Source organism: Mixophyes fleayi, chromosome 10, assembly GCF_038048845.1.
Source record: "Mixophyes fleayi isolate aMixFle1 chromosome 10, aMixFle1.hap1, whole genome shotgun sequence".
Lineage (NCBI taxonomy): Eukaryota > Metazoa > Chordata > Amphibia > Anura > Limnodynastidae > Mixophyes > Mixophyes fleayi.
The window spans coordinates 24,212,605-24,355,361 of record NC_134411.1 but is presented as its reverse complement, the minus strand read 5'-3'; the positions used below and the strand labels follow the sequence as shown (position 1 = coordinate 24,355,361).

At 40.6% G+C, this 142,757-nt stretch overlaps 1 protein-coding gene across 2 annotated transcripts; it reads right to left on the bottom strand.

The window, feature by feature from the left end:
- Positions 1-26,646: 26,646 nt before the first annotated feature.
- On the bottom strand, positions 26,647-137,858 carry SYT9 (synaptotagmin 9). Of its 2 annotated transcripts, XM_075188073.1 has the most exons (7): positions 136,645-137,850; positions 97,528-97,870; positions 93,103-93,649; positions 40,069-40,189; positions 36,973-37,144; positions 34,816-34,945; positions 26,647-27,802 (listed from the first exon to the last, which is right to left on the bottom strand). In XM_075188073.1, exons 1-7 carry the CDS (start codon positions 136,781-136,783, stop codon positions 27,734-27,736), a joined length of 1,521 nt encoding a protein of 506 aa, XP_075044174.1. In that variant the 5' UTR covers positions 136,784-137,850; the 3' UTR covers positions 26,647-27,733. The 2 variants fall into 2 exon arrangements, with proteins under 2 accessions (XP_075044174.1, XP_075044175.1); XM_075188074.1 differs by lacking the exon at positions 26,647-27,802 and having other exon boundaries at positions 34,847-34,940; positions 136,645-137,858.
- Positions 137,859-142,757: the final 4,899 nt, after the last annotated feature.

Below are 142,757 nucleotides of genomic sequence, written 5' to 3'. Positions count from 1 at the left end.
GGATTACTTATAAATAACTTCTGGTATAAATTTATTTAAAGGAAATAGCGCAGAGTGCTTATTTATATAATTGCACATGCACTTATTTTTGATATTGTGTATATTTTGATAAGGGAAATCTTTAATTTCTGAGACATGGGGGTGAAAATTTGTTTTCTTTCTGTTTTAACCCATCTAGAGGAAATGTGTTATTTCTGATGTATATATATATATATATATATATATATATATATATATATATATATATATATATATGATACAATAAGCCTTTGTTTAGAAAGCCTTTTGTATATCTTGGTGTAAGGAAATGTTTTGTTTGGGGTTTCTCTAATTATACCTTTTGATGTGTGAGGGTCATAGGAAGATGTAATTAGACTTGCTGTCAAATGTCCACTGTGTCCAAATTAAGATGCAGGATATCACAGCAAGGTTATAAGATATCACAGATAAGCGTAAATATTGTTAGCTTTGCAATGCATGTAAATCTATGTTTTGGTAAACAGTTTACATCCTGATTCTAAAAAGAGCCTGTAAGGTTGTGTCAAAAATAGTATAAAAAAGGGAGCCCTTGTAAACTGAAATGTATCATTCTGATGTTCCATTTGACCTGACCACTGATACCTTTAATCAGTGGGACTGTCCTTGTCAGGACACTTGAGCAATAAACATCAATCTGCTTCAAGACCCTGCTTGACAACTTCTTCAATATTGCTGTAATCCTGTGACCTACAGATTAGACCCTAAATCTAATCAGTTTCTGTCTGTTTCTGAGGATTGGACCCAGCTCTCCAGTACCACCGCTCTGAAACTACCCAGCAGCTCTGGCCAGTGTGGTAGGCCAGGGGGGGATCCATCCACAGCACCTTGATCCATAGTAAGCGGTCAGGGGTACCAGCCCAAGTATACCAGCACGGGAGTACACTAGCAGCGACAGTTACCCAGAAGGAATGTGGTTCTTGGTGCCATAAAGGAGCCCAGTGGTGGCCGCAGGCTAGTCCTACTGCGAAAGGAGGGGAGTATTCGGAATAACGAAAGAGGACGATGGCAAAGTAAGCCCAGCCAGTTCCCAGCAACAAGACAGAGTAGCATAGGATGTCCATCCTGTCACAACACCCCTGGCCTGCAACAGACTTTTTTTTGCAAGACAGTTCTGTTTTCTGGTTGGTAGAACTGTCATGGCTGTGTCACCATTGGTAAAATTGGGTGTGGATGTAAGGATCAAGGGAGAGGCCTGTCCTGATTTTAATCCCTGGAATGTTAAGTGGTAGTTATGCAGTTGCTTCACATTGATGTCCAGTGGAAGAAGACAGAAGTTGGATATCTGTCTTGAGTTTGTCCCACTACTGCCTTCGAGTGATTCCACAGCAGGTGGGGGTCTATCCATATTTTTGTTTATTGCATCAACAAATAATATTTTGGACCCATGTTATTACAGCCATTATGTGAGGGCCACAAATACATTTGTACAGATTTTTTACCTCTGCACTTTTCGGTTATAAAATGTACAGTAGTTTAAGCACAAGATTTGCATTCAAAGTGACACACAGACATTTTATATTTAAGAATTTTCCAAATAGTGCATCTCCATACACTGTTGTAAATAAGGATGTTTTAATGGATTTGTAAATAGCTTAGTCAATTCAGCCGTTCAACCAGACAGAGCTATTAAAGCTCTCTTTCAAATGTCCAATTTGCAGCATTTACTCAGCATAAGTAGGACTTATATATACACAGTGTGCTCTTTATAATCTCAGTAACCTCTGGAAAATATATTCAGACAAGTCTATCAGCTTGAAATTTATTTCTATTTCTTCCGTACCTGGAGAATAATTGCTATTTTGGGTGACTTCTTATAGTTCGGACCATTATCTCAGTATTTCTTCAGTGTGTTTTCTGCTGCTTGAATATTGATTTAGTTTACAGAAGTTTACACTAGGGTTTTCTAGGAAGAAAATCCATATTACAATGTTGAAGAATAATGTTTTTCTTTCTCACAATATTATTCTGGAGAATGGCACATAAAAACGTACAGAGCGAGGAGTGGAATACTAGCACATCTATATACTAGTAGATCCAGTGGTCGAAGTGGAAGTTTAGAAGTGGCGGTATGGAAATGTAAAAGTGGCGGTATGAAAAATGTCATGGGTATGTCAGTGGATGAAATTTGATATATTTAAAAGAAGACAGTGGGAAAAGTGGCGGTATGGCATGCCACCATATACCCCACCAGTTTGACCACTGAGTAGATCTATATTGATGCATAGCCTCAAACCTGTTCCTGTAACCCAACAATACCATCCTTCTGATCACTCAGCCCAATCTCTTCTAATCTTCATCCACTGCTTGCCGGATGGATCTCCAATACAATGTGTTCAGTGCAATAGAATTTCTACCAGTGCCATTAGTTCTTTTTTATGTAAGGGTATTTATTTAATAAGAATAATAATGACGCTCAGTAAGAGCTGCCTTGCTGAAGGCTCACTAGCACCCTGTTAGCGGGGAACACAGAGAAGCCGACCAAGCAGTTAGAGTGCCAGCACATTTTGCTGACGTCCCTAACAGTAGCCCTATCACAGCATCTGCTGTTGTGCTACCTGAGACTGCTGTGAGTGTCCGCTATAGCAGTACAGAACAGCCTCAAGTTGCGGCAAGCAATGTTGGCTTTCCAGACCTCACAAGTGTCCCAGGTTTCAGGAGGACGGTTGCAGCAGGAAGTGCCATGGTCTGCTATATTATCGCTGGGCATTATCGGTAGCACCTAGGTACAGACAGATGTCTCTGCAGCTGTTGCCATAGACACTTTGTGGCTGATGCTGTGTTGGATGTAAATCCCAAAATAAAGCTCTAAAATGATACACGTAAAATTAGCGTATTTACGGCAAAATGCGGAGTCTGAGTTATTTCAAGTTGCGTCTAGCTCTGCATCAGTGGCATATGTTTCAGGTTTGCGTCAGGCATACATCAGATACACTTACACCCAACCAAATCATAGGTGTAATGTAATTCAATGATAGAAAGAGTTCAAACAACTGTGAGTTTAATTGAAACGTAAACATCCACAGAAACCGATGGTCATATACAGTGAAAACACAGCTTGCTACAGATTTGTAAACACAGAACAAAGTGTTTAGTAATGGCAGTCTCTGACAGTTGTACTAAATAAATGATCTCCAGAGACACTGACAGGTTGTAGTGATTCACACAGAATAATTAAGTCACAGACTTGTAGAAGTAGACACAGTACTTACAAGATGTAATCTTGGTAATGGAGAATATCCAATCTTCCTGATCTACCTGGAGATAACAAGAGTCCAAGCACAACTGAGATGAGCCCAGAGCCCCTCAGTGCCATAATCAGCAAGCAGAGTAATATAGAAAGTTCTCCTTCCTTAGCCAGCTGAGCACTGTTTAACAGGTTCAATGTTCAAAATGTTGTACTCACAGAAAGAGGTCACAGTAAACAGGATTCTGGAAAGCGGAGTTGAAAGTAATAGACGCAGAGTTGATTCTGTAATCAGAAAACTAAAGAATCCCATAGAGGAAACTGTACAGGAGTCCAGAGTGAAACTCTTTCCCTGACAAAGCTGCATAGATCAGGTGAAGGACTTTTACACTCCAAAGATCCAATCAGGTCAGGAGAGAATCACACCTTAATTTAATGAGACAGATGTAAAAAAAACAATTTCAAATTTGCCCGCAAAATAATATAGGTACAAGCACTTAGGGCTAAATTTACGAAGCTGCGGGTTTTGAAAAAGTGGGGATGTTGCCTATAGCAACCAATCACATTCTAGCTTTCATTTATTTAGTACATTCTACAAAATGACAGCTAGAATCTGATTGGTTGCAATAGGCAACATCCCCACTTTTTCAAACCCGCAGCTTAGTAAATCTAGCCCTTAGTATGTGTTGTCATCATCATCAGTGAGGATTTGTACCAGCCCTCAGGCACCCGCAAGTGATACGGCTACAGATGGGCATATCTGCTACTCTGTGCAGGTCCGCCTTACTTGCATTTGCGCAAATATGGCCTTACCGTACACGGCCAACCTTAGACTGTCCCTTCCCTTCCTTGTTCCGCCTCTCCAGTGTTAAAGAGGCACAAGTTGCAGATGCAAACAAATTTTCATATGCATGTAACCTTACAACTTCTTTTGTATGTATGAGCTGTACAGAAAAATGTTCTTTACATTAACTATATGGGCATATGTCCAACTCATAAAATAAATAAATAATAATAATAACTCAGTATCAGTGTGTGTACAAATGAGGTAAGACTACTAACATGGAAATATACACCTGTGTACACCTGATGTATGCTCGGCATGAATGCTGCTGTCTTTGAGCTGGATGCATTTTTCTGCAGTCTGCGTGAGCTGCATTTGTACTCATACTGTACTCAACATTGTTCAACTACAGTGAATGAACAAATATGAAGTATGTACTAACACTTTCTGACATGAATGAAGTATGTACTAACATGACGAGTGAAAGATGGGAGAGAGTGATAAAGATAAGTATAGCTTCCACAACTGCAAAACCCTCCTGCTTGGCCATAGAGATATAGCAAGAGACTACTCTACAATTCTCAAAGTGACTCAATAATATTTAGCTGAAGATAATAGATTGTGTTAAAAGAAAATGGCGCCAATCACATTGAGGCCATTTTAAATGCTTTACTGAACTGTTAACAAGGAGAGAGGGAGAGTTAGATGCAGGGTCCCCAGAATACCTTAAACACAATGTCCACTTATATTCCAAAGTAACACTGTGTTGTAGCTTGGTATAGAAAGCTGATGCTAGCAAAACAGAGGATGAGAACTCTAGCATTCTAGCAATCCCAAACTTGTGTAAATAACACCCTGGATCTCACCCAGAGACTCCAATGGTCCAGCTCTGCTTTGCTACTTGTTATATTTAACATCCACAATGTAACGATACTTACCCATTCACGCTCCCCCGCTGGTCCCTCAGACCCGGAAGCCGCATTTCCGGGTTCGGCTGTCACGTGACCGCCAGACCTAAGGGCGGGGAATTCAAACAGGGGCTCACTATAAAATAGCGCTCTGACACTTTAGGAGTGTCAGAGCAACTTACCTGTTCCTGGCTCCTGATTCCTGTTCCTCCTTGTGCCTGCTCCCTGTATGTTTGACCTCCTGTGTACCGAACCGGCTTGCTGACCTTTCTGGATTCCGTTTCTCCTGTGTACTGACCCGGCTTGCTGACCACCCTGATTGCCTGTGCTCCTGACTCGGATTGTCTCACGTTCCTCTCTCTACGCGTTTATCTGCCATACCTGTGTACCAACCCGGCTAGCTGACTACGCATCTGTTCTGGTGACCTGTGGATCTTTCAAAATGTGTCAGTCAGTAATGAATACACCTGTGCTCCAGCAAAGAGATATATAAAACAAATACTGTTATGGGTCTCTGAGGACTGAGTTTAGGAATCACTGTACAGTATAGAATAACAATGATAATTCACAGCTGACATACATTGATAATAGTGCAATAATAAAGATTCCAATCCTCACTCAGGTCTGTTTAGGAAAGTCTGTCACATGTAGTATTCCCATTTAGACCTACAGACACACCCTAAACTGACATAAAGTGCCAGTTCATACCATCAAAAATACAATGCAAAGAAATGAACATCAATGAGATCACATACTTTATTAGTATTAAAAACCGTGACCTGTGTCATTACAATTAAGGAGCATTAAGTCTAGTTAGATTTGATCCTTGGGCCACAAAGAAAGTGAGGCTATTTAAAACACAGTGATGTTTAATCATGACAAATATAGACTGAAACACTATATATACTAAAGAAGATGAGATGAAGAGCAGTCCATGCAATAGTATTATAGTTCAAAGTCAGAGCTCTATTCAGATGGTTGACTATAAAACATTCAGTCCCCTGTATGGAGCAATGCTGCAGAAAGGGTTACTCACACATGGCATGGACAGAAACCAGATCTGAAGACCTTGTGATCACTTGACATAGGGCTCAAAGGGCTATGATTTTCTCCATAGGCCCCCCCCAGCATTCTGGTGATGAGACTGAATGAATGTGGGCTCCCTGTGCTCCAAGATGGAGATGGTAGGGAAGGAAAAGTGAGCACTTGGACATTGACGAACACCTGGAACTGATCTGGAGTCCCTCTGGACAACTGGCCCAGATCTAGCCTCACTATAGACACTTGGACAGGATCTGTATTCCGTCTGGACAACTGGATACCACTGAACCACTGGACTGCCAAGTAGTTGTTCCACTTTGGGGCCCACAAAATCTCTTCTCCATGTCTTGTGTGTAATGGCGCTCTCTTGTATGACAATACCCCTCTCACTGGCAGTTCTTTCTTCTACAACTGCTCTCCTTTGTAATCGCACACTCTCTTCTCTGGCAGTTCTCTCCTTTTCAGTCGCAGTAGTTTCTTAGGCAATGTCTCCTTGGACTGTACTTTTTTCCAAGGCAGCTCCGTCCTCTCTCATGCTATTGCTTTCGTTTATGATGCTTGTCCTTTCCCAGGAACACTCTCCTCTATGGCTGCATCATGTTCATCAGCTGTACACCCATTGCTTCTCTAATCTCATTCATGCCAAAATACTAAAAGCCCATGTAGAGTTCTGGGGGTAAATGTATCAAGCTGAGAGTTTTCCAGGTTCTAGTTATCAGTACATTCTACAAAATGATAGCTAGAATCTGATTGGTTCCTATAGGCAACATCTCCACTTTTCAAACCCGCCTGAAAACTCTCAGCTTGATACATTTACCCCCTAGACCGGCGGTTCCCAAAGTGTGCGCCGCGGCGCTGTCATTGGGGTGCCGCGAGCCAGCCATAGGAAAAAAGAAAGCGCACATAAACTTACCAATCCGTCGGGCGCTGGAACCCAGCAGCCTCCTCTCTCCCGCAGCAGCTTGTTACTGACGTTGATATTCAGTGACACAGAGGAGTGTGACAGCGGGGCAGACAGAGGAGTGTGACAGCGGGGCAGACAGCGGGGCAGACAGAGGAGTGTGACAGCGGGGCAGACAGAGGGACAGAGGAGTGTGACAGCGGGGCAGACAGAGGAGAGAGAGGTAGTGTGACAGAGGGGCAGACAGAGGGACAGAGGAGTGTGACAGCGGGGCAGACAGAGGGACAGAGGAGTGTGACAGCGGGGCAGACAGCGGGGCAGACAGAGGGACAGAGGAGTGTGACAGCGGGGCAGACAGTGGGGCAGACAGAGGAGTGTGACAGCGTGGCAGACAGAGGAGTGAGAGGTAGTTTGACAGAGGGGCAGACAGAGGGACAGAGGAATGTGACAGCGGGGCAGACAGAGGGACAGAGGAGTGGGGCAGACAGAGGGGCAGAGGAGTGTGACAGAGGGGCAGACAGAGGGGCAGAGGAGTGTGACAGCAGGGCAGACAGAGGGGCAGAGGAGGGGGGACATCGTGAGAGGGGCAGTGGAGGGGGACACAGCGTGAGAGGGGCAGTGGAGGGGGACACAGCGTGAGAGGGGCAGTGGAGGGGGACACAGCGTGAGAGGGGCAGTGGAGGGGGACACAGAGTGAGAGGGGGCAGTGGAGGGGGACATAGCGTGAGAGAGGGCAGAGGAGGGGGGACAGCGTGAGAGAGGGCAGAGGAGGGGGGACAGCGTGAGAGAGGGCAGAGGAGGGGGGACAGCGTGACAGAGGGGGCAGTGTGTCTGGATGCAGAGGGGGCTGAGGACAGAGTGTCTGGATGCAGAGGGGGCATTTTTGCATACAACTAAATAAGTATTTCTGTCCTGACCTAAATACTTATTACATTTTTTTGACCCAACTACTTCTAAAACAGGACTGCTCAATAATTATTTTGGAGGGGTGCCTTGAAAAAATTTGGAGACTCTAAGGGTGCCGCGAACTGCAAAAGTTTGGGAACCACTGCCCTAGACTGTTAGTTGCCTGTCAGCACCTTGGGCATTCTGGAGGACGTAGCCGCTGGTGCCTGGGGATGAGCAAGGTCACCCTTGGCCACTATCTCCAAATGTAACATAGATATACATACACATATAAAATAGAGCAACTTCCACTTTTGTTTGCATAAAAAATATAATATAATATATTCCCTTTAATCTCCTGTATCTAATATAAGGCTGTAACAGTCTTGCTCCATCAGCACAAATGTTATACAACCCAATTGGGATCAATCCTTCCCGTCTCCCTTTATGAATAGCAAATTTAGAATTTAATGGTGCAGCAGACAGCTGACATGAATGAAAAACACATTTTAGAACTTAAGCCTATATGAGACTTTATCATAGTTTTGCTCGGCCACCGATGGGTAAATTAGACTACTTTTGCATAAATGCACCTTTTTCTATTTAAAGCTGGTGATTTTCATGGGGTGCAACTATTTGCATCTTGTGATGGGAGGAGCGTTCCAGGCTAACTAACGGCTGGGTGCACACTTGCATACTGCACCAAAATGCCAAAATGTGATTTTAATTTCCAGAATTAGAAATTAGATATTTCAATGCGTTTAAAGAGGTGGACAGGGCACGTTTATGGGTCATTCCTTGATTTGCCATAAATCCCTTTTCTGTCTACAAGATGTTTATTAAGGGGCACTCAGGAGATGCCAGTAGTCAGAGTCTTCTAATAATTTAAATATAATGGTTTTTGCACCGTCCATGTACAAATAGCTATGTACTAAACAAAAGTTCAAACACACTAATGTGTCATGTAACAACGATAGCCACAATGTCCCCTCATTCTCATCACTCTCATCATTAATTTATGGTCATACTTGACTTGAATACGCAGTTTTTTAGGCGAAAAAGTCTAAATTAATAAAGGGGCTAGAATATGAAGTGACTTTTCACCAGGTGCAATTTCATGTGGACTTGTAATCCCACAAAAGTAGCTCATATTCCAAATACAAAATGCATTTATGTATGTGCTAGATGGACAGACGGTGTATGTGTGTGTTTAAAAATATATGTCTGCTGTCAAAGTCAAATAATTGTATGAAAGAAAGTATATTAATATTGTTTTACCGTGCGATTGCGATCAGTACGCCACGTGTCATGGCACAATCGCACGATAAATAACGCACGCATACACTCGCACTTACACATTCTCTTGTACATAGTTCATTTTAATGATAGTTCCAATCCACAGTCGTTTATGAACAGATGTTATTTAGTTTATAGTTAAATATTATAAGGTTATATGTACACGTTAGTGAGATTCGCAGACGTCCGGTTCTATCACTGAAAGGATCACACCTTGCGTATGCTAGTTATGGATGATAGGGAATAAATGATTAGAATGATATTGTCTGTGTAATGTTAACAGACCAGTTTGAACTAGTTCTTGGTGGGAAGATTAAGTGTGCATCTTTTGGAGAGCTGACCCCCACCCTTGGAGAGCTGACCCCCACCCTTGGAGGGTATCGTTTGAACTGACCTATGAACTGCATTGCACTGGACCTTCCTGAAGCCTGAACCTATGGAAACATGCCAAGTCATCTGTATTGTATTTACTGTAACACCAAATGTATATATATATTGCTCTCTGGAATCAGCTTGCAGTCTCTTTGACCACAGCCTTCAGGATTGAATGACTGTATAGCTGGATCCAGCAGAGCGCAGCATATATATCGGCTGTACTTATTTATTGAACTGTTATTCTTTTAACTTTGGAACCACACAAACATAACGCATGGACAATGGTTATTGGTAAACGATAAAATAACTTTAATATCTGCATTTTAGTAAATTACTCTTTTTGACTTTATAATTGGATATTTTCGTAGGACTATAGCCTCTGTTATAAAATAAGTCAACAGTGCTGCAGACTTCCACCTACTTTTATTTTTTCAATTTTTTGGTATCACATGCAAATAGTTGGATCAATGCATCGCCTTCCTTAAGTCCACAACTTATGTTCATTGAGTGTGTGAGATGTAAAGGCTATTCTAATGCTGGCTACAAATGCTGTGATATCTGCAGTGATATTGGACAGTTGGCTTGGTATCACAGCACGTGGAATGCCCAAAGACCTCAATATCCAATAATAATCTGATTGAATATAGGTCATAAATGCAGTTGGGAAATGGCCGTATAGGAAATATATTGTGTGGTCATTTCCCAACTCTATTACAGGCTCTAGTGACACCAGGAGGCATCCAGCTGCTCCGTATAAGCACCAAATGCCCTGATCTTGTCAAGTTTGCCCACTTACATGATCAATTTGAAGTTTGTCCTTACTTGTGGCAGGTGTGGAACATTGCATTGCAGAGACCCATAGCACCATTTGGGTAGGACCCGGCGATGCTGCTGTAGCCTTCTAGGCCCCCCCTGCTTCTTCTGAGCATAGGCAGTCTGGTGCATATGCACACTGTGCAGGTGCTGGCTCAGAAGAGAGCAGAGTGGAATGACTGGTGGCCTTATAGGGGAGGGGAGGGACCCAGCAGCACAGGCCCCTAACTTTTGGGCCCAGTAGCCGTCGCATCCCCTGTAATGCGCCCTTGCGTGGTGGGACTGTCTCCCACTCTCAACATCACGGACTATTAAGCCACAAGCAGTGCTACAAAGACAAACAGGGAAGTAGACCTGGGGGTATATTTAACAAACTGCGGGTTTGAAAAAGTGGAGATGTTGCCTTTAGCAACCAATCAGATTCTAGCTGTTATTTTGTAGAATGTGCTAAATAAATGTTAACTAGAAACAGATTGGTTGCTATAGGCAATATCTCCACTTTTTCAAACCCTCAGTTTATTAAATATATCCCCGGGGCTGTAGGGATGAACACTAAGAACAATATAGAGGGGGCTTTTTCATGCTGCATTGTTTGACTTCTTTCTGGAACCTTTCACCATTCTTTACACACTTTCTCCCATTGTATTTGGTGTCAAAGAGGTTGTATCTTCCAGTTCATCCTGTTTCACGAGAACACTCTCTAAAGTGGAAACCAACTTTGTTACATAGAGAGATTAGCATGACCAGAGATGCTGTAATACTGTTGCGTAACAAGTGGCTTCCAGAACATCATTACCCCCAGTTCACAGTGCCAGGCTCTACTCCCCCATGTTTGTATGGGTTTGATCCAGGTGCTCTGGCTTCCTCTCCCAGAACAAAGGCATACTGGTAATTAATTGTCTTCGGACAAAATTAACCCTAGTGTATGTGTGGTAAGGAATACAGATTGTAAGTTACAATGAATTATTAAATAGTCTCTGTGTAAAGTACTTTATAATGTATAGGCACTATATAAATAATGGATCATAATAATAATAGTAACAATTCAGACTAGCTCACAATAGGCAAAATAACAGTACCATGCACACGGCACCTGGAATCTGATGATTGCAGATAGTTGGACAGAGACCTAGGAATGTGTCTAATCAGGGCCGGGAGCACACACACACAGGGCCGGGAGCACACACACACAGGGCCGGGAGCACACACACACAGGGCCGGGAGCACACACACACAGGGTCAGGAGCACACACACACAGGGCCGGGAGCACACACACACAGGGCCGGGAGCACACACACACAGGGTCGGGAGCACACACACACAGGGCCGGGAGCACACACACACAGGGCCAGGAGCACACACACACAGGGCCAGGAGCACACACACAGGGCCGGGAGCACACACACACAGGGCCGGGAGCACACACACACAGGGCCAGGAGCACACACACACAGGGCCAGGAGCACACACACACAGGGCCAGGAGCACACACACAGGGTCAGGAGCACACACACAGGGCCGGGAGCAAAGCCATTTAGGGAAATGCTGTAGAGCATGGTGGTATGTGATGCTAACCTTAGATAGCACGCTGGAACTAGGTAATAAATCCATGGCCCAGACTGTGTGGCCTCTGGCCTATTATTTGAACATTATTGGATAGCCTGACTTGTGAGCTTGGTATTTAATTTAGACATTACTAGATTGCCAACCTCCTTACTTTTTTAGGCATTGCTATATTTCCTCTTCTCTGATCTTTGTCTGTCATTTGTACATTAGTGGTTTGCCTGGCCTCTAACATTGGCCTATTATAGCACACTTCATTGATCTTTACCTTGGCTTGTGATTTACAGTATATCCTCCTCTACCTGTAGCTGCTACCGGAGATCTCTACTTGCTGACCTTGGGCTCCTCTTCCCAGGACCTGTGCTACCATTTGGCGAGACTAGGCCCTTGCCCAGGGTACCATGGTTTACGGATGCCTAAAACACTAGATTCATTCAGTTTTAATTAAGAATCAATTTATAATGTCTCTTAAGGAGGGGCGGTGGGGGAGGGCACAGCCAGCGTGAGAAGATGACAGATGCTGTTCCTCAAACTCATTGAATAGCTGGGAGTGTGGCGCTGGGATATGATGTCATAGTCCGGCGTCACACACTCTCAGAGGAGCAGAGAGTATGGCCCGAGGAGGAGAGGGGGGGCACCTAGATTGCCTATGGACCTAACTCTGGCCTTGCCTCTTCCTAACGTCCATGTCACTCTATGGTGTGCTTTCCTTTTTAGCCCCCATATAAACTCCAACAGGATTAGAAAGGCCATTGGTTTTACCAGGTGAGCCACTGACAGGCTCCATAACCAAATTACTCACAACTAAACCATTATATCCCACTGATGACTCCAAACCATTAACCAGATACGTCTGGACTGAAAGTGACTGAAAGTGAATTACAGAAGGAAAAACAAAAATGCAATTTTCCTATCTACACTGGAGTGGTACAATTCCTTGGTGTGTAGTATCCTAGATAATTCACCGTAATGCTGCACCCCCCCTTCCTGTGGGTCTAACAGGTACATAAGAAATATATTTTGTATGTGTGCAGTAATTCAATATTGTTCTCCTTGTGCAATGATATGATATACATGTCATAAATGGATATACTAGAACATTTACTGTGTAAAATTTACATTGCATTACAAAAAACCTGGCTGGCTTTGTATTATATTAGGAGCCATTTTTAGCTCTTTTTATGCTAACTGCAAAATTGAACACAGACCACAGCAAACATTTACAAAGCTGTTTAAATGCTATATGAAGCTATTCCTCCTCCAGAAACCATTTTAATATTTAATATATGAAAATTGCAAGTTCCTATCTAGCTAAAATCTAACACATCTTCCATTGTTTCAAATTCAATTTCAAGCAGTGTTAAATTGTCTTGTATCCAATTAGTATCCAATTGTAGCCTGCCAGTCATTTTCACTTATTATTATACACTACTCATTTTCATATCAAAGTTGTTCATTTCAACATCAATTTATGAAATACATAGTTTTTATGCTGTCATACGCTGGTCATTTCTGCAGAAAATTCTATGTTTTAATTGCTGCTTTCAGAAATATGTTTTAGATCATGCTTCTAGTTAATATGTTGGTCTTGACAGCACAAGACTAGTTTAGTTTAGAGGTTTTAAACCTCAGTTAAAAAGAAAAAAAAGATCTTTTGCATTTTTTTACATGCTGCTTAGTGCATCTGTGTGTATTCTGAACTATTTCGCAGATTGAAATAAATTTTTTGTAAAGGGCCACTGTGGGAGATATGTTGCTGCTATCATCTCAACCTCTCCCTAAAGCATACTAAGGGGTATATTTACTAAACTGCGGGTTTGAAAAAGTGTTGATGTTGCCTATAGCAACCAATCAGATTCTAGTTATCATTTATTTGGTACATTCTACAAAATGACAGCTAGAATCTGATTGGTTGCTATAGGCAACATCTCCACTTTTTCAATCCCACAGTTTAATAAATATACCTCTAAATCAGTGGCGGGCTGGACCGGGGGGCAACGGGCACCCGGGCCGCTCAGTCTAGCGGCTGTTCAGGCCGGCCGCCTCCCCCCGTCCCCAGCCGTGGATGTAATAATTATTTTTATTTTACCGGTGGCCTCTTCAGCGGCCGCATCGCGTGTCATGTGATGCAGCCGCCTGTGCGCCCCCCCCCGGGCTGATAATTCCCAGCCCGCGCCTGCTCTAAATGTTTCACAACCCTAAACAATGTATGTCATATAGAGGGCCTCTTATCCTTTTCCAGGAACAATTTAAATTTCACTCAAAATAATTTTACAAGCAGTTACAAATTAGATATTAGATTTTAAGAAAACCCACAAAAGGAGGTGGAAAAGGCTGCATTACTTGTTTTTACCAATACTGACTATTACTAGGAAATTTACAATAATCAACTCCCCTAGCTGTCATGCAGACTTAGACTTATCAACCCGTTACGCCTCTATATGCTTTGAGTGGCGGAACAGGGGAGAGAAGGGCCGGGCTTACACACAGTTTACTTAGGGTGTAGAGGCAGAAGCAGGCTTCCCCCGTGGTGAAAAATCTGCATCGATCCTGATCATCATCAGCAAGAACCTTGTCCTAGCTGTGTATAAATAAATACATTTAAAAAATTGCGTGCCCCTCCCCCTCCCCCCATTAAAAGGGAAAACAGTTCTACTGCTGCGCAAAATTGAGGGAGGAGAGTGGGGGTACCAACACTAGCCCATGGGGTGTGGTACGGCATATCGATGCCAAGAAGATTGACAAGACTCACCCCGACGTGACTATTCTGAAGGAGCTGGTTCCCGGCCCTGCCCGATGACGACTCCTCTTCAACCAGACAGCAGCCAATGACGATGAAGCAAGAAGGCGGCTGCGGCTGATGACATCATTGAGCATGCCGACGGCATTATCGCTGTTGTTAAGGGGGTGAGGTAAGTATGCACCCATGTACAATGTATTTTTATAAAGGATTATACATTGTACATGGGTGCAATGTGCAATCATTTCACTGTTTATTAGCAGTTGTCAGGATGACTAAACAGTTTAAGCGACGGTACTGCAGTCATATCCAGCAAAAGTATCACAAAATCTGCCACCACCTACATCTGGCTAAACAATAGTTCCCTGACTACTACTGGCATCAGTGGTCCCACAAACAAATGCAAACAGTGTCTCTATCCTCTACCCAAGCACTGCAAACAAATCACAGCAAAACAAACCAATTACACCCATGTGGAACGCCTGTGTGTGTATGTGCTGAAAGAGGATCCCAGGGAGAATTTAACCCTGCCTGCTGCTGCAGACTAGCTGTGTTTTTACCTAAGTTTTCTTATAGGGCAAATATGCCTGTTTGCCACAATGTATAAGAACAACACATAATGCCCTAGGCCAGGGTTTCCCAAACCCAGTCCTCAGGGCTCCCCAACAGTGCAGGTTTTCCATATCTCCTTGCTTGAGCACAAGTGTATTCATTACTGACTGACACATTGTAACAGATCCACAGGTGGTCCTAATTATGTCACATGTGATCCAGAAAACCTGCACTGTGGGGGAGACCTGAGGACTGGGTTTGGGAAACCTTGCCCTAGGCACACACATGACAAAGAGTAAAAAAAAAACCACATAGAGTATTGGTAAAACGCTTACCTGCCTTTTACCTAAGATCAAGTGCATTTGTGGCAGAGCTGCACTTGGTCCTCTGACCAGGGGTCGGGTATGCTGCTTTGAAAGCCTGGGACAATTGTGCCTTTGGAGTGGCGACCCGGGGGTGCCAAAAAACACGGTCAGAAAACCTTAAAATAGATATCACATGATTAGGTTGGCACCGACGCACTTTTGACCACTTTCTTTTAAGCACCGACCTTGGGCCTGATTCATTAAGGATCTTAACTTAAGAAACTTCTTATTTCAGTCTCTTGGACAAAACCATGTTACAATGCAAGGGGTGCAAATTAGTATTCTGTTTTGCACATAAGTTAAATACTGACTGTTTTTTCATGTAGCACACAAATATCAACTTTAAATTTCAGTGTACAAATAAGCTATCAAGTATTTGTGTGCTACATGAAAAAAAGTCAGTATTTATCTTATGTGCAAAACAGAATACTAATTTGTACCCCTTGCATTGTAACATGGTTTTGTCCAGGAGACTGAAATACGAAGTTTCTTAAGTTAAGATCCTTAATGAATCAGGCCCCTTATTCTTTGCCCTGGCTTTTTGGCTGGGCGATAAAATGTTTGTAACCAGCCCAGCCCTTAGGCTGGGTCGTACCCACTACTCGTCACTATTTATTTTTCTTTACATTTGTCACCTTCAATTTTATGTTTTTTTTTCACGGATTTTAGGTAGGTCCTTATGGGCTCCATCCCGGAAGATCTAGAGGGGACTGTGTGGCCCTGAGTTTCCGACCCCCCTGAAACCATCATCTGTCCTCCCAGTTGGGGGTTTGACCAGTTGCTGAGCCCTGGTTGAAACTTTGGGGGGTCCCAGGGGCTAAAGGGAGCCCCTCTAGCCTTGCAGTGAGAGGGGTCTGAAGACCCTTGCCCCCTAAGGGACCTTTTGGTTCCGGTGCTCGGGGAGTAGGGCATCCTTTGTGCACTTTTTTATGGTTTTGCACCTTTTTTGAGCTCTTTGGATCACGAAAGCATGTTCCCAGGCTTTCAATAAAAAAATTGGTAAATATAATGAGTTATACAGTAATACACCCACTTACTTCCCATCGTTTGAAAACATTTATGACAAATTAGTATTAATAAAGTATTTTAATGGGAAGCAATTATTGGACACACAGAAAGGTGAAGTCATGAAGAAATTTGTAAAGAAATAAATGTATGATTATAGGGAATTTTGTAAAGATTTCAAAATGTATGTTCATTTTCCTTCCACCTTATCGTAAGCTGTTTTTTTTTTTAAAAATAATAAAAAAAAAAAAAATCATACAAAAAATATTGATTTTCTAGTAATGGGAAAGGGTAAGCACGTTTTCATGTATTGTACACGAGCTTTTTAGAACTTAGAAGGAATTGGGGAGATTAATATACCGCCTGGTTCCATTGTGTGAATTTACAGAGAGCAGCATTCTGGGAAACAGAGCTGGCTGGTTCCATTGTGTGACTTTACAGAGAGCAGGGAAACAGAGCTGGCTGGCTGGGATGGATTAGACATTGACAATGCTCTTCAGCTTTGTTACAGTGTAGCAGTTTTACTTTTGTTCTACAGTACAGTATCCTCTCTCCTTCACCTAGCTTTCATTGATTGAATGAAACACCTCTATTAAACTCATTTCGAAAAGATAGCCAATGCATGTTCTAGTGAGCACTGATAATATACTTGGATGAATTATGGGACAAATGCAGAGTTTCTAGAGGGCGGTTTCCAGATGCTTGATTTGGTTCAAAGCAAAAAAACAAAACAAAACGTGACATACACTTTTTTTGCAGTCAAAGTGTTTCATCTAAATCAATAGTGTAAGTCACAAAGGACCTGATAGTGAATTGAACTTACGCCACTTTGTGTATCGTATATGATGAAAATGTGCACATGGAATGGCCACAAAGAGAGTGAGCGCATATGCATAGTGCAGGCAGAGTTACTCTTTGAAGGGCCGGAACAGGGATGGGAAGGGCCAGTCAAATTGAAGCTAAGCAGAGTAAAGGCATGTCCATTCAATGCAGCTCAGGCAGACCAGCACGGAGACACATACATATACCTGTCAGGAGCCGTATCTTTTCTCCTGCCAGAGAGCGGGTGCAACTACACACTGGTGTTGATGATGATGATGACGCTCGCCAGCACCAGCTACTCGCTTCTGGTTGGCTGAGTGTAAATTCACCCCTGATGCTGCCTCACAGCACTGGGGTCATGAGTTCGATTCCCAACCATGGCCTTATCTGTGTGGAGTTTGTATGTTCTCCCCGTTTTTGTGTGGGTTTCCTCCGGGTGCTCCGGTTTCCTCCCACACTCCAAAAACATACTGGTAGGTTAATTGGCTGCTATTAAATTGCCCTTAGTTTCTCTCGGTCTGTGTGTGTGTATGTTAGGAAATTTAGATTGTAAGCTCCAATGGGGCAGGGACTGATGTGAGTTCTCTGTACAACGCTGCGGAATTATTCGTGCTATATAAATAAATAAATAGATGATAATGATGATGCTAATAGGTGCTATATGCATTGATCGTGCATTTTGTAGGCATATTTTAAAAATATATTTTTTGCTAATTTTATTTGTGTACGGGAAAGAATATTATATCTGCTGCATTATATCAAAGTTAATAGCAATTGTGTGTTATGCTATCAAAACATGATAACAGACTTTTCTTGTGCTTATGACCTGGTTGTAAGTATATGTATCACAAACGCCCAGCCTGTCCCAGATACAGCAATCTGACCAGCTTGTCGTGACTGGAGTCACCTCAGTCACTTACCAATGAATACACCTTTTCTGCCACCATAAAGGATTTATTATGGAGTCCTTGCATTCACCAAAACCACTTATTAATGTTTCACAGTTAAATCACATACACATGTAGCATGAGCCTCACTTGGCTTCGTAAGTTTACAGAGAATCATGGAGAATATGCTAGATTAAATGTATTTAATCCAAAAAATGATTCCAATGCTTAAGTACAAAACAGTTAATAGCAACACATACAAAATAAGTTGTACAAATAATTTTCAGAAATAAATTAGGAAAGAAAACCAAAGTCAAGTTTAAGACTTGCGTGAGAGGAGTAAACTATCTAGGATTGCACACTCCATCCTAGATAGGTCTCCTCATAGAGGGAACAACATTGGGTATGCAGCTGATTTTTGACCTTCTTACACCCCCACCTTTGGAAATTAACTTTCCCAATGTCAGGGCAGACTTGTTCCCAGAATGACACAGGACTTGCAAAATGACTTATCTCTTTCCTGAGCTATAGGTCTGGCATGTGAAAGGGTAGGATTTCTCACCTCTGCTCTGCCTGGCTAGCCGGACTGTTTGCCCAAACTGTGTAAGAGTCAGAGATGTTAGTTGTCTTGTCTGGTTACTTTCAAAAGACTCTTGACACTTGCACAGGTCAAACTCATGTCATTCAGCAAAGCACACTTTGACGTTATTAGGTTGCATACAAAATACACACAGGAATACATGAATATTCAGGGGAAAGTAACAATTAGTGATTAGATGCAATACATAATCGCCACAATATGTATGTGGGTGTATGTATGTCTGATGTAAGCCTGACATAAATCTGGCATATACTGTATGTAACAGGTGCAGAGCTGCCTCAGCATATAAGGCCAGCCCCAGCTTAAATCTCAGCATCAGGTCCAAAGTGTTACTTATCCATACATAAATAAATAAGCAAAATACATAAACAAACACATAATGATACTTTTTAACCTACTTATTTGAGGTCTAATAATCCTCTTCTTTTTAAAAAAAATCTTGTTGGCGGCATTATGGGGAACCTGTTGACATTTTCCACAGTTTTTGGAAGTGCCCTGGGATTGGCCCTCTGTGGGCCTTAATGTTTGCATTGATAACGACTGTTACTAGACTCACTATCCTTCCTATCCCAGATGTTGTCCCCCCCCCCCCCCCGGAACCTCTCTGGTAGATCGTTACCCTATTGGTCACATACTCATTGCTACTAGAGCCAGGAGGGCCCCAGCTTAGAAGATGCCATACATCCCTCCTACATCCCTCCTATGTCCAAAATTATCTCCAAAGTCCAAGTGAGTTGTGAAATGGAAACCCTAGGGGTCCCTTACTGCTCCTCAGCCTCATCCCCTCATATGAAGTTGGTTTGTTTGGCAAGAATATATTTCCACCCACCCTATCCATCATAGCTCCCAACCCACACAAGGAGCCCTATCACTGAAAAACATATTTACTTTCTAAATATACCTATTTAGTTGCTTTGGACATGTTGCTCAAATCGGATTGTATTATATACTCATGCTGCATTGTTTGACTTATCCGTGCATTGTACGACCCCTGTCTAATCCCCCCCTCCCCGCCACCTTCTTTTTACTTTCTGTACCCTGAACAATCCAAATCTTCAATAAAAATCATTGTTGATAAAAAAAAATGGACTTTATAAGGAATCAAAATCATTCCCCCCCCCCTAATTATCTCACATACCCTACCTGGCACTGTTTCCTAATCCTAACCATGGATGTTTGGCTGCATTAACAAGTCTCAATCTCTCTTTTGTCTCCCATCTTACTACTCTCCCAGATCTTTCTTTTCCCTAATTTTATGTCTTCTTCCCCCCAGAGCTCTCTTCCTCTTCTCTTGTGTTTTCTTTCCTAATTTTCTTCTCCCAGCTCTTTCTTTTATTACCCTAAGGTGTTTTTTCTACATGCAACATCTATTCTCTTTTCCCAGCTTTTTCTTTAAATTTCTGTTTCTCTTTCCCCCATCCCAAGCTAACTTTTCATAGACCATCTCTTTCTGTGTCACCCAACCCTTAGGCTATCCTTTTCTCATTTCTGCTGGCAGCTCCTATCTCTGGCTCTCTCCCCCCATTCCTCCACAGCAAAGTACTCCCTGCTGACTTCTGCCCAGTCAGTTGGCAGCAGGTTCTTCCTCCTCCCAAAAGGAAGTTATACTGGGGCAAAGTACTGCACCATGTAGATCAGTCAATCTCTGATTGGATGGCAAGGCATATGGTGCCCAAGACATGCCAATCAGAAGAGACTCAGAGAACACAAAGCGCCTCCTCTGATTGGTCTGCATGATACAATGGATTCTTGTCTGTGATAAGCTGCTTTCACCAGGGAGCACTGCAGGCAGGCATTATTCCAGGAGTAGAAGCAAAACAGTTATTGCCAGACTGACCAGCAGATCATGTGAGTTGAGGGCACAGGGAATAGAGAGTTCTGGGCAACAGCCCACCCCCCTTCCCATAGTGTACACATGGGTATTATTCCAAACATTTACTTGTTTGAATAAAAAATAAGTGGTTTCATATTTACCTGATCAGCTGCACATTGTTAAAATTTGTAATGCATTTCAAGAATATTCTTCATGAAAGTGTTCGTCGCTGCCTTGCTGTGATTGGATAGTAATGATTTAATTGTTGGTTCTGTCTGTCAGTAGCATTTACACATGAACAGTTTCAGCTAATTATAGATTTCTGTGGACTCCAGCGTGTTATAATTACAGTTTGAAGTTTAAATTACAATCCAGCTTTAATCATAAATGATGTGGATTGTACATCTGTTATTTTCTTTTTTTTGGTTTTATATAGTGTGCATAAAATAACTTCAGACAACATTTTACATATTATCTGGCAACATTTCTTCAATAAAATCACTTGTTTTCATAGCCTTAGTACAGTTTCTAAGATTTTCTGGATTGATGGAGAACTGCGAAAGCCCTGACCTAGGGCAGCAGCAAGGAAGGTGGAGGGGATGCTCCTAGTTTCACAGTGAGTGGGACTATAGGGCCATGGGGCCCTATGGGTGGGACTACTATCACTGGCCATATGGCTCTTATTGGCCACTCTGCACTTTGTGAAGGTGGAGCTGCATTGCAGGAGTCTTCCCCAAATTTTGCTATGGGGCTCATCTGTGCAGTGTTCTGCCGCTGTGTCACGGAGCCTGAGTTTGGAGTAGGCCTCGAAGCCCCCATCTAGGTAAACTTGCCCCGTAGACTTACCCCCAGAGAGGTGCAGAGTGTAACAGTAGAGAGGTATTTACCAGGGATCCCCGCAAGGGTATATGGACTTAGCTGCTATCTAGCCAAAGATCGCGGTCCTCTAAGAGGGATTAGATCAGGGTGAGATGGAACCGTGGAGTGGAGCAGGACTGCTGGTCGATAAATGCAGAGGTTCAGCTGAGCGGCAGTAAACTGAAGTGCTGAGGTCTTTAGAAAGCGAATAGCTGAGAACAAGACTGATTATGAGGCATGAGGTTCCTACAACAATACCACAGGTCTTGGTTGTGGAACAGGTCTGACTTGATGTAATGTACATAATATATATATTAAAGAAGACTAATTTAGACTACTAAATATCTTCCTGGCAATCCTATCGGCTGATCTCACATAATATATACTTTTATTGCATTGAAATGGGTTTAAAAAAATGTCCATTTCTCAGTCAAATTTAAAAATAAACTAAATGATTAAATTAGGGAGGAGAGGGGTGCATGTAACAAGGGAGGTGTTGAGAAGAGTAATGGAGACACGTAGGAAGACACAGACCTAAATAGTGGAAGGAGCAGGGTCCACTAAACTATAGAGATGTGATGTGCCTGAGAATGTTGGACACCGCTTTATTTTTTAAGATTAAATATAATGTTTTATTAAAGTGTTAACTTCATCTGCATCTGATATTTTATGATATTATATCTAAATAGCTAAGAGGCTCCTATCACAATAACCTGCGTCATAAATTTTAGGATTAGATTTTAATTTTCAGGAGCTTGGCTCTCCATACTTACGTGACATATGTTGCCTTGCTTTACATCAACAGCTCAAAACTGTGTGAGAGAAATGTACCAGGAAGCTGGGCTATAACAATGATGGATTATTTGGCAAGGCCCTGGAAGGGTCATGTTAATGTGCATCTTTGCTAAGTGCAGATTTTCATGTATTATTCATATGACGATTTCCTTCTAAGTCCGTCCACTCCTCGTTTCCCATTCCCCCACACCCCTGAAGAGTGCTTTCTTCTCCTGTATCCTCGTCAGTTGCATTGTCAGACAAGCGTCTTAAAACCGTCACCCACAGTAATTTGCGGCCGAACCAATTTTCATGAGAATGCAGCTTGTCAGTTGCCTTGTGTGCCTCGTGCCTCATGCCTCAATTGTGTCACCAATAGTCACAGTCAGTACAGTACACATAATATTATTTCAGCCCATAAATGGTCTGTCTCCACTGTAATGCTACAAATCATCATTTTCATGCAATTGTTATATATTCATACAAAGAACATGTAACTGCGTCAGTCAGCTACAGCAATGGTAATAAAGTGATACATAGGCGGTCCGTACAGATGGAGCAACCTTTATTGTAACAGTTTGCTCATAGTGGAGTATCAATGGCATAAATAGAAAACCTTTTCAATGTAACACAACAACTGAATCCTGTGGCATTCTGTTATCTATCAGGAATGTGATCCCAATATGTACAGCGGGCTCTGCTCCACCTGTTGATCATTTATTTATTTACTTATAGAAGAAAAAAAAAAGTTTTAAAATAATATAAAAATGTGTAAAATAAAAGTTGTGCACAAAATAAATTCATATATGTCATGTAACAGGATTTGGTACAAAAGCCCAAGTGTAATTTACCAAATGCAGTAACAGTATTTTCTGACACATGATGACACACGCATGTTGATGCCAATTAATATGGCCTGCGATGTGGAACATATTATTACCATGTACAACAATATCTAGCAACTGCCAATAGCCTGTGAGCTCTAGAGCTGTAATTAGCTCTTTATGAATGACATAACGAGAAGCTACATTTAATTTGCAGGTTTTCATGCTGTCAGAATACTTTTCCCACCTGTACAGTCAGTGGACACTATTTCACGGTAGCTACAATGTGTCACATCATAATTGACACAGGGAAGAACAATGGAATAGCAGTTTACATTCTATATTTGGAATGTCTGCCTTAATGTAGTCTGTTCTTTTGATGTATGACAAAACTAATTTGTAAGGGTTATGTCTTTGCTTTAATTAATTCAGAGACAGCTATACTTTTCTTGAACAAGAACATGTCTATGTTTCTGGTGGCTTAGTGGTTAGCACTTCTGCCTCACACCACCGGGGTCATGAGTTCGATTCCTGACCATGGCCTTATCTGTGTGAAGTTTGTGTCTTCTCCAGGGGCGCACGCGAGAGCTGCGCATCTCGGCAGCGCTGTCCAATACAGCAGCCGCGGCGGGGCTGTCAAAGAAGCGTCTGCGGCGGTGCTGTATACAATACAGCACCGCCACGGACGCTTCTTTGACAGCGCCGCGGCTGCTGTATAGGACAGTGTCATTATGGTGGGCACTTAGTTAGCGGAGGGGGGGGGTTTCTGGAGACCCATAAACCCCCCCTTCGTGCGCCACTGTTCTCCCCGTGTTTGGGTAGGTTTCCTCCCACATTCCAAAAACATACTAATAGTTAATTGGCTACTATTAAATTGACCTTAGGCTCTCTTTGTCTGTGTGTGTTAGAGAATTTAGACTGTAAGCTCCAATGGGGCAGGGACTGATGTGAGTTCTCTGTACAGCGCTGCAGAATTAGCGGCGCTATATAAATAGCTGATGATTTCTGCATGTGACACATGATCATTTATTGAATAACCAATTTATTACAGTAGTATGCTTCCTTATAAATAAGGCTCAAGCTATAGCACAAAAACATTGTGTAATGTCTAACTGAATATGTGCTTTATTTACATTGTACAACATTTACTGGTGAACATTACATTACATCTTATCACAACTCATTTCTTGCCCCCTTTCCTGTTAAATGCCCTTTTTTAGGCTGCACCCAAGGAATTTCGTCCTTAGTGCAAAAAGACGTTCCTCTATCTCTCAAATCGTCAAGAGTTCCCTGAAAACTCACCTGTTCATTCAAGTTTATCATATTCCCAAACTACCCTCCAAACCCCCCTAGGCTAGTCTACCTGATTACCACTCTGCTGCACAGTTCCTGCACAACTTACATGTATTCCCCTTCTATACCCAAATAACTCTCTGATTCCTAAACCAACATTGCCGTGTGGCTTGGTCATATAGAGCCATATTTACCCATTGGAATCTGGCTGGCCTAATATGCAAAATGTGGTACTTAACTTTATGTATCAAACTTCTATTTCTCTATAGGTCAGTGTTGGCTAATCTGTGACACTCCAGGTGTTGTGAAACTACAAGTCCCAGTATGCTTTGTCCATATATAGCAGCTTATTGCTGGAAGGGTGTGCTGGGACTTGTAGTTTCACAACACCTGGAGTGTCACAGATTAGCCAACACTGCTATAGGTTGTAGGCTTGCGAGCAAGGCCTTATTACTGCATTGTGCACGTGTTAATAAACAGTCTCATTTTATTTGTTTGTTTTTTCCCCATTTGTAAAGTGCTGCAGATTATGCTGGCAAATATATAAATATAATAATTATACTACAGTTATTGAGTGTCTGTTAAACAGCCATAGTTGCTGACCTTGATCAATAAGTAAGCTTGTTACTTTACTGTAATAATCCACAATGCGCATTCCCCTTATCATAGTATTCTCTTTACTTTCAGTATATACAGTATACTTGTCGATTGTTCATTTTTTACTTCCGGGAGATCCCAAAGGAAGGGGCGTGGCTGAAAGTAGAAGGGGCGTGTCAGGCAGCTTGCATCATTTGGCCACACCCCCATTACGGTATTGGCATTTTGTCACTGGGGGCGGGGTCAAAATGACACAATTCCCCACGAATTGCGTCACTGAGGCGCTCACATCCTGAGGGATGTGGGAGAATTGCCTGTTCTCCCGGGAGTCCAGGAGACCTACCCGGAATACGGGAGTCTCCCGGACATTCAGGGAGAGTAGGCAAGTATGATATACAGCACACATTGCCCACTCATCAGATGTCTGTGTATTAGGAGCAGGCACTGGTGGGATTTCACTGCACTGAGGAAGTGCTGAAAACTATGCACTATGGAGCTAAGTGAGAAAACCGCCCTCTATCCAGGAACGGAGAGACAAGGTACCATAGAGTTAAGGGAACTGTCTGAGCTCCCCAAATCTGCAAAAAAACAGCACCATTGTAAGTGCATCGATTTATTATATTCTAAATATCTACTATGTGTTTGATCTATTGAGGGCATTTCCGATATCTTTCCTAGCTCCCATGCCTCTTATTTGATCTAGCATTTCACCCCACGGTGTGGCGATAACATTCGGTACGATGAGATGATGCAGCTGGAATTGGGGTTCACTTTTTGGACAGCAGCAACCTTCATTTATTTATTGGAGTAATTTCGAGTATACGTTGACACTTAACATTTGTCGTTGTTTTGGGCAGCGCAGATTTGTAACACTTTTAGAGTAAATTATATAATGGCATGGGCATGACATAACTGCAGGGGAGTATGACAGGGGCGGCGCATGCAGGATTGTTAGGGGGCGGTTTTCCCCCCACCGAAAAAAAAAAACAAAACAAAAAAGAAAACCGAGAGCTGTTGCGCACGCCCCGCGCATGCGCAGCAGCTCAGTTTCGGCAGCACTGTACAATACAGCAGCCGCGGCGCTGTCAAAGAAGCCGCGGACGCTTCTTTGACAGCGCCGCGGCTGCTGTATAGTACAGTGCCGCTAAGTAGGGCACTGCGTTAGTGGAGGGGAGGGGTTTCTGGAGACCCAGTAACCCCCCCTGCGTGCGCCACTGTATGACATCGATGGAGATGTGGTGTGTTCATGAATATATGACAGAGAGCAGGCGACAACAAGTCAGACAACACTAAGGGGTAGAATCATCAAATCTTCTAAAAAAAAAGTGGAGGTGTTGCCTATAGCAACCAATCAGATTCTACTTATCATTTTTTAGAATGAACAAGATAAGAGAAAGCTAGAATCTGATTGGTGCTATGGGCAGCACTTCCACTTTTTCATTTTAGAAGGTTTGATAAATCTACCCCTTGTCTGCTCATAGAGTGCACAGTGAGAGAGCATATTTTCAGCCCTCTGCATTAGATACAATTAGACACAGAAAATAATTGAGCTTAGATGGCCTTTAAAATGCTGTCATAGTAGATACTTGATGCAATCATTGTAAAAGGTTTTTACAAAAATAATCCGTATTAGGTTGTTGCTTAGAATACATAATTTTTTTTTTATTAAGAAGAAAATAATTTGTACATACTAAATCTCAATAAATCACACACCGGACATTAGGCTTGTGTTTATAAGATTCACACTTTATATAAAATTTAGGAAATTTTTTTAACGGTACAGAATAGTTTCTTTCATATCTCATATGAGGATGAAACATGCACCATCTACAAGACAGGATATCAGGACAAGCTTTCAATGCCGTGAGATGAGTGAGAATGTTCTCCTCTGGGTGTCATCTATTAATATAGGCTATACTTGCCAACGTTGGAGATCACCTCTCCGGGAGATCGCCACAGTTGTCTGTGTCTTGGGGGCGTGGCCACGCTTATCGCGTCAATAAAGCCCCGCCCCAAGCTAAGCAATTCAAATTCTGGCCTAGTACAGCAGGGGCAGAGCTAGGATGACACGATTAGCCCCGCCCTCACCCACTTCACCAATGAAGTGGGCAAGATTTGGGAGTAGCTTGCTGATTGGTTGTCATAGGTCACTATGTGCAAGATTGATGCTATATTAGTAGATAAAACCCTCTGACACTGCAAACGACATCAGTCAAGGGGAATTTTACGATAATGAAAACAATGATATATTAGGATGACTTCATACTGAACAGAACATACTGAATTTAGAATCTGAAAAATATAATGTTAACGGTGGATGTAGCATGAACCAATGTCATCATAGTAAAACCAACACGGGTCATACATAACTAAGTCATGTGGGCAGGGTACGTATGTGGAACTAAGCAGCATGCCATTGAAAAACATTCCGAATCTAGTGATGTCCTTATTAGGTAAAAAGGAAAAATAAATGGGTAGGAATTAAAAATGGAAATAACAAATAACACACGTTTTGGGAACATTTATGAAATCCGTTGCGCAGGAATAATTTGCTGTAACCCCTAGCAACAAATCAGACATTCACTTCCATTTTGTAAAAACTACTATTAAAATCACAGCTAAAGTCTGACTGGCTGCTTAGTGTTATAGGACTAGTGTCTTGGACATCAGTTTTCATACATGTCCCCCATTATATCCTCTAGTGTCCGGACTCTGTCCTCCGGCGTGAGAGGACCCTGGTGGCGAGTGAAGCCGGCGCTCCTTAATATTCCGTTTGGTAAACTTGACCTTCGCGTGGAGTACGTGCCTTCATTCACGGAGATGGCGGACCCTTCAGAGAATTACATGACCCATTTCCAGTTGCTGCAGTTTGAGCAGACCACTGGGTAGAAAAACAGAAGCAAAAATATATATATATTATTCATCTTTCAAAAAGAACTCCGTGAAAGTAATGGCAGCTAATGCTTGATTTACTTGCATTGTGATAGAGCACATACAGCACAGTGGTACAAAGAGCTATATCCAGAATTGGCACAATTTCCTTGCTCAACACAGCTGACAATCATGATTTTGGTGCCTGGACACCAGGGGGTGAATGTATCAATCTGCAAGTCTCCGATATTCGGCCATTTTGGAGGGCAGATTTAAAACGGCGATGTCTTTACAGGCCTCACATTTTAACTTTTGCTCCCGGCTCTATATTGTGCATTGCATGTGTGAACCTGACATTTTAGAGCATATTAAAAAGAAAATAAATAGTTAAATATCGATCAGGCAAATTGTAGTTTACATTGGGCCCGTCAGTAAAGGCCAAATCATTTCCCAGGACATTAAGGCGGCTGACAATAAGATTATATCACAGCCAGTTAATCATTCAGAACAATGCTGTACGGCCAATGGAATCAGCGCCCTATTTACTTAGGATTGCTGGAAGTTCCAGAAGATATTTGTTTAGTTGCTCTGGTGTGTTACCTATATATTGTGGATCTGGGAATACATCACTTAGAGATCAAAGTCTTAACCTTCTTCTAATTCACTTTTGTAGTATGCCAAAATAATGGTGAAGAGCACCTGTCATCTGCAGACGACTGCATATTATTAGATATCAGAAGAGACACCATGTAAAAAAAACATATGTTACATTTACTGTTATATAACTACATAGTTTTATTTTTATTTATGTGTGACATTATTCAATCATAGCCGCCACTTTAACCACTTTAAGACTGATCCACAAAAACCATAACATTTCAGGCAAGGCCATACCCCTTTCCCGGAATCAGGATTACCCAGTGGAATTCGGGATTCGTGGCAGCTATGGTCATCTTCTTATAGGTGTGACTATTCGTGAGTATTAAAGAGTCGGGGCATCCCATGTAGGGGGAGGAACTCACTTTGTTCCTGAGACACTTTCTCACCAAACTGTCGGATGGACTCAAGGTACCCGATTGGTTATTAATGCTCACGTAGTTCCACAAGCTCTTTAGTACATACCCATATGTAACGTAAATAAGGCCTATGGTACTTTAGCAGGGAGGAGGTTGCTGACTTTCTGAAGTATGTGTGTTAATCAGTATACATTGCCAACAGAATTTCACCTAGGCTGTACTTTTGGTGTTAACTTTTCAAACTTTAATTATGCCAACTCCTATCTGGTAACTTTATTATAATCAGAAACCGGTGTTGTATAATAGCAGTTTATGCTCTAAGGCTATGGATACCATCTGCCATGCTTACATATGAGTTTCATAGCTCCCAACTGTCCCGATTTTAGCGACACAGTCCCGATTTTAGAGATCTGTCATTCTGTCCCGCCCGGGGACATGTTTGTCCCGTGGATAGAAACATTGGGGGGAAGGGAGACATCTAGTGGGCAGCCTAGTGCTTTACAGGCAGCCCTCTAGGGGCATGGAATGACCCTGTTGTTACATGGCCACACCCCAGAACATCAGGCAATTCAGGATGGGGCAGCACGGTGGCTAAGTGGTTAGCACTTCTGTCTCGCATCGCTGGGGTCATGAGTTCAATTCCCAACCATGGCCTTATCTGTGAGGAGTTTGTATGTTCTCCCCGTGTTTGCGTGGGTTTCCTCCGGGTGCTCCGGTTTCCTCACACACTCCAAAAACAACCATAGGGGGAGGACCATAGGTTAATTGGTTGCTATCAAATTGACCCTAGTCTCTGTCTGTCTGTGTGTGTATGTTAGGGAATTTAGACTGTAAGCTCCAATGGGGCAGGGACTGATGTGAGTGAGTTCTCTGTACAGCGCTGCGGAATTTGTGGCGCTTTATAAATAAATGTTGATGATGATGATGAACCATCAGCATGCTGAACTAGGCATGCTCAAAGAAATAGCGACAAGCTAGAGCAGCCACAAAGGCATGAATATAATATATATGGGACGTCTCACATGCAGTAGATGATAAATATAGTTAAAGTCAGCAAGGAGTTCTATGACCATAGAAAAGCAGGCCGAGTGCTTCTATACAGGTCATGGAAATACGAGACAATTTTAAATATTCTTAGGATTTACAGCAGGGGATACATTATTCTTTATAATACACACATTTACCACTGACGTGAATGACATCAGCATTGACCATTTCTGTGCAGATACACAGATAATTTGTAACAATTTCTATGGAAAAAATGACAGTGCCATTTCTTGTGTGTTATATTTTATATTCGTATAGCATGTGTTAAGTAATAATCTGGAGCAAGTTGTAGTCTTGTACGTTAGCTATTTATTTGTTCTTCAATGGAACAGGGAAGTTTATTCATGAATGGCAAGCTGCGAGGAACACTTAGCATACAGTGACAACAGTCATCCTCCGCCTGTGCTCAATCCTGATGTCATGACACCCGGGACAAGCTCTTACACATTATATTCTCTTTGAAACCTCCTCATTCAACAGATTCAGCATGTGCAGGAATACCAGACGCAAACGTGTCCTTTGTGCTTTCAGGAGGCATGCAGTGAGCAACTGAACAGACACAGAAGTATCAGACAGAAAATACTTTCTTTAATAATAAAAGATTGCAAAAAATATTATTGATATTACCTGGAAAAAGGAAAAATGTAGTATGGACAAAAGTGGCTTAAAAGTGGCATATTGAATATGGTAAGTGCCAGTGGAATCTTGGAATGTTTTCTTCTAAATAGAATGATTGTGACGAGATAGTTTGTTGGAGTTGCACTTATCAGTCTGTATGGTAAGGATTATCGCAAGGGTTGTTGGCTAATATGTAATCAAAGCTCAACTGATGACACCAGCTACATAACTGCATGACTGTCGTATTGTCAATCTCACCTGGCAGATCCAATGGGAGGCTCTGGTTACTGATGCTGCCAGCAGTGGCGGAACTACTATTGGTGCGGCAAGTGCAGTGCACCGGCGCCCATGGAGACAATGGGGCCCTTTGCATGGCAGATGCAGAGGGTCAGGGGTCCCGGATCCCTCCTCCCGGCACAAGGGCCCACAGGTCGCCAGTTCCACCTCCGACTGCCTTTTTACTATTTTACTGTTCAGCAATGACTGAAAAAGGAATCTCTTAGCAACTGTAATGTATGTCTTATTTTACTGTTTGGCTATATTAGTGCAGGGGGTGGCAGCCTAATGTGTGGGGATTTAGTGGTGTGTTTAGTGACTTTTGTTTAGACAGCACTGATCTCATTGACAGTACCCATGTTGCACTGAAGGTGTGTTGATTTGAGTATTGGAGGGAGGAGAGAGTACTGAGAGAGGAAGCATAAGTGCAAGGTACACACATGCACTCACATGTGGCTGAGTAACTAATTGCCATGTATTTGCACATCTCTGTGCTAGTGCAGTGTGTGTCAAACAGGGAAGGAGTAGTTATTTATTACAGAGGAAGTTGCTCCGTTGCAGAGCAGCTGCTGTCTGACTGGATAAACTGTGAGGCGATGCACCCATTGTGCTAAACTAATAATAATTGTATCATTCTCTGTATAGTTCTACCTGCTTGGTCTTAGTGTCCCACTTCCTACATTTCAGGTATATTCATATAATTTTCAACACAAGGGGGTTTATTTATCAAACGCGGATTCTGTGAAATTTTGGCATCCGTATTTAAAACGAAAATTTAATTAAAGGCGAACCTGGTCGGTATTTGCTCCCTTAAACTCTTTAATAAGAAACAGATTTATATCCTGAAAATAAATGTTGTATGCCTACATGATAAGCTACATGGTCACGCTAAACGGTAAAATTGGTCTTCACTTACAGTCTTTCTATTGTCACCATTCACAAAATTCGGGAATGCCTTCTCTGGCTGGCATTTTAGGGTTGTCTTTGTCATTATAATGCACAGGATAAGAAAATAATACACATGTATATGTAGAATTCTACACAAATATGGCTATAATCCTTTAAATCATCTATTATTTATATTTTATACAATGAATACATGGCATACAGTTGCAATTCTCTTGTAAGTCTAGAACAATGGACAAGTTCAGTGGAGAGCAAGCTAAACACATATACAAAAATAACTGGGGTGTGTCTGTTACATCGCTCAGAGACAGATATTGTCATCACTTTTGCATACTAAACAAAATCTGCATCAGAAGGCCGTGAAAGTGATTCATTCCCAGACACCTTGTTTTCTGCTTTCATTTCTGTAAATCTAAAGTGCGTGGGACGTGTTTTGTCATTTACCAACACCTAATGCACTCAAAAAACCACCTTTTTTTTTTCTTTGTACTTTTTTGTTTTAAATTCTGTTGGGTTTTTCACTGCAGCAAATAATTTATTTTGATGCCAATTGTTTGAGTAGATTAAACAGGACCTGTCACACGTAGGCTAACAATCTGTTGCCTTATAATGCAGTATTTATGCATAACACATTACAGTTTTTTACAAGATACGTTCACGTCTGACAATAAAGATTTTATAAAAACACGGTAGAATCAGACATGTCACCACCTAGTGTCTGGAAAAGGGACTGCATTGTAAAAATACTACCCTCGCTCTGGAGCACATTTACAAAGCTATAGAGTACTTTGCTTTTTCCGAGTTCCCAATTCGATGTACCCAGTGGTGGGATTCAGCCGGTTCTCACTGGTTTGCTAGAACCGATACCTAATTTTAGGCTTGGTTCGGTGAACCGGTGGCTACAGGCTGGGTCGCCCATTTCGTTGGTGGGGGAAGCAGGCGCCCTGAAAAAAACAAAAAATAAACCTCATGTCCGCGGCATCGGCACTCCTCATCCCTGATCCATCCGCACTGAATGTCGGGCGTGACGTGATGACGTCATGCCCGACATTCAGTGAGGAGCGGAGCAGAAAGGAGTCGGCAAGCAAGAAGACAGAAGACAAGAAGAGAAGAAAAGAGAAGAAAGAAGCCGATAGAAAAGGCAAGTGAAGGAACCGAAGGGCAAGGGGGAGCAAAGGCACCATGGCACAGTGTTTTGAGGGGCAAAGACAACATGGCACAGTGTTTTGAGGGGCAAAGGCAGCATGGCACAGTGTTTTGAGGGGCAAAGGCTGCATGGTACAGTGTTTTGAGGGGCAGCAAAGGCAGCATGGCACAGTGTTTTGAGGGGCAAAGGCAGCATGGCACAGAGTTTTGAGGGGTAGCAAAGGCAGCATGGCACAGTGTTTTGAGGGGCAAAGGCTGCATGGTACAGTGTTTTGAGGGGCAGCAAAGGCAGCATGGCACAGTGTTTTGAGGGGCAAAGGCTGCATGGTACAGTGTTTTGAGGGGCAGCAAAGGCAGCATGGCACAGTGTTTTGAGGGGCAAAGGCAGCATGGCACAGAGTTTTGAGGGGTAGCAAAGGCAGCATGGCACAGTGTTTTGAGGGGCAAAGGCTGCATGGTACAGTGTTTTGAGGGGCAGCAAAGGCAGCATGGCACAGTGTTTTGAGGGGCAAAGGCTGCATGGTACAGTGTTTTGAGGGGCAGCAAAGGCAGCATGGCACAGTGTTTTGAGGGGCAAAGGCAGCATGGCACAGAGTTTTGAGGGGTAGCAAAGGCAGCATGGCACAGTGTTTTGAGGGGCAAAGGCAGCATGGCACAGAGTTTTGAGGGGTAGCAAAGGCAGCATGGCACAGTGTTTTGAGGGGCAAAGGCAGCATGGCACAGTGTTTTGAGGGGCAGCAAAGGCAGCATGGCACAGTGTTTTGAGGGGCAAAGGCAGCATGGCACAGAGTTTTGAGGGGTAGCAAAGGCAGCATGGCACAGTGTTTTGAGGGGCAAAGGCAGCATGGCACAGTGTTTTGAGGGGCAGCAAAGGCAGCATGGCACAGTGTTTTGAGGGGCAGCAAAGGCAGCATGGCACAGTGTTTTGAGGGGCAGCAAAGGCAGCATGGCACAGAGTTTTGAGGGGCAAAAGCTGCATGGTACAGTGTTTTGAGGGGCAAAGACAGCATGACACAGTGTTTTGAAGTGTAGCAAAGGCAGCATGGCACAGTGTTTTGAGGGGCAAAGGCAGCATGGCACAGTGTTTTGAGGGGCAGCAAAGGCAGCATGGCACAGTGTTTTGAGGGGCAGCAAAGGCAGCATGGCACAGTGTTTTGAGGGGCAGCAAAGGCAGCATGGCACAGAGTTTTGAGGGGCAAAAGCTGCATGGTACAGTGTTTTGAGGGGCAAAGACAGCATGGCACAGTGTTTTGAGGGGAAAAACTCATTTTTGTATACTTAAAACAGTCATTAGGGCAGAGAACCAGTTGTTAATTTACTTGAATCCCACCACTGAATGTACCTATTCACAATACTGTGAAGTAGTACTGCTCCTTGAAATGACCGTGTTTTACAGCCCTCTTCAATTTCATTTGGAAAGCTCATTGAACTCAGTGCAAAATATATACTACATCTATTTATATTGGTGTAACATTACAGTTTCACTGAATATGACACCTTCTCAGTCCAGACATAAACATTTTCAATTTCAGTTGATCCATAGGCCCATGCCTTATTTCAATTGATCCATTTCTTTCCTTCCTGTGAAATGTCACCTTCAACAGGATTGAAGTTAAGATTTTGCTAGATTTGCATGCCGGCTTTTCAGATAATGAACTTTTCTTTTAACAACATAGCTTCTCAATCTTTTATAGTGCATGAAGGGGATAAAGTTTACATCATGATAAATGAATAAACCATTCTGGAGGTGAAGCATGGCAACTGCACCTTAATGTCAGAACAATGGGGGTACCAGACATAAGAGCCTCACCATCCTGCTAGTTGGATGAAAGGAGCTTTACTGTAAAAAATTTGTCATTTGTGTTATTCGTTAATCTAATACTCAAACTATGGAAACTAATATTGCACAGCTTAGTAGGAACACATACTGTATATTAGACGGGGAAACTAAGGTTCAGAAGCAATTTACAAGACAAGGAAAGAGGAGTGAGCAGCAACCTGGCGCCAATCTTACCTCGACAAGTGGATGCCAGTGGGCGATGGGTTTTCTGGGGTACGACAGCATTTCACTCCAATGCTCCCGGCCCAGACTTTCCGCACCGTTGCCTACTTGACATACCCCGATGACCTCATTGTGACCTACACTGTGAAAATGTTGCATAATGTTTTTTCTGTATGCAATACATTGTAACGACAATTGACATTGACAACACATTTGTGCATGTTTACGGTAGTGTTACTTGGGGGTAAATGTATCAAGCTGAGAGTTATCTGGCGGGTTTGAAAAACCAATCAGATTCTAGCTATCATTTCTTTAGTACATTCTATAAAATGACAGTTAGAATCTGATTGGTTGCTATAGGCAACATCTCCACTTTTCAAACCCGCCGGAAAACTCTCAGCGTGATACATTTACCCCTTGGTGTTTCTCTTTCACTTTTCACTTATATGCATTGATGTCACCATATTTTTATCATGTGTGTATATGTCTGTAGATTTTTCCCAAGTAGCCCTTTGTGTATGTTAATGTTTAATAAATACTATTGCTAATTTGTTTTTGTATATATTTGATTGTTTATTGACTATGGCAGGGTTTCCCAAACCCAGTCCTCAGGGCTCCCTAACAGGGCAGGTTTTCCATATCTCCTGGCTGGAGCACAGGTGTATTCATTACTGACTGACACATTGTAACAGATCCACAGGTGGTCCTAATTATGTCACATGTGATCCGGAAAACCTGCACTGTTGGGGAGCCCTGAGGACTGGGTTTGGGAAACCCTGGACTAAGGGATCTATTTATCATACAGTAATTCCATGTCAAATCCCAGAAAACTAACGCTTTCAGGGAATAACAGAAAGAATAACATTTATCATCATTGCATCGATCGATATCTGCTGCTTTGTACCTGTGTTTGTTTTACTGAGCAGACTCCATAAAAGTGTATGGAGACTGCTCAGTAACGCTATTTACCAGTCGCCGAAAATCTCCTTATTTGCATGGCAATGTACGCCAGCTTTCAACATAATTGAAAACTTTCATTGCCGTTAGCTCTGCTCCGAAGAGCAAAGCTGTTGGTACATAAATATGCCCCAAAGTATGGTATTTTGATTTACATTAAATTATATTTAGCAAGGTAGAATACCCTTCCCATAAGTGTGATGTATCACTTGGAATAAAGCTACTACACTGAGAAACCGCTTAGCCAATCACGAATAAGAACCAGTTCTTGATTGGATGCCAGGCTACTGCGTAGGCAGCTCACTGGCTCACTGGAGAGTAACTCCTTTTGCGTCAGATATTCCTCGAGAGCAGTCCATTCTGTACATAGGGTTTTTATTTTATTTCATTTGCTGCAAGTATTACAAGATTCCCTGGATTATGTTGGAACAAGAAAGAAAGATGATTTCAGGTGAGAATTATGGAGGTAATTTCATTTTTTTTTAAAGATGGCACTATAATTAATTTCTATAATAATGGAGATACTATTATTCATTTTGGTAGCACTGGGGTATTATAATTAATTTCTAAAATAACAAATGCACTATTATTAATTTCTGTAGGACTGGGGTCATTATTATTAATTTCTATAATAACGGAGTCATCATTATTAATTTATGTAGGACTTCGGGCTCTATAATCCATTTCTATAATAACAGAGGCACTATTATTAAGTTCTGTAGGTCTGGGGGCACTATAATTAATTTCTATAATAACGGAGGGACTATTGTTACGTTTGTAGGACTACGGGCACTATAATTAATATCTTTAATAATAACAGAGACACAATTATTCTGTAGGACGGGGGGCATAACAATTCATTTTGAATGTCCGCTTAATACACGAGACTGTTTGTATGCTTCCCATGTATGAAAATCGGAATGCCGGCTTTAGAAACCCGACGGCTTACAACCCACTTTGATCTGCGGTTTGCCCTTTAGTGAATCGCCCGGTCTACAAGCCGTACATCAAAGTACCTGGAAACCTGTGGTTTGAGCAAACCGCGGGTTAGTAAGTTTCCCCCCCCAAGTCTTTATATGTTATTTTGCCTGTGATGTATAATAAATTAATAAATAGATGATTGTGCATAAAATAACGCCTGTAAGAACAGGTTGTTCTCTATTTCCTATCTATGTAGCGGTGGAAACATTAGAATTCATTGTGATATCTCACCGGTCGTAATCCATCACTGCTATTAACAGACTGATCTGATCGATATTTTCTGGCGGGACATCAAATACTATGGCTTCATTATAAACTGGATTTAATGTGTTCCTCTTGGTGGATGTTTTCCTTTTCTTCAGCCTTCTTCCTTCACACATTATGGACACCTTCACGTAGGGATCTGAAAGAAGAAGAGACGTATGTTCTTTTAGTCATATTAAATGACTGTCTCCTCTGGGAAGACGCAATAACTAACACAAAACAAGTTCTTTGTCTGAGGAAATCATCACACGTGAGTTTTATAGGGGACATTTATGAGAACTGGTGCGAAGGAAAAAGGTAGTGTTGCCTATAGCAACTAATCAGGGGCCTGATTCATTAAGGATCTCAACTTAAGAAACGTCTTATTTCAGTCTCCTGGATAAAATCATGTTACAATGCAAGGGGTGCAAATTAGTATTCTGTTTTGCACATAAGTTAAATACTGACTGTTTTTTCATGTAGCACACAAATACTTGATAGCTTATTTGTACACTGAAATTTAAAGTTGATATTTGTGTGCTACATGAAAAAACAGTCAGTATTTAACTTATGTGCAAAACAGAAAAATAATTTGCACCCCTTGCATTGTAACATGGTTTTGTCCAGGAGACTGAAATAAGAAGTTTCTTAAGTTGAGATCCTTAATGAATCAGGCCCCAGGTTCTTAAAGTCATTGTCCTAGTGCAGTTTAGAAAATGAAAGCACCTTTTTTCCTTTTGCACCAGTTTGCATAAATGTCTGCCAATAAGGATAATTTAAGACATGAACCATCACATATACAAATGGGAGGCGCGGCGCTGGTTACGGTTCTGCTTCTGCAGTACGAAAGTCTTTTTCTGGGTATTTCCACCCATGTAATAACAATCATACAGAAGATTATCTAAATTTGACCAATATTTAACTAGAGAATATTTAAATAAGCGCGCTCGCTGACATCAACGTGCTGCTACAATATTGTATTTTCACTGGCCAAATTGTTTGCAGGAATTTATATACTGTATATATTAAAAACAAACATTAAATAAAACAACATATGCATTGAGCGCAGGGACTTTGTCATGTCACAGGGAAACACATTAGATACTTTGCTTTCACTGCAAGACATAAATGGGGACATTTGAGGATTTTGATGATCTTTGGAAATTATACATGCATAAATAGTAAACAAAACCTAATCAAACTAAATAAAACAGAAAGACAAACCTGTAATTAATGCAAACTAAGTAGTACTCGGAGATCCTTGTTTACAGGTAACATTTTTTTTTTTTATTTAACTTTAATGAAATGGAAATGAGAAACAAGATTTTGCAATTAAGATTACTGTATGTGATGCAGTTGTTTAATGATGCAGACAATGAATTAATAACCAGTTATAAGACTTGGTTTCTGTAAAGAGAAAACTGTTGAATCTCTTGCTTCTATATTGTAATGCACTATGCAATGCTTACTAAAGTAATGTTGGGGGCAGTTTATTGAGTACAGATGTACTGGGAAGGTGCAATAGGAATTTTGCCTCAGTCAAGAAACACCTAAAAATTAAAAACCTAAAAATCTTAAAGGATTTATTTTTCAAAAGAAGGAAAAGTAAAGTAATTTTTTGACCTTAATAAGTTGAATTCTGTGGGTTTCATTGCTTGTTAGATTCATTCATAGAGTACAGAGTAGAAACATACAATTTGGACAATGTGATTATACCATATTTCTGGGTAAAGGCCTAGAGTGATGGTCACAGTTTTGGCATCATTATCTTGGCTGCCAAATAACCTTGTCCCACCTCTGTTTGTGCATGGAGTTAGAGAGATGCATTGGATATGGCTTGTTACCCAACTTGGCATTATGACAAAGACTCCCGACTATGATCCTCCACATTGAGGCTTCTGTGCACGCGCCAGACTTGATAAAATGTTTGTTGTACCTTATCACATTATGGACACAGAACCAGTAGGTGGAAACATAATTACTCAGTATTAACCACTGTGTGTTAGAAGATCTCTGATCACCCCAAAACCATCTACGCTGTATCCCCTCTCCCATGCCAGCATTCGTTTTCAACCTTTTAACTAGTTTGGGATTTATATGTTTTGGTCTATTTATTTACAGTTTATGTAATTTTGTAAAAAATAGAATGTTTCCCTTTCTGTTGCTGTTAGCCTCACTGTTTATATTTGCTAATGCCATCCAGACACCCAGTTCACCCTTAATATAGGGGTGTGTCTGGGTCTAATATATGGGGGTCCTTTGGATGACCATTTTTTCCATTGGCATTATATTTTCTTAGTATAGGTTGACTATATTTTAATATACAATATACAGTTTTAGGGTCTATCAAATAGCTTCTTTCTCAACATTTTACCTGTCAGACACTGGTGATACCTTATTTTTTTGATTATACACCCTTCACACTTCATTCAATATACCATGTTTTAAGATTAAGGTCATTATATTAATTGCATTGGTTATTTAGGCCATTATTTGATTCTGATTTCGGTATGCCATGGTCTGATTCAGGTAGGCCATGGTTTGATTCTGATTCTAGTAGGCCATGGTCTGATTCAAATAGGCCATGGTTTGATTCTGACTCTGGTAGGCCATGGTCTGATTCTGATTCTAGTAGGACATGGACTGATTCCGGTAGGCCATGGTCTGATTCTGATTCTAGTAGGACATGGACTGATTCCGGTAGGCCATGGTTTGATTCTGACTCGGTAGGCCATGATTACAAACAAGGAAAAACCGCACCAGGTAGTCCACGTACTTCCTCAATAGTGTATGTGTCAATATTACCTAAATGGCATTACTCATACATATTGAGGATCGGTGCACCCGATCATTTATTTATTGTACACCAGGATTAGAGAGAGAAAAATTTAGTACCCATTTATTAAAATGCAATAAAGAGTCCATTTTGAGTGCCCCACTTGATCATTTTCTTTTTTTCTCTCTCTAATTCTGGTAGGCCATGGTCTGATTCACAGCCTAAAACAGTAAACTCTCCTAAGCATAACTTACAATCATACACAGGTTTCATGCCTTCCTTTTAAAAATACCCTTGAATTTACTCACCAGATGCCCCTGTAATATCCATGGCCTTGAGGTTTCTTGCCTTTATGATGGTGATGGTAAGTCTTCCCGCAGTAGGAAGGTAGCAGAGCGAGAACATCAAGTCACCAAGGTCAACATTATCCTAGCAAATAGAAAATATTAGAGAACTAAATTCAATAGACCATTTTTTTTTTTTGCGGAAGAAACTTACTGCCTTGGAACTGTGAGAACATTACAAAACAATAATGCTTTTCTATGCACAGACAAAATTGCAGCAACAACAATAAAACCAGAAACTTGTTACTTCATCATTGTTTATGTGTTGAAAGGTTAAATCATCTTTCTATGATTCACACCTTATTTTAAAAGTTACTGTATAGAACATGCAGTACAGAGAACTCACTCACATCAGTCCCTGCTTCGTTGGAGCTCGCTGTCTAAATTCCCTAACATACACACACACACACAGACCGAGAGAGACTAGGGTCAATTTGATAACAACCAATTAAGCTACCAGTATGTTTTCTGAGTGTGGGAGGAAACCGGAGCACCCGGAGGAAACCCACGCAAACACGAGGAGAACATACAAACTCCACACAGATAAGGCCATGGTTGGGAATCTACTCACGATCCCAGTGCTGTGAGACAGAAGTGCTAACCACTAGCCACCGAGCTGCCCCGATGATGATGATAGAACCATACATGTCTACGTTTTGTCCTTCTGACATACTGACATTGAAAGGGTTTTTTAAACACATTTAAGACATTATAAAATGATAAAATACAAGATGTGAAGCTTGAAAATGTTTCCTAAAAGCTCAACATATCAGGCATAGAGAAGCCCTAATTTACCACTTTATTATAAATTGAAATGTTCTCTTTTCTTACATCATCATTGTAATCCAATGGGAAATTCTGCTTTATTTACAATCAATGTTATGTAGATAAATGTGAGAAACCCCCTCACCCCCCATAAAATGCAACCCACTGCCCATAAGAAACGCTCATGACTTAAAATGAATGGGACTCCCCTGTAGCCGCTAGCATATTACAAGCAGCCAGCTTGGGGTATCTATTCTACTAAAAGGAAGATCTCTGATTTGTATGTACTAAGAAATAAAAAGGTTTTTTTAATATCCAACAGACCATCATCAAAACAAGAAAATGTACCTGGTCATGAAGGGGGAAAGATCATTCAGTCAATGGATGAGTGAATACAAATATTATTGTTTTTATAGTTCACCTAATATATATGAGGGTCCTAGTAAGTCTTTTTGCAGAGGTCATTATTCAGTGAAGATAACATTGGTTCTCTTCTCCGTAACCTCTTTATCTAGTCTCAGTGTTAAAAATTTTTTTTTTTTTTTTACATTTTCTCAAATTTGACCATGAAGGTCTTGGTCTATGTTGGTGAAGCAAGTCTTTGAAACTCTTGTCTTACTAGGACATCAGAGGTCTAGAGTTTCACTTATCTAGGCTATTGGGTTCTAATCATACTTGTCGAGGGAGACTCTCAAAATAGTGGATGATCTCCCAGACTCCCCGGGAGAATTTAGAAATTTTCCGGAATCCGGGAAGACAGGATGTGGTAGGTGAAGCCAAAGCAGAGGAAAAAGTAGGGTAAAAAAAAAGTAGTTATAAACACATCTGCTATGCTGGAGAGCAGTGGCCATTTCCTTGTAGCAACTTCCTGTTTATTTTATTTACCTGGAGGAGGTGGACTACAAGAAAATGGCAACCCGCTCTCTAGCTTGTGTTCCACATGGTGGAACTGTGCATGATGTTTACCTATGTTTACCTTGCACATTCTTCCGGAAATGTTTTTTTTATAAAGTTCACAAGTATGTCTCTAATATCGAGGCACCCTTGTCAAAAGGGTGACAAAAAAACAAGGAATGACACAGTGTCTGTATAATAATTTTCTATTAGTAAAATAATATGTTGGAATCCACATTCTGTTAAACAACAGATTCACACATAAACACACATACATTTCTACTGAACACCTACTACAAGAATCACTATCTCTACAATTCCAGGGAAATCTATTGTAGAGTTAGATTACTCTGGTAGATCAGAGGTCGAAGTGCAAAGTTAGAAGTGTCGGTATGGAAAATGGAAGTGAATGGAATTTGAATTGGATTTGACAGTTTCACAATCAAGACAGTAGGAGAAGTGACGGTATGACACACCACTGTAACCCCCACACTTCGACCACTGTGGTACAGTGGCGGATCCAGGGGGGTGCGATCGGGGCAATCGCCACCCTAGCAGTACAAGTCCTTTAAATTTGGATCCAAGACGCCGATCAAAATAGATGGAGGGGCGGGGCTAATAGTGGGTGGTGGGCAGGGTTTTTCGGGCCAACCAATCAGAATGAAGGAAGGGAGTGATTATGCAAAACCACCCCCCCCTAAGAATTACGTCTAGGTCCGCCCCTGCTGTGGTAGAGTATATTATTTTGGGGGGAAATGAGCATATTATATATTTCAAAATAAAGCAAAGGGCCTGATTCATTAAGAACAGTAAGATAAAAAAATGAGTTTTCTCCTGGACAATGTTACAATGCAAGGGGTGCAAATTAGTTTTTAAATTTGCACGTAAGTTAAATACTGGCTGTTTTTTCATGTAGCACACAAATACTTGATAGTTTATTTGAACACTGAAATTTAAAGTTGATCTAGGACATGCCCTACCCCAAATATATATCTGTCCCCACATTTTAAATTTACCTCCCCCAACAATGCAACATGGTTTTGCCAAGGTGCATTTTTAATTTTTTTGCTTTACATTCCATCATGAATCAGGCCCATAGTATTTAAAACATAGTATTTTAATTTTTCATTTAGGTATATTTTATGAATTTCACATCTAGTTAATCAGTAAACTGAACTAAATAATTTATGTATATTTATATTTGATGGTTTTCCACTGAAATGCTTGGTGCTTTCCAAACTCAAATCACACTGGTTGTTAACAGGCTTTCAGTGTAAATCTCTCCACATACAGAGCTTTGAAGTGAAAGCCAGTATGTTTTTGTGCAAATATTAAAACATGACCTGACAGCGCAGAATGCATATTTTCTGTTTCTATAATGTAGAATTTACATGAAAGATGACATTCCTGCAGGCCTGTCTTGGAGCCCCTAGGGGGTCCAGCCTAATAACCAGGGCACTGCTGTGATTAACTGTGCGGAAATCATAAAGTATTCAAAATTTGTAATAAATTGTAAATCAGGTACATCCTATTTACTTTGTGCTGCATCGCACACAGAATATCAATAAGCGAATGAGTTGTGAATGTTTGCATGACAACATAATAATGTACAAAATAAACTTTAAGCAGCATTTGAATATGGCAGTTTGTGACGATCATACCTGTGATCAACCTTTGGTTTCATTTTTGCTTATAGAGTCACTACTTATAGAGTAATTGAATTTATATATATGTACACAAACTCACACACTCACACACAAACTGAGAACATTTCCTTGAGAGGACTTGTGTGCTCGGCTTTCACCTGCAATGCACCGAAATTCTCCCGTATAATATGGTCTGGGCAGCACAACACAGTCTGTTACCTACAGTTAGGGAGACACCATGAGACCCAACAAAATTTGCTCCATCTACAAATTATAACTATACAAATTTGTTTTCAACTGCAAAAGAAGTATAATAATGATGTATATGCACTGTAAAATGCACCGTTATCAAAAGGGAAGAACAGGACTGCCCCTTGTTTTCGTTATGCAGATTTACAAACCCAAAGAAGAGTCGACTAATTAAAGGGGAAGCCACAGATCACCATAGGATGTTGGTGAAAATATTGGAGATCCAGCTTGGTGCTTTTTGCAACCCCATTACATGTGTATACATCCGAAGATATGTCTCTTAGGGGCGTGTATCTCTTGTGGGTGCTGGAGGGCTGGAGCAATGACACAAAAATTATGATGATGATAATGAGCAGCGTTATCTACCTGCTTGTGATTGGCTGGTTGCAGATTGACCATTTGTATCTATCAGTTACTTGACATCTCCATTTGGATAACTACAGGAAAGAAGATCCTCATTATATTTTAGAGGGGAAAACTACAGATGTGGAAGTGTTTGTATTTAGTTACATTTTGACATGGAAACTGCTTATTTATTAATATCAGTCAATACACTTTTGTCTCTTGTGTATATGACATTTTGTTACATTAATATATTGTGTACAAATAGGTTAATGTGACTTCAGCTTTTACTGCTCTCTACACTATAGTGGGAAATAAGTATATATACTTCTTACTCCTTAAATACATCTGGAGCGAACACTACTATTTTAGCGTTGGAAACATCCAACAGATGCATGTAAGTTCTTGTATCTTGTCCTGCGTACGTTCACAAATCAAATGCGTCAACCTCTAACTGAGCCCCAATGATTGTAATAATGTATCGGGGAGACAGTCAGAGATTGTCTAAACATTAATGTGCTATTTAAGGATAATCCTTATTACGGTACATTATTGGTACTAGGCAACAGTCCTGTCTAAATAAAGCCAGAACAGTCATGTTATCGGTGACGTCAGCATTTTTTTAAAATAATTTTCTTATTTATAGCCATAGAGCATTTCATCTGGAAATAAGTACGTTTACCTTTTTCAAAATAAATCTGCATAAACAAGAGGAAAAAATGTATCATACTCTGGCTTAATTAGTGCTCAGAATTTCAATACATACGGCCAACTGGTACTGCCAAGGTGAATTCCTGATCGTGCTGTCTGAAGCCTATAAATATTAAGAATGGATGTCTATCTAATGAGCTATAAAGATGACATGATATGTAGAGAAGTTTTCCTTTGCCAATGACTTTGTATTAAAAGTATTTCATATATTTCTCTCATTGCCAAACCAGAAAGCGTTAGAGGATGTTCAAGCAATTCGAGGACCACCATACTACAACTCCAGACCAAAGCTGGAAAGTAATGGCGGAAGATTACTGTTGTATCAAGGGCCACTGACCTAAATTACACAGTACATAAACCTCTGCAAAGACCAAAGCAATAATGACAAATCAATGTCACAGACTAACTCATTCATAGGGTTTCAGAATTCCGTGCTCTGGACCCTAACCCAAGTTAATGCCTAACAGGCAGATCAGGACATTGGGCAGTGACCTTCAAGAGTCTTTATTATAATAAATATAGGCAGTTGAAGCATCAACATGTTACATAGTTTTGCACAATGGAGAGATCAGGGAACAGATATTCCACGTAACATAACCTTCTGAAAATGAATGTACTAAGGATACCAGTCAACATCCAGGAGTAGGAAAATTGTAGACCGCACTGGGTAAACCCATACAGAAAATATTTAATAAAGTCAAACCAAATGTGACCTATGTAAATAATCTATTACTGATTTGTGGTGCACCCTCACATACTATAACATGTATGTCCAAAAGGGAAGAGAGAAAGAGAAAATATGTATCGAGGGGCACTCAAAGGGTTTAAATTGTTGAATGTAGACTATCAAATTGAGAAAAATTCATATATATATAAAAAACATAACTTTATTGGTATTCATTAAAATACTGGAGTTCCCCATGTATTATTAGGGGTTAATGACAAATCACAAAATTAGCGAAAATATAAAAAAATGTAAATGAGTAATAGTGACCAGAATTGAGGATACTGTTAATAAGCAGTGTTACCTGCTATTCTGTGTTGCTGTCTATAATATTAATTGTGGGTGAAATACCCTATATAGTATAAGTCAAAATACCTGTAGTCTAAACCTTACAGTAATAAGAGTATGATCCTATTAGTAATATGTGATGATATAAAGACTGCGTCTATACGCGTAGTCACTCTGGATAGAGTTGAAAGGACAGATCAGGATATACAGTTTCCTGTAATCAGCTGTGCCTTATTTACATAAAGATTATGCTAATAGGATTATCCATAACACCTATACAGTACTATTGTATTATTCATTTTTGTCTATTCATTGTAATCAGCTGTGCCGTGTTTACATGAGGATTATGCTAATAGGATTATCCATAACACCTATGCAGTACTATTGTATTAATCGTTGTTGTCTATATGTATAGAGACTTTATTGATAATCTGAGTCTAGTTTCATTATCCAACATTAGTAAAATCAAAAGCCCATAATGAGTGGCTCTGCATGGTGGAGTTAGTACTGCTCTCCCTGTAAAGGACCCTGTATAACAGACGCTGATATACGTGACTATTAGACAAAAGTCTTTGATAAAGCCAATTAGCGAAACGCGCGTTAGGCGTTTCTGTGCAATGCTGTCTTGTCAAACTTGTAATATCATTCTAACCTTCAGTTTTTTCCGCCTATAAATCACTGTGCTCATGTTAGGGGGCTACTTATAACATCATCTATATTCCGTAAAAGGATAGATATGTTAACATAATAGTCACGTATATCAGCGTCTGCTATACAGGGTCCTTTACAGGGAAAGCAGTACTAACTCCACCATGCAGAGCCACTCATTATGGGCTTTTGATTTTACTAATGTTGGATAATGAAACTAGACTCAGATTATCAATAAAGTCTCTATACATATAGACAACAACGATTAATACAATAGTACTGCATAGGTGTTATGGATAATCCTATTAGCATAATCTTTATGTAAATAAGGCACAGCTGATTACAGGAAACCGTATATCCTGATCTGTCCTTTCAACTCTATCCAGAGTGACTACGCGTATAGACGCGGTCTTTATATCATCACATATTACTAATAGGATCATACTCTTATTACTGTAAGGTTTAGACTACAGGTATTTTGACTTATACTATATAGGGTATTTCACCCACAATTAATATTATAGACAGCAACACAGAATAGCAGGTAACACTGCTTATTAACAGTATCCTCAATTCTGGTCACTATTACTCATTTACATTTTTTAATATTTTCGCTAATTTTGTGATTTGTCATTAACCCCTAATAATACATGGGGAACTCCAGTATTTTAATGAATACCAATAAAGTTATGTTTTTTATATATATATGAATTTTTCTCAATTTGATAGTCTACATTCAACAATTTAAACCCTTTGAGTGCCCCTCGATACATATTTTCTCTTTCTCTCTTCCCTTTTGGACAAACATCCAGGAGTAAACAACAGAAAGCACACACAAAAGTGAGACACACATAAAAGAACATTGACTGGACAAGGACAACTCAGCAGAATAGCAGTAGACCTAATACTGGCCTGTTTAATTCTGCATCTATCCAAATGTTGTTATATCCTTCATTATAACACTACGGAGGTAAAATCACACCACAACATAGTTGATTGCCAAATGCATTTCAAGGAGCACACACACATTTTATGGTCTTTGGAAATACCACTGACAAAAGGGGGGATGCACCTAGAATTGTGTGAAAGCATCACACAACTTCAAAGGTGAACCTGCTAACACTTTAGGACTATCCCTAAACATTTTTCCTTGGAAGTACTGTGCAGTTTACAGTATGTCTTGGGTTGATAATGAGAGAGGGGGGACATTGGCACTGTCTTCATTACATCTGGAACTTTTGTGTGTTTCAAAGTTTTTATTACTTTGGTTAAAATTCATCTAGACATGCGTCCCTAGATAACGTCAGGGATGAGATCCGGTCACTGGGACTCAGAGGTGCCAGAGGATTAAAGTTCTTCTGCCAAGAGATAATCGCTGTGTCCTCTGAAAATGCAGCATCTCCACCCCACCACCTCATTTAATTATTCAAGTCCCACAAAACGAAAACCTTGTTTTTCCACTTCATTGCCAAACTGAGCACAACTCAGGTCAACCTGTAGTCTTGGTCCATGGAAATTTTCATATACATGAATGACAGCATCAATGTGTGTGTTCTCCACCTCTCTATGGTTACCATGGTTTTCAACATACACACACAGGACCTTCTATCAATTTCAGCCCTGACATTCTAGAGTATGATACGATGCGCTAGAACTAACAATCTAAGGAAGGAGATGATGTCACCTAAACTCATTTCTGCTCATGGAACCAGTCAAATCATTATTTAATGCCAGCTGACATTATTCGGTATATAGGTTTAATCCTTAACACAATCTAAATTCGGTAACCTTTATATAAAACACACCTGCGCATTTGTATGATTCTAGAGCTAGTTGGTGACTACTAATATTGTGATCAACACACAGGGCACACTATCCCATATATAATCAGCGACCGACCGAGGAAAGGCATTTACAAGAAGAGAGATCATAAAAACATAGCAATATATTAATTAAGTGTGCAAAACAAAACAGTTATTGCATGGTATGAGTGTGAGAAAGCTACAAGAGAAGAAAATAGAAGGTAATTGGTGGAATGGGATTTAAGCTTTGCATGGTGGCTAAGTGGTTAGCACTTCTGCCTTACAGCACTGGGTTCATGAGTTCAATTCCCGACCATGGCCTTATCTGTATGGAGTTTGTATGTTCTCCCCGTGTTTGCGTGGGTTTCCTCCGGGTGCTCCGGTTTCCTACCACACTCCAAAAACATACTGGTAGGTTAATTGACTGCTAACAAATTGACCCTAGTCTGTGTGTGTGTGTTATGGAGTTTAGACTGTAAGCTCCAATCGGGCAGGGACTGATGTGAGTGAGTTCTCTGTACAGCGCTGCGGAATTATTGGCGCTATATAAATAAATGATGATGATGATGATGAATTAGTAAGCAAGTGGTATACATTTTAACGTTTTGATTTTAATGGCACCACCTTCTGGAGGTCACCAAATCAGAATTAGCCGTGACTGGTTTATGAAGAGTCCACCAGGAAAATAAGCTCACTTGTCCTATAATTCCAATTTTTTCAGCCATTCTAGATGGGCCAACTGAAGCCTGTTCTCCACTGTTCATCTTTCCTTAATGTAAGTGGCTAGTCTGAGCCTAAGGGTATTGACCAGAAAGGAAGAGCAGAATGTGAGGAACTGGGAGATTTGTAGATGAACTGGAAGAAACATTCACGAAGAACAGAAGAAGAAAAAAACATGGCTTATAAGTAATTACATTAGTAAAAGAGAATATACAGAGAAAAATTGGACCTGAAGTTTTTTGCCACATTCCGTGGACAGTCACATGTGTCACAGATTGTAGGCTGGTAGATTTGTTGTGGCGCTGTTGATGTTAAGCTTTGGCAGTAAGATATCTAGCCTTGGTATTGAAGGTGTCTTTGTTGGATTACACCAATTTACCTTGAACAGATAAACCATAAACGCATCACTCACAAGCATCTAACACAGTGGTGGCAACATCATTATTTCTGGAGTCTCCCGTGGAGGCCTAAATATGTCACACATTCAGGGAAGAGATTGATGATAAGGTTCATATTGCAACTGCACCGCATAGAGTGTAAGCTCACTATAAAATCAAACGATAACCTTGATGTGCTCACTAGTATCCAGCCGAGAGTTAATCCACGACTGAAAGGTGATAACTAATTGAGAAGACCAGTATTTAGTCACGGCTATTCATGATGCACGGGCTGCGTGAATACAAAAATAATGGGCTTAAAATCCCTATCTATAGATCTATACACAACATTTCTCCAGACCAGATGGGCCACAAGTGAGACTGAAATCTGGCATGAAAGGTATTTGCTAATTATATCTATACAGTCAGCCTAAATTCACACTAATGCACATGTCATATATTCAACTGAAATGTAGAAAACTCCAAATCAAACAGCTACAACAGATAGAGAATAAAACCAGAACATTGTATAATAATTTGTTAATTTTTTTTTTTCTTTCTAAAAAAATAAATAAAAAATCCCTGCAGTAAACAGCAAATCTCTCATCAAAGGTTTCATCTGTGGAACTTCAAAGAATGTGTTGATTTGTATTACTTCACTGCTGACCTGCTGAGTGGGGACATCTGCTCCTTTCAGTACTCTGCCTGGCTGCGTTGATGATTTTAATACAGTTCTTGAGAAAAAGGGACAGTCGATATGACGCATTCGGTTATTGGTTCACAATATCATCCTCTAAATGCGCCTCTTGCAGGCCTCCTGATTTCAGGCGGAATTTATTTCATTTTAAATAGTTTGAATGGGAGTCTGGCAAGAGGCCAGGATATTCATCTGAAATGCTTCTCTGGCTGAATATGCCCATGTTCCATTTAAGTGCAATCCCTTTCACTGCCTGCATCCTGTGTGCCACTCCAAAATCAGAAGTGTACGTCACAACTGTGCGGCTTTTCTATAGACTATCAATGTTCTTCATTAAAAAGGTGAAGATACTTTTCATTGTACCAGAAGCCAACTGCAGTGGTTTGTAACAGCAAGAAAACACCAGTAGCGAATAGTTGTAAGTTGTAAGTATACCTAATATAAAGCATTCGTTGTGTTTGACAGTGCAATAATTGGAGGAGCACAGTGGAGCCAACATTATTGATGCTGCTTAACTATTACAAAACCGAAAGTCAATAATATTGGGGATGAGCAATATCTATGTGTTTAATGAAACGCTCAATAATTATTTTTTTTTTGATCCATCTAAACAATCAAGTTTATGCAGGAACGTTGCATGTTCTCCCATCAGTTTCATTTCCCCCCAATATGTAGAGACTTCATAGCAATACAGACACACGCAGGGGCGGATCTAGAGAATACTTCTACCCGGGGCGATCTAGGGGGGGTGGGATTTAGGCCCCACCCCCTTTTTGACATCTGAGGCTGCCGGCGGCTGCATACTATGTGCAGATCCGTTCAGCAGTGACAGGTAGGGACAGTGTGCTGCCCGAATGGTCTGATTGTGTTTCACAATCAGAGCAGCCGGGCAGCACACTGTCCCTGCCTGTCACTGCCGAGCGGACCTGCACAGACTGTGCAGCCGCCGGCAGCAAGCCCCCCCCTGGATCCGCCACTGGACACACGTTCTCTCATGTTTGACAAATAGGAGCTAGAGATCTAGTGGTGATCACGAACCATTCTAAGTAGTAGCATAAGTAGGTTATTATTACCATTTATTTATATAGCACCACTAATTCCACAGTGATGTACAGAGAGCTCACTCACATCAGTCCCTGACCTATTGGAGCTTACAGTCTAAATTCCCTAATATACACACACACACACACACACACACAGACACACACACAGACACACACACAGACTAGAGTCAATTTATTAGCAGCCAATTAACCTACCAGTATGGTCCAAGAGCTTTTTAAGAGGGCCCTGCGAGACAGGTGAATTGTAGAGCGCTACGGAATGTGCTGGCGGTATATAAATAAATGATGATGGACATGGTAGATAGGTATGCTGTAAAATATTTTCATTCCATGCATTTCTGTGAAATGTGAAAACATCTGTCTGCTTTTCACAACATGTATACATGGAGCTCAAACATTTCTCATTAAAAACTGAACTATTGACGCCTACGGTAGAATATCCTTGTTTGTGTTTTGCCGCTATGATCTTGTGTGCAATAAACGGTATGCGATCAACGGCTAGACATTCATTTGGTCGACATTCATAAAGTCGATAACATTAAGTCGACATTTCAAATGCAGACAGTATTATTAGATCGACAATTCAAATGTCGACTGTATTATTAGGGACATTATTGACCTAATCATACTGTCTACATTTGAGTTGTCGGCCTAATAATACTGTCAATGTCATTATTTTCGACTTTACAAACCTGTCTGCATTATAGCGTCGACCAAATAAATGTCGATCATGTAACTGTGGAACATATGTATAATATCCTAAATAAATGCCTTCATATGTATCCATTGGTTCCCTTTTCAGATCATTTAAATATTAGAAAGCTAGTTAAGGCTACTGACCCTCCCATCATGCAATCACTTTCTGTGTTATCCACTTGCAATGAAAGCAATGAAAGTAATTCTGTTACCATACCCTTCGTATACACGCACAAATATGTAAATCTCATGGACCCTATCATTCCATGCTCAGGCAGTATCGCAGTATTGGCTCATATCTACACCACTTCTCTTGGAAAACTAATAAGCTCCTTTGGATTTCAGTAACATCTCTATGCGGATGATTCACAAATCTATCTATCCTCTCCTGATCTTTCACCAAAGTGTCGATTGTGGAATAAGCAAACGTTTGCTCTAATATTTTTGGTGGATCTTGCAAGACATAGTAGCAATGGGTGGTTCCATATGGAATGCAGCATTCACGCAGTAATACATCTTGCAAAAACAAGATTTCCCTATGTACTAGAGTCTCATATTCTATTGAACGTTAAATGGTGGTTATAAATAAATATAAAAAAACAAACCCTATATGTAAATTGTAAATGAACTGAAGTAAAGCAAACTCCAATGTCTCCTTATAGCCATGAGTTAGTTATTACATAAAACGAAGATCAAATGGATCAAGCAACAACACATTGAGGGTGTATACCAATATACGTGCAGCTCTGCATTAAAATTTGGCGTTCTCTTGCATTTCTTCCAGTTTGTATTATGCTGAGAATCAGCTTTCAATTACTGCTAAAAATAAGCATTTGTTATCAAAATGCAATAACATTAACACTCAAGATCATGGATAGTTAAAAAATGCCATGAGTTCAGATGTGATTCAATATAGTTGTAGCAGAATTTATGTTTCCCACTTAGTAGCATAGTACCTGAAGCACAACAGCTGTTGTTAGACTATGTTTTCCCATGATGCACAGCAGCTCACTGCACCAACTACTAGATTTAAACCACTGATTGGAAAACAATTTACATCCTTACTCAGTTTCCAGCTCTACGAACCCCCCTTCCTGCCAGCACCATGCAGAGAGCATAATTACGAAGAAAATGTCTCTTGATTTCCAAGCAACCAAAACACAGAAATGTTTGCTGTAAACATCAAAACAATTTCTCAAGGCAATAACATTGATGGTTGTTTTCTAAACCCCTGGTCTCTGTGAATGAACTGGGATCTCACATTTAAATTTGAGAAGTGTTAATTTTCCAAAATTACCGATTTCAACAGAACAGTACTGTAATGGTTTTACCTATTATTATTTTTATTTTATTTGTACCCGTACACCCCTCACTACCCTGGGACACCCACTGTTAACTAAAATGATTTTTAGTATTTACAATGAGCAGAATTAGGTGACTCATCTTCCCATATTAAAGGATAAAAAAAATATATATATTTTTTTTTTACCAGACATAACTTCTTCCCACAAATAACAGTTTGTGAGAGTAGAGGCAAACGCAGGATTTGTAAGGAGGGGTTTCCACGCCACGCCGCCAGTGGGCGTGACCAGCATGCATGGGGGGGTGGCTATAATTTAAGACAGTGCTTGACTGCTCTCCAACTCTTCCTAGCCCCATCATATACACGGTCAATGATGCGTGCACTACTGTTAGTGCAGCAGCACTAGTGGGAGAGAAAGAAGCGGGGACACACAGCAGGGCATGACTGTTAACAGTGCAGACAGAGATGATCTGCACACAAGCTGCAAAGTGGCTGGTCCCGGGGGCAGGTTCCAGCCACCTCAAGCATACAGTGCCCCAGGCTGGGAGGGGGGTTTCCAGGCGCTAGGAAACCCCACCTCGGTTTGCCTATGAAGAGCTCTTGCTTCACGTTACTCTTAAGCCAGTTCTCTCCTTGATGACAACACGGAGGTACAAATTGTACTGTGATACTTTCTAAGCATGGGCCTCCGGAGTGTACAACACAGCGATCTTTTGGTTAAGATCAAGTGTATTTCTATCTCAGGAGGTTATTGCGAGGACCTCTTATAAAGGGCAAGCTACTTGGTCATCTGCCCAAGAGGGCCCAAAACTGCAAGAAAGACCGGGACATGACTGCCCCCACAGTGGTCACCTGGGAATGGCCAGTAAAATCATATGGAAGTGGTTAACCTCCATGGTTAGAGCGAGGCACATAGCATTTATCTCACTTTTGGCTGGAGAGGAAAATTTTTACAATTCCAGCCAAAAGACTGGGGCCGTATCATGGTCATCTGTCTATTTTATTTTTTTCACTGTTTGCCATTGCCACTTATTTTATTTGCATTTTAACACTTGGCTTTTAAGGGGTGTGGTAGACCCTTATGGACTCTGCTCCCAATGATCTAGGAGAGGTGGATTGTGCAAGACATAGTAGCAATGGGTGGTTCCATATGGAATGCAGCATTCACGCAGTGATGCATCTTGCAAAAACAAGATTTCCCTATATACTGGAGTCTCGTATACTACTGAACGGTAAATGGTGGTTATGAATAAATATAAACAAAAAAACCCCTGAATGTACATTGTAAATGAAGCAAAGCAAACTCCAATGTCTCTGTCAGGATCTGCCTGCAAGCCACTCGCAGTACATACTGCTTTGCATGGCAGCTCCTGCCCCTTCGTCCTATTATTGTATTGGCAGTTCCTCCACTCACCAGAGGAGCTGCTATTGTGCTTATTGTGTGCATTAGGGGTTAACCCTCCTGTTTACTAATCATTCCATGCACCTGTGTGTGGTCCATTTAAACCTGTTTCCCCCAGCACACATGGCTGGTTATTGTTGTCCCATCCTGTGATGTCCTTTCCTGTTGTCCCATCCTGTGATGTCCTTTCCTGTTGTCCAATCCTGATGTAATTTCCTGTTGTCCTTACCTGATTGTTTCTGGACATTCATGCTACTTTCTGCATTAGCTGGAACCTGGTATTTTTCACTGCTCCTTATTACCTGTTGTTAATACCTCTCTGCAAATAAACACAGAGTGTTTTCACCTATCCATGACTCCTAGCTGTACTTCTGTTTGAGATCCGTGACAGTCTCCTTATAGCCATGAGTTAGTTATTACATAAAACGAAGATCAAATGGATCAAGCAAAAACACATTGAGGGTGTATACTTATATATATGTGCAGCTCTGCATTAAAACAGGTGTAATTGCGCCAAGAAATTTGCTGTTCTCTTGCATTTCTTCCAGTTTGTATTATGCTGACAACCAGCTTTTAATTACTGCTAAAAATAAGCATTTATTATCAAAATGCAATAACATTAACGCTCAGGATCATGGATAGTTAAAAAATGTCATGAGTTCAGATGTGATTCAATATAGTTTTATCAGAATTTATGTTTCCCACTTAGTAACATAGTACCTGTATCACAACAGGTACTATGTGTTCCTAGTGGCTCCCACTTCCCTGACACCTCTGAGGTCCCCCTTCCGGAGAGGGACAGGGCAAAGTTTCAGTCCCTGTGTGAAGCCTAAGTGGGTCCCAGGGTAAAGAGACACCCCAAGACTTTACTGAGATAGATGGGCCCAGTGCTGTCTCCAGTGGTCAGGTACCAGATCCGCAGTGCCGCCTGCAAAGGGAAACAGATACGGAGAGATAGTTGGAGAGAGAAGATGAGTCAAGGGAGGGTTTCTTGAGAATAGGAGACATGAGAGCATGCTTGAAGGCCAAGGGGAAAATACCAGTGGAGAAAGAGAGGTTAAAGATGAGAGCAATGTGACGAGAGGGAACGGAGGAACTTGGAGTGAACAGGGTCAAGAGGGCAGGTTGTAGGAGAAGAGAGAGGATCTCAGGAGGGTAGGGGACAACGGTGACAGAGGAAGTGATAGAGGGGATGGGCTTTGTAGCCTAGATTTCTGGCAAAGTGCATGGGATTGTGAAGCATGATAGTGGCGTTTCTGGAGAAGTAGAAGTTTTTATCGGCTGATGGGAGGAGTTTGATGGAAAGAGGAGGCAATTCTACATTCTCTAAACCATTAACATCAGCCTCGTCCCTCATGACCCTTCCTTTCAGGACTAAGTTGCTTGGCCGGTCGTAGTGTCTCTGATAGTTACCCCAACTGTCCTTGCATACTGTGCCTATATAAGCTCTCTCATTAGAATGGTGCAGAGTGCACAGAACACCCTGGACTGGTAAAGGAATCTATAGGAGTGGAGGTTTTCTCCATACTAACAGTGTATCCGTCCAGTTATACTGAATGTAGCCTCTGGCGGTCATATAGTATTGTAGGAGTACGTACCACTATGAAAGTGATATGTGGTGCGCCTCCGATATGTTTTGTAAATGCCATTTCTTGAGCTGAAGCAATATTCATCAAATGGAGCTAATCAATGCACTAAATAATAACCTCCCGATTGATTAGCTCAACTCCTTCTCTCCTCCAAGACAGTTGGAACTTACTTCCACTCAGACTATCCTCTAGTCTTCAGAGCTTCAAAGCTCTCTAAAAACTTATATTTTTATCAAAGCCTACTAGTCCTCCTCCAAAGTCATCCCCAATACCCCCCATACTGCTCGACCACTCTGTGTCACCCTCTTTTGTGCCTGCCCCTTCCCTCTAGATTGTGAGCTCTAACGGGCACTCGTCTTGTTTTACTGCCTTGCCCTATCTTGTCCTCTTCCTACCCCTACCAGGTACCTTCTGTATGGTCACCATGTCTTCTTCATAGACTCAAGTACTGTTGTTGCCTCCATATTCAAGGGCAGAGTTTAGCTTCATACTAGGATGCTCCCTGACTTCTCCCCCCCTGCTTGTATTATGTAATTTAATCACTGTTTGTTCATATTTCATTTGTTGTTTTGTTCTACTCCCTTTTGCACAGTGCTGTGGGCCTTATGATAATAACATGCCTCCCAAGTGTCCCGATTCCCACTCGACTTACAATTTGTCCCGGTATCAGACATAGCAGCCACTTTCCCCGGTGGTCTAGGAGGAAGTGGGCAGGACGTGTCTGATAAACGCCAAAACAGCTACTACGCATGCGCGAACAGTAAGTTTGTGGGCGGTGATTAGGCTCGACGGGGGGAGTGGCTTATTTGTCTCTCTTTCAGCACTCCTAATGTTCGGAGGTATGTAATAATCATAAATATGAACTAGCGACATCACTCAGGCATAACCCAGGTCATTACTTTCTAGCAATTGTAATATTGCTTCAGCCCACATCATGAAGAGCTTTCCCATTAGTACTCTAGGCCCAAAGACAAGCAAGGTCTTCATAGCTTTAATTAGCAAAACACAAATATAATCTATTACAAAAGGTATGGGAGTTTTTGGGTAAACCCTTTAATACCAGCAAATTCTTACTCTGATAGCATTTATTTCATATGATAAATTTCTATTTTAAATTGCAGAAATTTTAATTTCATAATTAGATAATTGATACAATACTGAGAAACAATAAATAAGTCATGAGTCAAAAAGGTAGGTGGGACGTTAAGTACCTTTTAAGCTTATAGTAATTTTTCTTAGCTATGCTCCTATAAATCATCACCTTTTCAAAAGCTCTCTGGTTGGCAAACAAAAATGGCTGCCAGACACAGACACAGGTTTGCAGCTTTCAGCATGTAATGTGATGGCAAAGGGGGGATAAGGAGGATGTCACGGGACAGACAGAGCTCAAAGGGGCGTTCCAAAGCCTCTCTGCTCGTTACATTAAGTGCCATGTTATAGTGGTTACCAAGGTAGTTCAGAATAATAAATCATTAATAGGAGCCTGAAGAGAAAAAAAAGGGATATGGTGGATACCAACATCTTATTATAGCTAGCCACAGTGATTTATATTAATAGAAACACCTGATCTTTTTTCATGGAATTACTGCTTCAAAAAAAAAAAGAAAAATCACTAATATACTGTATGAAAGTCAATGTTTTAAATAATATTTTTCAAAGACCCAGCAGGAGAAAACTGAAAAATATTATATATTTTTACTAATAACTGAAAACTAATATATTCTGAAGTGTATCAAATTACCTGCAACATTGCAGCTTAGATGTTGATATCCAGCTGCACGGATATCGGGACTTCAGGGACCTCACATTGTTCATAATTAATTTTCAGCTACCAGGAAAATGTATAGATTTTTTTCTCACTAACATTAACAAGTTCTTGAGGGATGTGTGTCAGGTTTATCGTCTAGGGACTAAAAACAAATCTGAAAGCCAACATATCTTGTAATAAACACAACGTGTGACTATGAAAAGTAGACATAAAGTAGGATAGGTTTTAATGTATGATTTTGTGTGTTACATAAGGCAAAATAAATTATTTTAATTGTACACTAATCAACGAGGGGTAGAGGTTGGGAGAGTGGTACAGCTTACTTTTAAGAATGGGTTTGATTGTATTCCTGATCAGTGAACCTTCCTGTCATTCTCAAAGAGGGACAGCCAACGCCTGTCACGGAATTGACGTGAGTGTAATGGGTGTGGCCATTTCGGAGCCTTGGGGTGAGGAAGGTCTGGCAACATTGCCAGCTCCCTGAGGCCGTACACCTCCCCAATCTTCCCAAGCACTCCCCGTTACCTTCTCTTCCTGCATGCTCAGAAGTGGTCCCCCTCTCTGCACTGTAGATCATTCAGCAGTGGCCTTCAAAGGCAATAATGTACCTCTGTCCCCCGGGCTCTTATACAGATATTGACACCAGGGGAGGGCTGGCAAAATTTAGCCCAGGAGGCAAGTCAATTTTAAAGGGAAAAAAAATGCAGGTGGCCCAGCTCATGGTAGCCCACGATGGGACCCACCAGTAGGCAGATGCCCCCAAGACCAACCAGCCCCTGATTGACACCATCCTGCCCTATGCAGTATGGGAAATATTGCAGTCAGTATCGATGTCATCATCCAGCGCGCTGCTATATTGTGTATTATGTACCACAACTATCTGTTTAAGATGTTTCTAGCCCTGTGAATACAGAACCACCCAGACACTTCCTCATAGACTGCACTCACTTTGACTGTTGCGTGCAATACCCCCAGAACCTGGAATTGGCATGCTCTAAAGCTGGATTCACATGCTTTCACAGTTGTTATGGTAATGGTGGATCATATAGGACCCCTTGCCCCGGGTCCATTCTTTGGTTTTGCACCTGCAACCAGACCATGCCACTGATCAGAGGATGCTGCCATTGCTGTATGATGCACCATTCAATCTCCTGAAATCAATGAGATTATTTAAAATGCCAGTTATCACATAGAGACAGTATTTACCATTGAAACATACCAATAAGAATTCTTGAGAACTAGTGTTATTATTATTATTATTGATGTGTAAGACACCACATTACAATGCAGCGCCGGACAGTGTTGAAAACAGGACATACATAAATTTGGGACATACAAGGTCGACAAATTGAATGCAGACATTAAAACAAAGGGTAGGGAGGACCCTGCTCATGAATTCTAAGTGGAAGAGGGTACAGCTGAAACAAGAGGAGCAAGTGTGGCTCAGAGTAGAGATTGCAACAGTCTTGAGGGTGCATTAGTGTAGGTAGTATAGGTGGGAGTAGAGTATGCTCTAATAAAGAGATGGGTTATCAGAGAGCGCCTAAAGATTTTAAGTTTGTTGGAAAGTCTGAGTGAGAGGTGGTTACTAGAGACGAGACAACACGCAAGTCAGAGGTAGATCTAAGAGAACGACAGTTTGGGTAATACTACTCCTTACAAAGCACCTTTCAAAGTTTTGTTCTATAAGCAGTGGTCGAAGTGGGGCTGTATACGGTGATACTCCATACCGCCACTTATAAGCACAATGGCCTAGAGAATTCAGAACTTTGTAACTGTGATATAAACAAGGCTGAATTGCAGGTTGTTAATGGCAGCTACCTGGATAGCTGCAGCAAACGTCCATTTAGCTGGAACCAATAACCTGTCTTCAGCCCCGCCTACATTCACAGAAATGTGGAAATTGAAAACACAATAAAAGTCCCCAAAATAAGTTTGAATAGTTTGCTGCTGTTCTACTAGCTCCAGAAAAAGTTTCCTTTTTAGTTTACAAAGTACTTGTCACGACTTTGTCACAAATCAAAACACATTTTATTTTATTCCATAAACGAATTCATGGAATATGCTAAACCTAGCATGGAAAATATACTTGTGGAAAATATTACGCTCATCGCGTTTCAGTGGTCCATTGCTAGATTAGGGGTATAATTAGCATATACAGTTATTATGCAGACCTGTCATCAGGTAAATTATAGGTGTAGCAGCAGTAGAACATTGGGTATAATGAGAATGGAAGAAATGAAGTAGCGATCTGGAACATTTATAGACACATTAAGGGGGGGTTATGATTTTATAAGTTGGCTTTTTATTAACAGCTAGTAATGAATCTAAAATCCTAATTAACCTTATACTGTCAAAGGAAAGGTCATTACATTGATCTCTACCAGCCATGTGACTGAAAGTGACTGGGCCCCCTTAGCAGCATTTTAAAGGGGTCCCTCATACCTGCAAGTTGCTACAAGTAAAAGCACAATGGACCAGCGCCTGCTCCGAACAGAACAGATCGGGGGCTCGGAGGTGAGTGGAGGGGGGCTTCAGAGAGAGGGGGTGACCTGTGATTGCCAAGATCTTTATTTATATGTGCAACCATATTTGGTGATTAAAGCTTATTAAGTGATCTTTACTAAGCTTATAGAAAAGGTGTAAAGTGGGATAAACTAAACAATAACAATTGCTCCAGATAATAACCTCAACCACAAAATTATAAGCACGACTAGGAATTTTGGATAATGTTAAACCGGCGTATGTTCCCAGTCATTATGGGACTGCAAATCTCAGCTCTTCCTGTTTTGGGACTTTTAGTTTCAATATGCATGAAAGGTGTCCAGCTGGTGTGAAACTGCAAGGCCCAGCATGTTCTGCCAACCAATGATGGACAGGCAATGCTGGTATTGTAATTCCATAACATTTGGGAGTCACAGGCTGCACACCTTTGTGTGTGCAGACCCATAAGTACGAACTGCCGCAACCACCACCCACACTACTGCTCCATTTTTGAAGAAGTGCCATAATCTATATAACATCTATAGAACTCTAATTGACTGTTTGCACAAGTGCACTTGGAGCTGTCAACTAGCTGCTTAAGCTCCCTACGAATGCCCCATGGTTGTGTGTCACGTCTTCACTAGGAATATCACTGACTGGTATTGGCGCTACTAAACTGAAAGGCGCAGAGTCTAATGCACCACCGGTGTTCGCCAGGGACCCCCGCAAGAAAGTTTGGGCTTTGCTGCGTGTGATGCGCAGGTCGCGGTTCTTCCAGATAGTTACCAGTGCAGCAAATGGAGAGTAGTCAGACAGGCTGAGTTGAAAACAGAGAAACACAGAACCACGGAGAGAAGGCAGAGAGTAATCAGGAACGGTCCAAGGTCAATACCAGTCCGGGCAACAAAGTACACAGGAAGATCCGGGAGAGAAGTCAAGCAAGCCGAGGAGTCAAAACACAGGAGAGCAATCAGGATAAATGGGAATGATGCTGGAGCTGGTGGGAACCAATACTCTGGCACTAGACATGTGTCAGAGGCTGCTTTATGTACCCTAAGGTGCCTACTGATTGGGTTAGGGAGATTTTGGCGGTTTAGACATGCTGGCTGCAGACAGGTGAGCAGAGATAGAGTTCTGTTGCTAGGCATCAGGACGTGGATTGCGGAGAGAAGGTGTCCGTCTCCGGCGCCTGTGGAGAACGCGGAGAGGGCACTTGACATTGAGAAGCCTGGGAATTAGGAGGGTAGCTTGGGGAGTGGGGAATAAACAATGTTAAAATTTGGGGGAGCCAGGGCAATTTCCCTCCCTAAATGCCGGTCCTTCTTTTCATATACTGAATATCAAAGGATGTTAATAAAAATGCAAAATTCAAACCCAGCAACTAAAAACTGCTACTATGTGCAGTCGTGTCCTGTGATTCTCTAACAGGTGAAGGTTTTAGACAGGTCTGACCTACCGGTATTTCTCAAGAGAAAATGTCATTTTTAACCTTCAAATACCAAATAATATTTTGATTCCTATCTCAAAAGAACTTACAGGAATTAGACTCCATTTGCGGTTTATGTAAAGGGGGGCAGTGGTGGGAGAGGAATACAAACTCACCTTATCTTCTAGTGGTACTTAAACAGTTAAAAGCATTCTTGTGGCTTGTACTTTTTTAATTTCTATCCTTCAAGACAACTATTATTTTTAAACAAATGATTGCGGAGAATAATCTGCTAATGAAGTGCTTCAGACATTGTTGTGCAGAAAGAAAGATTAAGGCCTCTTGACAGATATGACAGGTGAGTGATAGGCATTTATAAATGAGTGCATGTGCTTGGGGGCCAGTGTGTGAGCGGATGCAATCTCTCCTGTCATTTATAGAGTCACAGGCTAGCAGCATGTCACTTCTCTACAAATGCATGACTTATTTAGCCCATGCACATCCGTGGATGACTGTAGATCCTTTTAGGCAGTCAAATTACATTTGTCTGTTGCGATAAAACCAGTGACACCATGTAATAACCCAGAGGCTCAATATGATGTGTCCTTCTCCCATCACCTGGTGAACAGTTTATGGAGTACAATGTTTGTAATAGCGCAAGGCTATTATACTCTTAAAATGTTTTCAAAACATCAATGGGAGGTGGAGAAATCGATTGGTTGAATTTTGGCTGAATTTCAGTGGTTCACGAATGGATGTGCAAATTGCTCTTGAGTTGCCCAAATATTGTGGAATAATTTGCACCTCCTGGAACATCAGGGCGATGGTCATACTAGCAATCTAACAAAGACAATCAGCAATTAAGGTCACGTGTCAATAAGCTTATAGAAGGAGCTTATAACCCATCGGACACTCATTCCTACTGGATACAGTGAATGCCATTATTTGGGACTGTGACATGATGTGAGATGTGACTTGTCAGAGGTTTCACCACTGACTCTTCTAATCTTCCTCTTCCCTTCTGATCTGTGTGCAGTTGTTACATAGCATTATTGGCCGATTTGTCTATTTTTATTTAACATCCTACTAGATAGCTCTATAGTAACTCACTTAATATTGGAGTCTTATAAATTTGTGTAGGGCATAAATTGCCCATATATTCATATCTCCATTTTTATGTCATTTTTAGAGATGGGCGGGTCCGGTTCTCCGAGAACCGAACCCACCCGAACTTTGGGTATCCGAGTACCGAGCTGAGCAGCTCGGTACTCTCCCGCCAATTCCGAATCCAAATCGAGGCCGAACGTCATTGTGACGTCGTCGGATCTCGGGACTCGGTTCTCGCGATACTTCAACTTTATAAATACACGCCTCCACAGCAATCCATCGCCATTTGACAGAGGGAGAGAGCAGGGTGTAGTCATAGGCTAATTAGAGCAGGGACAGAGAAAGAATACAATATTGTTCTTGCAATTGCTCTAACCAAAATCGCTAGTGCAGAGAGGAGGATAGAGGTTTATTATTTTTTCTTCATATTTGGCACTCCCCAGCGCTTTTGGGTTGTCCCCCATAATTGTGCATTAATATTTCTGGCTGTCAAAAGTCATATCTGTCAGCAGTATCTACTCAATAAATTTTAGCACTCCTCAGTGTTTTTGGGGTGTCCTCCCTAATTGTGCATTAATATTTCTGGCTGTCAAAAGTCATATCTGTCAGCAGTATCTACTCAATAAATTTTAGCACTCCTCTGTGTTTTTGGGGTGTCCTCCCTAATTGTGCATTAATATTTCTGGCTGTCAAAAGTCATATCTGTCAGCAGTATCTACTCAATAATTTTAAGCACTCCTCAGTGTTTTTGGGGTGTCCTCTCTAATTGTGCATTAATATTTCTGGCTGTCAAAAGTCATATCTGTCAGCAGTATCTACTCAATAATTTTAAGCACTCCTCAGTGTTTTTGGGGTGTCCTCTCTAATTGTGCATTAATATTTCTGGCTGTCAAAAGTCATATCTGTCAGCAGTATCTACTCAATAAATTTTAGCACTCCTCTGTGTTTTTGGGGTGTCCTCCCTAATTGTGCATTAATATTTCTGGCTGTCAAAAGTCATATCTGTCAGCAGTATCTACTCAATAAATGTTAGCACTCCTCAGTGTTTTTGGGGTGTCCTCTCTAATTGTGCATTAATATTTCTGGCTGTCAAAAGTCATATCTGTCAGCAGTATCTACTCAATAATTTTAAGCACTCCTCAGTGTTTTTGGGGTGTCCTCTCTAATTGTGCATTAATATTTCTGGCTGTCAAAAGTCATATCTGTCAGCAGTATCTACTCAATAAATTTTAGCACTCCTCTGTGTTTTTGGGGTGTCCTCCCTAATTGTGCATTAATATTTCTGGCTGTCAAAAGTCATATCTGTCAGCAGTATCTACTCAATAATTTTAAGCACTCCTCAGTGTTTTTGGGGTGTCCTCTCTAATTGTGCATTAATATTTCTGGCTGTCAAAAGTCATATCTGTCAGCAGTATCTACTCAATAATTTTAAGCACTCCTCAGTGTTTTTGGGGTGTCCTCTCTAATTGTGCATTAATATTTCTGGCTGTCAAAAGTCATATCTGTCAGCAGTATCTACTCAATAAATTTTAGCACTCCTCTGTGTTTTTGGGGTGTCCTCCCTAATTGTGCATTAATATTTCTGGCTGTCAAAAGTCATATCTGTCAGCAGTATCTACTCAATAAATGTTAGCACTCCTCAGTGTTTTTGGGGTGTCCTCTCTAATTGTGCATTAATATTTCTGGCTGTCAAAAGTCATATCTGTCAGCAGTATCTACTCAATAATTTTAAGCACTCCTCAGTGTTTTTGGGGTGTCCTCTCTAATTGTGCATTAATATTTCTGGCTGTCAAAAGTCATATCTGTCAGCAGTATCTACTCAATAATTTTAAGCACTCCTCAGTGTTTTTGGGGTGTCCTCTCTAATTGTGCATTAATATTTCTGGCTGTCAAAAGTCATATCTGTCAGCAGTATCTACTCAATAAATGTTAGCACTCCTCAGTGTTTTTGGGGTGTCCTCTCTAATTGTGCATTAATATTTCTGGCTGTCAAAAGTCATATCTGTCAGCAGTATCTACGCAATGGATTCAAAGCAGTCCACATATGATCTAAATGAGCAACCAGGTTCTGTCACCAGTCCTGATGTTAGTGTTCCCAGTACGTCATCTGGCCAAGGCGATGTCAAACAACAGAGTGTTTTCAAATTAGTGCAAAAAACAAAAACCAAAAAAAAATTTACTGTATTGAAGCGAAAACGAAGTGTAACTGAGCAAAAGTTAAGTGACGATAAAAAAAAAATTGCAAGCATGCCATTCTACACACGCAGTGGCAAAGAGAGAATGAGGCCTTCACCTTTGGCTATTAGTGGCAGATCCCAAAAAGTTACCCAGCCTACAATTGGTGCACAACTACTGTTACGCGTCAAAGCTGAGCTGCAAGATACCAGTGAGGCATTACAGGAGAATATTTGCTCTGATTCACAAATGACAACAATCCCTGTGGAGAGTCCATCCAACAGTGGGATGTCTAATCGTGAGCATTCTGCTGATGTGTGCCTTAATAGCCCGAGTGTAGCCGGTGATACCCAAATTGAGGATGCCACTTTGGAATTAGAAGAGGATGAGGGGGAGATTTGTGTAGGCGACGAGGGCGCTAATGAGGATGTTGATGAGGATGAGGTTGTTTGTGTAAGTCCTGCACCAGTGGCAGCAGTTCTGGCACGTGACAAGAAAAAGGCCATTGTCATGCCTGGGCATAAAACAAAAAAATCCACTTCTTATGTGTGGAATTATTTCTACCCAAATCCAGACAACAATTGTATAGCCATTTGTAGTGTATGTGAAGCCACAGTCAGTCGAGGGAGGGACCTTAACCATCTTGGAACCTCGTCTATGTTACGCCATTTAACGAGAGTTCATGGCAAAGTGTTGGGAAAAGCTGAAAGTTCTTCCCAAAAGAATACAAGCACTCCCTCATCAGCTAAGACCCTCCGCTCACCGACATACCGACGGCCACAAAATACACCCACCACACCATCCTCATCAATATCCTCAGTAGCGCTCGGAGTTAGCCCGGCATCCCACTTAAGGCTGGATGACTCCGGCACTATTATTGATTCCTCTGAAGAAAGCGTTAGTCCTGCTGCTGCTGTTGCTGCTGCTGGGGGTGAATCGTCATCCCAGAGGCAGGTGAATAAAATGAGCAGTCCTACATTTCAGCAATTAACTGTGAAACAATCCTTTGCGAGGGGAAGCAAATATGACAGCAGTCACCCAGTCGCCAAGCGAATCACAGACGCCATGGCTGCAATGTTAGTGTTAGATCTGCGTCCAATCTCCACCATAAACGCAGCTGGTTTTTCACAGTTAATTGAGGTTTTGTGTCCGCGTTACAGAATTCCATCGCGACACCATTTCTCCCGTAAAGCTATTCCACAACTATACCAAAAAGTGTGTAAAAATGTAGAGATTGCGCTGAAAAATGCCATTCTGCCCACTGTTCACTTAACCACAGATATGTGGACAAGTGGAAGTGGCCAAACCAAAGACTATATGACTGTGACAGCCCACTGGGTTGGTCATTCACCTTCACCAGCAGGAACAGCAGCAGCATGTACACCACTACGTAACATTTGTCACAGGCAGGCCACTCTTTGTATCACCGGCTTCACTAACAGGCATACGGCTGACAATTTGTTACGCAAACTGAGAGATGTGATTGATGCATGGCTTATACCACTCGGACTCTCCCCAGGGTATGTCATTTCAGTTAACGCCAACAATATAGTGCGAGCATTACAGCTGGGTGATTTCCAACATATTCCCTGTTTTGCTCACACCATCAACTTGGTGGTGCAGAGCTTCCTACGAAACAACCGTGAGGTGCAGGAGATGCTTTCGGTGGCCCGTAAAATTTCAGGCCATTTCAGGCATTCAGCCACAGCATGTAGGAGATTACAGCAGCTCCAAGAGCAGTTTAACTTGCCCTGCCACCAACTTAAGCAAGAGGTGGTAACTCGGTGGAATTCCACCCTGTACATGCTTCAGAGGATGGAGGAACAGCGCAAAGCCATCCAAGCATATTGCACAAGTCATGACATTGGGAAAGGAGGGGGGATGTATTTCACTCTTGCACAGTGGGGAATCCTTTCAGTGCTGTGCAAGGTGCTGAAACCATTTGAAGTTGTGACATGTGAGGTCAGTGCAGACTCTGCTAGTTTGAGCCAAGTCATTCCTTTAATTAGACTATTGGAAAAGCAGCTTGAGAAAATGAAGGAGGAGCTGAAAGCAAGCAATTCAGCAAAGTATGTTGGCCTTGTCGATCAAGTACTTAATTCGCTTCACAATGATCCTCGAGTTATTAAGATCTTGAACTCGGATCAGTACGTTTTGGCCACTGTGCTTGATCCAAGGTTTAAAACCTACATTGAGTCTTTACTTGTAAATGAGCGAGATGTGAACTTTTGCAAGGAGCTATTGCTCAGCAAGTTGGCCGCTGAACTGGGCCTCGGCTTGACGACGTGTCCTCCTTCACTTTCTCAAGCTGTTGCTCGTAAAAAATTAAATTTCCAAAAAAGAAGCAGGGAAGACACAGGGGGCAGACGAGAACAATTTAACATCTGGGCTGGTTTGAAGGATTTTTCAAAAAAAAGTGTCACTTTGCCCATAAGTCCATCCAATATGAGTATAAACATGCAAAGGATGGTGGAGGATTACTTTCAAGAGGTAGTTGATATGGAAATGTCAGACAGTCCCTTTCCTTACTGGGAAGAAAAGCAAGCTATTTGGAAACCCATGTACAAACTTGCTTTGCAATACCTAAGCTGCCCACCCTCCAGTGTGTACTCTGAACGAGTGTTCAGCACAGCAGGGAACTTAGTCAGTGATCGCCGTAGAAGGTTACTTCCCAAAAATGTGGAGAAAATGATGTTTATAAAAATGAACTACATCTTCCACCAGGAAGGCCTTCACCATCCAAGACATGCAAGCACTGACTGTTCTCTAATGGCGGATTCAAGCGGCGATGAATTGATAGTCTGTGATGATGACGATAACACTGATGAGGGTGAGGATGAAGCTGAAGATGATGCCGATAACATCTTTTTAAAACTTTCTATGTAAGTGTAGGGTGCAATCTACCCCCAAAGAGGAAAGGGACTTGTGGCATTTCCATATCACATACCATCTTGAAAGGCTGCTGTTAGGGCAATTTATCCTTAAGGGTAGGGTGTCATAGACAGAGTGACCCTAAACTGGCTTTGTCCATTTTTCATAATATTGTACAGTCTATAATGGCTGAATTTTTTAGTATTTTATACAAGTGGAGGGGGGCCTAGAGAGACAGAAACCAAACTGGCTTTCTCCATGTCAATTAATATTGTACAGTCTATAATGGCTGAATTTTTTAGTATTTTATACAAGTGGAGGGGGGCCTAGAGAGACAGAAACCAAACTGGCTTTCTCCATGTCAATTAATATTGTACAGTCTATAATGGCTGAATTTTTTAGTATTTTATACAAGTGGAGGGGGGCCTAGAGAGACAGAAACCAAACTGGCTTTCTCCATGTCAATTAATATTGTACAGTCTATAATGGCTGAATTTTTTAGTATTTTATACAAGTGGAGGGGGGCCTAGAGAGACAGAAACCAAACTGGCTTTCTCCATGTCAATTAATATTGTACAGTCTATAATGGCTGAATTTTTTAGTATTTTATACAAGTGGAGGGGGGCCTAGAGAGACAGAAACCAAACTGGCTTTCTCCATGTCAATTAATATTGTACAGTCTATAATGGCTGAATTTTTTAGTATTTTATACAAGTGGAGGGGGGCCTAGAGAGACAGAAACCAAACTGGCTTTCTCCATGTCAATTAATATTGTACAGTCTATAATGGCTGAATTTTTTAGTATTTTATACAAGTGGAGGGGGGCCTAGAGAGACAGAAACCAAACTGGCTTTCTCCATGTCAATTAATATTGTACAGTCTATAATGGCTGAATTTTTGGGTATTTTATACAAGTGGAGGGGGGCCTTGAGAGACAGAAACCAAACTGGCTTTCTCCATGTCAATTAATATTGTACAGTCTATAATGGCTGAATTTTTTGGTATTTTATACAAGTGGAGGGGGGCCTTGAGAGACAGAAACCAAACTGGCTTTTTCCATTTCTTTACATATTTAACTATAAGTGTAGGGTGTAATATACATTCAAAGACGATGGCTGCATTGCCAATATGCATAGATGGAGAGGAAGACAATCTGTTTTGTGTGTAGAATAGGCCTACCAACGAAGAATTAAACTGTTTTTTGGGATGATTTATTACCTCAACAATTAGATTACTTGTCTCTAAAACAGTTGGAGCACTAAATTGGGTTAATTTAGGCCCAAAAACATGGATTTTCCCAAAAAATAGCAAAACAAAACCAAACAAAACCAAAACCAAAACCAAAACACGCAATGGAGGTTTTGCAAAACCAAAACCAAAACCAAAACACGACGGTAATCCAGATCCAAAACCGAATCCAAAACCAAAACACGGGGGTCAGTGACCATCTCTAGTCATTTTAGGTCATTAAGTACTTTAATAAATCTGGAAGCCTTTTATCTTTCATCATCATCATCATCATCATTTATTTATATGGCACCACTAATTCCGCAGCACTGTACAGAGAACTTACAGTCTAAATTCCCTAACACACACACACACAGACACCAGGGGCGGACCCAGACATTTGCCCTACCCGGGGCGATTTTAGGGGGGGCGATTTAGGCCCCGCCCCCTTTCTGTGTTCTAAGGCTGCCGGCGGCTGCACAGTATGTGCAGGTCCGTTCAGCAGTGAAAGTGTGCTGTCCCGCTGCTCTGATTGTGTTTAAAACACAATCAGAGCAGCCGGGCAGCACACTGTCACTGCTGAACGGACCTGCACAGTGTGCAGCTGTCGGCAGCAAGCCCCTGCTAGGGGGGGGGATCGCCCCGATCGCCCCCCCCCCCCCCCTGGATCCGCCACTGACAGACACACAGACTAGGGTCAATTTGTTAGCAGTCAAATAACCTACCAGTATATTTTTAGAGTGTGGGAGGAAACCGGAGCACCCGGAGGGAACCCACACAAACACGGGGAGAAAATACTAACTCCTCACAGATAAGGCCATGGTCGGAAATTGAACTCATGACCCCAGTGCTGTCACCTTAATTATGTGAACAATATACTGTTTCCACTATCCAGATAAAAAGCTCTGTTATAATTTGTGGATCTACTTTCCCGGGAATCCGGTAGGGCTCTCCAACATGCTTGATTTTCTCCGGTAGTAAAGGCAGGGGTGTACTACATTGCTCTGAGAGCACCTAGAAATCTTGTTTCTCATCACCAAGACACAACATAGAGGTACAAAATGGGCCTCAATCAAATGAAAGGACTAGGCGCTGGGAACGCTAGTGTAAAATGCAATTCCTATTGCTAAGTCAAATTGGCCGTCTGCCCCTCTGCTCACTCTCGAAAATGTTCCTTCTTCACCTTTACATCTAGTTTCAATAATCAGTGTTGGTACTATGCTAGAAACACCCTCAATTTCTGCCCTCGGCATGTGCAAACTTCTTTGCAAACATCACCATCTTGCTCTACAAATATAGGCGTTGTGGTGGAATTCTAGCTGAAGTAAATTGATTTACTTAGCGGAACTAAAACTGACTTTGCACTGTGACTCCAATAACTTGCACTTCATAAATACCTCCAATGCTGGTGATCTGCTCACTATCTCTAATTTACATTATTCACACCAACTGTGCTATGAGAAATTTCAATATCTCTTTGGCAGCTAAGTCAACTGTCAGTACCAATAGAAAACTATTGTTTTCTATGGGAAATATACATAATTTTTTATACTACCAATCATTGAATTAATATTTAATTCCTTTAATGTGTGATATGATTGGAAACAGTTTAACAAACATGGTACAGAATAGTCGTATGCTGAAGGGAAACTAATACATCATTATTATCATTCTGGCTAAAGTCATTGGAGTCCACTTGTGTACAATGAAAATGTTTGAACTGACTTAAAAATAAATACACCTGTCTGTGAGCATCCCAAATATTAATTCATTTTAGTGCATTTGAAAGCAAAAGCTTCATCACAAAGATCAAAGAACATGCAAAGAAAATCCAAGAAAAAAATGATTGATACTAATTTGCACCCCTTGCATTTTAACATGGTTTTGTCCAGGAGACTGAAATAAGAAGTTTCTTAAGTTAAGATCCTTAATGAATCAGGCCCTTGGTGAACAAATAGACAAAAATGTAATTCATTGATATGAACTTCAGGACCATTCAGTTCTCTCTTGTCTATTAACTACAGGGAAATATGACAAATTTTCAGCACCAAAAGATGACTTTCCTTAATGGTGAATGAAAGATGAATGAACACTGAGTTATCCTAGTACAAGTCAGACAATATTTATAGGGCTCACTGAGGAAAGATTGTGCTAAAAGCAGGTGTGAACATTTCAATACATTCATTAGCAAGAAAGTAGTAAATTTCACGTTGGATGTGTGAATTACAAGGTCTAGAGATAATTTTAGCCGTCATGTGCTAAGAAACTTCCAAAGTCGTGAGGAACTAGGGAAAATTATCTGCAGAAAATTCACATTTACTATTATCAATGATGCTGCCCGCCTCATTTTTCTCTCCCGCCGCTCTGTCTCTGCGGTCTCCCTCCAACAGTCACTACATTGGCTCCCCATACCCTACAGAATTAAATTTAAACTCCTCACCCTCACCTTTAAAGCTCTTAGTCAATCTTCCCCTCCCTACATCTCCAATCTCATCTCTACCTACACTCCTACCCGCCCCCTCCGCTCCGCCTGTGACCGCCGCCTCACTACGTCACTGATCACCTCTTCTCACTCTCGTCTTCAGGACTTAGACCGGGCTGCTCCCCTGCTGTGGAACGATCTTCCACGTTCCATCAGGTTAGCATCTACTCTCAAAGGCTTCAAGCGTGCCCTTAAGACTCATTTCTTTATTCAAGTCTATCAGTCCTCCTAACTTTCTTGTCCTGGCTCTCTCCCCTAGTTAGTACCACCCTTTATGTGTCTCCCCCTTCCCTTTAGGTTGTTAGCTCTCATGAGCAGGGCCCTCTTTCCTTGTGTGCTCCTTCTACTGTTCCTTCACCCTCTGTACCTCTCGGCCTGCTTCCCTAGCCCTGTTTTCCCTGTTTTCTTAAGCTTTGGCCTTCTTCTTGCTGATTTCTACCATCCCTTTCACTATCTGTCAAAAATAATCTGATTTGCTTTACCCTGTCAACTGTTTGTATATATTTGTGTATCATGTTGTGTCTTGGTTCTGTTTTCTGTATATGTAATGTATGGCGCTGTGGACCCTTTGTGGCGCCTTATAAGTGCAGGCGTCAGTGTGGCTGCAGGTGTAATAGTGCGTGTGCAGGCGTCATAGTGCGTCTGCAAGCGTCATAGTGCGGCCGCAGGAGTCATAGTGCGGCTGCAGGCGTCAGTGTGGCTGCAGGTGTGATAGTGCGTGTGCAGGCGTCATAGTGCGTCTGCAAGCATCATAGTGCGGCCGCAGGAGTCATAGTGTGGCTGCAGGCGTCAGTGTGGCTGCAGGTGTGATAGTGCGTGTGCAGGCGTCATAGTGCGTCTGCAAGCATCATAGTGCGGCCGCAGGCGTCATAGTGTGGCTGCAGGCGTCAGTGTGGCTGCAGGTGTGATAGTGCGTGTGCAGGCGTCATAGTGCGTGTGCAGGCGTCATAGTGCGTCTGCAAGCGTCATAGTGCGGCTGCAGGCGTCAGTGTGGCTGCCAGCGTCACACTGCGGCTGCAGGCGTGACAGGGTTATATTTGCTAAATGAATCTAGCGATCCGACAGTACTCAGGTGATGATCAATGTCCTCTCTAATGCTCATCCTGTATAACCAGAGGACTTTCTCCAATGAGTGAGAGGATTCGCCCTGCTATTGATCACTGTACTCCATACATTAGAGAGAATTCAGCTCATGCTACCATAGGGCCCTGTAAGACTTTGCCGACCTCTCTAGCAACAACACAGCAAGAATATTCATCATCCTTACTGAAAATTCAGATACTAAAACACTTGAGCCAGTTGCCATAGTAACTATTGTCAATAAGTAACATTATCGGTCACTGTGTACTTCCTGCAAGTCATGCTGCCTATACATAATGATACACTTCAACATGTAAGATTGTTTTACTAAACATTCAGAGTAGAAAAGGGATTTGTGGACCAACTGTAATCAAAGTGTATAATTTGGAAGTCTAAACCTACAGGGCCCGATTCATGTTCGGCGGTACGTCTATTTCTGTGGCGTATCTTGTGGGAAATAGCTCTGTGCCAAAACGGGACTTACGGCAATGAACGCAATTGCATGCAATTCACGTCGGAACGCAAATGACACTTCCGACTGAGAGGCGGGGCGAAGGGGCGGAGTAATGTAGGCTATGTACATTTCTGACGCAGATCCAAGTGCAGGGTTTGTCGTAAGTAAGTCTGGTTTCAGTATAATTTGCAGCCCAACAGGGCAGGTGTAAATACCGACTGATAGTGATTACTGTCACGCCTTTGATTTAAAAAGTACACCAAACATGCCAACCTTTAAGACTTCTCCCCCGGGAGAGCCGGCAGAGAAGTCATGTGACATGGGGTAGGAGGAGGGTGTGGTGATACTGGAGGGATGGAGCTTAATAACGTGATTAAGCCCCGCCCCCTCCATTGAATGCCGTGAATTTCAGCAACTGCAGGAGCTTTGCCTACTTGTCCGGGAGTCCGGGAGGACTCCCCGAAATTCGGGAGCCTCCCGGTAATTCCGGGAGAGTAGGCAAGTATAAAGTACACATATGCATGCCACTAGCTCGCACAGAACACACATACGCAAGTAAGACTATAAAAAGACATTGTATGTGCAGTGTGTCGTTTGTTAATGTGAATCTTGCATGCAAGTTGCATTAGGACTTGAATCAGGTCCTCAAGGTCTTGTGTGTTGGCAAAACCACATTGCGCTGCCAGGGGAGCTGGGAAAATTTAAAATACGCAAACAGATTTAGAGTTGGGAGGGGCGTATCCTAGATCATCTCTGAATTGCAGTTTAAATTAAAGCTGTCCAGTATTTATATGCTACATGCAAAAGCAGGCAGTATTTTTTTTTGCATGCGAGAAATACCCCCCCAAAAAACAATTGCAACTCTTGTATCGCAACATGATTTGTCTAGGTGCAAACTTGCACCCTTTATTTGTGGTGCTCCTAACTCTAGATGATGCACATTAAAGATCATTTACAAATACGCAATAATGAGTCACGACAGAGCGTGAGCCCACCTTGGCCCTTGTATTATTTATGTATTAATTGTTATTTATTTATGCATAGTGTTAGCTCACAATATATCAGATGACACTGCAAGGTCAATGGATTACAATAAGAAGCAATTAACAGTGTAATATATTGCAGATATCATATTGCTTTCTCCCCTTGTTGTTCCTAGTTGCAAGGAACAGCCATAAACGGTATTCTACACTGTTTCAATTCAGTCAGTCCCTCCACCGCGCCATAAGATGATTACAAGCCCCAGCTAAACTGATAATAGATGGCGCTGTCAATCATCACACAGCACCAAGAGGAGAACTCAATTTAAAATGTGAAGAACACATTGCGAGAAGGAAGACCGAATCTAATGAAAGGGAAGGTGCTGGAACTTCTGAATGCTGACAGCAAGGTAAACAATAGAGCAATATGATCTTAATATTGGGCAATTACTATTTATTGTCATCTTAAAGTGGACAAAGTGTTCTCTGTATATACATTATAAAGATTATAATTAATAATGGCAGGGACTGCATCATTTTAATGTAATTGGAAATGTGTATAGTAATAAATGTCAGGGAGACTCCCTGAAATAGGGGTGATCTCCCTCACTCCCTGAAGAGTCTGGCATTCTCCCTGATGCTGAACCAGTACAAGACGTGGTTGGCTTCGCCATCTGTGGCATGATGACACCGTTCAGAAAATGTGTCCTATGTTCATGTATTGATGCCTATGGAGGTGGCCATTGTCATGGAGACCAAGATTTATTCAAAGACTGACAGGTAAGACAACATGACTTCAGTATTGGAGACAGAAATGTAAAAGACACTTCAGTCTCTAGAGATTTATTAGCTGCTTTTCTTTAGACGCATAGTTGTCTACTCTCCTGGAATGTCCAGGAGACCTCCGCATTTCTGGGAGACCTTCCGGACTCCCGGGAGAGCAGTGCAACCTCCAGGTTCTCGCCCAAGCAATAGATAAGTGGCGTGGGGGGCTTAATGACGCAAATATTGTGTCATCTTCGTCCCGCCCCTTGCTGTAATTGGCCAAAATTGTGACATCCTCCCCCGGTATCTCCCTGAGGCCAGCAGAGGAAAAGTTGGCAAGTATGTGTATATATTAGTTATACAACATAAGGGAACTAAAGGGGCAGTCATTAAATGATTTGATATCTTAAAAAATGTTCAATAAAGACAACGTCACCTGTAGCAGCCTGACAACATCCACCAACCAAGGCATGGCACTCATTCATCCAATCGTCTGTGACCCAGTAATTTTACAGTCTTAGGGTAACTCTATTGATGCTCAGTGAGTAAGAGACCGTCACTTTTGTCATTAACATAGCCATCATCATCAACATTTATATAGCACCAGCAAATTCCGTAGCGCTTTACAGCTGCATATGATCAACAGCCAGAAGTAGAATATTTATAATATATATTATTATTATTATCTTTAATTTATAAGGCACCACAAAGGGTCCGCAGCGCCGTACATGACATACAGAAAACGGTGACCCATGACACAACATGATACAGAAAGAGAACAAAAAAAGAACAAAAATATATACACAGACACATGTAACATGGTAATGCAAATCAAATTATTACTGGGACAATGAGTGAAAGTGATGGTACAAATCAGCGAGAAGTAGGCCGAAGCTTAAGAAAATAGGGCTAGGGATGCAGGCCAAGAGGTACAGGGGGTGATGGAACAGTAGAAGGAGCACACAAGGAAAGAGGGCCCTGCTCATGAGAGCTTACATCCTAAAGTAAAGGGGGAGACACAAATAGGGTGGTACTTACTGGGGAAGAGAGCCGGGACAAGGGAGTTAGGAGGAGGAGGACTGATAGACTTGATATATAATATACTACATAGTTAAAGCCCTCATTGAATTCCATTATCCCACCACACTGCTCATTAATGCACTCCACATAGCCTCGTGAAGCGTTCCGAGCTCCACAATTCTCCTGCGGTTCTCAGCCAGGCACTGTAGCAGGGAAATAAGGTTAGTGCTGTTATTAGTCTCAAGTTAGTGAAGCGCCTGGTGTGATGAGTCACAGGGTTCCAAATCACATGTCATCCTGTAACTTAGCAGATGTGATTGAAAATATATAACAGATGTTTTGCAGTGCTGTAGAATATGCTGGTGCTTTAGAATAAAGGAACATTTATAACGCTACTAATTCCGCAGCGCTGTACAGAGAACTCACTCACATCAGTCCCTGCCCCATTGGAGCTCACAGACTAAACACACACAAACTAGGGTCAATTGTTAGCATTGGAGCTCACAGTCTAAATTCCCTAAGATACACACACACACACAGACCGAGAGCTACTAGTATGTTTTTTGGAGCGTGGGAGGAAAGTCGCAAAAATGGCGGAGAACATATAAACTCCAATCAGATAAGCTGTGAGTCAGAAATGCTAACCACCAAGCCACCATGCTGCCCTAATCATAATGCTGACAGCGGAGCAAAACAAACACCTAGGGTAAATGTATCAAACTGAGAGTATTTCGGCGGGTTGAAAAACCAATCAGATTCTAGCTATCATTTATTTAGTACATTCTACAAAATGATAGCTAGAATCTGATTGGTTGCTCTAGGCAACATCTCCACTTTTCAAACCTGCCGGAAAACTCTCAGCTTGATATATTTACCCCCTAGTGATTAGAGATGATCAGAAATTTAAAATCAGTACGAAATTCGATTTAATTTCACCCGTTTGATGGCCACAGGTTGGCCGTCAATTGACCGCCGATTTTAATGTGTGGTTCGAAATTTGCAGCTTATGTTTGCAGTTCATATACACCGTTCACAGTAAAATAAACTATATTTCTAAAAACACTATTTAAATAATATTTTTCATTGATAAAAAAGTATGTTTTTTTTTTAATTGAAACTCGAACACAAAAGTGATCCATTTGGGTTTAAGGCTCTCCGTTTGCAATTAAAAAAAAACGCTAAAATGTATCAATGTATCAGCGCAAGCATACTCAAATCGGCTCAAACCTACTAGACTTTATCAAACAGATTTTTTTTTTTAATCAATCAATAATTCAAGAAATTCCAGGAAAACATTTGAATTTCTCTACTAGTGAATTCAAGAAATTCAAGTGTCCTATCACAAATACTTTGCAAAATGTAAAATTATACATGTAAGACACACAAATACAAAAGTAGAACACTCAATGAAGGCGATGTAGCAACAGAGGAAAGGAAATTTGAAGTTACAGTTTCGAATGATATGAAGGTCAGCTTTAAAGGAAGAGGAGTTATAAGCAGGAAGAGAGAGGAGATATTGGCTATTTAAATGTCACTAATAAGACCTCACCCCGAGTACTGTTTACCATTCTAGAATCCCTGTCTAGAAAAGGACATTAAAGAAATAGAAATAATTTAGAGAAGGGCTATTAAAATGGTGCATGTGAGGTATATCAAAATGTATCAGGAAAGACTTGAGGAGCTTAATATGTACAGCTTATAGGATAGAAGGGACAGATGGGCTATGTATCAAATGTTTAAAAGGTATTAATAGCGTTCAGGAAAGCAGTTTTGTTTAAAAAAGAGGTTTTCTAGAACAATGAAAGAAAAGAAAACAAAGACTTGTTATTTACAGAAAGGGTGATAGATCCATGGTATAGTCTCCCAGTATTGGTGGTGAGGACTCATTAGGGGCTGGCTGGGCTGGGGGGTAGGGGGGCATCTGTTCCCTAGGCAGGTCCAATAGGGGGCGACCTTGGGCTGGGTCACCAGCATTTTTTGCCCTTAAAAATGTTCCTAATAGTCTGCTGAGTCGGATCTTGCCCCCCCCCCCCCCCACCGGGCTAAAATTTTCCAGCCCTCCCCTGGGTCTCATAGAAGAATGTATACATTCATCCAGGTGCTGAATGCAAGGGGTCTTTATAGGGAAGGGGAAGAGGGGTTGGGGGGCGACCTAGCGAAATCTGTAGCACTAGACATGCGTGAAGCGAAGTAACATGGCACATCGCCGAAAAACACAGACATAGTCCTAATTTGTACTGAAAAAACGTTGGGAGGTATGTACATGGGACAAACATATTGTTATATTAATTTAGATCTAAAGTAAAAAAAAAAAAAAAAAGAAAAACACACAAAAAAGGGGAAAATTAGATTAACGTGTAGGCTTCTCTCTTCCATCAAATTCTATGCTGGACAACATAAAATAAAAACACACACTTGTTATTGTAGGAAGATAACATGAAGCAAACGGTGAGAGGGATCTTCTTACAACGTGAATGTAGAACGTGGGGACGATACATAGAGGGGAAAGAGCATGTTACCAGTAATGATTCTCTTCCGAGGTCACGTTCTATAGAAAACGTTAGAAAATAGCTCAGAAAAGACAAGAAAATATGGCACAAACCAAACCTCCATAAAATAGCTCATGTGTTACATAGACGGAGGTCACGTCCAGTATTCTCGTCTTGTTAGAGTGCATTTATTGCATACGTGAAAGATTCTCTAAGAGCTTGTATACACATCTGTGTGCGGCAGTCACGACAAGCTGACCTCATTCTTAGTAATGGAATCATTGATTTAGTTGCTATATATAGAAATATACCTATATATATTTATTTATATATTATATATACACTTCGTTTTCTTCAACAAATAAAATCAAATTGACAGAGGCATTTTTAACCCATTGAAATTGAACATTGTGGGCCGGATTCATTAAGGAACGAAAATGCCGATATATGCCGTATTTTGCGTAAAATCACGCTGCACGTGCCCAAAACCGGACGCTAGTAAACATAGCAACATCCAATTAATCTTTGAGCGCAAAAGGACCCTTACTACAAACTGTATTTTCATGGACAGAACGGGGAGGGGATTGGGCGTATTCACGTACTGGCCAACTCTCCCGGAATGTCAGGGGGACTCCCGAAATCCGTGTTGGTCTCTCAGACTCCCGGGAGCAGGGCCGTCTTTCCCATAGGGCACAATGGGCAGGTGCCTGGGGGCCCTGCAGCAAAGGGGGGCCCGTCGGAGGAAGCCAAAAAAAAAAAAAAACCTGGAAAAAGAAAGGAAGAAAATACTTACCGTGCTGTCAGCTGGCGATCTGGCTCCCTCCCTGGTCTCCTCCGTCGCGCTCGCAGTGCATGTCGGGCGTGACGTCATCACACCCGCCCGACATCCATTGCGGAGCGCGACGGAGGAGGAGACCATGGAGGGAGCCGGATCGCCAGCTGACAGCACGGTAAGTATTTTCTTCTTTTCTTTTTCCAGGTTTTTTTTTATTTGGCTTCCTCCGACGGGCCCATATATATAATCATTTTTATTTTTTTTTGTATCTATAGGGGCCCCGATGCACTGCTGTGCCCGGGGGCCCAAGATGGTCTTAAGAGGGCCCTGCCCGGGAGAGCAGGCAAATCTCCTGCATCCCGCAATTACTTGACCAAAATAATGCGATTCGTGGTGAATCGCGTAATTTTGCCCCCCCCCGCGGCAAAACAATCTTCATCGTGGGGGGCGGGGCCAAAATGACACTATTGACCACACCCCGCCCACTCTAGTCATGCCTCTCTCCCGGACTGCACTGCCTGAAAGTAGGCAAGTGTGATATACATTCAAGCTTTGGGTATCACAAAGGTACGTGTTTTTCTGTTGTATCACTTACACCAGCTACAGGTCGGGTGTAAGTCCCGATTACTAGTGACGACAGCTGTGTTTGCAATCAGGAGCAACTCTAAGAATGCATTTTATGTATAGTATACATTCAAAACAACTTAATAAATGTATTTTATGGAAAGAAATTTTTTATTTTTTATGTTTTGTCATAACTATAGTATTAGTAGGTGACATTAATAGAATTATTTTTCTGTGTGTGTGTGCATCCTGCAGTGCATTGCCTGGTAGAGCAGACCTCATCTAGACCTGTATTCAACAACAGACATATCTTTAGATCCGCTCCTGGTTGAATACGAACGGATTGAATTGTGCGTATGCACCAACTTGCATGCCTTTAAAATAAAAAAACGCAATTTATGTTCGTTTTGCATGCCTTAATGGATCAGAATCTGAGTGCTAGGCTATCCATGGGGAGCAGGAGCACTGTGGAAGTAGTTTACGTAATAAAAACTAAAAAACAAAAATACTTTCAAGTGATATCATGTGCTTCCATTTGCACCAAAGTGTGCAGGAATTTAGACTGTAAGCTCCAATGTGGCAGGGATTTATGTGAGTGAGTCTATATTCTATAAAAAGTACTATGTACTATGGCGGTGGTATGCAAATATAAAATAAATTTAATGACGTCTTTTCACACGCGTAGTTAATAAACCACCTGAATACCAAGGGTTGCCCTCGCTGATCTGCGACAGGTGAATTTAATTCACATCAGGGGGTAAATGTATCAAGCTGAGAGTTTTCCGGCGGGTTTGAAAAACCAATCAGATTCTAGCTACCATTAATTTAGTGCATTCTACAAAATGACAGCTAGAATCTGATTGGTTGCTACAGGCAACATCCCCACTTTTCAAACCCGCCGGAAAACTCTCAGCTTGATACATTTACCCCCAGATGTTCATTGCCAGTTAAACAAAAATCTTAACCCCCCCCCCCCTCCTGTATTTTTTAACAAATCTTTGTCATTTGTCCTGACAGCTACTCAGAAATGAAGATTGATCTATATGCAATAAACGCATGGTAGAAAATGAGCACGTTTTCCAATTTCATCTATAATCTGATTTTACGAACCATTTTCTGAATTATAAATTACTGTATTGCTCTTTGTAAGATAGCATGATTGATGTATTAAATATAGCTTAACAATCACAGGGAACTATTTATAAGTTATATCAGTGTATCTTTTATTTTTCTCGACATACAGAAAATCTTAACCTTTGGTCGTCATAGAAACACCCGCCAGTGATGCTCCAAAGTGACACTGCTGCCTGCTTCCCAATGGTAGATTTGTCAATATCAAATATTGTAGCTATAAATTCTACTTCACTTGGTGTCAACTCATTCCCAAATCACTTTCCATTTTCTACTTAAGAAAGAAATTCAGCCACCTGCACAGCAAGTTTCTTGGAATCACAGTGTAACACCAATCCTACACGGAAATATGCCACATGTATTTTTATCAAGGGCTGGGATAAGTGAGACTAGAGCTTTAGAAGATCGTAAGGCTGCTACGGTGGCCCCTACAACGCGTAGGGGGCCAGGACCCATGAGATTGTGTCTATTACACAGTGGTGGCAGCTATTGTGTTGGGTAAACCAATGTTTAGGAGATCGAATCTTTCAAACGATCAATCAAAACTCACCTCTACACGCATTAGGCAAAAAAATTTTTTTTTAAAAAAATGTTAAAATATTTATGTACCTGGTATCAAATAAACAACAATGAAGACTTGGGTGAGATTATCTGGGGTGAAATGTGTTAATATATACTACCCCTCTATTTTAAATACTCATATTGTGTTGTTTCCGAAAAGGACTGGTGATAATATAATATAATATATATATATACATACACACACACACACACACATATATATACATGTATATACATACATACATATATATGCATACATATATACACACATACACACATATATACATACATACACACATATACATGTGTATACATTCATACATATACATATATACACACATACACGTATACATACATACATATACATGTGTATACATATACATACATACATATATACACACACATACATGTATATACATACATACATATACATACATATATACACACACACATATATACATACATACACACATATACATGTGTATACATACATACATACATATATACACACACATACACACACACACATATATATATATATATACATACATACATACACACATATACATGTGTATACATACATACATATACACACACACACATATATACATACATACATATACATGTGTATACATATACATACATACATATATACACACACATACATGTATATACATACATACATATATACACACACACATATATATATATATATATACATACATACATATATACACACATGCACACGCACACATACATATGCACATTGATAATATTGAATGGCAATGCAAATCTATAATTAGAGATCAAAAAACTGGTTCGGTAAATTTTCATCATCTATATGAATTTTGTGAGTTTTAAGAGTCCACAGTTTCACAAATTATATTATATCATAATATATATTATTATAGTATAGATTGTGATCTCACTTCAGGCACACAACCACCAGGTCTAATGTTATCCTTGGTGGCTCGGCGGTGGTGACTATGGTGGGACCGACCCAATCTGCCCATCCAGAGCCCCGTCTAGATCAGATTAAGAGTAAAGGAAAGTAACTGCATGGAGTAATTGTAAGCAGCTTTGGCGGATCCGCAAGGTCACACACTCTCTATACTGTGTGGGCAGGACTGGCATCTGCCAAGGATACGTGCAAACCTAGGCATGGCCTACCCAAGAAGCGGCTGCATCTGTGTCCGAGATTCCTCTCTGTGGTCCTGGTTAACGTGGCTGCATGAGAAAGTGGTTCTGTCTACTTGCACCCTCTTACAATATTGTAGTGACAAGAATCAGAAGCAATAGCCAACTGTCAATGTCATTATCATCTTCACTGTTTATCCATAGACACGTCATCTTTGGACAACCATTGTCACATAATATTTCTAACAGCAATCCCAGGGATTACTAGTATATGATTTTTGAAGAGGTGTTACATAGGTTCCATGTAGTGTTGCTGCTCTTAAACATGTTCATACCAACCAACATTTCACCCCAAAAAATAGGGTCAAAACTGATCGTGTGCTGATTCATCCAAACCTGATTCAAACAAACTCCACCAATATGGTTAAGATCCACAAGCAAATCCCCCACAGTTTTTCAGCAAACCGATTTGCAAATCTTTTGTTTATGTTTCAAACAGAGATCGTTGTATTCAAACGGTGGTAGAACTAGCAAGTTGTGGGCCCCAGAGCGGGGAAGCGGGGAGGAGGGAATCGAGGCCCAGAGTTCGCTAGTTCCCCGTGCACCAATGGTAGTTCCGCCGCTGTATTCAACTTCAAAAGGTGATCTCCCAACCTGCAAGTGTCCTGTGATTCGGTTCGGAAGTTAAATCAGGACCGTGCTGAATTGTTTTCCTCACCTCTAAAGAGAAATGAGATTCAGGGACTGTATCACCTTTTGTGAATATGTGAGCTGACTCAATAGATGGGGATAAAAGCATTGTTTTTGAAACGCTCGATACACAGAGAGAATAAAAATGTCCCCTGTAAACAAGATTAAAAGTGAATAACACTTCACATAACTTTAAAGCTTTTATTTGAAAGACTGAATGCCTGGAGGTCACTTTCAGCTGAGTGCATTCAAAACCATCAATGAATTCCCAAGTATAGAAAATAACATTAAAAACCACAACACTGGAGTGTTAGACAAAAGAAGAATGTTGATTACCCATCATTGGTTAAATGCAGAGCGGGAAAGAATACAGGTGTACTTTACTAGCATCTGGAGACGTGGTTTCTAGGAGAGTCGACCAATACAACAAATGTTCTGAATTAATGTATTTACTTTAAAAATTCTTTATCTCATTGCTGCCAAGAAGGTAAAATTGCTGTTTGTCATAAGCCATATCGGCATTTATGTTACCATATGAAAAGTAATATATATATTCTCACTGCTTCTGGGTCTTTGTTCTTTCACGTTTATTTACATTCCATGAGGAGTATCGTTCTGAGGGTTTGTGCGTGAGCAGTGAAATCAGCAGGGATAATGCATCTGATATCATCATCATCATCACCATTTATTTATATGGCGCCACTAATTCCGCAGCGCTGTACAGAGAACTCACATCAGTCCCTGCCCCATTGGAGCTTACAGTCTAAATTCCCTAACATACACACACAGACACACTAGGGTCGATATGTTAGCAGCCAGTTAACCTACCAGTATGTTTTTGGAGTGTGGGAGGAAACCGGAGCACCCAGAGGAAACCCACGCAAACACGGGGAGAACATACAAACTCCACACAGATAAGGCCATGGTCGGGAATTGAACTCATGACCCCAGTGCTGTAAGGCAGAAGTGCTAACCACTACGCCACTGTGCTGCCCATTGGCACGTGTGGTCATAAAACAACGATATATCAGATAAGCCAGTTCATGATCCTATAGTAAATGATGGGACCACTATCGGCCATGGTGGAAAACTTGGTTGGTAGAGGACTGCTACCAGCCCCTGTGTGGTCATCTTACGGCCAGGTTAGCAGCCCAAAACGAAGCTGAGAACGAGTCGGCTGCTTGGCCAAAAAGCCAACTGTTAGATCTCATCCAATTTGGCCATCCACTTGTGTGGCCAAACTGAATGATGATTCTGGCACTAGCCATACTGTGGGATTGGACTGTTTGCGGGAATCCTTAGGCATTAAATAAGTGCAGGTGATTTATAGTGGGTATAGCTTTTAAATAAAATAGATCTGTTCAGGTGGAAATGGACACAGGCATTTGACAAGAAAATCTGTAAATCAAGAAAAGATTAATAGGTAATTCTGTCCTGATATATCCTAATGCAGGACTAAAATGATCTGTTGGCTGAACTGTCTTGGAATGGTGGTCTACATTGCCAAAATAATGTGGTTCTGAGGTCCCAGTATAAGCCAGCTGCAACATCCAAAATGTGAATCAATTCTATATATCAGCGCTCAGCTCAGCCCCGTGTCTTGTGTGTGTGTCATCTGTTTTCTACTGAATCTCACAGTATGTTTAAAAATAGAGCGCTTCACCTCGAAGTCTAATATTGTTCTGCATGTGGTTTTCTAATAGAAGCACTAATGGCATTGTTGAGGCTGGAAAAAAGAAGAAGTTTCAAAAACAATTGTTTAGCAGAGTATGAAATAATGTTATTGTTTTTTTTTTTGGGGGGGGGGGGGCGCCTAGTTATTTTACATTTTGGTCTCCTATGTCCTGTTTGGTTTGAGTGCAAGCCAGTCTCTTACTCGGTTGCTCATTCTATGTTGTAAGTATTTAATTGTGTGTGTAATGGTACATTGTGGGTAATACCAGAAACAATCTCCTGTGCATCAAAATCAACGCGTTTCGCAGTTTGCATTAATGTGCTTTATCAATGACCTCTGTAAGCTCCAATGCCTGCAATCGCAACATTTTTATGGTACAATCCGTTTCATTCAATCTACTTTTTGTAACAGTAACAGGGAAGAAACATTTACTGTGCCTTAGTTCAAAAGTCTTTGTAAGTACCTTAGTGCACAGTGTTTTATACAGTTTTACCCTGTGGCCAGCCAAGCAGCTGAAAACATGTATTTTTCCAACTGCTGGAAAAATTAATGCAATCAGGCACCACGGGAAGCCTGGCTCATGTCCAGTTATCATGCATCTCAAGACCTCTGAGATGTGGATCATTTGTTTACAAGTACAGTCAACAGTCGGTGCTCAGACCCGTATTAGCCTCTTGTAGAAGCAAGACACATCAATATGGAAAATGCGCTACTGTCTATCCCCTTTCTACTCCCGAAATACAGCTCTAAGCACAACATATCTGGCTCCAAAGGATTAAGCAAAATGTTTACACTCCTTCATACCGTGATGAATGGTCAGGGAACTTAGATTGTGAAAACTACGTAAAATTAATTCCGATATAATAAATCTCCATAGATAAAGTTTCTTCCTGTTTGTGTATCAATTTATAAGAGTTTAACGGGAAACTTTGAGTTTTCTCCCTGACAAGACTACAACCACTCCAAATACAATATGTAATGTGTGTTGTTTTTATGTAGAGAATATAATTTTATACCTTGCTTTGCATAACAATTTTCTCGACAGCTTCTCTGCACTATTTAACTTGTAATCTAATTTTGGCGCCTGGGACACACGGAAAAGAGACTTATCCAGGAGATAACACTGGAAGTGGACCCATGTATTTTATAATGTTACATTTATACATTTTTCTGTCTTAATTGAAAAACAACATCATACACTTCAACAGCTGGGAAATTCAGGAATCATGATACAAAGGCATTTTTAAATGTATATTCTTCCATTGATAATAAGGTGAGGTGCTATCTTTTGCAATATTTTTGCTCCTTTGTAGTGGAAAACAAAAGGTAAAATGATAGGTTTAGCTGTAGCACTAAGGTTTAAAGTGTACGTCCATTCAAATATGATTTTGCCTAATTTAAATCACTATGCTGGTGGCTACAATTTACTGAAATAACTCCTAACACCTTAAATAGAACATCTGTCTGAAATTGCCTGCTAGATACTCAGAATTTCATTGCTGCTGCCATTTGACAGGCTGATCGTGAATAGTCGACCTTCTTTAGCAATATCTGTAACGGTGGCACCACACTGTGGCTTGTTTACATCAATTCCATGGTTACAGAAGTTACTAAGGCTAATTGACTATTCTGTCAATTGGGAGCCACGATACGTTTCTGAGTCTTTAACAAGCAATTTCAGAAAGAGGTCTTATAGCTAGTATCAGGAGTTACCCCGTAAATTATTATAACCAGCATAATGATTTCAGTTAGGCAACATTACCTTTTGAGGGGAGTTACCCTTTATCTGTTTAAAGAGAGCAAAATTATTAAATAAATAAATTGGGACAGGGGGGTGGGGGATGTCAGAGACCTGATTACTATTTTTACTAGTTGGGGGGTTGAGTGGACAATGTGACTGACCTGAAAATATTCAAAGAGTTTCAGGATCAGCTGAAGGAAGGAATTGAGGGGGTGTCCTATATGGGTGTTATAAAAGAGATATCAGTTGAGAGACTAAACTTAAACATGCATGTACATATATCAATGCAAATCTGAGGGTGGGTAACAAGATAAGGCTGATGGGCCTGATTTATTAAGGAAAGTTAGGCAAAAGTAAGGCAAAGCCATGTTGCATTGGAGGGGGAGGTAAATTTAAAATGGGAAGGCAGATTTATATTTGGGGTAAAGCATGTGCTAAATTAACTTTAAATTTCAGTGTACAAATAAGCTATCAAGTATTTGTGTGTTACATGAAAAAACAGCCAGTATTTTCCTTATGTGCAAAATAATAAACTATTGTACACCCCTTGTATTGTAACATGGTTTTGTCCAGAAAACTTGAGTAAGAAAACGTACTCAATTTTTTGCTTAACTTTCCTTAATGAATCAGGCCCGTTGAGAATTCCTTAAAAGTAAAGGAATGTGAGGGCCACAAATTTAGTTTATATGTCTATCTGGGTGATCGCACCAAGGGGGGTTAAAGTCAATGCAATCTGTGCTATGTGGGTAGCCCGATAGTAGAGTTTGGTATCAGTAAACCCTCTGCTCCTCCATGCCTTGGCTCTTATTCCACACTTTAAATAAAACTGATTTTTCTGCTAGAAGTGCTTCAGGATAGATGGCATTTAGAAAACGAGGGACATAGTTCATCTGAATTTCACCCTTTGTGCAATATGATAAATCTCCTAACTACTGGAAGTATTCTTATACATTGTATCGATTAAATAAGATGATACAATATAAAGTCATTTAAATCAGTCAATGTCCTCTTTTGCCTATGCATGTTTTTTTTCATACAATCTGATACGGCTATTATTTCAAATAGCGTGACATATCATCCAATATAAGTATAATGTAGAGAGAACAATACTTCACTTGACCTTCCATGGAATAAAAAAAGAACTTACTGAAAAACGTCAACTGAACGTGTATTTGCCATATGTAAAACATTATTTAAAGCTGCAATCCTTTAGAAAAATTGTGGATTTTCTTTTGCATAAATCACTCTAGTTACCTGTAACAAAATATACTGTTTTGCTCTTTTTCTTTCTTTTTTTGCTTCAAGCTGTTATTAATGAGTTTGTATACCAATTGCCATGGCAACCACAGTCATAGGACATGAGGCCCTCTTCTTTTTTATGCTCGTCCATAGCAAAGTCCCCTTCCTCTCCTTACTGTTATTCCTGACTTACTGGCTCTGACTCGGGCATCTAATTACACTCTCCTGGGAGGCTCTATCGTACATTTATCTCCACCACACAGTCATTTTGCAAAAAAGACAACTAGTTTTAGGAGGACATCCTGGTACAAAATCAAATTCATATTAAACAGGTAAACAAAATTAATGTGGGATTGCAGCTTTATTAAGTAGTAAATTAAGTAATGAGGGGAGTAATCCTCCCACCACAGGCTTATGCATTCATCCAATACAGGTGTCTACTATGGGAACCTTTACACTGCGCACAACAGGTCAAGAACAGTGTGTTGTGTACAGCAACATGGTTTGTTGAGCCCTTCTGATTGGAGGATGGAGGGGTAAGGTAGGATGACCAATTCATTATTGAACCAATCCTGGGCTATAGCTTCAAGTATATTGTCTTGAAGAAATATGAATACCCTATGCTCATTCACACCTACCAGTTCAAGTAAAACATTTGAGAATCTACTTAAAGTGGCCGTCACCAAATTTTCACCATGTTACCAAACAACCACGTTCTGCACCAGTAGAACTATTCTGGTTTCAGTCCCTACCACACCACATTTGGTAAAGTGCTTTAAAACCTGAAGCTTCTGCTGTGTCAGTTAAGGGGGCTTCAAGGAGTGTAATTTAAACTAGAGCAATTAAACGTTACTTAAAGGGGTGCTATAATCCCAAATTTGTATACAAAAGGTTTACTTATTTTTTTTACGTTTATCTGTAAATTTTCTGACTGTATATAAAATGGTACCAGGATCCACGGATCTCTCTTAACTGCTGAAACAGGACTGGGGAGATGGTGGGAATCATTCTGTGACATCAAATAGTTAACATACATAAACAGCACAGAGGCTTAGTGGTTTGCACTTCTGCCTCGCAGCACTGGGGTCATGAGTTCGATTCCAGACCATGGCTGTGTGGCGTTTGTATGTTCTCTCAATGTTTGCATGGGTTTCCTCCAGGTGCACCAGTTTTCTCCCACACTACAAAAACATACTAGTAGGTTAATTGGCTAATAAATTGTAATTAGTCTCTCTCGGTGTATATGATAGGGAATTAAAACACTAAGCTCCAACGGGGCAGGGACTGGTGTGAGTTCTCTGTACAGCGCTGCTGAATTAGTGGCACTATATAACAGCTGATATGTAGATATTAGAATTTTGGGGGTAGAGTTATTAAACCTATTGTAAAAGAAATCTAGTACAGTCTAAAAAATGGTAGCTAGAATCTGATTGGTAGCTATGGGCAACACCTCCCCTCTTCCTATTTAGAAGATTTGAACAATCTACCCCTTGACCTTGTTACTGAGAGCAGAGGTGAAATATTGTCTGACAGATTTGTGCTACCTGCACAAACACAATTGACTCTTGCAGGCAGGGTCATCTTTTCCATTGGGCACGATGGGCAGCTGCCCGGGGGCCCCACGGGCAAGGGGGCCCCATAGGCACGGCTCTTAATGAGAATAAATAATCCTGCAAGGGTCACTGAGCAAGTACATCTATCTATCTCTATCTATCTATATCTGTATCTGTATACATCTATATATCTATATCTATGTCTATATCTAGGGGCCCCGATGCACTGCTTTGCCCGGGGGCCCATAATGTTGTTAAGATGGCGATTTGGGTGGGGGGGGGGGCAGCTAGTCCAAAGAATTTGCTATGCCTGGTTAAATTCTCATAAGCAATGGTTTGTATCACAGAAGGGCTCCCTCCACTGTGTGTATGTACTTTTTCAAGTTTTAACATAATTATAGCACCAGCAAAAAATGTTTTTTTTTTTTTTTATTTGTGACTTTTGTGCCCCTTATTTTTCTAAACAGGGAAGACCATTAGGAATCATCTGAGATTCAATAGTTCTTTGGTATTTTCAGCACTAATGGATCTAACTATATAGCAGTTACGTTTATCCATTCTGCTTTCATATGTTGCCATTGGTTTGCATAGGAGTCTCCCGTACATTTAATAGGGTCTCTCCACCCCTTTGTAGAAATCTCTGTGATGTTGCAGGGATTTCCTCTAACAAATGCCAAAGAGTATTTAACTCACAACATGTACAGTACTTTGAACGCTGTGTGCAATCACCATGGGTCTAGGTAACAATCTGTATAGTTTCTTATCCCACATCTGTCTTCCTCCCCTCTCAGTAGTGAATTACAGAGATGACGAGACTTACAGGAGTACGTGGAAGCCTGCGGCCACCATTCAGCGTATATATCAGGCCCGCTGTCATCCCTATCACCCATAGGGAAAATTACCACTATCCTCAAAATATAGTAAGTATTTTATTTAAAAGTCTACAAATATATGGAATACTTGGCATCTTCTCTTAAAATAAAGATATTTCAAGCACATGTTTTTGTCTTCTTGGAGGTATTTTTCTCTGCACGTCAGACAGATAATTTTATTTATAGTACCTGCACATTTTATATATTACAGCCATCTCCCTTAAAATATTATAATTCAGCATTTAGTAGACCATTAGGAAAAAAAACAAAAACGTTGGAAGCATCACTGAATGAGAGGATGGATACAGGCTAAGCAGTGTGGGGGAAATCCATCAATGCTTTTCATTTGTATACAATTTTGATAGCACAAACACTATTAAGAGCTTACTGGATTTTTTAGACAAGAGGTGGAGTGACCCAGATTTATCTTGGAAGCTATTAGAGTCACAGAGATGTCTATCGCTGCCCATCAATCTAGCACAGAATACTGTTAATAAATGGTGCATTTTTAATAATATATAGAATATGGAATATTAATCAGAAAGCAAAATCTATTTAATCAGTCAAACAGATTGGTCTCTTGCAACCTCCCGTCGGTCTGGGTGTATAGAAGACATCTCTGTATTGCACAACACGCTTTTCCTGTCAGATTTTCTCCTTAAGCTCCATGGGGAATATCGCTCTGTTACTTTTGGCATGAGACATGAAGAACTCTATGCTTCATATGGTGACACCAAATTTACACAGTATATATTGTCCTACATTTCATTTGTCCTAAGACGATTAAGATTTCTTGCGTAAAATGCTTCCCAATGTTGTACTAGACACACAGATGCCCAACAAATAACTTTCTGATGCAAATAAATATTACTTACAAATTAAAACAAACAAGTAATAAGCAGTTCAAAACTCTAAAAAGGTTGATGCTATTATAGGTTTAGGAGACAAAGGGGTATATTTACTAAACTGCAGGGTGTGAAAAAGTGGAGATGTTGCCTATAGCAACCAATCAGATTCTAGCTGTCATTTTGTAGAATGTACTAAATAAATGATAACTAGAATCTGATTGGTTGCTATAGGCAACATCTCCACTTTTTCAAACCTGCAGTTTTGTAAATATACCCCCAAGAGAAATTTGGAACCCGCTTCATGACTTAGCTATATTCATCTATCCATCACACCTAAAATAGAGACAACTTTAGAATAAACTTTGTCCAGCCAATAACATTAACAGGAGATTCACCAGTCACCCAAAACTTGTATCCCACATGTAAGAAAAACAAGGGGGAAGGTAACTTTATTCTAAAGCCATGAAAACACTTAAAATGTAATTATTATTAACAGTTTTTCTGGGAACAATGTTTTTTTTTTTTTAAACATAGCTAGAATTTATATTATGCCCTGTATATTTCAGTCCAATGCTGAGATAGGCTTTAGATATAAAGATAGGTGGATGCAGCTTGTTTAATATAGAGGTGTTTTTTACACCACAGTCATGTGCGTTAGTTGGACAGAACCTTTATACTTTATGCCTGTGCTGGTAGAAGCAGCTAACAAATGTGATGAGTTTGGATGGAGGGCCCCAGGTCTTTTGAGAACTTAACAACACCCCTTGTGTCATAGATTGCAGTAATACTATGGACACACTAGACTTTGAGGCTGAACCCCTACTGATTACAATCTGATTCTTTATTCCCACATCCCACTAACCATGCAAGCAGCAACCCCCCCCCCCCTGTGTCCCCTCTATTTGATTTATCTATGTATCTGCAAGAACAAAGAGTGATTGTGTTTCTAAAGCTACTAAATGATAGTGTAATATTATATTTTAGTTGTTTTATCTAGGTTACTAGTTACAACCATCATTTTATTCATTGCTTCAAGTTGAATGTTTTCTGTGGATGACTCCTGCTACTTCTTCCCTCCTCCTTTTACATCCCCCAGTTGTATTCCTCTCCCTTTCCTCAACCTCTTTATTTGTGTATATTCATGTTACATTTATTTAACTGTTTTTATATCTGTAAAATACAATTTGACAAGTGTGGCCATAAGCCAAACGTCCTTAAATGCAGGTGATAGTGTTAACATAAAGGTACTTTCCCATTCGAGTTAAGTCATTGAAGATCCCAACCAATAGGAATCCCAAGGGATTGTTTACAGAGACAGTATATAACTCCTCCCAAGGCATACTAGGGTCTCTTTCTCTGCTGGAAACCCCTCCCTCCAGTCAATTGATTATAATGCATTTCTATGTTTAACCACTTCTTTTTCCCGTGTCTACAGAGAAGGCACAGTTGGCAGGAAGGCATTTGTGAGTCAGCAACCAATTCATACGGTGTGAACGCTGATTGGCCGCACGTCACTTCCTTCTTCGAAGTACTTTGGTTTTGATCCCTTTGTAAGGGGGATCCCTTGACCTGCTTTGGGTGAGCATATCATTGCGAGTCCAGAGGAGGTGTAGTCAAGCTGACGCCATATTTAGCACCGACCAATCATAAAGAACTTAGGTACTGGGACCTGTGGTAGTGGCGGATGGCCATACAGTGTTTGGTTATTGCTACTGGCTGTGCTGACTCGCAATTTGCCTTTCCTACCACCATTTATTATCTAATAAACTGTGACCTTTCAATTTGCCAACAATTCTGGTGTTGTGTCTTTATTTTTGTGTAAGTTTATTTAAGACTTAAGGTGTTTTTGGGGTTTATAGCAGCGAAAGTGACATCTTCAAACTGCAGTTTATTGTAATAGTAAATCTTGCATAATTAGTCCAAGAAAACAAACAATTGACAAGAAGTTGTAGCACTGTAGTACTTACGTTGGTGACATGCTCAATATCCCTCCAAATATTACTTTCCCTGGGAAAATCTGCCAAGTCTAAAAAATTATCCACTATGATCTGGCCGATGACATCGTGCCTGGAGAAGCGGTCAAAATCATAAACCGAAAAGTGGAGTTTTCTGCTCGGCAAATCATTATAGGGGACGGGGAATAAAAAAACCTCATCAAACACTGGATTTAGTGTCTTCCGATGGACTTTAGTTTGGTGTTTTGTTTTCCGATCCGGAAGTAAATAAATCTTCACATAAGGATCTGATGTCCCAGAGAAATCCTTAGCCGGCAGGCCGACTGCCTTGTGAATCTTTACTATAAGTTTTTCCAAGTCACAATCATATTTAATGATGAAGTTGAGCTTCCCGCATGATTTGCTATTGTTTCTCCGACCATCGTCAGTCTCCACAGACCTTTGTTTGTAGAGTTCGGGTTTGATGCGGCCAATCCCAGTCAGTTGTTCCTGCTTCTGGAACTGTTGGATGTTGAAATCTGGGTTCGAAAGGTTCAACTGCCTTCTGATGGAATTATGTCTTAAAGAAAATAATTTTAAATGAATTATTGACATTATACCGTCTAATAAAAAGAGAACTGAGATTATACATATACCAACATTGTATCATATATGTGATAATGTAGCAAGTGTAAATAGTAATTACTTTTCTCTTGTAATTACATGAGATCCGAACGAAGAAATGAAGAAATTTAGTTTTGCATCTTTAAAATAAACTATAATCAAGATATATGAGAACTGGGGCACAGGCAAAAGATGTCATAATTCAAAGCATCCAATCAGATTCTAATTATCATGTTTAAAAAAAATGAAAAGTAATATCTATTTAGGGGTAAAAAGGAAATCAGATTACAGCTATCATTTACCTAGTGCATTCTACAAAATGATAGCTAGAATCTGATTAGTTGCTATGGGCAACATTTTCCTTTTTAGAAGGTTTGATAAATATACCCATAGTCTGTGACTAAAACTGGGACAATGACTGTTAGGTAATTCAGCTGTGTCGTGTGGTTGGGCACACCTCATAACTGTCCCGATTTTAGGGCTCTGTCCTGCTATCCCATCTGGGGATTGATGTGGGGAGGGAGCACATCATTCCCGGACCTGCCGTGGACCCGGCTTGGGCCCTCATTGCCGACCTTTTTTTTTCTTTTTCTTTTTTTTTTAAACCTATGATGTTTTATATTTTTTTATTTCTTTTATTTTATTATTTTTTGTCGGGGGAAGGGGGGTGACTCTGCCCCCTTCATTGGTGGGGAGAGCAGGCTATTTTAAAAAAATACAAAACAAAAAACATATACTCACGTGATCGGCGTCCCTCTTCCTTCCTCTCTGCTCCGTTCGCACTGAATGTCGGGCGTGACGGCATCACGTTACGTCCGACATTCAGGAGCGGCACAGAGAGGTCCCAGACAGAAGACAGGGCACTGCGGAGCAGGAGCAGTGGCATAGAGCTCAGAGCCGAGCTCTGCTCTTGGAGGGCACTGCGGAGCAGGAGCGGTGGCACAGAGCTCAGAGGGGAGCTCTGCTCTCGGAGGGCACTGCGGAGCAGGAGCGGTGGCATAGAGCTCAGAGCCGAGCTCTGCTCTCGGAGGGCACTGCGGAGCAGGAGCAGTGGCATAGAGCTCAGAGCCGAGCTCTGCTCTCGGAGGGCACTGCAGAGCAGGATCGGTGACATAGAGCTCAGAGTCGAGCTCTACTCTTGGAGGGCACTGCGGAGCAGGACTGGTGGCATAGAGCTCAGAGGGGAGCTCTGCTCTTGGAGGGCACTGCAGTGCAGGACCGGTGACAGAGCTCAGAGCAGAGCTCTGCCCTCGTAGGGCACTGCGGAGCAGGGCTGGTGGCATAGAGCTTAGATCCGAGCTCTGCTCTCAGAGGGCACTGCGGAGCAGGTCGGGTGACATAGAGCTCAGAGCAGAGCTCTGCTCTCGGAGGGCACTGCAGAGCAGGATCGGTGACATAGAGCTCAGAGTCGAGCTCTGCTCTCGGAGCGCACTGTGGAGCGGGTCGGGTGACATAGAGCTCAGAGGGGAGCTCCAGTTCCCTTCTGAGCATTTTTGCATTTGGTGCTCCAGGATACGGTTCACTAGGCATTCTAGGGCACCAAAAGCACATGTAATGTTGGTAGTGACAGCAGTGAGCTATGATTAATGTATTTAACCAGTAAGGCTGAAAGACTATTTTTGAGGACAATGTTTTCTCTATGGGAGACAACTTCATTAGCGAATTGTCACCCCTTACTGTGTAACGGCTCCATCCAAACTAATTCATTTATCACAGATATCGTGCACTTTGTAATGATTCTTTGCTCCTCTCTCCAGATCTATTTTATTCTACTGCATCCCTTCAAATAATTTTCTCGCTTATTCCATCGCCTGTAGCAGAAATTCTCAGTAACAGGTTCTAGTCAAGTGTTTCATGATCCTTTCCGTCATGACACCAGTGACGAGTGTTGCTCTATATACCCCTAAACCCACCGTCATTTTTCTCACACTGATCTGAGCTATTTGAACGTGTTATTTATGGAACTCTCATCATTACAGGAAGACACGGGGAGGAGATTTGTCACAAAATATATAGCCCTTTTCATGTCTATAATAACCACAAAAACGTGTATATGCAAATTGACAAAAGTGGTCTTAATCATGGTTACACGTGTAACTACGACAATACTGATGCGTCAACTCATAAAATTCTCTTATTTATTTTAGAAATGGAGAAAACACCATAGTGCTACAGTGCTGCAGGGGTCATTTGTCAATGTAGAAAAAATTGTAGATGTTATGGATAACATATACTCAGGGGCATAAGATGCAATCACTGTGCCCTATAGCAATTATTTTTGGGAGTGTGGGGGAGGGGGTGTTGATGTTTGTGTACATTACCCCCCCCCCCCTATCTAGTCTTGTGCAGTAAAGTCCCTTGTGTGCAGTTCTGGAAATCTCTCGGATATTCTGGTAGAGCCAGCAAACAAGTAGTTCTGGAACTGAAAGGTTAAACAGAGCTTCACTGCGTAAGTGCTGGTCCTCTCGCATGATCCGTAGAGCAGTGGACTGTGTAATGGATGGACAGACAGATGACTATTGTTGCACTTTCATTCCCGAGCAATATCCCTGAAGTCGGGCAGCTAAACGTCACGCTCGGCCTGTCACCCCCAATTTCATAACACTGACTGCCCCATCTCTTGAAGCGGAGGTCTAAAATTAATGCAATGTGTTATTACATTTTTAAACATACGTAACATTTTTACGCATATGTCAAGATGGCATCTAATGCAATGCTCCTTTTGATGGGAGGCGCTCACTGCATTGTGGTGCTCCATGCTGAATGCAGATTAGCTGCAATAATGCATCTTATCCTGCAGCCAAATACTCAATGTCATTCCATAGGGAAGGATAGTTTGTGTGTGTGTGTGTTAGTTATAAGTCTTCACTATAGCCAGGGCCGGATTAACGGAATGGAGGCCCCTGGGCTAAGGGGGCCCCCATTCCCCCCGTGAGGCCCCCCCCCCGTTAGCAGACTGGCCCCCACCCCTGTCCCGATCAATAATTCTGCTGAGCTCTGTCAAGGGCCCCCTGGATCCCCGAGGCCCCTGGGCTGTAGCCCAGTTAGACCTCGGGTTAATCCGGCCCTGACTATGGCATTTAGTTCTTAAGTTTGTCTCATGCATGTGTTTAGTCTTTAGTACCTCCTTTACTGGGAGTCATTGCTCTATACCTTCTCTGTAAAGTATCGATTTTGTATCCCTAAATCCCTACACTTTATGATATCTTAAACACCTGCGCAGTGCATCTACTCTATCTCTCCCCATTCCATAGGTGTACAGGACAGAAGAGCTCCACCCACTGCGAAATATTACACATCAGCTTTCAGATTCAGTTAAATATAAACAATTTATGTTCTTTACATTCAGTGACAGACAGGCTTTGACAATAAATGTCACTAATTATCGTGAATCTTAACTTTCAATCAATGATCCTTTCCATAGGTCTGAGTGATTGACGTTGAGCGAGTGCACTGTCTCCTGAGCAACGGAAATTCTTTGTGCAGATTGATGGACTCTTAACAGACGTGAATGGATGGTAACCTCAAATAAGAGACATGCTGGCCATTGCTATGAGATTTCTTTGACCAATACCCGATGAAGCCCTATAGTTTCTGGCGTTAAACTGCTGGTTGTAAATACTCCACTACTCTTAACTTGGATCTGTGGTGGAAACAGAACCGTGCACTTTACCACCGTGTATCATATACTAAAATGTGTCTGTTGGGTTTAAATGTCCTCTAATTATTACATAACTGTAAATGATCAACGATCCGATACAGTTCCATACTTAATCATAGAACCATGCATGCACCACATTGGTTATTAAATATTGATATGCTATGGACACTGACCGAGCAGATGAGGTTGGCTCAGTGATTTGCCGATGCATCCGGACATTGTGCCCACAGTTCTCCTTTGTGCTTGTCTTGGCTTCTAATGGGATGTCGGGGGAGGTATGGCTGATCTTCATGGAGGACTCTGGGAACAGAGCGGGTTGTCCCAGATAGTTATCGCTGTAGTCATGCTCATTTGTGTCGCTGTCAGTATAGTTCAGGTGCTCATGTTCTTTACTCCCTTTCAAGCCTCGTTCTCGCCAAGGAATCCAGCAAAGTTTCCAAGAGACAAAGAGAGATACACCGAAGAGGGCCAGTCCACAGGCTGTTACCAACAGAGACAGCAAGCTCACCGAAACATCTAGAAGAGGGATAGAAGGTTGACATTGTAACTCAATGCTATTTGTCCTTCCGATACCCAGTCTCCATTCTAGAACATGACAGCAGATTCATATTTCACAGCAGAAATCTGACATTATTATTATTATTATTATTATCATCATTTATTTGTTAGGCGCCACAAGGTTTCCGCAGCGCCGTACATAATACAAGCAGGAGACCATACAGGGTGACATAGTACAGAGTAATAAACACAAAGTACCAATACTTCAGAACTCCGGGCAGACATATGAGCGAAGATGGAATAGAAGAACAGGTATGGAGACAGGAGGGGAGAGGGGCCCTGCTCATACGAGCTCACATCCTAAGGGAGGGTGGACAAACAGGCACAGGAGGAAACCATTAAAGTAAGGGAGAGAAAGGCGGGGCTGGTGGAGAGAGGGGAGAGCGAGAGAAGGAGGTTTGCGAAGGTGCAACAAGGTAAGGGTTAAGGAACAGGTGAGTTTTGAGTGCCCGTTTGAAGGAGCACAGACTGGGTGAGAGACGGTTGGAGCGAGGGAGGTCATTCCAGTGGAGGGGAGCAACTCGGGAGAAGTCTTGGATTCTGGAGTGGGAAGAGGTGATCAGAGTGGAGGAGAGGCGACGGTCATTGGCCGAGCGCAGGGAGCGGGCAGGGGTGTGAATGGTGAGGAGGTTGGACATTGACTTTAATCTCCTATAATTCTTTTATCAAAAAGGTATTTGTTGGTAAAGCTAATATTCCACCACTTGAGTTTGTGGAGGCTAATTATTATTATTAAAATACAAATATACAGTAATGAATGTATTATTTATTAATAGTTATTATGGGCTATGTAATCATTCACATCAGTCCCTGCCCCAGTGGAGCTTACAATCTATATTTCCTACCACGCACAAACACACTAGGGTTATTCTTGCAGATCGTGGCATTGAGCATCAGAGGGAGAGGGAAGGGGGGCGCAAGAACACGATTTGCAGGACCACAGAGGGAAAACCCAAAATGTTGACAAATATGTTGGGTGGAAACTGGAGCACCCAGAATAAACCCACACAAACACAGGGAAAACAGACACACTCAACACAGATAGGGCCCTGTTCGCAATCAAACCCATGACCCCAGTGTTGGCAACAATGCTAACCACTATGCCACTGTGCTAAATTGTCAGTGCGGTAAAAAAAAATGTACTCGTCACTCTATTTTAAAAAAATATATATATATCTCTGAGTCAGGGACAGAGTGGGGAAAGAAAGGGATTATTTTAAAATTTCAATTGGGTATATTTTAAGCGTGTGGCTCCAATGTACGAAAAAAGCCCTTATCTGGAAAAGCACTATTAAAGATATCTTTTTGTTTGTTTTTCAAAACGCACAACTTTTCAATGTAAATAAAAAAAAATGCACATTAAGACACATTCTTTCAAACAGGGAGATTGCAAACCACAATACAGATTTTACAACCTGGGGTCCTTTCAAACGGTGCACTGTATCAAGTTTGTAAATCTGCAAGAAATGGCGTAGTTCTCAATGACATGATTGGACAAATCGCATGTGTTTTGAGTATGATGCCTAATTGGATGCACAGCAAAGCAGCGTGATTAACTTACGTCTGCATCCACATACTGTACTGAATTTACACAGGAACACCCCGTTGACCACCTCCAGGGGCAAACGCAGGATTTGTAGAGGGGGGTTTCCACACCACGCCGCCAGTGGGCGTGACCAGCATGCATGGGGGCGTGACTATAATTTTAGACAGTGCTTGGCTGCTCTCCAACTCTTCCTATCCCCATAATAGACATGGGCAATGCTGCGTGCACTAATGTTAGGTGCACTCTACTTTTCAAGCAGAGCCATGTGAAGTGGGAGCAGAGTTCAGCTACCTCAAATATACAGTGCCCCAAGCACTGTATAATTGAGGGGTGGGGGGGGGGGTTTCCAGGCACTAGCCCCCCACCCCCACCTCCCCACCTCGGTTTGCCTATGACCTCTCCAAGCAAAAGTTCCACAACTATAAAATACGCTTCATACTTCTTCCAACTCTTCCTCCAATTTACCTTATATATATCAGAATCCAGAAACAACAAAGGTAAGGTGATCATACACAGGGTCACTGTGATTCTGGTAAAGTATTGAAGGAAGCAACTTTAGCCCAATAATTGATTCAGATCTAGAACATAATTTCATAGATTATTACTAACATATCTATTCTTATAAAATATTTTCAAAATTATTGGCTACTATCCACATATTGCTGAAGCAATAGTGAGAATCCTGAAAGAAAGCTCCGATAATAACTATAAACTGTTAAGTGAAACAACAATACAGTTTAACCTAAGATACATATAGTGGAAATGATATAAAGAGAAAATAGAGGGATTAAAAGCTACACTCGGAGTATTTTAATAATACGTTAATTCACTATTGCACTTTGTTATTTGATGATTTTAATATTATTTGCTTTTAAATATAAGTAATAAAAGTAATTTTTTTAAAGTTAATTGGGATTAGAAAATATCATTCAAAACAATACCATTATGAGACTGTTTGTGCACGACATTAAACAAATTCTTTTCCTTCCAACTCTTTGTGAAGTCTGTCACGAGCAAGGCCCTCCCTACCCTTTGTATTTATGTCTCCATTGATTTTGTCTACCTTGTTTGTCCCTGTTTTAGGTGTGTTCTTTTAACCACTGTTCACTGCAGAGAACTGTGGCGCCTTACAAATCAACAATATTAATAACATGCTCAACGCAAGGCTTCCATTCTACTGCGCATGTGTAAAACCAACATTATCGATGGAATATCACGCGTTGTCCTTTCAGCCCTCGGAATAGAATGATTCCAGCCCATGTACAGAAATGACCATTGCATGTTCTGGAATTGTATTTAGACTACACAGATAAATAGATATCTGAAGAGTTCATGGTGTTGCGGCATGTACTGTGTACTGTGTATCACGCTAGAAAGATCTACAGGATGTACATTATATAATTTAATAGCTGTGAAATTTGGTGTAGCAAATCCTGCATATCATTGAGTTCTGTTAAAGCAGAAATAAGATGATTCTGAAGTCTCTAAAGTGGGATTCAACCTCCACAAAATCTAATTAATAATGTATCCTGCATTCTTTCACACGCGTCGCTGATCTGTTGAATCAGCTTAACATGTTTCACTTACAGTTAATTTGCTGCACTTTCAAGCAGCCATTATCCTCTGCTATGTGAACGTACTTATCCGGCGCAGACAAAGACCTGCTTATATCGTGTTTTGTCTTTATCAGTCTCCTTCCCACTCACTCTGATACAAAATGATTATGGGAAATTGCTTTTAATTGGCTTTGTTCTCACATTCATTCAACTACTTGTTCTATTTTAACTATTTTATGCCACTTTCCCTATGTACCTATGGACTTAATGCTATTTAATCAGCTGTCAGAATAACATCTCACTGCTGGGAGACCAGTCCAAGTATTGGATCCAAATTCTGTTTCCTTCCGTCTTGTCCATTTTGTTTGAACTGTTACTGTCTATGCTGTGTGGGGCAGATTCAAATCGGGGCGGGAGGACATCGCGTCGGAGTTTTGACAGAAATTTCAGCTCATTTTGAGTACTAGCTGGCAAGGAGCGCAGCCGGACATCTAGGCGATATCCGGCAGCACCGTGCGGCTAATTGAAACTGAACCTATATGTTTCATGTGGTACCAAATGAATCATCATCATTTATTTATATAGCGCCACTGATTCTGCAGCGCTATAGAGAGAACTCATTCACATCAGTCCCTGCCCCCATTGAAGCTTACAGTCTAAATTCCTTAACATACACAGACAGACAGACAGACTGAGGTCAATTTTGATAGCAGCCAATTAACCTACCAGTATGTTTTTGGAGTGTGGGAGGAAACCGGAGCACCTGGAGGAAACCCACACAAACACGGGGAGAACATACAAACTCCACACAGATAAGGCCATGGTCGGGAATTTATCTCATGACCCCAGCGCTGTAATGCAGAAGTGCTAATCACTTAGCAACTGTGCTGCCTATATTTCTGTTTCATAAATTCAATATGCTGAGTTATGACTTTGCATACAACCCTATTGTGACAGGATATTAATGAAATCAGCACTGGCTTTCAAATGTTTGGCCTTTGACCCCTTTTCTGCAGTATCTAACCCCCATGGGCATCGCTAAAGATTCCCCAGACCCTAGCTATCATGTCCCACACACCATGTACAAATAAAATTTAAAATGTATTGTATGATGCCATTTAGAAGCCAAGAAGGGTATTAATTAAAGAAGAATTTATTTTTTTCTATTTATCATATCTTCCCACCCATTGCCAGAACTGTGGAGTTTTCATGTCTTGGAAGCAATGATGGGTTTAAGCTGTAACCATGCAAGAAAACAAATATAATGTATATACCATAACATACACTTGTACCTTTATTATCCAGATACTACAATACTCTTATCTACATCACAGAGCCAGATTTCATACCCACATTGTGAACAGTGGCTGCACGAAAAGCAGAATATTTATCTCATACATATTTCTGTGTGGTTAAGGCCGGGAAGTTCTATATTGATTACTTTCTCTGCAACGAGCCTTGATAGCTTCACAAGTGTTCCTACTTGACATCAAATATTTATAGCAAAGTGAATTATACAGCTATACGTTAGACTTGCTCACTCTGTTTTCTGCAGCAGAAAAGGGGTTAATGAAAGACACTTATTACAACGACCGGTCAGAATTGTTTTGGGTCTCAGGTAGACGGATGATGTGACAGAATGGGAGGAGCCAATATAAAACATTAAGTCACACGCGCATTTGTTAGAGCAATGTCACAGCGTCCAGCAGCCGTACCTGTCTACTTTGTGTGCCTGTGTGGCCGTGTGAGTCACAGAGACATGTCGGGCAGTGATCGGAGTGTCTTCATTGTATGGGGCGTTAAATATGATTTTGCAATCCATACAATCAGGTATCCCAACCTGTTGCCCGGTCAGAGTGTAGCTTGGTACAGTTCTGCCAATGAATATGTCCAGAGATGCAAATTTTACATCAACCAATAATTTCACCCCCACCCCTGGCAGAGCTTCCCATTTATTTTTAGTACTAACAATTTGTAGATTATTCAGTTTACACTCTCTAGACATCTTCAGGACATTACAGCTATCCCTTGACACAAACCTATAAATATATTTTGAAGAGCCGCTTATACCTAGAAACCTGAAATAGCCCCAAAAACAGAATCATTTTTAGGCTAATTTTTGTCCTGTCCCACCTTAATTGCACCCCTGATTATGACAAATTTACAGAAATAACCAAAGATGTTTGAGAAACATTTGTGGCGAATAGAGGTGCTTTATCCGGCCGCAAATTCTCTCTCTAATACTTATCCGAATTTAAGAGGAAATAAAACAATCAATGTAAGCTCAAGAAATTTGATCAGGGTTGACCTGATTGAGCTGGTTAGACCATATTTAAACGAATCCAAACAGATTTGCACTTTGAGCTTGAATTGATACATTTCAATTGTTTTTAATGGTGGCTCGAAAAGTGAACTTCGAAATTCAAATATTGTGCACTGCAGCTTATTTTTAGTCATTCATAAACCACTGAGAAAGGATTTAAGGCTTCTCCAAAGTTGGTTAAACACTGGCTTTTGTATTAGTAAGTAGAATGTTGCAGTATGTACTGGAATATTAATTGTTTTTAATTACAATTTCTTTTTCCACTTTTTAATTTTGCTTGTAAATTGTTAGCGAGATCGCTGAAATACTACCGCTCCAAAAATATTACCGTTAATACGGTAATATTGTGCGTAAATACCGTTAATACGGTAATTTACTCGCTGGATTTCAGCTCGAGATATTACCGTATGAACGGTAATATTTTTGGAGCGCGAGTATTTCAGTGATCTCGCTAACAATTGAATACCCCCCCTATGTGTAACATGTTTAATACTTTTTGTTTCATGGGAGATGTTTGTTTTCTGGCTTTATAAACTCATATAATTCATGCTTGAAATTATATCATGTGGTATTCACATTTTGGTATTGATTTTTTTTATGTATTTGTATATTCGCTCAATATGGTTAATTGATTTTTACCTAATTAGTTATATTACCTGATTATCTCTGTTCTTTATTTTTTTTTTATAAACGTCTGTCGTCATCTATCAGCCAACATTTAATAATATTTAATGTTGTGAATGAATTTGATTGATTAATGATTGATCTTGTGATTCATTATTATACATTTTTTTGTACTCAGTGATATGCTTTATTTTGTGATCTCATTATGCCGTCTATAGCATGCTATCTGCGCTGGTAATGCGCCTGAACTTCACGTATATGTGTAGTTAACATCCTGCTTGACCCATGTGAAGTGGACGTGATGGCACAACTACCATGCCTCTGTGTCATTGGCATCTGCATCATTAATGGTATATAAATGGAAAATCTATGGGCCTGATTCATTAAGGAAAGTAAAGCAAAAAAAAAAGTAACTTTGAACCTAGGCAAAACCATGTTGCATTGGAGGTTGAGGTAAATTTAAACTGTGGGGATAGATTTGTAATTGGGGTAGGGCATGTCCTAGATCAACTTTAAATTTCAAGGTACAAATAAAGCCATCAGGTATTTGTGTGCTACATGAAAAATCATCCAGTGTTTATCTTATGTGCAATATAATATACTAATTTGCACCCCTTGCATTGTAACATGGTTTTGTCCAAGAGAAAACTTACTCGTTTTTTTTGCCTTACTTTCCTTAATGACTCAGTCCCAATATGTATAGTTGGTAATAGTGGTGTTTTGACAAATGCCCAAACTTGTGACTTTAATGGGGATTCTGCACCTAAATAAAGGCAAGATAATATTTTATATTGACCTCAACAGTTTGCTTTTATGTACTACCTATCCTTTATGTCTTTATGGCATCCAATGCACAAACTAGACCACATTCTGTTTACTACTATACAAAATAAGCCCCTGTCTTATTCCTGGTCCACAGTAAAGAGACGGTTATGGTGGGTAGTTCTTTTTCAGCTCTATGTACAGGGGCTAGGGGACAGGGGGGCATCTGCCACCCCCGGGCTGGTCTCAAAGTGGGATACCCTAATAGGCTCTTGAGCAGAATCTCGCCCCCCTGGGCTAAAGTTTGCCTGCCATCCCCTGTCTACGTATACCTACGTTTAGTTTGCGGAGCGGTTTCCTGAAAGCGGAGAGTAGGCGTGCCCAGGTGTATTAGTGCAATGGCTTAAAACTCTCTGTCTATCTCACAGACTAGCATTGCCTTTCCAATTATGCCACCACCAAGGTGTTTTGCGAAGAGCTGACACTCTTACCCAGGAAGCCTTCGGTTCTCCATTTAAACTAATCTGTTACAATTTACTTGCATCGGAGTTATCACAAACCCCATGTTCTCACTGTGTTTGCATGGGGGTTCCCCGGTTTCCTCCCACGGTCCAAAACAGACTGGTAGGTTCATTGGTTTTTGACATAAACCCTAGTGATTGTGCGTTAGACTGTAAGCTCCAATGGGGCCGGGACTAATGTGAATGACAGATATTCTCTTTAGAGTGCTGTGTAATTGATGGAACTATATAAATAAACAATAAAAGTAAAGATTGCATTTCCCAATAAACTGATTACCTAGAGTTCATTTGGAAGTAAAAATAAATACCACAATACAACAGTTTCCAGTCATTGGAAATAATGAATGAAAGTACAGTGTACACAGAGGTAAAAGAGATATTGTTAGCTATGCAGCCTAGGATTACTTTATCCCCCTTCCGCCAAACGGAGAATGTACAGCTGAAATTTCAGGACCCTACACCTATTCTGGTCTCCATTGCATGGTGAATGCCTATAATTTTGCTGCTACTGTAGACAAAGGGAAGTCAACTGAATGAAGGCAGTTGAACCTTTTTCATTCAGAGATCCATATTCCTGTCACTCTTGTGGTAATCAGTGATGTAACTATATCCCATTGCTAAATATTTGCTTTTACTGTCCAGGAGACATCAGTCTTTCCCTTATGAGCGTGCTTTTGACAGGTCTACAATAACAAACAATTTTTATATATTAAATCAACTACACTATATGGGGTACTTGCACTATCTAAAATTATTTTACAGTCAAAAGGTTTAGAAAAACAGACGTGAGAAGCTCTGTGCTGGCCAAAAGCTTAACTATTATAGTAGCAGGGCTGCAGCAGCTAGTTGAGGGGGCCCTCTTTTCCAGTCCAAAACACCATGGATCTGATTCATTAAGGAAAGATAAGCAAAAAATTGAGTAAGTTTTCTTACTCAAGTTTTCCAGACAAAACCTATTGCTCACCACCGCCGCCTCTCTGCTCCGCCTCCTCCCCTCCACCCACTAGTGTCAGTGACTGGAGGGGAGGAGACGGAGCAGAAAGGCGGCGGTGGTGAGACAAGGTAAGAAAAGACGGGGTGAGGGGGGAGGAGGGAGGAGGGCGCCGATTTTCTGCGGGGGGGGGGGGGGGAGAGGGCGACGATTTTGCCTAGGGCGCCATGGACCCTAGCACCGGCCCTGTATATTCTACATCGTTGGAGTTCTTTGTGGAAGATATCTTTGATTCACCACCAGATGGGTTTTGATGTGCTGTGCCTAAAGAAATTATCTTGTAAGCGCTCACCCTGCGGGGATTCCTTCACGTGGTTATTTTCATCAGTTGGCCACTCAGATCACAAGTGGAAGAGGGACTAATCACCTAAAGGCATTTTAGACACCTATCCATCTGTTGGGACTTTACTGCTCCAAATATAAATCTGTCCAAATATTTTAAATTTACCTCCCCCTCCAATGCAACATGGTTTTTGCCTTACTTACTTTTGCTTAACTTTTTTTTAATTAATCAGGCTCCATGTGTATATGCAAGTTTTTCAACACAGGGTGGTACATGGGGGCCCTTCCAAAGTTTACTATGGGGCCCACAAGTGTCTGTTACACCCTTGATGATCACCCAGCAGCCAAAGAAGTTTTGGAAGATGATTGTTTAGTTGTCACAATCCCGAGAAAGTCAGAGAGTGAAATCTGCACAAAAAAATGAAGTAGAATTGTATCTGACTCACTTTTCTTTCTCTTCTAAAGCACCTTTCATTCTATTTCCTCTAAACGTCTCAACATAGCAAAACTTTAAAAGCAAAGATGATCTCATGATATTATTATTAATTTCAGTGTCTAGACTTTTCTTTGTTAAACAGTAAAGCAAGAGAAAAAAAATACAGAAAAATACAATTTCCAAAATGGGATTTTGTTGTGAAACTAGCACAAAAGGAAAAAAAAAAAAAGGTAAAATTGGATGATAAAAGCTTCTACCTGAAACAGACAATGACAAAGGAGATTTTACTTTGAATGTCTACACAAATACAATTTAAGAATGGAAAAGGTCTTGTGCTGGGTTCCCTCTACTTCTAAAGAGTAGGATATTTCGGCAGATAAGATTATATCCAATTTGATAAGAAAAGGGTAATACAATTATGTAATTTAACCAGATTAAAGAAACAGAACATTGCAGAACTAGATGTTCTAAATCTGTGTAAGATATGAAAGGAGGTTGATATATAACAGACTTCAATCAATGCAGATGGAGCGTACTTTCCACAGACAGCGAGTTTATACATTTCTTTGACCGTACAGCGAGCAACGTATCAACATCTTTCCTTTAAAGTGGTCCTGTCTCCGACTTTTAAAAGGGCTGCACCGAGGAAATAGAGTCAGCACCCTACACCCCCTCCTCGTCTTTCTCCTCCTCCGATATGCTCATACTTGTCAGTTTTTCCTCATTGGCATCAGGGAGATCCCGGGGGAGGTGGGCGTGCGGGGGCGGGGCTTAACAAATGACATTATTTTGACCCAGCCCCATAAACACTTGTCACAATTTTGTCCAAGTACAGCAGGGAACGGGGCCAAGAAGACGCGATATTTGCGTCATTAAGCCCCGCCCCCACCACTTATCTATTGTGGGTGCGAGAACCGGGAGGTTTCTCTGCTCTCCCGAGAGCCCAGGAGGTCTCCCAGAAATGTGGGAGTCTCCCGGACATTCCGGGAGAGTAGGCAACTATGCATTAAACAAAAGCAGCTAATGAATCTCTAGAGACTGACGTGTCTTTTACATTTCTGTCTCCATTACTGAAGTCATGTTTTCTTACCTGTCAGTTTTTGATTAAATCTTGGTCTCCATGAAAATGGCCACCTCCATAGGCATAAATACATGGACATAGGACACAATTTCTGAACAGTGTCATCATGCCACAGATGGCGAAGCCAACCACGTCTTGTACTGGCTCAGCATGAGGGAGAATGCCAGACTCTTCAGGGAGTGAGGGAGATCACCCCTATATCAGGGAGTCTCCCTGACATTCAGGGAGAGTTGGCACCTATGGATATGCAGAGTGACCTCTTTGCGTTGTGCAGAGGAGGGCATGAGACGCGGGAGTCGGCTGCCCCCATTCCGCCTTATTCTCTGCATTTTAACAAAGCAGTGATTAAGAACAGGAGCAGTAGCATGGGGGAAGGGGGCACATGTGAAGGCACAGCGGCCCGCAGGCCATCTGTCCTACACCACTGCCTGTAAGTGTAACCGTCACCTACATACAGCCAAGGAGGCAGTGGTAAGGGACACCCATCATCTGCCCACGACCTTCATCATCATAGGCAAAATTAGCTCATGTGATTCCCAAGGCAATTGCAACCCATCCGCCACACACAGTCTAGTGACCTCACACCAACTCTTGCAGAGATCTTGCTTTCTGCCACCATGAATAAATAGAATCATTTATTTGTGACCGACACACACCTAGCACCCCAGTGATTTTAGCCTTTAGCGTCTATGCCTGCTTTAGTGAACAGATGGCAAAGCAATGGTTTTCCTAAGTGAACCAGCTTTACTTTTATTCACTTAATTCTACGTCAATTAATAGAGATAGAGAGACATTCCTCTATGTGTGATTCTTTGTCTTGGCACATTGCCCAGAATGATACAAAAACAATAGGACACAAAATGCATCATTCAATTAACAGAGTTTTCAGAATGTTGCCATAACAACAACAACAGTCAAGGTTAGCCTGGTCCAAGGTAACTAGAATAAAAAAATGAATGTAAAAGAAAAAAAAGTTGGTACAGGTGAATAGGTGCTTTATATAAAACATATAAGTGTATACAATTGGCACTTCTGTTAAGTAAAGTCAATTAAATGGGCGTTTGCTTTTGCATTTACAGTCAAATATAATTATAAAACCCATCATTTTCTTTATGAAACATCCCGATCATTCAGTCAGTCAACTACAACATTGATCCTTTCAAATTTAAACTAAGCAACACATAGTTTAGCAAAATTCGTGTTGATAATAGACAAATCCTGTATTTCAGTTTTAATGGGACATTAATGTTTTTTCACTGGAAAACAAAACACAGATCACAGAACAATTTTATTACATTATACAGATAAAAAACAAAATAATATTATTAATTGTTATTACTTGTTTTGTAAACACAAGTCATCTAATCCTGAAAAAAACACAAGGCCCTTCTGGGCCTTGTGTGTGTGTGTGTGTGTGTGTCTATATTAGGGAGTGTGTGTGTGTCTATATTAGGGAATTTAGACTGTAAGCTCCAGTGGGACAGGGACTGATGTGAGTGAGTTCTCTGTACAGCGCTGTGGAATTAGTGGCGCTATATAAATAAATGATGATGATGACTAAGGGCTAGATTTACTAAAGGTTTGCTCAAACCGCCGCTTTTTCCGGCAGTTTAGAAACCACCAGATTTACTAAAGCCCAAACCGCCGTCAAAATGGCCAGAAATGAAATTTTTCAAAACCACCACTTTACAAACCGCCGTGGCAATTTCAACAATGATGAACATACAAACAGCGGATTTACTAAGCTGGGGGTTTTCTAAACAGCAGCAAAACAGCCATCCAAACGGCCAAAATAAAAGAGGTGGTTGTGAGTGGGGAGATTGCTCAGACTGCTGCTGTTTGAGCTATTGTGCCATTCAGAAGATAAGAGAAAGCACCATTGACATCTAAAATATTTGGAAAATCATTATTTCTTGATAAAGGGATAAAATTAATTTAATATTAACTTATGGGGATTTTTTTAAAATATTTTTTTAAAGGGGCACTATTATAGCATTATATTATGTGGGAAATGTGAATATATAATATTATTAACTGATTGTTATGTTTTTATGTGGTATATAACTGACACATGGCTTCGCATGTACGCTCTGTGCTTTGCCTTTGAAAACAGCAGAATTGAAGAAAAATTAAATAAAATGCTAAAATACTTATGATGTAGGGAAAGTACAATGAAGGCTGATTCTTAATTGAAGCAAAATGAGAATTTCATCTCAGGTGACACAATCTCAGTTTGCAGAGGACAAAGTTCTCAATTATCTCACTTGTCCCCTGGTGTCTTGTCTTCTCCTGGTCTCCTTCCTCTACATACTGAATATCTGAATTCCAGTGCACTTCTGGATCATTGATTTCAGGTGAAAGTTTGGTGTGGCAGCAGCCGTCTATACTTTCTTATGCAGTCTAAGCATGGTGACTGACAGCATGAATATAGGTAGCAAGGAGCAAGCTACTCTACTTCATCATCATCATCATTTATTTATATAGCGCCACTGATTCCGCAGCGCTGTACAGAGAACTCACTCACATCAGTCCCTGCCCCATTGGAGCTTAAGGTCTAAATTCCCTAATATACACACAAACAGACAGAGAGAGCGAGAGAGCGAGAGAGAAAGAGAGACTAAGGGCAATTTTAATAGCAGACAATTAACATACCAGTATGTTTTTGGAGTGTGGGAAGAAACCGGATCAGCCAGAGGAAACTCACGCAAACACGGGGAAAACATACAAACTCCACACAGATATGGCCAAGGGCGGGAATTGAACTCATGACCCCAGCGCTGTGAGGCAGAAGTGCTAACCACTAAGCCACCGTGCTGCCCTACTTGCAGTGTCACTGTGATGAGATTGTAGGAGGAAGCGTAGCGCTTGGTGCCACATTATCATTATCGTTTATTTGTATGGTGTCACAGATTCAGTGGCATCTGACATAGTAGTACAAATATGACATACATGACCAGTAGACATAACAAGTAGATGGGTACAGAGCAGAATAATACATGCATGGATGCAATTAACAGAAAACAAATTGCATGACTTACAGAAACAAATCAGCTTCAGACATGACTGGGACAAACAAGGAAGACAGACTGGACAGACATGAGACATATGTTAGAGGACCCTGCACATGAGAGCTTATATTCTAGTGGGAGGGGGGAGTGGGAAACAATAGGAACTAAAGGGACAATAAGTTTAGCAGTCCAGGTCGGGAGCAGAAGAGGTGGAGGCCACACAGTTGAACTGGCAGGAGGGTGGGTTGAAGTGGTCATAGAGTAGGTTGAAGTAGGTGAGAATATTGAGCTGGGAGAATGGGGAAGAGTGAATCCAGGTTGGAGGGGAGTACAGAGAGGAAGATGGTGCTGTGTGGATAGACATGGAAAGCAGTTAGCATAATGTGGGTATAACCACATGGTAATACATATGAATAGATTGGATATACTCAATTTACTTTAATAAGAAACAAGGTTTGCAAGTGGTTCATTAAATCAGAAGTGATCTTAACGCCCATGCTAGCAGATCAGTAAGGAGAGTCCAGGGCAGGTGCTTGAGGTGGAGGCTAATAGGACTCACTGCAGTGTTGAATATCGTCCTCCTTGGAGCAGTGATATCAGATAGAGTGTTCTCTTCTTTTTTAACTCAGGTATAACTCTGAATTATGCTATATTAATCTTGATACACTTGTAGCTAACACACTTTGAACTAACCACACTAGCTATACAGCCAACACTGGCTTCAAACCACTATACACTGCTTATATTTACTTAACAAACACATGTGATCAGTGACTTCTGGTCAGCCCCCAATAAACTCCTACAACAGAGCAATAAAAGTATTAAACAAAAAAGCAGTGAAGTTACAACATACCATGTATTAAAAAAAGCACTTTCTTAAATTTAGTTCTGACACAGGGGAAATAATGGTAACTATCCATCCCCTGTTTTCACCAGATCTGAAGGACTGTGTTCTTAACACTGCAATAAGATATCAAGATAAGAGGAGGCAGGTAGCATAAAGATGAGGATTATCTGGAATATAGGTGTTAACTTTTACTCGTATTCCGGGGCTCGTTGACTCTAATTTATAGACCCAACCATCACTAACAGCACCTGAATTTGTGGGGTTAGATAGGGTCTTGGTCACTTTCAATGAGAGGTATGGATGCTATAAACTGATTTCCAGCAAATTGAATGAGGGAATATCCACACAAATACTTTCACTATAGAACGGACTAGTTAATATCTGTTAGGTACTTTCCGGGCCAGCATATTATTAGGTCCAGCTGACTGAGCATTTCATATCTTCCCCTTCTGAGTTCTGCCCCTGTGCGGCTGCAATTTTGCTGGTGCTCACCCTTGTGCCTGACGTTATTTGTTTCTCAATTGGCATTCTGGCATGCTACATCCAAATAAGCCCAGACCTGGCATCAATTAGTAACCAGTTATAGGTCCTATTGTTTATCTGGATATATTGCTGCTAGCCCTTGGATGTACTTTGACCATTGGACCTACACATGTCACAAGTAGACATTACAAGACTGCAATCAGTTCAGTGAAACCAGCTAGAATGCACCTTACACTGAATAATACCCAGAGGTACTATTTTGGCTACCATGGTAGAAAATTGCTCTACCTGATGGACCAGAATGAGGTCCAGGAGGTGCTCACAATGGACTATAATGATCCATTGTGGCAAGAGGCCCATTTTGATACTCTGCTCGTGGATAAGTAATAGACATCTGTTAGCAGGAGTCCCAGACATCCACCCATGTGCTGACAGGAACAAGGTGGGATGACTTGGACGTCACTCTTCCTCCTCTGATTGTCATGGGTTCAAATAGTATGTTCACTTTCAAGAAACACTGTGGGATCCGGACTGATGGATGGACTGGTAGTGTATACCTAATGCCCAATACACCCAATTTTATGGTCAGACCAGCTGTAGACACAGAGGCTTAGAGCTAAAAACTTCCAGGTGACTACAGATAGACTGATATACCATGTATCAGATGTGGTGAAAGCACATCTGAAATGTTGATTTTTAATTGAACATCCGTTTGTTCGTCTCTGTGGTTTAATCAAATTACAAGCTTGGCCAGAACAATATGTACGTTATGCTGGGCTCTGTATTGTACACTGGTCACCAGACAATGGCCATTTTACCAACTTTGCCTAATGTGCCAGAACTACTTGTCCCACCACTGTCTACAAAATATAGAACAACAAAAAAAATTAGACAATTAATAAAAAGTGCGTAATTATATAGACTAGTTGGTTCCATTTGTCTATCTAATTTTATCTTTCTATGTAAATTATAAGTTATGCACCTAATAGATGTTTTTCCATTTTAATTTGACATATTTAATTGCAAATGTAACACTCCGATTCAACAATTTCCAAAGTAAGTCATATATAGCAAGAGATATATGTAGGATTTTTTCCAGCCTCATCTTGCTAGTGAATATAGGACACGGTGACAGATTTTATTAGGTCTTTGAAAAGCCGTGGATGAGTCCTCTGGTTTCGAAGCTTCATTCACTCACTATCAAGTGATCCCTAATGGTACGAAAGTCATAAAAAGTTTATTGCAGTGTCAGATTGTGTCAATGTCTAAGTTGGCATGTCAGAGCGTATCACCGCGTCTTACCGTGAATGTGCCTGTGTGTATGTGTGCGACACAACTGGTGAGCTCCAAATAAATGAGTAAATCAAGCTCAACTATTGCCAGTCTCTTATCCTGCCACATTTGTTTTGTTCTGTAGGATAGGAATCTTCTGACATTAATTAACCACATGATTAAAATTAGACTGCGTGAAGCACCCCGTTTGCTTCACTGCAGAGATCTGTTAGGGTAGATGCGAATGCATCAAGTTATGAATTATCTGCAATAATATGCTCACAATATGCTGGGCCTGATTTATTAAGGATCTTAACTTGAGAAACTTCTTATTTCAGTCTCCTGGACAAAACCATGTTACAATGCAAGGGGTGCAAATTAGTGTTCTGTTTTGCACATAAGTTAAATACTGACTGATTTTTCATGCAACACACAAATACTTGATAGTTTATTTGTACACTGAAATTTAAAGTTGATATTTGTGTGCTACATGAAAAAAACAGTCAGTATTTAACTTATGTGCAAAACAGAATACTAATTTGCACCCCTTGCATTGTAACATGGTTTTGTCCAGGAGACTGAAATAAGAAGTTTCTCAAGTTAAGATCCTTAATGAATCAGGCCCACTATGATGAAAGGATTACATGTGTAGCGTGGGCACGCCTTGCTTCTCTGCCACTTACTTTCAGTGTTCACATGCTCAGATTTTACTTTCATTTATATCTTCATACATCCAAATTATTTTATGTGAATTTGACTTCTGGTCCTGAAATGCTGAGAAGCATGTTGCTCCTGTGCAGCTAAGGATTTTATTTTTTTTCCCTTAGATTTTGCTTTTTGAAGTGTGAAGAAGATGTCACCTGTGCTAAATTTAAGAGGTGGCAGACTGGCACAAAATGTATGTGGAAGGATTTAAACAAAAAATAAATAAATAATGTACTGAAAGATGAAATATACTCAATAAAAACTACTCTATTGGGCCAATTTATCATTGGCTGCAACCCACCCTCCTTATTAATTATCATCCCTTATTTCAATGATAATGGACCATATAATGCAGTCATTTATCAAAATATCATGACGGGCCAGCACATACAATAAGAGATTGTCCCAGCAATGGCTTTTCTATGCACAACTCCAGGATCTGACCTGGAGTCTTCAATGCGCAGGAGCGGTTTCATTTTCAGCATTGATTACACAGACCTGTTTCCTGTTATGTAGATATTGTTCAGCTCCAATCTGACTCACTGATAACAGCCCCTGTCTTCAAGTCTTTGCAAATACAAGGTTCTGGCAGGCAACACATCTCAACTCTCTGCAGCAGTCTAGCTCTCAGCAACAACATTTGCCTCACTTTTCTTCACAACAGCATGCAAGAAAAGCGTATTTTTCACAAAATGTCTCCTCAGTACTCACTCACTCTCTGAGACTCCCCCTCTCAACAGTCAGTCTCAAAAATCTGGGAACTTTCCAGCAGCCTTGATTCTCCCTAGGTCCCATATTCTCTCCTGTATCATGCTGTGACACAGTCCTGTTCCACAGGGTCCTAGCGCTACGCGGTTTTCTGGGTATCACAGGTATGATACTAAATTATGCCTAAATCAGCCATCAACAGTCTTTTCTGCATGGTTTAAGACTTAATAAATGGGCCCCAATATCACTTTATATGGGGTTATATAATTTAGAAACAATAAATCAAAATCTCCAGTAAAATCTTTTCAATTGGCTTGTGCTGCTCCTCAAAATTCCCATGCTCTGAAAGATGAAACCTAGCATCAATATTTATAACATAACGAAGCAAGCACAATAGTGTAATACTGTTTATTGTTAAACGGTACTCGTACCTTTCACATTGTGCATGTTTAATTACAGTTCATTAGTACAATCTTATTTAAGTGACTATAAAGTTGAATTAAATTTATACTCACTAGGTTAGGGTCAATAATATATATATATATATATATATATATATATATATATATATATATATATATATATATATATATTACTGCATTATGATAGTTTTTTGCTCTCTATGGACTTCCATATACAGTATTCCACTTATTATACCCCTGGGGAATGCCTCAAGACCTCTGATACATTTCATTAAAGGTATACACAGTGGAGTTTATGAGCACTCTTTAACATCCAATAAAAAATATTATACATCTGTGCACCCTTCCTTCATTCATATATAAATGATGTGAATTGGCAGATTTAAACATGGGTTTCCACTACCTCAGAGGACATGGGATAAAGTCCTGTGAAGAGTAGCTGCAGAGATCTTCAGAGCTTATTTTGTGCCTTATAAATCACTCTAATAGGGTGTGTGTACAACGTCTAATAATTTTTAATCATTCCATCATACAATACAATAAGTGCTATATGTATATCATCTATATCAAGAACACCATAAAATAAATTTTAGGAGCGTTGCAATTTCCTGGCTGCCATCCAATGGACTTATTTACCCCACTGAGGACAATCAGATGGTCTCCTCTCCTTGGTTATTTCTTTCTTGACATTTTAGATACAGTATTCTTAGACAATAGAGATTAGCCACTTTGTACAAGACTTTACCTTTCTGGATTGGTACTGATTACTCTGCCCTCTGGCTGAGCCCGCCATCGCTCATCAGGACAGGATAAATAATGGGTAATGTAGACTTGCCCCAGACATGAAGACCTCATATTTGAGGATGACTGACCTTCTACCATCTTACGCCTTTTCTAATTCATTTGTTCAGCATGAAATAATATAACTGTCTGGGCAGGCCGCAGGTTGATTTAGCTGCTGAACACGACAGAATGAAACCCTCATTTACATGACAGTTTTTTTTTTTATTTAATTCTATAAACTCAGCTGGTTGTGTTAATTATATAAATAGAATTATATACTTATACAGTGAGGATAACACCTAGAGAAGAGAAACGAGTCTGTTTATTATTATTATTCTTTATGAAGATACTTTTCAACAAAAGCAACTGTAATAAAATAAATGAAATACTAGAGATACTTATTTTGCTAACATTCAAAATTCAAATTTGACTACTTAAATATGAAGTCTATGTAACCTATAAAGGCAGACAAGCAATTAAAATAAGTAATAAATCCTGTATATTCTAATACACAAGTGTTATTAATATATGTGTAAGCCTCTGTACAATACGGTAAGATATAAGTAATTTGTCAGCCTCTACCAGCTCCGTGATCTAATAACTTATCAAATGATCAAACAGTCAAACAATATATCACCTCCAGTTTGTCAGGAAACCGCTAGTAACCCCTACCTTTAGGGGTCACAAACCTCACTCTGCGCACTCGTGACTTGGGAGTTTACACACAGGATTCCAGCAATTCAATCTTATACTCACCTATCCCCATACTTGCCAATCTTTCCTCGTTGGCTTCAGGGAGGTCCCGGGGGAGATGGGTGTGCAGGGGCGGGGCTTGATGAAATGCATCATTTTGGCCCCGCCCCTAAACGATTATCACAATTTTGGCCAATTACAGCAGCGGACGGGGCTAAGTTGATGCGATATTTGCGTGATTAAGCCCGCTCACCCCTTATCTAATGCGGGGGTGGGTGGACTAAAGTGTTTAAGCACTTAACCTTAGGGCTCCCCACATTGCCGCTTTAAATTTGTATTGACAGCCGTCGCGATGACGTCACCCCGCACTGGCGAACACTTCTTCAACCGGATTGGCTTGCTTTCAGCATTGTGCTTCCATCCGTGATCTCCAGCGTCGGGTTCAAGGTAAGTGTCTTTATTTTATATTCGGATTTTAATTATTTTGCTTTTTTTTTTTGTAGGAATTGCCCCTGTCGGAATCGTATAAACGATTACCACCGCCTTGTATACATAGGCTATGCAGATGTATTCATAAGTAACACCATCGTCATCTATTTATAAAGTGCCACCAATTCTACAGCGACGTACAGAAAATATTTGTCAGTTTCTGCCTATTGGAGCTGACAGTCTAAATTACTTAACTCACACCTGAATATTATGCATAATTTTGACAGCAGTCCAGTAATTTACCAGTATGCTTTTTTTTGGAGCGTTGGAGGGGATAGTAGCCAATTAACCTAATAGTATGTTTTTGGAGTGTGGGAGGAAACTGGAGCGCCCAGAAAAAACCCACGCAAACACGGGGAGAACATACAAACTCTACACAGATAAGGCTCCCAGCGCTGTGAGGCAGAAATGCTAACCACCATGCTGCCCATACCATAAAAGTCTATGAGGGTATATTTACTAAACTGCGGGTTTGAAAAAGTGGAGATGTTGCCTATAGCAACCAATCAGATTCTAGGTTTCATTTTGTAGAATGTACTAAATAAATGATAACTAGAATCTGATTGGTTGCTATAGGCAACATCTCCACTTTTTCAAATCCGCAGTTTAGTAAATCTCGCCCTATGGTCTCCATTCAGGTGACGTATCCTCCATGTGTTGTCACCAGTATAAATCTGTGACCAGTTTGACCTGTTTAATCACAGTCTAGTGAGCAACGCACAGACTGTGCACATAATTAGTTGTAAATGATTAAACAATTGCTTTCTCTTTAAAAAAGAATACTTTCTCCACACTCCTATCTAATCATTTCTTTTATGAGTTGTTCAAATTAAATGTATATTATTCCACACTACTCTGCTTAAATTTATATTATTGCTTCAATAATAGACATGTCAGTGTCTTCTAAGTGTGCAAATATTTATTGTACTGATCATTTAACCGGAATTCTTTACATGTGGAAAGAAAATATAAAAGGACTGTGACTATTTTCTCTTGTACGTGGGTGTGTACATTGTCTCATTGTCTGCTATTATTGTGGGGGTGAATTAAATTCAGTTTTTCACAGATTAAGTCTATTTTAAACATGTGTCGAACGTGTTAAAACAATTGTTCACATTGTTCTCCATCTGTCCACATTCATCATTTCTCCAACTTTCCCACTGAACATTTTAGCACATTTTTGAAGCGATGCTAGGGTAAGATCAGTGGGACTGTTCTATAAGATTAGAGCCAAAACAGGTTGATTGGATACATGCTATTTCTAGCCAAATACCATTAGTGCAATGATCTTATAGGCTTCCAGCTGATAGTTTTCAATAGTTTGGCTATTGTACATGGGCTATGTTGACCATAGCCCATGTACAATACAAGTCCGGTTACGAAAATCTAACATCAATCTGAATTGCATTGGGAGACATGGGAGAGGGTCGTCGGACATCACCAGAATCCTACTAACTATATCTACTGCATGCTAGGACTTGAAGGTCCTTTTTTAATGCTGCTTGACAGCAAGAAGATGGGATAGTAGTTGTTCTATATCAATGACATTAAAAAGAAAAATATACCCTATGTAGTGTTGCTCCTAATTGAAAGCCATCTAAATTTCCCTGTGGACAGTTGTAGGTTCCTCTATTGATCTGGTATGTGGCTGCTGTTATAGTAATCAATAAGAAACAGCTTACACTGTTAACCAAACAGAGCGTTCCTTTTATTTACTATTACAGCAGCCAAGGATTGATCACTAGAGGGAGCATCAGTAAGCCGGAGGTCATGAGAAATTATCAGCTAAGCCCCTCCCCCCGCTGTGGGCCAATTACCAGCTGCTCTTAATGCTATCACGGTAGTTCCACCCCTAAGTCTCTCCCACAACTCTACTAACTCAGCTCTGGGCTTATGTGGTACTTACACAAATATATGATACATGATACTCATGCATTCTAGTCAAATCAAGCTACTTAAGGTGTTAAAAAGGTTCTTGTCATGCATTTGGGCCATAGCCCAGGCCTCCTCAGGGGAAGAGCGTTACTTCCCGACGTAAGCGCCCTTTTTTAACGTGGTTTTGTCCACATGTCACCACCTCATCATTCTTCTCCATCACCTCATCCTTCATTTTCATTGCCACATCTATCCAGATGTCTATCCAGACACAGGGATCTCTCTCAGCGGTCCTGAGTATCACACTCCTCTCACTCTGTCACCCCCGGCAACCACCAACCACTCCCCACTGTCACCCCTGGCAACCACCAACCACTCCCAACTGTTACTTCTCCTTCAAGAAATATATATATATATTTTTTTAAATCTTTATAAACACTTTTAACAATTAACAAATTAAATTAACAAATTAAAAACATCTCAGTATACCAAATTTCAGCCCTTTCTGAATTTTTTTTTCCACACACACTAAGAATTTAGTAGGTCAGTGTATAACTCCGCCCAGCAGGTGGCGCTGCAGCTTGGTTTTATTTTTTCCACACACACACACAGACAGACTAACACACGCCACTAGACATTTATATTATAGATATATCAGTATGGACAGACGTACAGTATAACTTCTGATCTCTTTTATGATAGATGCAATTCTCAGTAACTATTCTTATTCTTTATATATAAGATTCCCTGTGGATTTAGGAAACTAATAACGTAAAATATGACTTCTGGGAAGTGTTTATTTTAATTAAAGGACTTAAACAACCAGGGCTTGAGTCATTAACAAATGCAAAACGAACGTACGGTGGACTGGGCATACGCACGTCCATATTCAACAAGGAGCGGATTTGAAAATACGTCGGGTGATCAATACAGGTCAAAGTCCGCTCTGCTCTAACAGACAATACACTGCAGGATACGTCCAATACATATGGGGAATATAAAGTCCAAAATAACGCACATAAAATAAAAGAAAACTATTCAATGATTATCACCTGTTAAAATTATAGGCATTAATGACAAAACATTTTTACATTAAAACATTTTTACAATACTAGTAATCGGCTCTTGTACCTGTAGCTGGTGCAAGTGATACGACAAAAAAAAACCACGTACCTTAGAGATGCCCAAAGCTTAAATCGGGCTTTACTGCGGGCACTTGAGCCTGGCACGCCCTTACTGTACATTGACTACGTGCATACACCCATTTCCCTCCCCGATCCGTCACTGAAATTGAAGGCTGTCGTAAGGGTCATTTGCTGATGCTTAATTTGAAGGGGGTTGGGCACAACTATTTTAAAAAATCTATTTCATTTTGATTTTTAAAAAACGCTATATAAGCTAAGGCTGTAATCTTAGTCAAATTGATAAACTCAAGATTCTCTTGATATATTTACACTGTATTTTGATATCTGCAGCTCAAAATACACATGTAGGGCTCCGATTTTTCACCTGAAGAGCAAAATTGCGATCTACTCTAAACCAGGTGAATGATGTCACAAAAAGATCTTGCACTCCACTCCACAAATGACCCTCTCTGTCTGCATTTCCACATGAAGTTAAACTTTTTAGAAATGTGGATACTAAAGTCCTTCAAAGTATCCCCTATAAATCTGAGTTTCTTTATCCTAATGCCTGCAGTACAATATGTTCAGAAAAGCACATTCTTTGAGCTAAACTGATTCATATTTATAGAAATATCTTTATTGATCTAGATGAGGCAAGTGAAAAAAAAAATCCTTAATGAAACAGTGAACAATTACATCACAGAGAGAGAAAAACTCTTCCTGCAAGTGGTTTTATTCTCAGTCTCTTGAGGTTTTTACGATCAATGTGTGATAGACCAATCTGTAGTTCTTTAAATGCTACAGGGGGAAAATATAAATAAACTTCTTAGTATATTTTCAACAACGGTTGCTAAACAGGGGATGTGTTTGCTTAGTAAACAAGGTTATACCATACTTTCTACAGTCCTTCATTCATAACCAAGTCCTTCTGATCTAATCTTGGTCAGCACTAGCCATATGCACCTCACCTTCCCTTTCCTAATAAGATCCTTTCATTGCTGGCGATTGTCTTCACCGACTGGAGGTTTTGGTAAATACATACTTGCCAACTCTCCCTGAATGTCAGGGAGACTCCCTGGAATAGGGGTGATCTCCCTCACTCCCTGAAGAGTCTGGCATTTTCCCTAATGCTGAGCCAGTACAAGACGTGGTTGGCTTCACCATCTGTGACATGATGACACAGTTCAGAAATTGTGTCCTATGTCCATGTATTGATGCCTATGGAGGTGGCCATTTTCATTGAGACCAAGATTTAATCAAAGACTGACAGGTAAGACAACATGACTTCAGTAATGGAGACAGAAATGTAAAAGACACTTCAGTCTCTAGAGATTAATTAGCTGCTTTTCTTTAAGCATAGTTGCCTACTCTCCCGGAATGTCCAGAAGACTCCCGCATTTCTGGGAGACCTCCCAGGCTCCCGGGATAGCAGGGCAACCTCCCGGTTCTCGTCCCCACAATAGATAAGTGCCAGGGGCAGGGCTTAATGACGCAAATATTGCGTCATCTTAGTCCCATCCCCTGCTGTAATTGGCCAAAATTGTGACAATCGTTTAGGGGCGGAGCCAAAATGAGGCGATTCGTCAAGCCCCGCCCAGCACACCCACCTCCCCCGGGATCTCCCTGAAGCAAATGAGGAAAAGTTTGCAAGTATGGGTAAACAGGTAGAGGCCCTAAATCCTGAGATAACTCACATATTGACAAATAAACCCCATAATCAGGAAATGACTACAAATTGTATATTTGGGGTCTATGAAAAATTATTAGAACCATTATAACGTGATAATTTAAGAACCATTTTTCGATACAAGAAAATCTGTCAATAGAGGACTCTGCATACTTCACCATCTGGAGACCATTCATTTTACTAATCTTCGCTAACAGCTCTTGTCTTTAAGACTCAGTAAAAATATCTGTGACCTGAATTAAAGGGAGACATGCTACAACAGCTGTAATACGCCTCAATATGTGATTAAACCCCCATGCCATAAATCCTTCATGCATTTTATAGTGAGCTTGTCTTTATTCAAACCATTTGTTGTCAGCTATTGTTTTTAGAATAATATTTTCTTGGACATTTGAACATAATGTCATATAAATATCATTTAAATGTCATTTGATTTTACATTGTTGCGTCTATTACATTGCATTAGTCGGCGAATACATAATTTTACAAATGAGAAGCAGAGTGCACACTTTCTTTGATAAATGATAGTGACTCAAGGACCAGACTTTCCACATGCAAATAAGTACAAAGAGATAACAAAACTTTCTGCAAAAGTATCACCATTTCATTTTGTATCCTCAAGAGTACATAGAAGAACAAGATAAAGGAGCCCGTGAAGTTTCGACACATTGGAAAAAAATAAAATAAAAATAGCGACCACTGATTTTATTCGGAAACTTCAGTGTGCTATTGTATTATTCACTGACTTATGTGTAAGAACCAATATTCTAGCACCTGGTCAGTAGTGGATTATGACATACTTTCCAACTCTCCCTGAATGTCAGGGAGACTCCCTGAAATAGGAGCGATCTCCCTCACTCCCTGAAGAGTCTGGCATTCTCCCTCATGCTGAGCCAGTAGACGTGGTTGGCTTCGCCATCTGTGGCATGATGACACAGTTCAGAAATTGTGTCCTATGTCCATGTATTGATGCCTATGGAGGTGGCCATTTTCATGAAGACCAAGATTTACTCAAAGACTGACAGGTAAGACAACATGACTTCAGTAATGGAGACAGAAATGTAAAAGACACTTCAGTCTCTAGAGATTCATTAGCTGCTTTTCTTTAAGCACAGTTGCCTACCCTTCTGGAATGTCTGGGGGACTCCATCATTTCTGGGAGACCTCCCGGGCTCCTGGTAGAGCAGGGCAACCTCCCGGTTCTCGTCGCTGCAATAGATAAGTGGCATGGGGGGAGGAGCTTAATGATGCAAATATCATGTCATCTTAGCCCCGCCCCAACTGTAATTGTCCAAAATTGTGACAATTGTTTAGGTGGCAGGGCCAAAATGATGCAATTTGTCAAGCCTCGACCCCGCATGCCCACCTCCCCCTGGCTCTTCCTGAAGCAAACGACGAAAAGTTGGCAAGTATGGGTTATGATTTTGGGGGGTTGGGTCATTCAGGCCAAGCTGTGCACATAAAAGCATATAAAAGGGATTTATATACATATACCATTATCAAGAACAAATAGTGGACCGAATCGTCAATGCTTCAGCAAAACACACTTAGTTTGATTCTTCCTTTGCAAGTCCATTTGGTTGGGTTTGGGGTGCTTCTGGAGCCCTAAGAACATGACACCAAGGCAGATCTTGGTTTTATGAGTAATCACCCTCCCCATTGAGTATACACACACACAGACAGAAACGGACACACACGGACAGTTGAATGCAGAGATTTGGGCACACCTGACACGATTCCACTGAATTTCAAAGTTAAAAGAAGTTAATAAAATAACCTCTGCAGGATACAAACGTAAATGACATAGTTATGTACATTTTTTTATTTAGCAGATTACACAGAAATAAAACAGTGAATAGAACATGTGCCAACGTTTGGCACCCTTCCAGATGGTTCATTAAAACTGTTTTTTTAGGCCTGAAAACATGACCGATTTGCTAGGTCTTACATTAAGACCGATGAAGACTATTCTGGAGATAAATAAATTCAGCAACCTTTCTAACCTACCACTATGTCATGCCTTCTCTCATCTACCACGGCTCCTCAAAGCAGCTGGCCGAGAACTTGAAAATAGACGTAATAAAAATACTTGATTGTTACAAAGCAGGGAAAATCTATAAAACATTTATTTGCTTCCAGCTTGAAATTTCTATTTTCAGAAACGTCATTAAGAAATGGATGCTAAGGAGAAATGTTAAAGTCAAGGCCAGATCTGGGAGAGTTCAAGAAGATCCCCTTCAGACTAATAGTAACACAAATGTGCTAATAAGACACAAAATAAAAATCCTGATAGAGTGGATAAAATCAAATCAAAATTATAACTAGCATCAAAAACCAATAATATTAAGATAAAAATATTAAACATGACAATGTATGCTTACTTATTAACTTTACATGACTTAATTCATAATTATATGTTTATTTTTGAGACAAGCTTATTCTTATTGTTATCATAATTTGACTCTTAAGAGATTACATTATTAGGTCTATTGGTTAGGTGATAGGGCTTTCAATTAACTTGTCTTATGTTTGATTCTTGGTTAAGGAATTTTCATACAATCTCTTGGTTTCCTTGCCGTTCAACAAATAACATACACTAAATTCATAAACATTTCCCTACATAAAAGCCATAAAAAAAAAATGATGTCCAAAGGCAAATAGCAGCTCCTTTCTTCTTAACAACCACACCCGAAATTCCGGGTAATTATAAGTGAGAGCTGAAGATCCTGCCTTTAGTACATCTATCGAGTATTTGACAGATAAGCTTTATCTTTATTTGAAAAATGTACGTCGCTTTCATTCAATAGCTTCATTGTTTGTATATTAATTACTACACCATGAGCGCCCTTTCTTCCTGTGTTTTCTGATTAAAGAATTTTCATGTTCATATTTTTAACTTAATTTTATTGAATTAATATCTGACATGCATCAAAATTCTCCAATGTAGCCACATATTCTAGTCATTTATGCAATGCAGAGTCTACTTACCACTGCAAAGGACCTGCACAAAGGCTCAGCTGACTCTGGAAGAGTGGTTCACAAGTCTACAGTACAGTGTTGCTTGCACTTCCCCTGACCTGACCCATATGCGATGACCACAGTCCGCTCAATGGACGCCTCCCTCTCAGCTCTTGGCTCGTTATACCCTAACTTCCCCTTTGAAAACTCGTAGTGTTTAACTTCGTGGTCCATCCCCCCCTGCCCACCCCCACCCCCCCCCCCACCCTTCCCTTACAATCCCTTTTGTTATTGTATCCTACTTTTTATATCATTCTCTAAAAATATAAAAACTGGTCACTTTCTTTCTTTGTTTATTTTTAATGTTTTGCATCATGATGTCCTCGAATTCGATACTTTGTAATTACTGTTTTGGCTTTACCATGTTCGTTACCTGGTATTATTGTTCTTACGTTTCTATTTTCTTGATTGGCTATCGAAAATAAAAAATTATAAAAAAAAATAAAATGATCTGTTATCAATTATTTTTTTTTTGAAGGAAAGAACAAACTTTCTGACCATTAAGCATTGGCTTGCATTTAGTCAAAGTGAACCTAGAAATGAGATTTCAAACAACTAGAAGGTCCAAAATATGTCCTTTTAAAATTACAGGAATTATTATGCTTTGTGGTTTTGTGGCAACCAGTGAAAATTGTCCAGATGGAAGGAAGAATGGATCTAACTAAATGGGAAGAATTCCTAGAAGCTAATGAACCAAAGGCTGTGAAGATATTGAAGTTGAAAAGAATCTGGACACTTCAGCAGCACAATCATACAAAACATACCTCAAAATCAACCAGGACGTATGTGCAGGAATGAACAATTAGGGGTTTGAAATGGCTTACATAGTCCCTCAATTTCAATTCATATTCACAGCGCATGCAAGTAGACCTAAAATGATTTCTGAGCTAGGAGATTTCTACAAGGAACATACTTAGGGTGGTACAGGCGCAGAGGTCATCTAAAGATCCCTCTGTGATGTTCTAACAATAGGATTAAATGGCTATCATCATCAGGGTCAAGTTCCGAAAAGCTAAGCTTTTCGAGCTTGATACCTTTTCCGACACCACAGTCCCGATTGAGTATTATGGGAACTGTGGTTTTAGGTGGTAATTTCCCTAATGTCAGGATTTTCTTAAATAGTCAATCAAAAAGCTGTTTACACATGGCTTAGGGCTTGGTAAATCGACCACTTTGTTTTTTTAATTAGGTTATTTTATTTTTGGTGTTTTTTTTTACATTTTTATTTTGTTTAAAAAACTTTTCTTTTTTTTTTTCAAATCTGGAACTGGAAGCCCAAGTGTTCCAGTCCCAGTGAGCTTGGTGAGCAGGCATGCTGGCTCACGCATGTGCTGGAGCATGCTTCACTGGCCTGGCAAGGGGTGAGAGCTCTCTTACTGCTTACCTAAAGTATTGCACTGCATATCTCTTGTTAACGGAGGGGTGATGGTAAAAAGACCCCTAAGTAGTGAGAGGAGTCCTAATAATTTAACTGCATTTCAGAAATGTATAAAGCATGGATGTAAGTGTAGGGACTGGCAAACAATGAGGACCCTTGACATTGGGCTTCAGGCTTAAAAGTTCTGGGGACAATATGAACCAATGCATCACATTTCTGTTGTGTTAAACATTTTCAGATTTGTACTGACACTGATAATATGAACCAATACCTCACATTTCTAGTGTTGCTAGATATTCAGATTTGTACTAGCAAGGTTAAGGTCTGACAACAATTATTTATTTTTACATTTTGCTCTGCTGTTGTGGACGATTTACGCTTCGCCAGTGACCTCCTATTATGAAAACAATGCAACAGAATGAGGCACAAGGTCAGATTGAGGGTTTGTGTATCCTTCTAATTCTAAGACTACTGAAGTAGCACAAAATATCATTTATTTTCTAACAGGAGGAAAATAAATGATAGAGAAACATGTCCTAGATTAACAGTGAAAGGGGAAGAGGGTGTTTGACTTGACAGGGTTTTAATAATGAGCTGCAAAATGTACATTGTGCATTTTCCTTGTGCCAAATTTAGCTCTAGAATCTCAAGTGATTCTATATTGTCTGCAGGTAGCACACGGTGTTACAGTGGTGAGGGATTGTCCTTTGCAGGAAATTACTAAAGACTCTTTAGGTTAGATTTACTAAAACTTCTCAAAAGGAATGGTGGAGGTGTTGCCCATAGCAACCAATCAGATTCTAGTTATTTATTACATTTTATCTAGAAAATGATAGCTAGAATCTGATTGGATGCTATGAGAACCTCATTTTTTTTTAGAAGTTTTAGTGAATCTACTTCTTAGGAGTGAATCTACTCCTTCTCATGTACTGATCTACTGTTCCCAAAAAACACATTCTAAAGGATAGTATATAGAGAGCAACTCTGGCACGATATAATTTAGAAGTGGTAGACGGAGGGGTAAAAATAAAAAAAATCTGTTTTTGGCTGTGTGTGTCTGGCCTAACCTTATACCAGTTATTTCATGTTTTGGATTGCTAAAAAAAAAATGTAGCTATAGATTGAATACAGATAAGAATAATGCATGATTTTTTTTTCTTATAAATAAATAATTTTGTAATAGAAAATCACAATTTACAAATATATAACTAAACATCTCAGCAGCCTAAAACAAAATGCAAATGTATGGGGCGCTAATGCTATGGTGTTATTATCATACAGAATATAATACTAGCAAAACAAGATCAATGAATATACTGTATATTGCAATCAAATTATTAAAAAAATAGAATTTTATATCCACATTGATAAATGCTTGCAGCTTACTTAGGGCTGCTGTTAATTTACTAATCCTAGGAAAAGATAAATAAAATATATATATATATATATATATATATATATATATATATATATATATATATATATATATATATATATATTCAAATAATGCACTTGTATCACAAACACAATAAATGTAAACAAATGTCCAACATCTCAAATTCTGTTTAACCATAGAGACTTATACAAAAATATTTATACAGTTTATTATTACATTTTTTTATGTAAGACTACTTTCATTTTAGAATTGAAAAGGGCAGTAACTGACATTTTAACATCTAAAAATAATAAAAATTGGTTGGGTCATTCAATAATGAAATTCCAGCTTTGTACCCTATCTTATGTTATGTCAAAGATGCTCTTTTAATCCTATATTTGATAACATTACTCATTCTGAAGTTTTCTTAAACAAGTTTTGAAATTGTCAGGATCATTAACAGTTCCAGGTGGTTTTATAAGGCTGTCAGCAGCACACTCTCATCGCCTGTTGTAATGTTAGCTCATCTAGGTACTGTACTTTGTCTCTGTTGTGTTGTTTGTTGGATTTTTGGCCATGCTTGTTTATTGACTACTCTTGTCTACTGCCTGCCCTGACTTGTGTCTGTTTATTGATTACCTTTGTCTGCCGCCTGCTCTGACCATGGTTTGTGACTACTACATTTCTGTTTGCCACATGCTATTATTTTGGATTGTACCCAATTACTCTGTCTTTTGTATTCCGTTACCCTTTGTCATCTGGTATTCACTCTGTGTTGATCAGGGTACTAGACTTTAGTTTCTTCTTTGTATGTACCGGTTTTTAATATAAACCTATACTTTTGCACTCAGTCCTAGGGGAAGGTGATTACCGGTGAGCATATATTGCTTTATGGTAAATAGGTGCTGCTATAGGTGAAGACTGTACCTTCAGTTCTAAAGGTTTATTAAATAACTGGTTGTACACATTACAGAAATGTAATAGTGGAAAACATGATAATACTTAACATGTTACAGGGGCAAACGCAGGATTTGTAAAGAGGGGTTTCCATGCCACACCTCCAGTGGGTGTGGCCAGCATGCTTCGGGGAGTAGCTATAATTTTAGACAGTGCTTGGCTGCTCTCCAACTCTTCCTATCCCCATCATATACACGGGCAATGCTGCGTGCACTACTGTTAGGGGAACACAGCAAAGTCCTGATTGAGTGTGTCAGAACAGTTGACAGAAACGATCTGCACACAAGCTGCAAAGTGGCTGGTCCCGGGGCAGGGTCCAGACACCTCAAGCATACAATACCCCAAGCTGGGAGGGGGGTTTCCAGGCACTTGGAAGCCCCCCCCTTCAGTTTGCCTATGTGTTACAACAATTAATTTCATAGATATATGGACCAAGGAGCTGGGGTGGAACATCTGCACTGGCCCATGGTTGGAACTGTGCAGATTAGAGGTGCTACTTGCTGAATGCATCTTCATTTTGCACTGCAGCGCAGTAGTGAGATTTCATTTTGCAGGACAGGATTATTTAAATGCATTGAAGGGCTGGAAATGATAATTTACTGGGGTGTGCCATGTTTTCTGGATAGGTGCAGCATTTTAGGAGAAAAAAATAAATATTTAAATGACTGAAGGGGGTGGTCTCAAAGTGTTCGTAGGATGAAATTTTCCACACTCTGCATTTTCAGGAGAATTCATTTGAGACTCCCTTTAGGGGATTGTTTCCAAACACTGCAAACTATGCAAAATGCAATTAGCAGACAAGTAGGTGAACTTGTGCACATAAGGGCACATTTATCATAAAATGAAAAATAGTTTTCAATCCTTATCGCATTGATAAGGATTGAACTATTTCTCATATTTATGAAAAAAAGCAACACAGGAACAGCAGTTCACAGGAACAGCAGTTTTTCGGAAGTGGAAAACAAACTTACCACTGCCTCTTCACTTCCGAAGAAGTATGCGATCCACAGGGGTCCTCGTCTCACTCCAGTGCGCATGCGCCGACTGAAAACCTCGGGCATGCGCACAAACATCCCTGCACTATACAGTGGCAGAGAGGGAGCAGTGAGTGGCAGGGAGGGATCATGTGATCAGTGACAGGGAGGGATCATGTGATCCCTCCACACATGCGCTGTCCAGCTCTGCAACTTTCCAATTATGATAGTGTTTGCCAGCTTCAGCTGGTGTGCATTAACATGCTAAAAAAATGATCAATTTTTTTTTTATCAAACTTTAGCAAATAGCGGTTACTGAGCAGTGCTCACACACTGTTATGGGGACTGCTCAGTAAAACAAAGAGATATGCAAAGGAGCAGATATCTAAGATATCTGCTGCGATGCAGTGATAGTTAATAAGAATTTTGAGGTTAATCCCCGAAAACTGACATTTTACACACTTTTTACTTTCATAAATAGGCCCCATAGAGAGGCAATCCTGGTATATTTGTAGTTGTATATAGTAAGCTATGTTTTATGATAATTTGTAGTATAGGCTAATATGTAATTATTTGATTTTAATGTCTGGTGTAAACCTTTATTCAGAAACACCAAAAAACAGAAATTAGGACACAGAAGGCTAAAATTATACCCCTATCACCTGCCCAGCCATAATTCTCCCAGCTGAGCTACCTAGAACATGATCCAAGATCTTATGAATATTGATACACATTCCCCTTCTTAGCTATCTTGACACCATTAATTACCTCCTGAGGGGCTGATGTAAAGCTGTTTGCAATTTATACTGAAATCGTAAGTGTCAATTGCATCTCGTAATTTACACAGTATTCCAAGTCACACAGATCTTTAGAATACTATGCACATTGCACACACCTCTTTATCTGCCTTATGGGCCGGTGTGCAAGATACATTTAAAGTGTATCAGATGGTGAGTCTGGGTTTGAACGTTACCTGCCTGCAGGGCTGGATTAAGAGGGGGGGCACAGGGGCCACGTATCCCGGGCCCCCTCTCTCAAGGGGCCCCAGGTGTGTCTCTTTTTGCTGCCCCCAAATGTTGGTATACAAGGGACAGCACAGGGTCCCGTGTTTAAGTAAGATGTTCACTGACACCCATATTTTGGTTTTGGTTTTGGATCTGGATTAACTTTTTGTTTTGGTTTTAGCAAAACCGCCCTCCTGTTTCTGTGTGAGCAATGGCACTGGAGACTGGAGAGTGACAAGAACAGTGCTACCCCTATTTCTGTGTGAGCAATGGCACTGAGCAATGTCACTGGAGAATGGAGAGTGGCAAGAATACTGCTATCCCTGTTTCTGTGCGAGCAATGGAACTGGATCTCCTCGGGAGGGTGGTACTTATGGAATCCAAAACTCGCAAGATCTGAAAACGCAACAATGACGTTTTGCCTCATTTCAGATTCGAGGACATGCGAAAGTAACGAGCCGGCTCGCGAGCCTACTCGGATCCCCTAAGTTTGGGTGGGATCGGTTTTCAGAGAACCGAGCATCTCTAATGTAAGTGCTCTTTCGGCTCTATAAGCACAAGTATGTTTTTGTTTAGTCTTCTGGGCTTCCGTAGCTGCCGCGCAGATGACAGTGTCAAGAGGAGCAGAGAAGAGCAGCGCTGCCTTTTGGGCATAAGGTAAGTTAAGATCTGGGGGTAAACGTATCATAGTCCGGTTTTTGCATCCCACGCAAGATCGGCGAGATGACAGCTTAAATTTAAAGCGGCGCTGCCTTGTAAAGGGAAGTTTCCCTTTAATTTAAGTTGTCATCTCGCCGATCTCGTGCGGGATGCAAAAACTGGACTATGATACATTTACCCCCTGGTGTGTGTATGTATTTCTGTGTGTTTCTGTCTGTGTGTGTGTTTCAGCCAGAGGAGGGGGTGATTATGGCCAAGGAGGGGGTGATTATGGCCAAGGAGGGGGTAAATATGGCCAAGGAGGGGGTAAATATGGCCAAGGAGGGGGTAAATATGGCCAAGGAGGGGGTGATTATGGCCAAGGAGGGGGTAAATATGGCCAAGGAGGGGGTAAATATGGCCAAGGAGGGGGTGATTATGGACATGGAGGGGGTGATTATGGACATGGAGGGGGTGATTATGGACATGGAGGGGGTGATTATGGACATGGAGGGGGTGATTATGGACATGGAGGGGGTGATTATGGACATGGAGTGGGTGATTATGGACATGGTGGGGGTGATTATGGACATGGAGGGGGTGATTATGGCCAAGGAGGGGGTGATTATGGCCAAGGAGGGGGTGATTATGGCTAAGGAGGGGGTGATTATAGCTAAGGAGGGGGTGATTATGGCCAAGGAGGGGATGATTATGGCCAAGGAGGGGGTGATTATGGCCAAGGAGGGGGTGATTATGGCCAAGGAGGGGGTGATTATGGCCAAGGAGGGGGTGATTATGGACATGGAGGGGGTGATTATGGATATGGAGGGGGTGACTATGGCCAAGGAGGGGGTGATTATGGACATGGAGGGGGTGATTATGGACATGGAGGGGGTGATTATGGACATGGAGGGGGTGATTATGGACATGGAGGGGGTGATTATGGCTAAGGAGGGGGTGATTATGGCTAAGGAGGGGGTGATTATGGCTAAGGAGGGGGTGATTATGGCCAAGAAGTACGATGTGCTCAGACCTAGATTTTCTATTTATTGTGACCCCTCTCTCCATGCCCCAGGGAAGTAGCATTTCTAAAACTGGGAATTATGGGAAAAATGACAAAATTACGGCCACCCATTCTGTTAGCTCTCCTCCACTGGACATACAATTACTTTATATGGAAATGCATAATAAGGCAATGTAAAAATTTGAATATTCCTCCATGCTATCTCTGTTGCCGTGCCACAAATCCAGGCCTGCTAGTGCTTAGCTGGACTAGGCTGTTAGGGATAACCAATATATACATACATATAGTAAGTTTATCTTGTTATTATATGTATCACTTGACATTAAGGAGGGCCAGCTGTGACATTGCAGGACGCCAACAGAAGAGTCTGCCTGTCCAAACACAGCTCAGATGTGTGAGGAAAGGGATCTTAATGTAAAGTGGGTAGAAGGTGGGATATTAGTTTATTTGTGGAGTGATGGTGAAGTATTTAATGTGTCTGAGTTTGTGGAGAAGGAGTGCTATTTATTAAATGTGAATATGAATTCTAAAATATTTTTGGTTTTGGGAAATTGGTTTATTTATTACATGTAAATGCTATTAATGTAATGTTAGGGCTGGTTGGGGAAAATAGTTCTATTATTAAATGTGAAAAGTACTAATTTTATATAATTTCAAATTTAGGTCTGGATGCAGGGAAGGAGGCCTAATTATTAAAGGGGGGTGCTATTGATTTATTAACGGAACTGTTTGGGGACTCCTAAACTTTATGTACCTGTTTTTTTTTTTCCCAAATAGGGTCCCAACATACCAGAATCTACACCAGCAACTGAGCTTAAGACACAGGTGGTGAACAAAAGCAGGTAGGAGAGAGCAGGACCATCTGCCAAATGTCCTGAACATGATGGGGCTGTCCAGAATTTGGGTAACTGTCCTGCTTGGTCAGGATTTGGTCTGACTACAAGGACAGTTTGGAGATAGGTCCTGCTTCACACTGTACTGGTCGTGAGAGCAGAACAGCTTGCACCTAACAGTAGTGCTCACAGTATTGCCTGTTTATTTGTCTAAAATGAAGACCATATTAGTCTTAAGTTCCCCGGGCCCCCCAGAACCTTAATCCAGCTCTGCCTGCCTGACTGCATTATGCCAACTGTGAAGTTTGGTGGAGGAAGGATAATGGTATGGGGTTCTTTTTCAAGCTAGGACCTTTATCTCCAGTGAAGGGCAATATTAATGCTTCAGCATACCAAGTCATTTTGGACAATGCTAAGCTTCCAACTTTGTGGCAACAGTTTGAGGAAGGCCCTTTTCTGTTCCAACATGACTGTGCCCCAGTGCATAAAGCAAGGACTTCAAAGACAGGGTTTAAAGAATTTGGTGCGGAAGAACTTGACTGGTCCACACAGAGCCCTAATGATGATGATGATGATCAATAGAAGAAATTAAGTTTTCAGTCATGTTGATGTACACCAGCTGAAGCTGGCCAACATTAACAGAATTGAAAACTTTTACTGCTGTCAGCTCTGCTCCGAAGAGCATGTGTGGAGGGGTCATGTGATCCCTCCCTGTCACATGATAATAGTTCCTCATATTGCACTGGGACAGGTCTCTCTGTGCACATGCCCGATACTTTCGGTCAGCGCATGGACACTAGGATTTTCAGAAAAATGCCAAAGAGGCTGAGGAAAGATATGTGATCAACTTCATAGGGAAGTTGAAGTTTTTTTGATATATATGAAAGATATTTCAATCTTTATCAATGCGATGAGGATTGAACAATATCTTTTATATTATGCGGTGCGTCTTAAATATGTCCCCATGGGAGAAAATCTAGAGAGATAGCAACTGCAGCTGTAACGTGTACTGAAGTTTGTTCACACAATAATACAACAGCAACTTTAAACTTTGTGTTTAAAATGTAATCTAGATAAAAGGCATAGCCTGCTTACAAACATTTAGGCGTAAATGTAAATTATACTCAATGTTGATGTCAGTTCATACTTGTCAACTCTCCCGGAATGTCCGGGAGACTCCCGAAATCCGGGTCGGTCTCCCAGACTTCCGGGAGAGCAGGCAAGTCTCCCACATCCCGCAATTCCCTGGCCAAAATAACGCGATTTGTCATTTTGGCCCCGCCCCTGTGACAAAACACCATTTCCGTTGCGGGGGCGGGGCGCAAATGACGCGATAGACCGTGCCCCACCTCCCGCCACGCCCCTCTCCCAGACTGCACTGCCTGAAAGTAGGCAACAATGTGTTAGTGTCCCCTTAAATGCTAACTTTGTTTTCCTGATAAAAGTGGTTATAAATAATGTTACCCCACAGTCTCCTGGGACAGTATAAAGCTATCTAACAAGGTACCGTAGTAAAATTCGGTAGGCATTTAAGTTGCATAAAATATTATTTGTAGAGACATATCAATAACACTGTCTATACTCCAAATTGACAGGACCGAATAGGAGAGCTAAAATATACAATCTTGCTCTCGCTACAGCTACTTTTGCTCAATCTATATATATTTATAAGGATGTATCTGCTGTCATTTAACAATGTGCTAGAGGTCTTGTATTCTGTGCTGTGTTCAGTGCATAGATAGGACAGTTTTAATCATTATAAACATTGAGATCATTGATCCTAGCATTAAATACAACTTGAACGTCTGTGAACATAGGTATCATTAATATTATTGATCCACATGACAAATGCATCCTCAATGTACGCCGACTCTTTTTCATTGCGGTGAAAGGTGCATTAAAAGCTATGAAGCAAGTGGATAATCTGTGATTACCATAGCAGAGTTTGACTTGGGATATGTAAATGAACTTTAATAGTTTCCTGTACCATCGCTGGCTACAATAAATTCTGCTCCACTCGGAGATGGAGCCCAATGAAAGGATGACAAATAATTTCTCCTAGTCACATCCTAAATGTACGAATTTAAGTTAGACAAAAGCAATTAGTCAGAGCCCTAATGGTAATAACACATAATTACTCTTCATCTGGAACAGAAAGCATTGTTTTATGACAAACACACTATTTGCTATGTGTAATTTAAATGCATTTGGATGATGACTGTATAGTTCTGACCGGCAGATTTTCAAAAAGGATTTTTTTTTTCTCATTTCAAATATGCCAGGATTATCCAGCAACAGAAACAATTAGTTAATGCACATAACGTGACGTTTGAGATGACAAGGCACTGTTCAAAACTAACTTTATTTCAAGCTAAGGGCACGTACACACGGGCTTTGGAAAAACAATTCCTTTTAACAGCGTGGACAAAACCTGGTACATTGTGTTTGGTTTTAATGTAGCTTTTGAGGTATATTCTCAAAGCATTCCTACAGCCAGCGTACTGTACTATGTAAAGAATGCTCCCATTGAAGTCCACCAGGGGCTGGCTGGCAAATTTTAGCCTGGGGTGGGCGAGACTCAGCTCGGCAGCCTATTACAAACATTTTAAAGAAAAAAAAAATTGGGGTAGCTCAGTGACCCAGCTCAAAGGTAGCCCACCAAGGGACTGGCCGGGGAGGCAGATGCCACCTCCGACAGCTCAGCCAGACACTGAACTCCATTATACAGGAAGGAGCAGGCAAGACTGAAATTGATACAAAACAAAGTAAATGCTTCCCAGAAAGTATATGTATCAGTTTATTCTATTCTATCAGCAATAAAGCACTTTACCAGGCTTTAAAAATGCACATTGAAAGTGTAATATTAATGCCCATGTGTACACACCCTAAAAGTCTTCACATACTACAAAACAATATATATCTGCTCATATATCTTGGTTAAAAATCCATACATAAGAGGCAAAAACAAGATACATTCTGATGCTTAGTAACAATCCAGAGTTATAACTGTAAGCACCACACTTCAGTGGGTTAAATTACAACATGACCAAGAAGGGAGCATTAGATAATTTCTTTTTCTATGAAATATACATCAAGTGATTTATAAATGTTTCTTTGTAGCAAAGATAGGCAGACCAGGAGTTGTGGAACTACAAGTTCCAGCATTCCATGCTGGTTGTCACTTGTAGTTCCACAATGGCTGGAGAGCCACAGGTTGCCTAAACCTGATTTATGGTTTATATAAACTGATACAGTGAGGAAGAGAGAAAATAAAATAGTGTATACTGTATATATACATCTGCTTAAGTTTACCTGAGTCAGTAAGAGGTCTTTCATTACCATAGAAGATGAAGTCCAGGCAGTTTTCGTTTTCGACAATGCCACTATTGCACAGAGTGGCCACCAGCTTGAGCGCTTTCATACAGATCTCCTGCTCCCTGTCTCCAGGCATTTCCTACCACCATCCTTGTGAACCCAGGAGCTTGCTGCCCTGCTACGTCTCTCTCCACCCAGGATGGCAGAGAGGCAATCCGCCTTTGATCTGATTGCGCACGGGGTGGCTGCGTTAGGTCCTGAGCGCACAGCTTGCACCCACCCTTAAGATCACCCAAAGCTTCCCACGGCAGACTCCCCAGATATCACATCCGACTGAAGTTATCACAGCAGACTCCCCAGATATCACATCCAACTGAAGTTATTACAGAAGCCTCCAAAGAAATCACACCCAGCTGAACTGCTCACAACTGATCTCCAATAGAGCACATCCAAGTGATGTGCACATCCAACTGCTTCACACCTGACTCCCCAGAAATCACTGTCAAGTGAATTGCCCACAGTTGACTCCGTTTAACCCAAGCTAACTCTCCAAAATTCACACACAGCTCATCTCTCCCAGGACCTCACACCCCACTGGCCTCAACTGATCTTTTTTCCCTCCTACCACCCAGAGCTCACAAGGAATTGAACTCTACGGAGATCATTCCCGGAAAGTCTTTACTCCACTAAGAGCTCTCTCCCAGCTGGATACAACTCACGCCCAGCTCCCCCCAGGGGGAGATTCAGTCTCTCTGTGTCTCCCTTTCAGCTCCACAAACCCCTTACTCACTTTGCAGAAGGGACCAGCACTCCCTCTATTATGCTGCTAAGATGAGGAAAGTGTCTGCCTCTTGCTTTGCTCATCTCTACCCTCCCTCCCCCCAAGCAGATTTACAGAAAATCCTTAAAGTATGTATTCTACAGCAACATACAGTAAACAGATCACAGCTTGGAGTATAGAGGCAGATAGAATGTTAGATGCAGACTGAAACACAAGTCCCCCTAGACTTCTAGACTGCTCCTCATATCCCCAAGTTTTGCATGGCAGGTAGAAGACCCTTCTTGATTAGTGTGGATGTAAGTAGCAGCCCTCAGCACTGCCATTCTCTCGCTCTCTGTGCTCTGTGCAATAGAAGCTAGTTATCAGGATGTGTTGCTGAGAGCTGACAAAGACTGATGTGGAGGGGAGGAGGGGTGTGGAAAGGCAATCGAGCTGTTCTAGCTGCCTGTACAACGCTCTCTGGCACCAGGAGGCTGAAGTTAGCTTCTTATTCACTTCTTGTTCACGCTCCAGCTTCTTATTCAGAAAAGGTTATTTTTAAAGGATTAAGGGGCATATTTAACAAATATTGATGGTGCACTATCGTGCACTTACCGTAAAATCCACGGCCCTCTGTGCGTCCCGCATATTTATGAAAGGTGCATCGCAGTAGATATCTGCTGCTTTGCATTCTGCTTCGTCTTTGGGAGCAGTCACCTCTCGCAATCTAACAAGTTCCGAAAAATTATTTTTTTCGGAAACTTGTCATGTTAGCTGAAGCTGGCGTACATTATCATAAATGAAAAATTTCAGTGCTGTCAGCTCTGGTCCGAAGAGCAGAGCTGGACAGCTCATGTGTGGAGGGATCACATGATCCCTCCCTGTCGCTCACCGCTCTCGCTCTGCAACTATAGTGGCAGAGACAGAGCGGAGATCTTTGTGCGCATGTCCAGGTCTTCGAACTGCACCTGCGCAATTGCAGTAAGAGAAGAAGTGAAGAGGACGAGGAGGAGATCCGGAGACAGCGCGTTCCGAAGAGGGGGGGTAAGTATGCTTTTTTTTTTTATCACGGAAACAGCAGTTTATCGGAACTGCTGTTTCTGTGCTGGGTTGTACATAAATTTGAGAAATAGTTCAATCCTTATCAATGCGATAAGGATGGAAAACTATTTTTCACTTTATGTGAACATTGATAAATGTGCCCCTGAATCAAACTTCACATCAGATTAACACTAAAGGGTGTCCCTTAAACAAACTGCAATAGTATTTAGCCTATCCCAACAAGGTTTTAGGCATGAAATCAGGAGGCAACATGGGCACAGTGACCCCATTTGGAATAAGTAGCTGTAGTCTTGCAAGGGTTAAATGCTTTGATAGTGGGAATCGAAACAGGGTGGTCAGCTACATGCAAAGTACTTGTCTTTTGGCCATGAAATCGGGTGGCAAAGTGGCCACAGGATTGTAACCATAATATCCCACAAAGTGATATTCTTTGGGCAAAAGCCAAAAAGAAGTGCAGTATTTCACAGTGCAGGTGCTGTCCGCATCCGTGGTGCTAAACGAAGATGGTGTAGCCGTGTGAGTGTGGCTTTGATAATACTCTACAAGATTACGAATCGCCTCATCTTGAAGCGGGAGAAGATGACCATCCAGGACTGTAGCAGGCTAATCCACACCCTTGACAGTTATGAGGAAGAAGAAGACGACGATTGATTGTTATTGATTGTTGGTCTCCCTCTTCTTCTCCCCACTGTGTCTTTTTTATCAATAAAATCTTTGGTTTGTGCTTCCCCTCCCTTACCCCCTCCAAGCCACACCCCGTTCACAGCTTGAAGTATTATTGAATGTAATGTGTATATATGCACCCTTCCCTTTGTGTCTGTCCACAATAAAAACTTTTTACTCGTGACTCCACCACCCTACCCCTCTCACCTACCTCCCCCTCACATCCAATGTTTTTTATTGTACTGTGATATGGTTTAAAGTTTGAATGGTTAGTGCAGTACTTGATATATATAGTGTAGGATGTTATGTCTTGTACTTTATGCCCTGTATTATACTAAAATGTATGCATGATTATGTATTACGGTGTACTGTGTACACTTGAATGAAACGTGTGACCTGTGTTTCTTGTACTTTATACAAATAAATCTAATTTTTCAATCAAAAAATACTGTACAAGATTATCAAAAGTAAATATGCCCTATTATGGTTATATAGCGTTAGCCAACACTTGATCAATTTGCTGGTATAACTGTATTATTACAGTTTTACATGTGTTTTGCATGATTTATAATCACACTCGAAAGTGTACTAGTTACTGCAAGAAATATTAATGAGTGCAGTCTATGAATTCGCTAAGATGCCATCATATCGCTGAGGCACATCCATAATTATAGTTCCCTGTGGCGAGGATACAGTCAATGGCACGCCTATTAATTTTTATTTATAGGGGGCCACAAAGTATCTGTAGCGCCATACAGGAACACACAATAGGACAGTACAAGGTAAAACTAAACGGTACAATTAACATTAAATACTATGGGCCTGAGTCATTAAGAAGAGAAAAACATAAAAAGGAGTAACTTTGCTCCTGGTCACAACCATGTTGCAATGGAGGGGGAGATAAATTAAAAATGTGGGGAGAGATTTATAGTTGGGTAAGGCATGTCCTATATCAACTTGAAATGTCAGTGTAAAAATAAAGCTATCAAGTATTTGTGTGCTACATGAAAAACAGTCAGTATATTCCTTATGTGCAAAACTAGTAACGAATTTGCACCCCTTGCATTGTAACATGGTTTGTCCAAAAGCAAACTTACTCCTTTTTTTTTGCTTTGCTCTACTTAATGACTCAGGTAGCTCAAAGCACAGCCCAAGAACGAGTTGGGGAGAGTAGCTGGAGAGCAAAGTTAAAAGCAGTGGAATCAGGAGGAGAGAGGGCCCTGCTCAAAGGAGCTTACAATCTAAAGAGTTTTGTATTGCACACGTAACACCGCCTGCAAAATTAAACATGATACAGTGAGTTCAATTGCCGATTTGTGCTGTAAAGGGCCGCGTTTTATAAAGAAGTATAGAAGTGGATGAAATTAGTAAAGAAAGATATCATGGGAGGAACCTTTTCCTTTGGTGCAAAGAAACTTTTTTTTTAATAGACAATACCAATTGTCACTGCAGAAATCATTACTTTTTATTAGTTTCATTGTAAAAACTTTTTCTTTGTACTTTAAATATATATTTTTCTATTTTAGAAGTAAAATAACCTCTTGCCCCTAATCAGAAGAACCACAACATTGTTTGCAGTTTCGGGAACTCTGCAGATCCCACTGTAATCACCTCTGCAGGCGCTATAGACAAATGTTAATGAATACTGTGAGCAGTACAAGTATGTTAAGAAGATTTCTCAACTGCTACTGTGACGTCCAATCAGAGTTCTTGACCGACTATCACTACTCCTATGCATTGAACATTCTCTAGGGTGTAAATCCCAGGAAAACTGACCAATAACTGACCAAGGCAGGGGTAAGTACAGTGAGAACTATTAGTCAGGTGAAGAGGGGTTGTTATATTTAAAAATAAGCAAGCAAAAAGAGTGTTAAAAGTTAAGTGGAGTTCTATAAATGTATGGGCTCAGTGTAACCTCCTGCTGTGTCTTACAACTGTTTTATATTATTGAAAAACTCAGCAGGAAATTGTTCTGCAAAATGAGGAGTGGAATATTCTGTCAAGGAATTGACATATGACATATATTGATATATGTTTTGTTTAGTACAAATTCCATTTTATTTATAGGTAATAATAATAATAATAACAATAATAACAATGATAATAATAATACAAGTTTTAAGTTGCTCACTTTATAACTGGATTCTTTGCAAATTAACATGTTTTAAAACTAAAAATTTCAATTGTAATGTGAAAGCAAAAGTGTCAAATACACAACTATATTGCAGCAGTGTTATCTCACAGTGAATATAAATTACAAAGAAAGAACTGTTAACAGGTTTTCTATACTTATTGGATTTTAATCCGGAGCACAAGAGGTTGATTATTTTGTGTGTACAGTATCTTTAAGAAATTGTTTCTTTCTGTGTAATGTTGTTAGTCCCCACCAGAGGGCTTTATTCCGTCTTACCATTCAATACATTTTAAAGTACACTTAAACCTAATATGAAAGTTGCTTCAAATAGAATACATATATATCTTTATATTATATATATATATATATATATATATATATATATATATATATATATATATATATATATATATATATATATAAGAAGAGGCTCCTTTGTTTCTTTGTTTGTTTGTTGGTGAATATCTTCCACAGCTCTCAAATTAAAGCTGCCAGATCTTACATAGTTATTTAGTATCAAAAAAGTAACAAATAGTGAAAACATCATTTTTTAGCTGTAAACAATTGTTTGACTGATGAAAGGAAACCGCAAGCCACAACAAATCTTATTTTATAAATAGCATTTTTAGTCTATTTACCAAATAATTTGCTAACATATCAATACTGCTACACATCACAAATTGGACCCGTGCAACGCCGTGTGACCCTGGTAGTATAGATATATATATATATATATATATATATATATATATATATATATGTGTAATATATATATATATATATATATATATATATATATATAATGTGTGTATACATATATATATATATATGTATACATATATATATATACATATATATATATATATATATATATATATATATATATATATGTGTAATATATATATATATATATATATATATATATATATAATGTGTGTATACATATATATATATATATGTATACATATATATATATACATATATATATATATATATATATATATATATATATATATATATATACATACTAACTCATTAGTTAGTATAGATATGTACACATATTTTTATAGGTTGTAATTTTTTTGGTTCCGGCATATATATATATATATATATGTATACATATATAGATATATATATATATATATATATATATATACATATATATATATATATATATATATATATATATATATATATATAAATGCCGGAACCAAAAAAATTACAACCTATAAAAATATGTGTACATATCTATACTAACTAATGAGTTAGTATAGATATATATAAAATATATGTTTTTTTAGGTTATATGCCTAGGCTTATATTGTTTGTTGAATACCATGTGTTTTTATAATGTATTTGTGATAATAATAGATGGTTATAATTAGCCACAGTTAACTGATTTGTTTTTGTGGCTTCTAACACACTGTTGCAAATGTATTTTTCTTATAGATATATTACTATTGGGGATTGCAGTCCTCTTGTAACTAGTGG

Excerpts from the sequence above, each read along its gene's own strand:
- SYT9 (XM_075188073.1), bottom strand. The coding sequence starts at position 136,783 with ATGCCTGGAGACAGGGAGCAGGAGATCTGTATGAAAGCGCTCAAGCTG. Across the intron at positions 93,650-97,527 it reads GAGCCAACCTCATCTGCTCG|ACATAATTCCATCAGAAGGC; the intron begins GTCAGTGTCCAT and ends ATTTTCTTTAAG. Across the intron at positions 40,190-93,102 it reads ATATTGAGCATGTCACCAAC|GATAATGTTGACCTTGGTGA; the intron begins GTAAGTACTACA and ends TCTATTTGCTAG.